The sequence below is a fragment of the Perca fluviatilis genome, chromosome 12, assembly GCF_010015445.1.
Source record: "Perca fluviatilis chromosome 12, GENO_Pfluv_1.0, whole genome shotgun sequence".
NCBI classification, from domain to species: domain Eukaryota; kingdom Metazoa; phylum Chordata; class Actinopteri; order Perciformes; family Percidae; genus Perca; species Perca fluviatilis.
This window is the reverse complement of record NC_053123.1, coordinates 19,158,404-19,266,756: the sequence shown is the minus strand read 5'-3', so window position 1 is coordinate 19,266,756 and position 108,353 is coordinate 19,158,404. Positions and strand designations below refer to the sequence as shown.

General features: G+C 39.1%; 6 protein-coding genes across 12 annotated transcripts; 3 read left to right on the top strand and 3 right to left on the bottom strand.

Annotated features, from left to right (window-relative positions):
* Positions 1–7,910: 7,910 nt before the first annotated feature.
* On the top strand, positions 7,911–34,770 carry tbl1x (transducin beta like 1 X-linked). 4 transcript variants are annotated; one of them, XM_039819104.1, is made up of 16 exons: positions 7,911–8,266; positions 16,423–16,493; positions 25,543–25,648; positions 26,235–26,380; positions 26,671–26,890; positions 28,337–28,469; positions 28,647–28,788; positions 28,891–28,954; positions 29,096–29,193; positions 29,905–29,965; positions 30,126–30,247; positions 30,336–30,410; positions 30,507–30,634; positions 32,204–32,369; positions 32,474–32,575; positions 32,743–34,770. In XM_039819104.1, the coding sequence occupies exons 3-16, from the start codon at positions 25,591–25,593 to the stop codon at positions 32,767–32,769; spliced, it is 1,542 nt and encodes a 513-aa protein (XP_039675038.1). In that variant the 5' UTR covers positions 7,911–8,266; positions 16,423–16,493; positions 25,543–25,590; the 3' UTR covers positions 32,770–34,770. The 4 variants fall into 4 exon arrangements, with proteins under 4 accessions (XP_039675038.1, XP_039675037.1, XP_039675040.1 ...); XM_039819103.1 differs by lacking the exon at positions 16,423–16,493; XM_039819106.1 differs by lacking the exons at positions 7,911–8,266; positions 16,423–16,493 and adding an exon at positions 16,523–16,926.
* A 94-nt stretch (positions 34,771–34,864) lies between these two features.
* On the bottom strand, positions 34,865–42,635 carry gpr143 (G protein-coupled receptor 143). The gene is made up of 9 exons (XM_039819107.1): positions 42,315–42,635; positions 40,354–40,463; positions 39,687–39,781; positions 39,264–39,356; positions 38,954–39,063; positions 38,751–38,859; positions 37,621–37,738; positions 37,279–37,531; positions 34,865–35,552 (listed from the first exon to the last, which is right to left on the bottom strand). Exons 1-9 carry the CDS (start codon positions 42,568–42,570, stop codon positions 35,449–35,451), a joined length of 1,248 nt encoding a protein of 415 aa, XP_039675041.1. The 5' UTR covers positions 42,571–42,635; the 3' UTR covers positions 34,865–35,448.
* A 2,176-nt stretch (positions 42,636–44,811) lies between these two features.
* On the top strand, positions 44,812–52,004 carry LOC120570636 (ankyrin repeat and SOCS box protein 9-like). Its single transcript, XM_039819108.1, has 7 exons — positions 44,812–46,075; positions 46,232–46,311; positions 46,549–46,656; positions 47,760–47,910; positions 48,161–48,295; positions 50,905–51,096; positions 51,227–52,004. Exons 1-7 carry the CDS (start codon positions 45,991–45,993, stop codon positions 51,400–51,402), a joined length of 927 nt encoding a protein of 308 aa, XP_039675042.1. The 5' UTR covers positions 44,812–45,990; the 3' UTR covers positions 51,403–52,004.
* A 2,921-nt stretch (positions 52,005–54,925) lies between these two features.
* On the bottom strand, positions 54,926–70,789 carry mospd2 (motile sperm domain containing 2). The gene is made up of 15 exons (XM_039819102.1): positions 70,525–70,789; positions 70,367–70,424; positions 69,802–69,957; positions 68,532–68,618; positions 68,184–68,338; positions 66,784–66,844; positions 66,591–66,629; positions 65,540–65,664; positions 64,839–65,012; positions 59,983–60,101; positions 57,702–57,795; positions 57,255–57,351; positions 56,544–56,664; positions 56,275–56,380; positions 54,926–55,459 (listed from the first exon to the last, which is right to left on the bottom strand). The coding sequence occupies exons 1-15, from the start codon at positions 70,555–70,557 to the stop codon at positions 55,307–55,309; spliced, it is 1,578 nt and encodes a 525-aa protein (XP_039675036.1). The 5' UTR covers positions 70,558–70,789; the 3' UTR covers positions 54,926–55,306.
* Positions 70,790–70,911: 122 nt separating this feature from the next.
* On the top strand, positions 70,912–77,574 carry fancb (FA complementation group B). The gene is made up of 8 exons (XM_039819101.1): positions 70,912–72,071; positions 72,164–72,319; positions 72,426–72,515; positions 72,890–73,018; positions 73,683–73,855; positions 74,673–75,094; positions 75,174–75,414; positions 76,075–77,574. Exons 1-8 carry the CDS (start codon positions 71,181–71,183, stop codon positions 76,487–76,489), a joined length of 2,517 nt encoding a protein of 838 aa, XP_039675035.1. The 5' UTR covers positions 70,912–71,180; the 3' UTR covers positions 76,490–77,574.
* Positions 77,575–80,748: 3,174 nt separating this feature from the next.
* Positions 80,749–92,810, bottom strand: glra2 (glycine receptor, alpha 2). Of its 4 annotated transcripts, XM_039819161.1 has the most exons (10): positions 92,107–92,809; positions 91,251–91,375; positions 88,925–88,952; positions 88,797–88,824; positions 86,980–87,203; positions 85,584–85,666; positions 85,354–85,491; positions 85,054–85,268; positions 83,056–83,205; positions 80,749–82,471 (listed from the first exon to the last, which is right to left on the bottom strand). In XM_039819161.1, the coding sequence occupies exons 1-10, from the start codon at positions 92,190–92,192 to the stop codon at positions 82,190–82,192; spliced, it is 1,359 nt and encodes a 452-aa protein (XP_039675095.1). In that variant the 5' UTR covers positions 92,193–92,809; the 3' UTR covers positions 80,749–82,189. The 4 variants fall into 4 exon arrangements, with proteins under 4 accessions (XP_039675095.1, XP_039675094.1, XP_039675093.1 ...); XM_039819160.1 differs by lacking the exon at positions 88,797–88,824 and having other exon boundaries at positions 88,925–88,992; positions 92,107–92,810; XM_039819159.1 differs by lacking the exon at positions 88,925–88,952 and having other exon boundaries at positions 88,797–88,864; positions 92,107–92,807.
* Between the last annotated feature and the right edge of the window lie 15,543 nt (positions 92,811–108,353).

Sequence of the window (108,353 nt, the reverse complement as noted above, 5' to 3'; positions counted from 1 at the left end):
CAGAGCTGAAGTTACATTTTGGCTTCAGTTTAGACAGTGATGGTTGACTGACAGCTGAGTATCCCTTGGTGGTTGTTAGCAGGCCGGATGATCATAACTGCACCTTTTTTGTGCTGTGTGCTGGTGTTTATTTTCAGATTAAATATAATGAATAGACACAGAGGAGACGAGGATGAGGGAGCTATGAAACAGCACTGATTTCAACTCTATATACAGTATAAAGACAAACACTATGTTATCCTAAATGAGGATAATCTCAATGAGTTTCAATAAGTACTGTACCATTTAGCACCACTAGATGGCAATGTGTCCACAGACAAATTCTAAGGTCCAGACAAGCGCTTTGACACCTCTCCCTCCCTCCCTCTCTTTCACTTTCTCTTTTCTCACAATATTTTCCAGGAGATGATCCAGCATTAATACCCAACAATGGGGAATTTATCAGGGGGATTTTGTGCTCTCGTCTGAGACAAACAATTATCAGAGATGATGGAAAATAGAACACATTTTGAAACTCAATGAAATCTCTTCTTCTCTATGTCTGTCACACACACACATGTATGCGTTCAAATACACTGACACATTTGAATGAATTTGCATACAGACACATGCACACAATTCTTACATAGTTGAAGTAGGATTTTTTTCATGTTTTATAACCTAATTTGCAAGGGAAATGTTAACAGGTGGTAATGCTCTCTGAATCATTTCACATATCCGACCACAAGGTGCTTGACATCTCCATATGAATGACTTTTATCAGGATGTGTGATAACACAGTTTGTTCTTTCCTCTCTGTTATACAACCACCCGATCATTCTCAGCCACATGTAAATCTCCGTGTTTCTTGTCGTCATCATTACTTATTTCCAGAGGGAACAACAAGAACCATGAACGAGAACCTTGTTCAAATGTCATCCCCTGAACCTGGAGGTCAGGAGAGTGCTTATGTAGAGCGACATGTCACAATGCAGCAGTGGATGTCTAGCTGAGTGGAGGCCCATTACACAGCATTATGTTGCTATGACAAAACAGGAGGCTAAAATCAGTGATCACACTGCACAGGAGACGTGCCCATCCCCCCGCCTCTAAGCTAACAATACAGTGTCGCTGGGACATCACAGCTCCTGTGAGATTCTCCTGGCTAGAAATCATACAGCAGGAATGTTTTATAACGCCCTCGGGTTGTAAACTGAAAACTAACCCCGCCTATATTTTCAGCAAAGCTCAACAGCCTGGTTTCTATAAATCTATTTTGAGGTAGCTCAACACATAACTTACACTAACTTATACAAATAAATCAAAGGAATAAATTGGGCTGGAATGTCAGGTAAACAAATATAATAATAATTTCTTTTAGGCATGGAAATATTTGAGTTGACCTTTCCACAGTCCATTAGGATCCACTATAAACAGCACAAAAGTGAATGTTGTTATTATCAGCACAACGGTGGGATTAAATAAATAATTAAAGTAAATATTGGGGTATTTGGGTATAAAGGATGCACAACTCTCCACCATCGTGCTATCTAATTGAAGCAGGAAATTAATACAATGTGATACCTGCTGTAGCAGGACCATTTTAAGATTGAAACTCATACAATGGTCTCCATGGAAACCCATCTGTGACTTGTGCTGTAGACCTCCATTCATCTTCATCAGCATTAACCATTTTAACACACTGTCTGGATATGTCCAAAATACATAATGTTAGGACATACAAAATTAGCCAATCAGCACTTCATATGTTATATAATTAACATGTAACATCTTGTTTATTTGAGCTTTACAAAAATTGTTAACAACAATTCACCATTTTACAGGGGATCTCATCTGAATCTGAACTTCATGCAACGCACTATTCTTTTGACATGAATATGTCTGAAAATGTCTGTCCATGGCCGATTCATTTCGAACATTTGGTTGGATTTCATCATCAAAAATTAAACAGGACAAAATACTGATAAACTTAAGAACATGTAGCTTCTGAGCAATCTGCAGCTTGAGCGGGAAGTTTTAAAACTGTATCATAAAAGGATTTAAATGTCACTGTAGGAAAAAAGCATTGCAAAGTCAATGACTGCCATTGTGCCGGAGGGGGAGGAAAGGGAAGGCGAGTCTATTGGATGCCCAGGTCACCAACCCTTGACCTCTGTCCCCAACCCTTGAATCTATGACATCTGTCTGCTTTTCCCACCTTCTCTCCCTCCCCCTGTTCTGTTAAAGGAATTTGATTATGGGGCGGGGGGGAGCAATGCAGCTTCCTAAACAGCCCGTTCTCACTCCCAACTCGTAAAATACTGACCTTTGGTCAGTGGCTCTCAGCGTCGGATACCGCCGCAAAAATCATCCGCTAGCATACCAGACATAACAGCAGCTCGACCACGGCACTGTAAGATGACGTAGTATTAAGAGTGACAACAATAGCAAGAGGTATCGAGGATCTGCTATACCCAAGAGACCGGGGTTCATGTCCCACGTGTAGAGCTGGGCGATATGGAGAAAATCAGATATCGCGATATTCTTGTCCTAATACCTCGATGTCGATATTGTGGCGATATTATAGGGTTGACAATTGGTTCTTTAACAAAATATCTTCACAATGAGGTTTAAGATAAATAATCTTCAGTAATGTAGATATAATGACTAAGTGGGTAAAGGTAAAACTAATAGAAGAGCTAGAACAGTCTGGTAACACAGAAAATGACATCACTTTACTGTAATGCAGCCTTTAAAACCAGGAAAAGACAACACTTAAGCCATTTATGATATTACGATTTCCAAAATCTAATATGATATATCTAGTCTCATATCACGATATCAATATAATATCGATATATTGCCCAGTCCTACCCGCGTGTCACTGAAACGTACATTTTGTAACCCCACCAACAATATTTTCCTAAACCTAACTGTCTTGTTCTTGTGCCGCATGTCAGCTAAACGTACGTCCCAACCCAGAGCGTCAAAAATTTATGCCAAGCGTCCCGAACAAGCACGTCTAAATATGACGCCAAAGGAGACTTTTTGCGTCAATAACAAACGCCAAAGGCACCTGCCCAAGCGTCGCTTTTAATGGGAGTGAGAATGTGTTGCGTGCTGTCCTAAAGTGACACACGTTTTTTAACCACTCAGATGCTCTTGAGATAACGATCTTGACCATAGACTGTATAATCTTGACTCAGTTAACAAGTGTGATAGGCTACATAAAAAGCATTTTTGTAGCAGCTTGCATACTGTATGGTTCATTGGCTCGCCACTTTGTCAACTGCTACTTTGCTTTGCTTATTAAACCAAAGCATTTGCACCTGAATATACAGATTTTTTTTTTTATCTTTCATTCGGCTTTGCTTTGTCTGGAAAATACTCCTGTAGGCTATGACATAACAGAAGCCTCATGCATCTCTGGCCTGTGTGGATGGTTGCAGAGGGGGAGGGTAGGAAGGCAGTGGGAGGGGTGTTACAGTGAGTACTAAGGCTCGCTTTCTCTCTCTCATGCCACACACACACACACACACACACACACACACACACACACACACACACACACACACACACACACACACACACACACACAGTGAAGCATTTACTCCAGACTGGCTCTGACAGTCCTATTCTCTGTACAGTGTAAATAAAGCAGCAGGGCTTAGGGAACTAAATCCAATATGTCAATGGATACCAGAGTACAATGAAGAATAGATACCCAACTGGATATTCCCTTGGTACAAACTGAGCTTTATACGCGCTTCCCCAGCCTAATAACTACACAACAAAAGTCGTGTGACCGTTCTCTTAATACATCCATGCGTGTGACTTGCAGCACCCTTCCCCCACCCGTACATATTACCATTGCTCCTCAGTGCTGTCTAGAAAGGTCATGTGACCCTCATCAGCTTCCCGGGTTGGGGGAGGGGAGGCAGATTGAACCTGTTCTTTGTTAGGAGGTCAGCCCCAGCTCTATGGCAGGAAGCGCGCCTACCATACAGCATGTAATAGAAGTGCAGAAAGGGTAGTGTTGGGGGATCAGACGACTGACTTGAATTTTTGAGCATTCATGCATTAGAGATCAAGCAAGCAAGACTCACATAGCGCAGTCAGTGTTTGACAAAATAATGCAGATCCAGCGGTTTTCAAATGGCAAAGAGCTGATGTAACAGAAAGAAAAATAAGTGAACCAATTTTAGATCTCGGTTTTTATTAGCGCTGGCTCAAATGTCTGCATACAGTTAATATAAGCATGACATTAGAACTGTTTGTGTGGGGAGAGGTAGTGACAGATCCAAAGGGTTACAGCTGGAGAGAGCCAACAAAAATTCAAGCAGGAATACTTGGTTATTTAAATAAATTAAAATAAATAGGAGGGGTGGTATTCCTTGAAGGAAAACCAGCTACAAAGCTGCACAGAAAACTTTCAGAATTTCATCTCTACTATTTGCAGATGATGTCCTTCAGACTATATCCTCTTGCAGTTTGCAGCAGAGTGTGAGGGGGTTGGCATGTGGATCAGCACTTCTAAAATCCCAAGGGATGGTTGTTTTCTAGAGAAAAGTGGAATGCTCAATCGGGATGAGGGGGAAGCAGCAATAGGCTATTAAGTGAAGGAATTCAGGCATCTTTACCAGCCGTGACAGCGATGATGGTTTCTTACCTTGTGTGTGTGTGTGTGTGTGTGTGTGTGTGTGTCTGTGTGTGTGTGTCATCATGGCAAAATGTCGTCCTGGTAACACCTACTGTAGCAGGAACGACCACAGAAGAGGATTTGAGTACTTTGCCAGATGGTTCTGTCTATCTGCAGCCAGATATTGTCACCGCAATAGCGTCGCCACCGTGCAAGATGCAGTCACGAAACATTACAGGTGTGTAGTTGAGATCAAAATGTAGGCTGAGTTCAATGGGTGTGGTCCAAGGCCAAGCAATTGCGCCGGTAGTAGGGGGGGTAGGGAAGGGGCCATTGCCCCATGGGGACATGATCCCATCACATGATGGTCTCTAGTAGTATGAGTGATGGTAAACTCAGAGGGATAAGCTGGCACTCTGTGTTGGTAAAGATAAGATGAGCTATAATACAAAGCTCATCTGCTCAATCTTTATTTCTCAAACTCCATATTGTTACAAGCTTTGACTAAAACGATAAGCGATTACGAAAATTGCAAAACACAAAGCACTATCTGGAAGGCTTTTTAGAGAAGCTCAAAGGTTTTTTATTGTTGTTCAAATAGTCAGAGGTGATTCAACTTGGTGGTAATTTCGTAAACAGTAGTTTGTATTGTTAAGCAAATTTCCTTTTATAAATGCACTAGCACATCAAAATAGGAATGTCACATTTAAAGATAATCTAAAGACTTCTGAACTAAATTGTTATTCAACATCCTTTATGAGCCTTATGTGGATCAGCATCTTGCAGTTCAACCAGTTCAACTGCAACTCCTACATTGTACTAGCCTGGATGCCAGCCGAACTTAGCCCCGCCCACAAAATTCTGACTAGAATCTGAGTATGACCACGTCAGGCTAACATTGTACTGCATTAAAGCAAAATTGTGACATAATCTTGAGAATGCTTTGCAGGGCTTTTCAGGATGGAAAAAAGGCACTATTTAAAAAGGGTGTAAAAATACATCATTGCATCGAACTTAGATTTCGCAATACACAAAATGTGTTGATAACTACACAATTTGAAATGATCACCATCAACCTTACCGTAAGAAATGTTGTATTGTAAAATGCAGATGTGTCATATTTGATAATGGATGAATGAATAAAGAAAATTTTGAAATTTTCTGAAAATGAAATACCTCACTTCCTGAAATCTAACAGCTTAATGTGAAGAAACAGCTTTAAAACTGTTATTTGGCAGGCAAGAGGGCTGAGCTCATATATCCATTTATCTGCTCTCATCAAATATGGATTTGCACTAGAGAACAGCTCTGACAGGATTCTCTCTGTAACATATGGTCCTAAAACATCTGCACATCAGAGACTGACTGACATCTGCATGTCCTCTGTGAACTGTGTGTTTATTTTATTGTCTCTCATTCAGCATGTAATAGCTACAGTATAGTAACATTCCTGAACTGACTTCTGTGATGATTATGGTCCAAATAAAAATCTGGACATAAAAGAAACAATGCCCTGCAAGGAAAAAGCCATGAGGTTCGATAATATATAAAAAAGGTTTAATATCAAATGCAGGAAAGATGGCTGGTTGTATTCAATATTTGCCTCATTGTCATCCAATCCAAGGAACAGACCAAAAACAACAATTATTTTGTCCTATACTAATAATACATGTGGAGCTAAATCCTAAAGTAGTTTATTCCTCTGGGCAACAGACCCACATTGTTATCCAAAAACTGAGAGAAATACATCAGTGAGCCACATGGTTGAACAGGGTGACATGTTCCTTCATTACGATCATAGGCACTGTAGTTTATTTTAAGTCAATCCCCCATACGCTATCTTGCTGCCGTAAATACTTAGTGAAGCACCAAATGTATGTGAGATGTGTTTGTTAAAAACTGCAGGGCTGTTTTAGGGAAAAATACTTAGCCTTTAAAAAAAGTTGTAGATCTTCAGTAGGAAGGAAAAGGCCTGGGGATGAGTGCCAACGACAGGAAGTAGAGTCAGACAAATATATTGGTTTTTGAAAGTGACTTTATCCTTAAATGATATAGGCCTATGGTGAACTTAAGTTTATAATGAGGGCTTTTAGAAATACTGAAGTCATTTGTCCAAGTCCCACAGACACACCACACACCATTGGACGTTTTATAACAGACTGCAAAAGAAATCGATTCAAATTGATTTTTCATATTTTATTAAGTTGTTTAACTCTTAGCCTACATTTTCTATCAATTTAATTTCTTAACATGGTCTAAATGCTGCTTCAAATCCTTCTCGAACCTGCCAGAAAAAAAGGATAGGCCTACTGTATCCAAGATTTTTGTTTCTGCTAGCTTGAACCCAACCCAACCCAAATCAAGTATTGAGTCTACGAATATCAGAATCAGCATGTAAAATACACATCACATATATATTTTATTTTATTATTAAAAAATATTAACTCCCTTGATTGATAAAAGAAAACAAATACAGCTGAGTTGACCTCAGTGTCCTAATTGGTGACTATGGTCCTATTTACTAGCTACTGTGCTGTCATTTTTCTGACAAACTGTTTTAAATTAATCTAAAACAACACCTTTAGCATACAGTAAAAGACATTGCAATTACTGTAAAGCTGGAACAGTTGCGCTTTAGAATGGAATATTTAATGCGCACATATTGCCGTGTGTACGGTAACCAAAGGAATGTGTCACACCAGTGTAGAGCTGTAATGATGTCAACTTGTTATTTACTTTCCAAATCTGAATGACTGAGCAAGGCGAAAGGAGAATTAATCAACCGCTGTGTGTGACCGGGCAGGCGAAAAATAGTGGAGTGTGGGGGATGGGGAAGTGGCTCAGACTAGGCCAGATAGGCAACAACATACTAGACTGTAGCCTGTAGACTCACTGCCTGCCCACACTAGAGCAAAACATCAAAGTAATAGTACACTTTAGCGCGGTTTTTCAAGAGTGTGCTATTTTAACGGTATACATTGGGCAACCAAATGTGTACTTTTGGTCTAAAAAAGCGCCATTTTAGGTTCACATGTAAGCTATAGGAAACATACAGTAGCTAGCTATGTGACTTTAATAGCACACAGCCGTTGAGAGTCGACAGTTTTTTTTAAATCTCATATAGTAACGTAAACTAGCTTGTTCACGTTTTTTTGATCTGAATTTGATCTGTTATTATGTGCAGTGAGATATACATGATATAAATTACTATTAAATAAATTCATTAACCGATATGTTTGGTCGTGTTTTCAATATTCAGGTTTAAGGTCAGTTACCCCCCACCACCCCTCTCTCTCTATTCTGTCTACGTCTCTCTCCCGCTGCCGATCAGCGCCTGCTGCTGCTGTCTCTTTACGTTCCTCCTGATCTCAGTAAACGGTGAAACTCCACAGAGTAACTAGCCTGCAGCCTCAGCCAGACAAACTCGGGTATATTCCAACTTAAGCGCCAGTTGTGAGTGTGTCTGAGCGATTACTGCTTTGTTAGCACACCAAATTAGTCCACAGTGAGTCATACGGCAGCGGTCGGAACTTGAAATATGACGATAAGCAAAATGGGAGGAAAGTCGTTGCTAGCTTGCTGAAGTTGGAGGTTCTCCTTGTGGAAGAGGTGGCGGCGGACACCACGAGTTCACTCTCACAATAAAAGGTAAGCCAGTTGAAGCGGCATGGTTTGGGCTGCAGTGCATTCGGGCTGATTAACGTTATGTGTTTGTGTGTAGGTTATACGCGAAAACGTTAATGCCATTCGGAAATTGGTGATTATGGCGTTGATTAGGAGCCTGCCCGGCACATAGCTTAGTCACCCTTTGACTCCACACGTGTGTTGAAATTCTTGCTTGTGTCTTTAATTTTTTTTCTCTTTCGCTTTATCCAAACAACCTACTTTTCTGAGACTGTTTTTTTTCACACTCGCGTTAAACCTTGGAAGCGGAATAAGTTTTTAGAGGTTGACCGTTGTCCCATTTTGGTGAATTATTAGGATATCTACCTCTAAGTGGCCACATTAAGTTGCACCATTGCAGATTGAGTCATTTTGTTCAAGCTCAAATATGAATACTACATATGTATATTGCCATGCAGACTTTGGAAGCGCATGAGTGGGGTGAATACATTTAACTATACTAGACACTGCCAGTTTTCAAAGGACAGTTCATGTTACTGTTCAACTACAATGTTAAGCTGTTCCCTGACTCTGTGTCAGCTGTAGCTGCTTTAAAGCACAACATAGGCGCCAATTTATCAAAAGAACCCCTGCTAATTGTGAAGCTTGAGGACATGGGGATTTCACAAGTTAACAGAACACTTAATAAAACACTCTAGTGACCTATACATTCTTCTTATTTTCCAGTAAGTAGCCCTGTCTATTCTGTAGTTCTTGGAATAATGGCATGCAGCATGTACAGACAGTTAAGATGTCTCCTCTATCCTCTGAGCATCAAAGAGTTTATCTCCATCAAAGCAAGACATGAGGAGGATTCAAATGAAAATGACTGCTAAAGCACACTGTTGTTTGAATGTGGCCTTAACCTGATTCTGCTTCAATGGCCCAAATAATTAATGCCAAAGTTATGCCCCCATTTTCTTCTTGACCTTGTGGCTGTTGTATGTTCACAATATCAGTCAATGTTGTTTGGCTACTGAAATCAGGAGGCATTTTAACAAAGAAGTTGCAAAAGAACCTCTTTGATGAGAAGGACTTGGTTTGACATTCTGGTCGCCACCTTTTGGTTTAAAAAAAAAAAAAAGCCATTCATAAATCTGGATGACACCATTCTTCACTAATGCCATCACCTCAGCGATACCACAACTGTTGTGATCATTGTGTGTGTATGTATGTATATGTGTGTGTGTGTATGTGTATATATATATATATATATATATGTGTGTATGTATGTATGTATGTATGTGTGTGTGTGTGTGTGTGTGTGTGTCGTACACCTAACAGATGACTTCAGATTTGTTCTCTTGGTAATGTTACTATAAGGCAGTTCACAAACAGCCTTACCTTTTAGCCAATATTTTTCCATCTTTTGGCGAAATCCAAATTCACTTATTCCCAGACGGTTTGCTGTCATTATTAGTTAAGCACAGTTCAGGAGTTTACTCCATTTTGCGTCAACAAAGAGATAGCATAGTTTACTGAGGCCAGAGGGCATGCTATAGATAAGAGACCCCCATGGAGTACAAGGATTGTCCTGTTGCACTTTCACACTGTATAATTAGCATTTTTGGTTAAATCTTTCGAAAAGGGTTAGGGTAAGTGGACTTTTGACTCAAGATTATACAGTATACAGTATATAGGTGACTGTCCTATCATGTGATGTTATAATTTTATAGAATCTGTACAAATGCATAAGCAAACTGCAGGTCTGAGGGGGAAAAAAAAATCAGTTGCTCAAGTTTTTGTTCTGCACGTTTGAACAGTTTTGTCTGATGTGGTGCGTAAAAGTGGCACACAGTGCATTGAACACAAATTTGATTTCATCTGATTATTAGCTTAACCTATATTCTCATTTCTTTTTCAGTCACTATTCTTTATTTATTTTTGTTAACATTTTGATATTGATTTCAACCATATCAGTTTTGGTACCAGAGTCTGGACTTGCAGTCAACTCTAATTGCAGTGGTTACAAAAACAGATTTAGTGCCAACTATTTAAAGAACAATAGGAGTTTTATTATGTCTTAATGGCATGTTTCAGACCACTTTACGTACCACGTTTCCTTGTATTGGTCCCTGAATATGTTATTGTCAGTGCCTAAAGTCATTACTACCTCTCATTGATAGCTCTGGAAGGTGGTCTAATTTTTACAGAGTGAGGAGCAAGACTTTTTCTCAATGCTTCATAGACTTTAAATCATTCCCAGTAAACATTTTGTTCTAAGGGGCATTTATTGTCTTTCTTTTATTTTGGTGTTTAGAAGACGGACACAGTTAACTTTTGTACATTGTCCTCAGAGGGCATACCTTTTATTGTATATCTGCCTCTTGTTCAGTGACAGGATTTGAGTTTAAACTTATTGTCTTTGGTTTCAGTACTGTATGTGGTCAGACAAAAGTGGATGGCGTACCATATGTGAAGAATCAAAATTCATTAATCTAATGGATTGTAGTCAGTCCTCACAGATTTTTGATAAGTCATTTAAATGTAATTACTATGAACTTGGAAAATTGAAGCCCAGAAGAGACAACTGTGAATCGAAAGTATATTGTATAACTGTTAAAAACAGAAATGATCTCTTAGTCATAAGTAGGGCAAGGAAGTCCCAGAGAAAGCCCATGTCAACCTTGTGGTGCTGCAAAGCTCTGTATCAGACTGTCCAAATAGTTCTGTAGCAGTACTTATTTATGATAGGCCATGGGGCGAGGTGAGCCATTCTCTCGTTCCAAAAGAGTTATACAGTGTGCATGGGCTACCAGCCAACTGCCAGACTAGTGGATACTCTGAAATAACGACTATACAAGTTATGGCCAGTTCAAGGCTATAGTTATTTATTTGGATTTATTTTGGATCTAGGGCGGCTCTGTTTATAGTTGTGTGTGCTTGTGTCTGTTGTTCCTTGACTCTGTCCTCGTGTGTATTCAAATTTAAAATAAGTAGGAGGAAGCAACATGCCTTTTTAAGGGTGTGTTAAATGTCCAACTGTTTGTGTCTAGTAGCTAATCAGTTTATATTCCCATTTTGTCTGAAGAATGATTCAGTTTCCTTCTTTAAATACTTGGAATTTATTGTTAATGGAACATGTTCACTTTTTAGCACAAATGCTTGATCAATAGTCACAAAACTTTTTTTCACAAGGTCAGTCTGTTACTATGTTTCCATCATTCTAGTGTGCCTCTAAAGTAGGCACGTCATTTTTCAGAAGGAAGGTGTTTGGAGCACTGTTACTGCTGGCGGATGACTGTTAAGGAAGTTGTGCAAGCACATGCATGCCAGAGTGAGAAACTTCTTTACTAAAGAGAACATAGTTTTTTTTTTGTCTTCACCGCCTCCTGATTCAGCCACGTACTTATCTTGTCGGATACATTGTGTATTGTGTAGCAGTGGAGTAAATGTGAGGAGTATGTACTGTAAAAACGGAACCGCATCTGAAAAATATTACCGTAACATGAATTTGTATAATTTTGTACTTGATGATTCAATCAGGAGAGTTTCATGCCCTTACAAGCCATCGAAGGGCTGTTGGCCACCTATCATTATCTATTGATAAAATGAATGGGACATCATTTTCCACATAGCACCTCTGTATGACAGATATTTAATTTCTTGCCATGATACTTAACTACTTCTGTAAATATTGTAAGATTTATATTGAGACAATGCTATAGTAATTGTTGGAACATTTTAGTAGAGAAAGACCAGAGATATGTCTGAGCTGTGACATTGGTTGTCCACTAGAGAGCACTAACAGGTTTATTTTTCAACTGTAAAATGTGGTTCAGTACAATATTTCGTTATGGTCACAACTCTCTTATGACCAAATTCAAGGGGCTGTCTGAAACTGTGCGCTATTGTGCATTATCCCCATATTTAAACTGCTCACCCCTCTCTATTATGGCCGGCCTTTCGCGTTGCTTTCGAGTGTGTTCGCTTGGAACGGCTATAAACAGTTTTGCCTTCTAAAGGCTGGGACACATCAGGCCGATTATCGGCCGTGGGACAGTCTGGCGAGGTCAGTGACTCAAATCTGTTCGGTGCGTCCCGTGCCGTCGTCCATCTGGGGGGCTGTCGTCGTTCATTTTGGCCAACCTGACATGTTCGGTCGGCGGCAGGAAAGTCGGGACTCACCTAGAAATGACAAGCGGAATGAGGTGACTACAGTCTCTCAAAATCTGATGAAAATCTTTTAAACTGACCTTTGTTGAGCTGAAATGAAGACAGATTCAGCAACTGCATGGCCTATTTCTCGCTTAAAATGTTTTCAGAAACACGTTTCAGTGAACTATTTTAGTACAATATGAAATATTATTCTGAACGGCCGCCATGACAGTCTGGCTCTGAATTTCCGGAGAAAACAAACCCATGTGACGCGTTCGTCCAATCAGCTGCCGGTTTTCATTTATTGGGCAACATTACAGATTAGCGCCACCTGCTGTTATAGAGATGTATTATGTCTCGTCTCCTCTCGTCTTTTTGGTCTGTTCTGTGGCAGTTTTTTGGACCTCGGGGACGCGACTGATCATATCGACGGGGTTTTTTGTCAACGGTCGCCCGTCGGCTATATGTGTCTACACCATTACATGGTCGTACGAACCAGTTCTTTTCTAGCATACCCCAACCTTGAATATCTTTGTTTGAATTAGACCGTTTTGAGCATGTTGTAAACCAGTGGGACACATGCATGTGTTCTGTTCTCAATGTACTCATAGGTTATCTGTGTGTATATAGCGGCTTTGAGCACACTGCTATGGAAAATGAAACGACCATCTGTAGGATGTCAGTGAAAGTTTCATGTTTGCTGCTGCATTATTTGTCATTTCCTACTCCTTGTAGTTTGAAACTCCACATCATACCACAGTCTGGCCCTACTACCAGTAATTTACGTGTAAGAAAAGACCTAAAGCCTAATCTTTGGGCTAATTTGTACATGCATCTAATCAAGGTACTATGAAGACAGGGCTATTGCTCTACACTTATGTATAATTACACAAATAGGCTCGTTGATTAATAATTTTCATTATATATTTACGTTATCTTTTTTTACCTTTGCCCTGTGAACTATTACACACAGTCAGTCACAATCAGTTTTTATTACAGAGCTTAATGATGCATTTTTTGTCTCCCAACAAGACTGTTTTTGGCCCGGTGTCTATATGAAATACTACATATGTACTTCTTTTTTTTTTTTAATCAGCGATTTTAATTTAATTGTTGTCTATTGTCTGTGTATTTTTATGATCCAAATACCCATACCAATTAAACATTTGTTTGTTTATTAAGATCCTCATTAGCTTTTGCATCGCAACAGCTATTCTTTCTGGGGTCCACACAGTTTACATAGTGACAATATAGACATTTACATTCAGACTACTCATTAACATAGTTTAAATAACACAAACATAAAGAAAATGGACCGACTGAATCTATCATGATCTAACAGATAAATGTCATGTTTCTCAGTTTCTAAAGTAACTGCCTCATGGCAAGTGCCAGTTACAGGAATTTAGCCCTGATTTTCTGCTCGCCGACAGCAAGCTAAATATCTGGCGCTGTCGGGAAGCTGCAGCCAATGAGAGCACAAGACACGGACTGATGGGAAACCAGGGAGGTGCATTTGCACTTGCAACTTGCATTTGCAACACGGACCAAAGTTGTTGTTGCACGTAGAAAAAAATATAAATATTAAAGGCTATAAATATTAAAGATGTGTGGAAACAGGCTATTTTGTGAACATGTGTGCCAATGACAACACCCCATAAAAACACTCAGTCTGATCTTTTTTGGCTTTGTTTTATCGCTGAAATTGAAAACATTTCTAAACAGTTATTGCGTATGTGCAGTCAGTTGCTTAGCAGGTTAAACAGTGTGTAGAACACACACACACACACACACACACACACACACACACACACACACACACACACACACACACTACCAAGAGAAATCTGTGTATTAGTGCCGTGTCGAACAGTGTAAATGCTAGGAAAAGAAAGAGTTAAGGGACAGCTTAGAATGAAGATCAGTTTTTCAGTTGTCTGCCTTGTTTGTTTGACCCTGATGGAAGGAAAGCTCAGAGAGTGGGGGGTATTTAGGGTGGCATGAGCAGCTGTTGACAGAGAAGCAAGATCTTCTGGTCACCATAGCAACACTTGTATTGCCCACACTGTAGTGCCTCTGTGTTTACAGCTCATTTGTGCAATCCTCATCTTGCTGAAAAAAAAAGAATTGCCTGGCTGAGTCCTCTGTTGACTTTTACAATCTCAAGGGCACTTCTTTCTTATATTGAATGAATGTAGTTTATTTACTCTACCGAATACAGTCTTTAGGTTTCTTTTTTTCTTAGTGAAACTGGGCTTAGATAAAAGCTTGTTAAGACATACGGTCCATTCCTATAAGATGTAATAGTTTCAGTTCCTGTCAGTGGTGGATACAACAGTTGCATCTACGATATATCAACACAGCCAGAAGACTGCCAAAGCTTCTCTCCATTTTACTGTTTGTTGTTTTTGATACAGATCATTTACTCTAGATTTCAGATGCAATACACAGGATCTTGTGGCTCATGCAACATAGAAGTACAAAACATGCACTGGCCTAGATTTGAAGCCAACTAATTCTACATACTTGTCAGTGTTGTACAATGAATTTTATTTATATAAAAGTGATCGTGTTCACTTGTTCATTCAGTGTCCTTGATGGGTTAAAATTGAGCAAAAAACTATTGTGTGCAAAATGCAAGAGCATTGTGTTGAATGAAGGTTTTTTTTTTATTGTGTAGTGACAAATGACACAAAGAATGTCGATGAAGCCAGTTTTTCTGATGTATAAAGAGCATTAGGAAAGATTAATATTTTATAATGTTGGTTGTGTCCTGCACTGAGCATCAACAGATTTTTCAGCATCCTACAATCTCCGAACAATGTATTTACTTGCCACCCGCCCCCACACAGCCATATACACATGCATGCCCTACAGCGACTGGTTCCTCGTTTGCTTACATGCACATATGAAACCAGGTTATTTTGAGAAACCACAAAATCTGTGTTTTTATGCTCTTTAATAACAGTTACTGTAAAAGCTGTCTTTGTAACTGGTCAATTATCTGATTTTTTTTTTTTTGAATTTTTATTTCCTACCCTGTGCTATATCTTTTAACCAAGGCTGGTATATTAAAGACTTAATAATATGAGATAATGTATATGTAAATTATATTCATAACATAAGACTTCATGCGTAAGACCTGGTGTCCAGACCAAAACTCACACGGAGTTAAATAATTGCAAGGATCTGCGTTGGTATGGGCATGTTGCTACAGATACACGATGAAATACTATCAATGTATTGTCCACATCAATAGGAAAAACAACAGGAGTTAGACTGCTGATATCCTTGTTTCTACAGAGAATACTAAATGACACCAATAGGCAAGTGGGAGTTGTCATTTTTATTTGATGCTAATGGCTTCAGCATGAGGGTCGATCTTAGGTCCTGACGCTCCCGAATAGAAGCCATCATGATGAATCCTTTCAGTGATCCTTGTTGTCTGTCACCATCCCCCATTCATTCCCCTGGGAAAGAAATACACTTTCATTACTGAAAGAGAAAAATACACACCTAACACTCATATTGCTGCAAATCTATCAAGGCGTATATCAATGATTTGTAAGTGAGGATCATAGCATTGGTGCATATTTGCAGTATCAGTGGCTGTAATAGGGCACTACTCACCCTGATGACCTTTTTCACTGTAAACTGCTGAGAGGTACAGTAAATAAGGCCTACTGCTTCCAAGGTGGCCAAACCTGTGCGTGTGTTAAGGCTTTGCAATGAATCGAATTTTGATCGGAATTTCGGTTTTGGCTATCACAAAAACAATGTAATTGAGAAAAACCATTATTTTGCACATTATGTTTTGCAAGTAAACTCTCATTTTGTATTGTGTTCTGAATGCTAAAAACAAAAAAAATTCAAACGGGAAACGTATTAAGGGAAATTTCAGAGTTCAAGGTGTTTTTAAGTTTAAGAAATGCATCCTCTTTGCAAAAGTCAATGACTCATTTTGTTAAATAATCGTGATTTCAATATTGACCAAAATAAATGTGATTATGATTTTTTTTTTTTCTTTTCTTTTCATAATCAAGCTGCCCCAGTGCTTGTGTGCATGGAGAGCCAACAGTCTGCAGGTTTTCATTCCAGCTGATCACATCAGTAGGTAAATTCACAAATTACTACTTTCCCTTTGCTTAAAGGAGTGCTAATCAGTGGGCCGAGTCTTTGGATTGAATGAAAACCTGCAGACTGTCTCTCATGGCGTGGGAGAAGTGTTTCCCCTGGAGACTGAAGGATCCCATCCCCCACCGTTTGCCGACCTACATTAGCTGTAGCTAAGTGACTCATTGAGAGAGGCAAAGAATAATGCACAAATGGTTGTTGTGATTACCTGTGTGGGGATCGTTATTTATCACCCAACTCCCATTCCACCATCCCCCCTCTCTGATTCCCCTCCCCCACTCTATCTATCTCACTCCCCTCCCCCCTCAAGACTGCAGCCCAACCAGAAGCTTCAAAGGCGGGTTTTACTCAGCAGAGCAGTTCAAGAGAAAATGGCTGCTGTTTCCAGGTCTTGTTTGCACATCTGTTAGGAGGTGACTGTTCAGGAGAAAATGGGGTCCCCGGTATGCTGGTTTTCAACATTATTCTATTCGAAAACCTTCATGTGTAGGAGACAGCTGGTTGTGTAGCTCTCATTGCACCAGTTTTTGAATTCAAATGTTTAGGTATGTTCAGAAAGTGATTTTATTTGGTTTCAGCTATGAATGGATGATTTTACATGATAAGCTCTATTCAGAGTGCTGCTCAAGGAATGATTTGCACTGGCGTGTTTGTTTTAACCAGGTTAGCTGGAATCTAACAAGTTGTGTTTAAATTGGCTATCAGCCATAAATTAATTTCTGTTTAAAATCTGTATAAAGAATATCAGTGTTGTGTCTTTGTTGGGATCTATTTTAACAGATCAGGTAAATCTGCAATTGGCTCTTTTATTGTATATTAGCTACGAAGAAAAGCCTTAGAATTGAGCGGGTCTCCAAGCTGGTTTACAGTGAATGATAAGTCATGGTCATTCTTCTCTCTGAAAATCCACATTCATTCTCAGATATTGCTGTCAACAAAATATGAATGGATCTTATGTTCTAACTAGTGCTGTTAGTTAAACACGTTATTAACGGCGTTAACGCAAACCCATTTTAATGGCGTCAATTTATTTTATCGCAAGTTCTTTGTGGCCTAACAAACTGTAGTTTTTTTCACATGCTGTTGCAACAACTAGTAACGTTAGAAAAACTACAACACCACACCGGATCTAGCTAGACTGGAAACAAAACAGCAGGCACGCCACACACACTTGTTGGGCTTGTGAGCCGGCCAAAGAGTAGTAGGCTAACGTTACGTTTTGAGTGGATGGCGAGCACGAGACGTCGAAATGGATGCCAATATGATTCTGAATGGAAAGTTTACTTTTAAAAAGTTGCCAAATGGTTCCACTGACAAGACCAAAGTGATGTGTGTGTTTTGTCGTTGTGAACTGAGCTATCATCGCAGCACGTCCAGTCTGAAATACCACTTGATGGCCAAGCACACAGCTGATGCAAATTCTCCTCCCCCCTCGTCAAAGCCAGGCGACAAAAGCACAAAACAAGCCGATCCACTTTTCCATGTTGATAAGAGCATTCAAATGAGAAAAAATAATCTGACAAAGAGAAATCAAGGGACGTGTAGAATAGATAAAAATGTGCGATTAATTGAGAATTAACTATGACATTAATGCAATTAATCGCGATTCAATATTTTAATCGTTTGACAGCACTAGTTCTAATTGCACACAGAAGTAACATGATTTGAAATAACAGTCTTAAAATGTCCAGGGTAGTAAGAGTGTTCAGCTTAAGTGAACATTTAAGGTTGTTCCATGCTTTTGGTGCATAGAAACTATAGCAGATTTACCAAATTCACTTAACCTGTGGGACTTGAAGGATAAAGCAATTTGTAGAGCGAGTTTGGTAAGGATCCAATTCATCATAGGTGCTTTATATAGTGGTGACAGTCTGAGAGAATTGTGCCAGAGAGGTCCAACCAACTTTGTTATACAGATTACAGTGGTTGGTGTCATAGGGGTCACCTGTAATGAATCTGAGGGCAGAGTGATAAACTGAGTCCAGGGATTTGAGAGTGGTAGCAGCATAATCCAGGACTGACAAATAGACTGCCTCGACTGTTTCCTGCAGTGCAAGTGGAAGCTGGATCTGTTTTTATAAAAGAAGCCATTTTTTGTCTCAGTTTGGTTATGATTTTTTTAATATGTTTGAATGTAAATTCATCAAGCCATATTCCAACATATTTGTACTCCTGTTACTTTTGCAATGTTATCACCATTCAAAGTGGATAGGTGTAACCTGCTAAAATCAATGCCTCTTGCTCTAGAGAAGAGCATGAACTTTGTTTTGTTTGCATTTAAAACAAGTTTAAGATAAATTAAAACTGTTGAATGTTGAAGGGCATTGAAAGAAGTTTGTAATTTCTCAACAGTCAGCTGTGGAGAGGTAGAAATGCAATACAAAATACAATTGTCAGCATAAAGATGACCATTCCAATCAGTTAAATGAGACTCAATATAAATTATAAACGGGGCAGGGCCTAGAAGTGATCCCTGTGAAACACCTTTTGTTACTAGTAAACTTTTTTTTGGGGGGGGGGAGCATTTCTGCCTTTTAATGGACAGGACAGCTAGGTGAGAAAGGGCAGAGAGAGGGGGAAGACATGCAGGAAATCGGCACATGTTGGACTCGAACCCTGGACCTCTGCGTCAAGGCATAAACCTCTTTGCATTTGTGGGCCTGCTCTACCAACTGAGCCAACAAGGCCACGCTGGTAACGATTTTGATTGAATGTTTTCTGCTTTGAGTGAACCAAATCCAATATTCCTTAATGTAATGTAAATGAGCAGAAGATAATCAACAGTGTCAAGCTTTTGACAGGTCAACAAAAATAGCAGCACAATGATTCCTCTAGTCCATAAACTATATATAATTTACTACAAATGTGACAGCAGAGATGGTGCTGTGCATCTGTTGGGAGCCATACTGCTGGCGGTTGGTCATTCACCAGTGATTCCTAGGTTTTTTCAGGGAAGTTTAGACATCGGTCAATAGTCGATAGTAGATCACTGTTGTCTCCTCCGTTATACAAAACAAATCACATGAGCAGACTACCAGATACTAGGAATTAGACCATTTGATTGTGCACACACCTGTGAAATGTATTACTTGGCTTCAACTAAAATGTTTTACAAATGAATAATAATCTCGGTTCTTATCTAATACAGATCATTTTTAATTAATGTGCATGCTCAAATGTTTTAATTAGTTGTGCTTGTACTTCTGGGATGACATTTAAAATACAAACACCAGAGCAAACAAAACACTGTAGTAGCATTGATCAATTGAATCTGTGTTGGATTATAAAGAAATACTATTGTATTGTATTTGAAAGGATTGACCAATTTTTCAGAGAACTTGCATCATGACATTTGCTTTACACTTTGAGTTATAAAAAAAATCAACAACTGTCCTCCATTACGTCTTCCCTCAAACTAGTTCCTATAAGCAAGTTCTGTTCTTCACCATATGGGCATATATTGGTCAAACCTATTAATGAGTAAACACTATCTTATTTGTTTCTCCACGTGGTAAACCACAGACTGGTTGAAGAGCTGTTTGGGTTCAGGGGCCATTTAATTGGATCCTTTTAAAATTTTCAGATTCACTACTTTATGTCAACATTATAATATATTGATATTTTTCACAAGATAATGCTCCACGTCATTAGGAAATAGTTTGAACCTATGTTAATAGTACATCTAGTCTACACTATTTCTACATTCAGCCACATTACTGCTGTGCACTAAAGTGACAGTGTGTCCAGCCAAATACACAATCCATGTAGTTACACTAGTAAATTGAAGGAAAAAGGGACTTGAAAGAAAATGTGACTTGAAGCCTATAACTATGCTTTGGATTGCAATTGTAAGACAGATTTCATTTAATTAAAATTTAAATGTAACGGTTTGTCAAATTTAAAGCTTCGGGAAACTGTAAGTCGAGAATTTATAGCTAAATGAAGTTAATGCATGTTAATAGAAATGCTTAAAAAACTGTCAATCACTCCCATTTCTGTAATTAAATGTTGTCATCCTTGTTTCTGGATTTAGTTTCTGTTGCGACTGTTTTGTCAAACCAAGAACAATTGCTCATTTCCTTGTGTTGTCAGTAATGTGTGATTGTCAATAGTTTAAATCTGCTAGTTGAGGGAATGACATTTTACAACCGTGCAATACATGTCAGAGAAGAAACTTAAATTGGCAGGATCTTTCAATTTAAAACTTCAGAGGAATAAAATGGGGGGGAAAAGGAGTAAAACAGATTTATTTGTATGCTGTGCCAATTTCCACCAGAACTGGGTAGTAAACAAACTAGGCTGGTAAACAAGATGTAGTGCAGAGAGTAGCACGGAGGCTCCATTGTTGGAGTTTTTCCCAAATTAAGTATGAATTTACAAATATTTAACTGTTTCAGCTGCAGTGCTGGGCAGACGTGTAACATTAAACAGTTTGTTCGCCGTGTTAAATTAATGCAATCCCTCTTTGCCTCAGAGACACACAGAGTGAGAATGACACCTTGTTTTGCCGTTGATGGGATTGAATCGATTTGGTGCATGCAACACATAATCTGGGCTCATTCCTCAAATGTAGGCTATTGATACTCTTTCAGCATTAAGACACTTTAGTTAGTTTAGTTTTTTTGTTGGGTTGAAGGTGTTAATGACAGTGACATATATCGGTTACCTTTACAGCTATAGCAAACTCAGCCATGTGGAATAGTTGTTGTGTGGGGCTTGGAGGTCTCCTACATTATTTCCAGGGCCTTCTTGTTTTTATTTGCATCTTACTGAAATGCCCACCATACTATATATCTGGGCGTCTGGACCTCTGTGAGAAACCTCATAATTCAAAATCAAGTTTCCTGCTGTACCTTTTTTTTTTTTTTTTTTTTTATTAAGCTGTAATATCACAATATTACAATAATCATAATCAAGGATATGTGGTTATACATTTCCTTTTTAATGTGTCTGCTGTATATATCACTTACTTCTACATCTGTGCTGGTTAAACAGCAATTTTGTAGTAGCAGCCTTATAAGCAAAGCAAGTGTTTTTTTTCCTTTTGTGATGACTTTCTTTTTTCAGTGGGATCATATCTTCAGGCTTTGACTCCACTTATCACTTCAGTGGCTAAACCTCAGAGCCGTTGCAGAGGTTAGCATTTTGTCTGGTTTCCCGGAAGGCGCATTGTTTGGTCAAAGGAGGCGTGGATGCCCAGGGAGTTGTGTAATGGATGGTGGCATCATGGGCCCATCTGATATAGAGATTATTGCTGTTGCCCTGCACCAATGGGACCTGAGTCCCTCCAGGCTGCCTGTTAATTACGTTTCCAGTTGTTTGGCATGTAGCTGTGGCGGCCTTGGTAGCAGCGGCTGCCTTGCTTTGATGTGGCTTCTCCTAGTCGTATATGTAAGCTGAAGATAAACACAGTGGCAGTGGTCAAATCGGGCCACAGTGCCTTACATAGACAGGATTAGTGTTGTTGTGCTTTCTGGCAGAATAAAGCATCAAGCATTTGCCTTTGAGTTAGTTTTCTTTGTTGATGTAAATGAGGATGTGTGAAACAGTGAAATGAAACCAGTATTTGTTTTTATAGTAACATTTCTGAGATTCTGTTCTGTTTTTATTAATTTTTTTAATTAATGTTGCAGGATTATTTTTTTTACTCAAAGTGTAACTTAAAGGTTAGCCCACCTGTGGAGTTTTTGACCTCTGGAGCACTATGGAGCTGTATTTAAGAGCAGATCCCTGTTATGTCTTATGCACGAGAACCCACATGCACACCACATGGTTTCACACTATTTCACTGACTTGCAGGTGGCTGTTGTGTGCCAACAAATGTAGGGAAGAAGAAGAATGCTAGCATAAAAAACATGGATGTAAACAATACATGATTAAAAATGTAGAATCAGCTTTGCAAATGTTTTATGATGAAGGAAATACAATTTTTTTTACCTAAAGAAAAACCCACAAGCCACCTTTTAATGGCACCACTTACATACTGTATAAAAGACACTTTGTTCTGTGGCTGCACCAGTTACAGAGGTCGTTATAATTCCAGCCCTTAGCATGGCTGCTGTGGTGCAATAAAGGCAGACTCCATCTGAAAGAATATACCAAGGTGAAAGTGAATAATTCATGTTGAGTAACATGTTCAACCCCTCTGGCTGTATGCCCACTGGTAATTGGGACAACACCATTCTCTATCTATTTTGCTCGATCTCTCTTGTTGCTATGCTACCAAAGGGGAACTTGAGTGGGCCTGGACAGTGTTTGGAATGAAAGTTGGACAGCCATGTCTTAATACCTGACACTACCCCTCCCCCCTTTATTTGTCTTTGTATTCTCAGCAAAATGTCTGTCCTTTTTAATCTCCCTTATAATACTTATACAGTTATATATGGTTATATAGTTTGTCATGACTCATTCTCAGCTTGCTGTTTGTTTCTTTTGTTAACCATGTTGCTAATCTTAACTTGCTTATAGAGCATTCTCTTTCTTTCCATATGTACATCTGTCTGTGTTTACATTGTGTGCAATGTTGTTCAAGCTCCATTTACCCTGCCCACGTAAAGTGTATGCGTAAGCCACAGGGAAATTATGAACTCTACAGTATTCTTGTTTTCATCAGTCTGAGGACAAAAAACCCCATATGGAAACATAATTGCCTCTCTGTTTGTTTGGCTCCATTCGGTTTTGAGACAATCTCAGTTGAAATGTTAACATAAGCTCTGTTAAACATCACTATTGAAAATAACTCAGAAGTGAAGGTCAGCCTGGCTGCTCTGAATAATTCTCCTCTTGCTCTCTTCTGTAATTCACAAGATGGGCAGTAGACAGGCATTTAATATCCTTACTGCTTTATCAGGGCTCTTTCCATCTAGATGGTTGGCCAGGTCACTAATGGGAAGCACTATTCAGTTATCAGTGATAGCAAAATGGATATAGACACTCCTATTAGGCCAGAGAAGAGAGGGTGGGAATACTTACATTCAGTAATAGACATGGAGTCACAGTTTAAATGACCCAGGCATTGACATTTTAAAAGGAAGGAATCATACAATTGGCAAGACAAGAGTGCGCTCGTACTCAGGGCACGTTCAGACCAGAAAAGAGCGATCTGGCGATTCAGAGTGTGGGAGTGTCACTTAAATGGCCCATTTGCACAAGTAGACTTTATATTTCACAATTAGTGGTTTCCGTCTTTTCTGACTGCACTTAAAGGCAGCATCATGTCAGGGAGAAAGGAAAGAGACGTAGGGACTGTGCTTTTTTTGTTGCAGGAAACATTGAGCTATTACACAAACTCCTTGGCAGTTAAGTGCTTGTGTTGCGTTTTTTACCCTCCATAGTGTTTTAAAACGTTCTTGCGGCAGCGATAGAGGCAGTGATGTTTCCTGTTTACAGTAGGGGACTCTCACACTACCTCAAAACAGACTGCCAAGTCTGATCATCGGATACATGATTGGCCACCGCAGCGTGACGTCGGGTTGCGTTTTTCCAAAAGTTGAATCTGTCTCAACGTTTCGCTGCAGGCTGCTGTGTTTTATCAGCCCCCACTGCCGCAGCCTGAACACACTATCCCCATTCAAAATGAATGGGAAGACCTGCGTTTTTGCTAGGGGTGGGGGAAAATGGCCTCATGAGACCGTCCTGATCTCGCGAGCTCCAGTTTTCCACTTGCAGATCAGTCTGGCATCTTGAGATAGAGAAAATTTGGAGCCGTTCGCCAAACGACCGACCAATCAGCGTTGGTTTTGAGGCGGGTTTAGGTGTGACGCAACGAGAAGCGTTTGTTAGTCTAAACAACATGGCAGCTTCCACGGATGAGATGAGCGTAGCTATCACACAAGTTTTATCCGAATTATAAAGTATTCCTTCATTGAAAGAAGAGCAAAAAACGGCACTGGAGGCTTTTCTCTGAGGAAAATATGTTTTTGCTCTTCTCCCGACTGGTTTCGGCTGATTGGTTGATTTGGCCCGTTTATCACCAACATAGGTGGTGATAGACAGATGGTTTATCCAATCAGCTAACTAGTATTTTCGCCCCTTCCCAAAAGTTCTCCAACGGAAAGTTCCCAGATGGATATGCCGCGCAAATGCGAAGAAATCATCTGGTGGAGTCAGGTGGGGGGGGGAATCGATACAGCATAGTATCGCAATATTTTCCATGGCAATAGTGTATCGATCTATTATTATATATGTGTTGGTGAGTTTGTCTGCTTGACAATCCCATTTTGCAGCAATAAAAGTGAAGTGAGATGAACAAACAGAGAAATTAATCTTTTTAGATGAAACGGATGTTGACAAAGTTTCCTTTTGGGGACATCATTTGAAACTGGGAAAAATTTGAAGTTGGAAAAAGTTAATATATTGCAATATTTTTTTTTTAAATCGCAATAATATCGTATTGTGACATAATTATCGTGATGATATCGTATCGTGAGGCCTCTGGTGATTCCCATCCCTAGTTTTTGCTGCTCCATCTGTTTTCTCCGGCTTAAGGTTAACCTTCTATGCGTCAGTGACATTTCCTTGAACCACTTCCTCAATGACTGCACACAGCTTATTTTGCAACGTGCACAGATATAACTTTAACGGATGATATTCTACAATTCCTCTTTTCACAGTGTTTACCAGTGTGAACATCAGAATTGCTATATCAGTTAGTGAACGTAGCATGTAAGCGTGGAACAGTAACATGTCTGAGGACCGTGAATGCAGGCTAACAGGTGTGTGTGTGTGTGTGTGTGTGTGTGTGTGTGTGTGTGTGTGTGTGTGTGTGTGTGTGTGTGTGTGTGTGTGTGTGTGTGTGTGTGTGTGTGTGTGTGTGTGTGTGTGTGTGTGTGTGGGTGGGATATTAAAATATATTGGCTCATGTCTAAATCACTAAACAAGGTTGGGAACAGATTTGTTTTCAAATCTATTTTTAAGTGTGATAGAGAAATCTTTTTTTAATTTGTTTTGGAATGGCTTAAGAATATGTCATATGCAAGATCACAGACCTAAATATTAATCTCCACTCCCATTTTTGATTATATTTTCAGGAGTGAGCCCAGCCTTCCAACATACCTCCTCCTTTTCATTGGGCTAAGATGAGTATTACCAGTGACGAAGTGAACTTCTTGGTCTACAGATACCTCCAAGAATCAGGTTTGTCTCAGTAATACCTGCTAAACACAGTCATACTGTTTTAATGCTGATCATAAATGGATTTACTTGGGCTTGATACACAAATTGCTGGTAGGTTATTTGTCTTCAGTATTGCAGGGTTGTGCTAACTATGCACATCTTATTTGATCAAACATGGTCACTTACATGGAGATATTTTTCCTCCGCTTATAGTGGATGGAAATAAAGAGGACATTTAGCCCCTGTAATATGAACATCTTGTGGGTGCACAGAATATTGCTTTGCTCCTTAGATGTCAACATGCTATTCACTCTTATAGGATTTGTATCAATGATTAAAATCCTAGCTACTGTGTATTGATACTGCTTCTGAAGCCACCTGGCAGAATACAAGCTACTAATAGCCCTGAGAGGTCAACATTGCCATTGGCATGCCTTATTACGCTCTCAAACGTCATACTTGTTATGCTATTGTTTTTTTGTATTAATTTACTGTTAGCTTTGTTTGGATCGGACAAGACCTTTCCTTGAACATTTGTGTTGTGTTTGTGCACATCTTGTGCTTGGCACTCTCCCGTTAATGAATGTGAATGGTGTTTTGTTTTCAGGTTTCTCCCACTCAGCATTCACCTTTGGCATCGAGAGCCACATCAGCCAGTCTAACATCAATGGAACACTAGTGCCCCCTGCAGCTCTCATCTCCATCCTGCAGAAAGGGCTTCAGTATGTGGAGGCAGAAATCAGCATCAATGAGGTGAGGGCAGGGACTTGCTGTTACTAACTCCCACACATTTTTTCTAATGCTTAATGATGCAAAGACAGACTTTGATCTCTATGACAACACACCAGGTTAACTGCAATGCTTTTAACATTTTCAGTCATCCTTATACTTTTAAGAAACACTGATGAATGTCTGTTCGAGATTACCAATTAGGAAACTCTTCACCTCTGTAATTGATTAATATCAGGGAGCCTAGACCAGTCACTAATCGAAAATCACATCGCCTCATGATGTCTTATTAACTGCTGTTATTGTCCTGACAGGATGGTACAGTCTTCGATGGTCGGCCAATCGAGTCACTGTCGCTCATTGACGCAGTGATGCCAGATGTGGTGCAGACGCGGCAGCAGGCCTTTCGCGACAAGTTGGCCCAGCAGCAGGCGGCTGGTGCCATGGCAGCTTCAACCTCTGGAAACCAGTCCAACGCACCAAAGAATGGAGAAGCCACTGTCAATGGGGAGGAAAATGGCACTCACAACATGAGTAGGTTCAGTCTTCTAAATACGCATGTCCCAATTATCTCAAAATAGGAACTTACAAAAAAATAATGATGTGATCAAATGGTTCTCAAGAAGGGTTAAAGGAAAGGGACAGACAAGTGCACAAAAATGTTTGTTCCATGTAAGTTTCTAGACTTGCATTTCGTTAGGAATCTAAGAAATGCTTTTTGTATTGAAATCTTCAGATAATGGGTCATGAATGAACCTTCAAGTTTAAAAGAAAATTGGTGGTTATATTGCAGCATTCTTATTAGTAGTGGAGCGTGGCAATATATCGATATATCGATATTGTGATATGAGACTAGATATCGTCTTAGATTTTGAATATTGTAATATGGCATAAGTGTTGTCTTTTCCTGGTTTTAAAGGCTGCATTACAGTAGAGTGATGTCATTTTCTGAACTTACCAGACTGTTGTAACTGTTCTATTATTTGCCTTTACCCACTTAGTCATTATATCCACATTACTGATGATTATTTATCAAAAATCTTATTGTGTAAATATTTTGTGAAAGCACAAATGGTCAACACTACATCGCCCAGCCCTAATTAGTAGTCAAAATATTTCTCTATATTTCTCTCTCTTCTTTACTTTTAACGGAAAACATCACGGCTATTGCAGAAATATATTGACTCTTGGCAATGCTAAGTTTTCTCAGTTTTTTCCTAGTAAGTGAGCATGCACCAACTACATTAATGTTTCAAAATGTCGTTAACATCTGCTCCATGATATTAATCTGTACGTGGAACATTTTCAAAGACATGGCAGACAGGAGTTGCTCTTCCAGCGCTGTGTTTTGGCTCTGTGATGTCATAAGAAAGCAGCCTAGTAGTTTCATTATTACACCTACTAAAATCATCAGTTTTTTTACTTCAAGGGATTTGTCCAAATTACCGCACAGTTTTACACGGAGAATCAAAGATAGCCACGATCAGGTGGAGCTCTAGAGAAGGGGAAGGGAATGTGTGTGGCAGCACATCCCCTAAGAATTTAATTCAAAGGTGTAGATGGTAACAGGAAGAGTTGGGTGTGAGTAAGGTTTCACGGTCTTTCTGTCTTTCACAGGTTAGAAATTATCTGAAAGCTTTCACATATTCTTCAAACATTTACTGTGACTGGGTTCTCATTATGCTGTGATATGTGTGTGCACTCCAAGTGGGTCAGTATTTTCAGACTGCGATAAATAAAAATAGCACTGGCATATACTAGCAGAAACACATTTTTTTGTTGTTGTTATTCATAGCTTCCTGTTATTTAAAGGTATACCTTTACCTCCTGAAACATTCATTAGCGGTACATTTATCAGCATTTTATTTTTAGTAATCATAGCTTGCTCACAAGTGTCTGTTATTGACATGCGTGTGTTGGTGCATATATAAATGTGTGTGCATGTATCTGTCCATCTGTGTGTGCGCCCACTCTTCACAGATAACCACAGTGAGCCCATGGAGATGGATGTAGATGTGGAGATACCAGCCAGTAAAGCCACAGTGCTCCGAGGCCATGAGTCTGAAGTGTTCATCTGTGCCTGGAACCCTGTCAGCGATCTGCTGGCCTCGGGGTGAGTCCCTGTCTGTGCTAAAAGTAATCTTGATGTGTGCCGGATGAGTCATACTACACTGTATGCACGCTTTGGCTTTTATTTTGTAAGACATATGGCCTCATAAGATCAATCGCTGATAGCTTGGATTCCAGCAATCCTTTGACCCCCCTCCTGCTGCGTTGGTATTCTGTTCAGCTCGGGGGATTCCACCGCCAGGATCTGGAACCTGAACGAGAATAATAACTCCAACTCCACCCAGCTGGTGCTGCGCCACTGTATCCGAGAAGGCGGCCAGGATGTCCCCAGCAACAAAGACGTCACCTCACTAGACTGGAATGTAGGTTCCTGATCATCCATCCTCGTCTTTTACTTTCACAACATGGTGAACTGACAGCTGAGGGCAGTTAAGTAACAGTTCTGTTATCTCTCCATCCAACAGAGCGATGGGACTCTTCTGGCAACGGGCTCGTATGATGGGTTTGCCAGGATATGGACAAAGGATGGTATGTCCTCCTTCATTCCAGTACGGTGCTGTTTCCTCGGTCATTAGGTTTATGCCATTGTTATTGTGAATAATGCAACCTCTGTGACAATTTTTTGAAGGATCATTTCTAAAAGAAATGGATATGGCTCTTATCCATTAGGAAATCTGGCAAGCACCTTGGGACAGCACAAAGGGCCCATATTTGCACTCAAGTGGAACAAGAAGGGGAACTCTATTCTCAGTGCTGGTGTAGATAAGGTATTTCATAATGGCCCACAAGCATTGATTTGTGTCTTTCAATAATAATATCCTCATGTGTTTTTTCTTTACCAGTCCTAGGGCTTGACATTAACTGTTTTGATCATCAGCCAAAGTGTAAATCTGTATCATATAATTTTTCTGCTATTCATAAACTACAATGCAAACTGCACTGCTATCGGTAAATCTTCTGTACAGTATAAGCACAAGAGACACAGAGAGAGAGAGAACCCTTAGATTATTTGATATATATAACATAGGTTATTAAATACACCTACAGTAATTATATCCTAGCATCATTGTAGCATGTGACCAAATCTAATTAAATACAACTTTATAAATACCTTAAGTGAAATGAAATCTGTTATTTACAATAATTGTAGATTTTGTTTGTGCTACAGTGACATGAATTGCAGATATGCCTATTTTGTGGATGATTCTTTGAAAATAAAACTGTGTATCAACAGGCACGGAGAAGTTGAACAGGCAGATAAAAGAAAGGACACCAAGGACAAGGAATATGACACTAGCTGTATCAGTGATTTATTTTTCTTCCCCTACCTAATATTTGGTGGGATTTATTTCAAGCCCAAGTAGTCCTTTTAGAGTACATTTGGAAGACCCTTTTTAATATGCCATATTCTTTCAAATGATGCTTTCAGAAATGTTGCGTTCATGCTTTGTAATAAAAAGTTCAATTTCATTTTCCAGACGACAATCATTTGGGACGCACACACAGGAGAAGCCAAGCAGCAGTTCCCCTTTCACTCAGGTAAAGCGAGTTCACTGTGTTTCCAGAACAATAAAGGCTTATCATTGTAGATAATAAAGAGGATGCAAAATGTTTCCTGCCCAGTTGTGGTTGTATTGTGGGCTCATAAATGCCCTAACCCATTATGAATTCCGGTCCTGTGCATTCAAATATTCCTCAGCCCCAGCACTGGATGTCGACTGGCAGAACAACACCACCTTTGCCTCCTGCAGCACAGACATGTGCATCCACGTATGTCGCCTTGGCAGCGACCGGCCCCTCAAGACCTTCCAGGGCCACACGGTGAACATCTTTTTCTGTGTCGCTCCGCTGACCTTACGCCATGCTTACTCCCTCCACAGTCCTGCTAACGAGTTTTGTGTGTTTGCAGAATGAAGTTAACGCCATTAAGTGGGATCCCTCAGGTATGCTGCTTGCCTCCTGCTCAGATGACATGACCTTAAAGGTAAGTCCTCAGTCTTTTAGAGCTTAAAGACAACAAGCCTAAGTGGTGATTAGCATCCAGTCACATTTTGCTGTTGCTGTTTCCCCTCACACCCAGATATGGAGTATGAAGCAGGAGTCCTGTGTCCACGACCTCCAGGCTCATAGTAAAGAGATCTACACTATCAAATGGAGCCCCACGGGTCCCGGAACCGGCAACCCCAACTCCAACATCATGCTCGCCAGGTGGGGAGTCTCTTACACATAGCTCACATTTTAGTACCATTCAGGGCAACCACCCACGTTGCTCAGTTTTGAAAGAAAAGTCAAAGTTTGTTAGCCTGGATGCCAGCCGAACTTAGCCCCGCCCACAACATTTTAGGTGGGGAAGTTCGGTCTGGACTTGATCTGTTGTGGAGCAACTATGCTCGAACCGGAGCTGTTCAGACCAATCAAATTGTCAGGGCGGGCTTTATACGATGATGGCCAGATGATCAACCGTAACGTAATCAACCACGCCACCAAAGAGCGCTTGGGTTGAATTCGTTTCAGATGTGTAGATTCCGCCATCGCGTCTGTTGTAGAAGATATCGACAGCGCGTTCATTTTAAAAGAGGAACAGAGAACCGCGATCACGTATGTATACACATTGCCACACGCGTCCGCACCACACGGAAACTGCCGCCTCTGCCGTTGCTCTGTCGAAGCCTGCCTTTGACTCGCAGCTTCTGTGACGTCTGTCTCCGTCGCTCCGATTAGTTGCAGGTCTATCCAGCTGAGTGCAGAGGCATTTTCTTTCCTGGTTCGGTTGAAACACGCCCCATAATCACAGCCCAACGGAGCAGTATCAGACTCATATTCTGACTAGAATCTGAGTATGACCACGTCAGACTAGAAGTTTGTGTGCTCAGAACAAGCTTTATATATACACGTGTGTGGGGGAAGGGGACACTTGTCATAGCCTTGCATTCAGAATAAATCATGTTCCTGGCTAAATCCCAGTGCTAGTTATTGTCAGTGGCCCAAAGCCCTACACCCTGACCCAGATGTGCATGCATGTGTACATGTCCTACTTCAAATACCAAAATAACACAGGAATTTACAGCCCTTACTGACAGCCCAGCACACCTGCCTATAATTCATATTAGAAATAAAACTGCCATTATTGCCACTGCTTGGAAGGAACTTTGTAATCTTAAGTAAATGCCACCGTTGAACAGTACGTGTGCAATACATTTTTAATTGACTTCAGTTTTTGCTCCCTCCATAACATTCTTCCGAGTTCACTTTCCTTTGTTGCCAAGGGCACCCATAGGTGATTAGCTGTGCCTATTTATACCTTGGTGAAGATGTGTTAATTGAAAACAGACTTTTGTTTTCAACAATGTCTCAGTTTTAGGGTCACAGATGCTCACAGTTAGTCACTTTTTTTTGAGAAGTCAACACTTTTTTTTTTTCTTTTCTTTTTCTTGCAAAGTGTGACTCTTTAGTGTAGTCAGTGGTTTATGATTTTCAAGTTTCCAAGAAGTGTGTTAGACATTAGCATTGTGAAATTGCTTAGGACAAGATGTTCTGACGCTAACACAAATGCTGAAAATCTGTAGCTTCTATCAATGTGTTGTTGGTCCCTTTTGTTTCCGTTTATGAGCTTTCGGGGTGCATTCACTGCATCATAAATCCGTCGAAATAATGAATGCTATTTAAAGGCGTCTTGTGGGACTAAAGAAACTTAAGTGAAAGCTGTTTTGGTCATTTTAATGACAAGCAAATAGTTTTTCCTCTCATATCTGATCTGTGTCTTTTCCACACCCACAGCGCCTCTTTCGACTCTACAGTACGCCTGTGGGATGTTGAGCGAGGGGTTTGTATTCACACGCTGACCAAGCACCAGGAACCAGTCTACAGCGTGGCGTTCAGCCCCGACGGCAAGCACCTGGCCAGCGGCTCCTTCGATAAGTGTGTCCACATATGGAACACCATGGTAAGCATCCGATTCATACGGTTCCAAACCGCAGAGGAGAAGACTCATTATTATTGCTATATCTCGATGCAGTTGGTCATTAATTTGTTTGCACTCTTGTTTAGACTGGAGCATTGGTGCACAGCTACAGGGGTACTGGTGGTATTTTCGAGGTGTGCTGGAACAGCACTGGGGACAAAGTTGGTGCGAGCGCTTCAGACGGCTCGGTAAGCCATGGCCATTGTGATGATGAAGTAGTCATTTTAAACCATTTGCGGCTTTGGTGCCTACAAATAAAATTGGCTGAAAGAACTCATTACTAGTACTTTGAGAACAATAATTTGAATGTTGCTTGAAATGTATTAGTAATGCTACCTTATTCTTTACCTTGTAGGTATGTGTTCTTGATCTCCGAAAATAGCTGACTTGAGACTTTGATGAGGAGTCCTGGAATGTGCAGCAAATTGCCTTCTTCTGACAGCAGCAAACACACACTCATTGCTCGAGAAGAGCTGTAAGGTGGAGCGAAACAAACCCCGCACAGGAGCCAACGCCAACTGACTTCAGTGCACTTTACTGTTTGTTGACGTGTTTTCTATAATACGCCTATTGGAAACATAATGGAAGCCGTTTAAGAGATCCCCAAGAATGGACTGAATCCAACTCCCTGGGTGCATCCGTGTTGTAAAAGGTTTCTAATGAGAAAGTGCCGGGACCCCCCCCCCCCCCTCCACCGCCCGGGCCACTGGTCCAGCTGTTATTGGGTTGTAAGGGTGGAAACACAAAGATGAGTTTTATATAAAGAGAAACGTGTTAACGAGACACGTGTTTGGCTGTGAAGGGCAACAAATTATGAAAGAAAGGTTGTGTTGTTTTTTTGTTTTGTTTTTTTTAAGAATTCCTCTGAGCAAATGTTACGTCATGTCCAAATGAACTAACTGGGGACGTGATAAAAGTAACATCAATACTGAAGCACTGGTATTGTCTGTTGACAGGGTGCTTAACTTCTTCCCAGTGGAGAATAGTTTGTTTCAAGAGTACTTCTTGCTTCTTTTCTTTTCTTTTTTTTTCTCCACAGATGGACTTTTGAAAGTCAAAATTGAATGTGCCGCTACAAGGCAGTTCTTAGCTCACGTTTAACATCAGGTCAACAAAAGGAAAACCTGCCAAGCAACAGTCCTAACCTCCTAAAATGACCTACCCAATTCACTCGAGGTTAGATAATGTCATTTTATGGTCAAGATGTGAAAAGTGTGGTTTACAAAGAGTTTTCCCTTTTTTTTGGATGTAAATTTCAGAATGTAAAGATATGTAAATTAGATTAATACACAGACTTATATACTGTGTATATATGTTTATATACAGTACACTTTAATGGCTAGCGCTGTCACATCTTTGCTGATAATACGTGACCAGACCTCTTTTTAAATGAAGTGCATGTGTCATCAGCTTCTTTTTATACAGTCTTTTTCAACTGGGCAAATCATATCCAATGCATCGATTCGATTCTTTTTTCAGTGAATCACAAATGGTGTTGACACGGATATGTTAAGCAGCTTTGCTTTTCCACTATTGACCCCTGAAAGCCATGGAAGAAATGAGCACCTCATTACCGGCATTAAGGGAATTATCTGGTCAACAATATGGGAGAGAACAGTCATCACAGTCTCCTGCCTGGCTTCTGCCAAAACGTTGCGTTGTATGTGGAACAGGACATCACAGAATCAATAATGTTAAGAGTATCATGCAGACCTGAGCAGGGAAAGCTTATTTAGCATTAGCATGGTTTCTCTTTGGCACTTTCCTCTGAACAATTTTTTGACCAGAAGGTGGAGGTCAAGGAAAAGTCCTGCTGTTGCTTAAAAAAAAAGAGCTATGTTGGTCTTGTTTAGTCCCACCGACAATGCCCGCGTTGTGGGCTGAGCTTCATCAGCGTGCTGTAAGAGTGGCTCCATCTGCTTACTGGGATCTCATAGAAAAGACAGTCTCTACAAACTAACTTGCCACCACTTTGATTAGCCTTGTTTTCTGGTCCCTTTTAGTCAACGTCTGCTTGAGCAATGTGAAGTGCACTTTTTGTAATGGTGGGTACAGCAAATGTTCAGATTTTGCTGAAAGTTGATGGGCCAATGTTTTTTCCTCTATTTTTAATGTCACAATTGGATGTTAATAGGTGGTTCATTGTTTTCTTACTTTTTCATTTGCTGAGAGCCATTATTGTCTGTGTCAGACTGAGAATTGGGCTGTGGGTTGGTGGCCATTCTTGGCATGCTTAGGAGCCCGGTAAGGAATATGTGCTGTGACGGCTAATATCTCTCTCGCACCACGGTCCAGGGTGCAGTCACCTGTTTTCCAAGACAAAACTTTAAAGTCATTCAGTGTCTCAAATAAATCACTCTATTTTGATATCAGAAACCATGGAGCCTGCGTCTCTTGAATTGTTTTTCTTAGCTCAGGAGTATTTTGTATTTTGTTAGTCACTCAAAAGACAATAAGAAACTGCCACCAACAAAACCTTACGAAATATTTTGGAAATTTAATATAGTATAAAATAGATGTGTGCAAAAATACAAGATGGACAACTGGAAATGCAGTAACTTAAAAAAAACCAAAAATAAACCACTAATTGGCTTATTACATTTTGTTGTGCATTTGAGAACTTAATGTCAATAGAGCACATCTAATTCAGTGAATTTTCCAGGAGAAATATTTCCTCAAGCACTTAAGGCACTTTTAAAGGTCAGCAAGTTATTAACCAAAAAATTGTCATGTTTGTTTTGTTGACTGACTGCTGTAAGAGACAGTGAAGTAGATTTGAACTCTTCAGCTGCTGTACTGTCGATGGGTTTGAATGTTACACTGTACTGTACTGTACTGCAGACAGATTTAAAAAGCTTAGGAAGGAATAAAAGGCTTAGAATCAAGAATTTGACTTATTTTGTTATACCAACTAATGAAATCTCATGACTAGTTAATATCTGGGGGAAATCTCAGCAGGATAATAGAGGCTAAGAGGAGACTATTTAAAAAAAAAAACTAGCTAAAAGAACAATGTAACACAGGAAAAGTAGAGGGAGGCGGGTTGTTGATCACCCCCCAGCTAGTGCCTCACAGAGTTCTCCAAGGATTCTCCATCAGCGTCTACTTCCTCATAGTCTCGTAGCTCGCTGGAAATGTGGATTTCAACTGTACTAGAGTCTGAACCTAGCAAGAAAAAATAGGGGTAGATTACTGGGTGGGACTGCACATGACACCTTCACAGCTTATAAAACGGCTCATCCATTGAGCTATTGATCTTGTATTGATACATACCTCCATCACAAATGTGCAAATGCATTGATTCAAAAATGTATTTTGGGAATTTCAATACACATCTTGCAAATGCAGTTTTTAATGTGGAAATGTTTAATGTATTGTATCTTAGAATTGGGGGAGGCCATTTAAATGAATGAAAAACATAAATCCTTTAAAAGATTAACTTTATTAAGACTTGTCATTTCAGAGACACTGAATGGTGACACGAAAACATTGAATAGCCTTTGTACATGATCTACATTGTGCACAAAAAAAATGGTATAAAATGCTTTACAAAATCATCCCAAAATACATTTAATAGTATCTTACAGGCTTTTTGTCACAGCAGCCATTTTTGACATGTCGTAGTAGGAAAAGTGCAGGTGTTACTGATACATGTGTCGCAGTAAGCCGTGACAGTGAGCCAGCACGCACAAAACCAGGACCCTGAAACTGAAGCAGCTAAATGGAATTTTCCCTGCTGTGATGTGAAAAAGGCCGGTCATCACTCAGTGTTACCAGAATGAGAGTATAAATATTGACATTTTTATCCAGTGAACACACATCAGTGTTCAATCTACACTCAGTTGCCAGTTTATTAGGTACACCTGGCTAACTCTAAAGTAGTCTTATACAACAGTCCTACAATAACTCCTACCTTATAGGTCATAGTGTTGGGTGTTCCCCACATTTGTATAAATGAGGGTAAACTCACCTCTCAGTATTATACAACAGCACAACAAACTTCAGCCTCCAAAATGACTATTCAGTTGATTTCTAATAGCTTCGACAAACACTGATTATAACCTTCATGGAGATGTATTACAGGGCTCCTAACTGCATTAGTTTTGGCTAGGTGTACCCAAAACATTGCAAACTGAGTCTATTTTACCTGCTTCATCTATAAATTCAACCGCTTTTCCATTGCTCTCTGCATATCATTTTATGCATATCAGTAATGACACTTAAAGCTCTGTGTGATAACTTGGCACAATTGCAGCACCCTTAACAGAAGGTCAGAATTTGCACTTATTATGACGTGGCACAGTAAAAAAAGCATGCCCTGCCACGGTGGATTAACAAACAAAATCCTGTTTTTATCAGTTCATTATTGACAAAAATGCATAACTTGCAATTTCACACTACTGTAATAATCAATACACCGTAGATCAAAATAGACAATTCTGCAGGGTGTTTCTAACACTACATGCTTCCTTATTGCATCCAGTAGGAATACAAAAAAATATTGAAAAAATGTCAAAACAAAAACACCTACAAATGGGTCAAAACAGTGTTCATTTTCAATTGTGACCCGGGAGACAAGTGTATGGTCGAATGGAAGACCACACAAGGGTTAAAAATGTATCTAAGAGAGCTTTTGTCCTAGGCAATGTCTCCAGAGCTTTGCCACTGAATTTATTGAATTTATTTATTTAGAAACAGACTGGTTCTCACACAGTTGGAGCAGATTCCTCAGTGGAGGATATCATGCCATAATGATATCATCCAAAGAAAATATATATTGCATATTAAGTCCAGCGATCAGGAGACACCATGCACCAGGATGCTGATGCTATAGAGCTTCACCAGCCCTGATATACAGGTGAGTTGTTACTGTCTGTTCCTGCCCAATTACCTTCTGATAAGACGCTGATGGCGTCGGAGTGGTGCTGTCCGTTGCTCATGTTCTTCTTGGCTTCCTGGACATGACTCTGGTAGAGCAGAGTCGCACCCACCGTGGTATTATGGCCTGCTGCGTTAGGCACTGAAGTAGAAGCTGAGTCCCAGGCCAGCTCTCTGCTCCGCTGCAGTCTGAAGTCAACGTCGAAGCCTGTCCAGCCATGAAAGGCCAGGGTGTTGAGGAAAGCTTGCATGGGGTTCAGGATACCCTGAAAGAATCAAAATGCAGAAGAATCGAAGGTGTTAAGACGTTGATAAAACTAGTGTTCTTTATTCTGTCTTAATGTTTAAGACCCACCATGATAAACCATGTGATGAGGGAAGCGTTTCTGATATTCCTGAAACCGTTGTCATTGATGTCTGTCTGCATCTCCAGGTAGAAGAGGAGGCTCTCATTGATGATGTTGGGAACCCAGCTAAAACATCAACATGTCTCATTAGCTTTTAACAAGTCCCTCTCAATAAAACTTTAATATTGGACTAATTTTAACAAAAAAAAACCCACATAATTTTCAGCAAATGAATATGCAGCTGATATCCTAACGATGGTTGATTTTCTCTATTTAAGTATTCATGGATTTGCCTTGTGAGAGTCACATTAATGCGAGAATTACACAACAACAAGACGGCTTCATTATAAATTATGTCAGTAACACTTTATAATAAGGGTACAAATCATAAGCAATGCTTAACCAATGCATGACTCATGGTTTAAAGGAGCAATGCATAGGATTTAGTGGGAGCTATTGGCAAAAATTGAATATAATATTCATAATTAAGTTCTTATTACTTTATAATCACCTGAAACTAAGACTCGCTGTGTGTTCATTAGCTTAGAATGAGCCCTTCATATCTACATAGGGAGCGAGGTCTCTTCCTTGCAGCCCGCCATGTTGCACTACCAGGTTTCTACCGTACTGTTACGCGCCGTAGTATTTTGTGTTTGGGTTTTGCTGGGTTTTGGGTTTTGGGTTTGGGTTTTCACCAGCTCCAGAGTGGGCCTTTCATGTTTTTACGTTACTTGAAGGCCACTGTAGGTTCTACTACATGCTCGGAAAGGAATGAGGGGAGGTATTCAGTTGATTGCAATTTGCAACCTTACCGCTAGATGCCACTAAATCCTACACACTGGTCCTTAAATGCATGATTTAATGCAGGAAATCCAGGATATATCACCCATTCCTGTTGTTAATTAGTGAGCTTTAGAGGTGCTGGTAGGTGGAGAGCCAGGCTAACTGTTTGCCCACGTTTCCAGGCTTTATGCTAAGCTAAGCTAACCGGCTGCTGACTGATACCACTCTTAAATCTGTACGATAAATATGAAGCTACAATCTCATCTAACTCTACGCAAGAAAGCAAATAAGGGTAGTAACCAAAAACTATTCCTTAAGGATAAGTTTATCCCGTTGATAAAGAATGGTTACATACCAAATAAAGAACACCAGCATTATTTTAAAGAAGCGTATTTTTATCTCATTGGCCAGCCGTCTCTCATTTTCGGTGTAGATTCCTTGTCGTCCTTTTAGTAAAGATGTCACTAAATCGGAAGGATGAGAGAGGTGGATATGTAAGCCCCTGTGCATGTGTATGAATTAATTTGACATACAGAGATTTGAGAGCAAAGAACTGACCTGCAGATACGGTCCGATTAAAGAAGACGGGATTGGCTACGAGGACGAGCAGCATCGGTGCGTATGTGGTGACATAGTGGGGGATGGCGTGCTGGAGTCCTTGCTCACAACTGCACACAAATGCAACAAAATAATGAAATTAGCAATGGGAATCACAGCTATATAGTGCTAAACAGAGGTGCTGTCATCATTGACAAGTTATCCACGGTCTTTTCTGATAGTCTCAAGCTCTTGCAGGAGAAAAAGACAGTGACGAACGCTGACGGAAGGTGCTTGACAGTGCATTGAAAGAAACAACAAAGCGTCTTACTCAGAGATGGATGGGTAGTAGAGCATGGCCACTCCTTCAACACACAACAGCACAGCCAGACCCCACGTAATCATGTGGTAGAGGATAATGGTGCTGATGGGGAAAGAAACAAGTCATGAGACTGAGATCACAACACATGCTGCAGCTCTGTATCTTGAGGATAGCCCATTGAAACACAAGAATCTGATTTTGAACAAAATTCAAACCACTTTCAGGGTGTTTGCAAATGGAGTCATGAGACCAAAAAAAGAAGCATTACATCTATAATACAAAGTGAAAATAAGCGAGGAAGATGTTTCACACGTTGCGCTTGTTGTAAATGACACATTCTCAGCTCAGTTTAAAGCTTTCTGCTTCATTGTGTGTCTATAGAAGGAGAGGTTGAGGTGATAATGAATTTTAAATGGAACGGGAGGTGAGTACCTGATTCCTGCAGATGTTTTTACCACCAGGAAGACGTCAACAGCATAACAAAAGGTCCACCAAAAAGAAGCGCTGAAAAACAACTGGATCCACACCTGTAACACATAAATTGAATACTTATAATACAGGTCATAATTCTGATCATTCAGACAATAAGAAGCGTGAGTAATTGTGCCTTGCTTTTGAGCTTAACCTGTTATCTGTGACGTTATTTTATGGTCAGCTTTGCACATGCTTTTTGAGCATGCGTGAAACCCTGATTTTCCAGGATCACGCATGATATTATAATAAACAGAATTAGTTTTTCCACTACCTGTCATCTGTCAAGCATAAAGCCGTACTTAAACAACATATATGGTGCATTTCCTCGCATAAAGGCTAAGTTAAACCGTTTGATTGTTGAATCAAGGGGTGGCAGTAGCTGTGGACTGGTAGCTGGAGAGGTGCCAGTTTACCTCCTGGGAAACCCCCCCCCCTGCCTGTCCAGCAGTCGTAGCCCCCTCACTCTAACATCTGACCATTTGTGCATGAATAGGACCTGAGCATGTGTGTGTAATTCAGGCCTGTGTGTAGTGTGGTCTAACAACAGAATTTCCCCACTGGGTATAAATTGAATTAAAAATGAAATGTAATAAGGTAATGCTTTGTCAAAGAGCATCATACGTACTGCACTGCCAACACAGAAGACCTCTGGCCAGGCTTCAGTGCTGTTGGCCACTGAGACGCGGTCAATGATGGTCGGCAGGCCCAGCCAGACAGATGACCTTACAATGATACCTGGAGGAGGAAAAAAAACACACGATCTCTAATTGTTCACTGTTAAGCAAATTAGACATATCCTGCTTTGACGAAGAAAATGGAACAAACAAACAAAGAGGGCAAAACAAATGAACAGGGGATGTGGAATTGGTCTGTTTTTAATTAACATTGAAAAACATCATTTCATTCTGTATTATTAACCGTGTTAAATAATTAGATTCAGTCATGGGAGCCCTTTTAATAGCAGCTTTATGTCATGGAAATATGAACCACCTCCAGGTGTGTTTTATAAGGGAGTTTCCATTTCCTACATGAGACTCGGGACAACAGGAGCTCTCCCAGAATCTTAATGTGTTGCAGACTACACCCTGTTGTGTATTTCTTTTTTAAATTGTGTCAGGGGTGTGCTTCAAGCTCTTAGCTTGCAGTTGTGGATGAATCTCGCCGGGCACTAAGTACACAGAAATACATGACTTCATCTGCCTTCTCTTTCACCAAGTGCAGAGGCAAAGTGATGAATGATCAGCTCAAGGTTCACATTGGTTCTGATGCAGTGCAACAATCTGAAAATAATCCACTGCCTTTTGTGTGTTACTAAATGTGTAACAATTGGTTTCTTTAAGAACAATGCTGCATTCAGATCAACAGAAAAAAAGGTTTGCAGTGGTTAGGAGTCATTCATTACTCACATGAGAGGAGCATGATTCATTATTTTGTTTCAATAAGCTGCTTCAGAATTTTAAAGGGACAGTTCTCCCCCAAATCAAAAATACATATATTCCCACTTACATGTAGTGCTATTTATCAATCTAGATGGTTTTGGTGTGAGTTGAGTAGAGATGCCTTCTCTCCATTGTAATGGAACTAGATGTCACTCAGCAATGTCTCTTTCCTTAAATCATGACCCATTACTCAAGATAATCCACAGACCTTGTTGTCAAAAGTTTGATGTAGGAAACATTTTCTTTCGACCAAACTACATGCGCCAACTGTATCACCGCATAGAAGGAAGCATCATCTCAATGAGAGGCTCATGCTTCTGACAGGGCGTGATGTAAACATTGATCCTCGGCTGAGCTGTAACTGTAGCTAACCGATACTGCTAGCTCGCCTGAGCTAGCGCTACAGCTCAGCCAAGGAGGACAGAAATTGCCCACAAACAGGTCTGTGGATTAACTTTTTTTAATTATTTCATGTGACAAGTAAATACATTGATTGACTGATTTCTGGAAAGAGACATTGCAGTTTTTTTTAATGTATTTTTTGGCACTTTGAGCACCACAAGGGGAGTGCCACCCAGTTCCATTATAGGCTACTGGAGAGAAGACAGACGTCTCTACGTCGATATCTCCAACACTGGGCAACTCACAACAAAACAATCTAGACTGCTAAATTGCAGTACAGGTAAGATGCAAAATATGTATTTTTGATTTAGGGGTGAACTGTTCCTTTAAAAATGTATTTTGTACAAACTTGATCAAAGTCTCTGAGCTCAGATTTGCATTGCATCAGTTCGGAAGTTTCCAGCTAAAAAAAAAAAAGAGTGAACATTTGTATTATTGACTTACAAGTATGAACTTGTTTTAATGACTCATGTTGCAAAAGCTCATATGTGGAGAGATTCAACAGATCAATTACATTTTTACATAGCTGTACAAAAGTTATGTTTAATGTGTTCTCTGTTTGCATAAGCAGGTCAGATAGGCAAATGTAGTGCAACAAAAGGGTTAAAAACAACATATTTGCGTGCATAACTAGATCCAGCAAGCAACACCGCGTTGTAAAACTAGTTTCTCTCAGCTGTGATAAAAAAAAGAAAAAGACTTGGCCTGTACCAGCAGTTCGTTTTTTTTTTGTTTTGTTTTTTACCTGTGCATCCCAGTATGTCACATATACTGATGATGAACAATATCCGTGAGGAGGACGCGGGCCTTGGCAGCGGGTACTGTCCGAGTCTTCTGTATCCCTTGCGTTTTGGCAGAATTTGTAAAACAGCAAATACGAGACTCAGAGTCGCGCTTCCAAGACCTAAAGCCCCGAACAAGACGGGCTGGAAGGTGACCACAAACTCTGTCGCTGCGTCTCGGTTCGGGCAGCAGAAAGTCTCCAGCCGGGGGGAAGCCATGACGCACTGGGGGAAGAGAGTTAGAGAGAGAAATAAAGAAATGGTGCTACGGTATCAGGAGAAAGAAGAAAAAGACAAAAAAGGAGAAGAAATGATTGGGTACATGAGCCGACTCTGAGAAATCACGGGGTTGAATCATCATGTGCTTCCATTTAATCCCTGCAATTGTAGTTTAACTGTGCCACAATACAAGTAGCCTACCGTAACCGACAAAGGACTGTTGTGTGATTTAGGTCTGAACTTCGGTGAGTTCAGCAAGCTACTGTATATTTTAATTAGTGCATTCATGTACAGTATGTTGCAGTAGGTACTTGGCCTCTTCAGTATCCCTGATGAAAAAAACACACTCAAATAAAATTATAATAGGACATTTTAATTTCATATACTTTATTCTACCCCTGAGGGAAAATCATGAAGTTATACATACTGGTCAATAGAATAACTTTAATATTTAATATACAGAATATAATCTGTATGTGGGCACTGTATACTCTATTTTTATTATAGCAAAACGAGCAGTCAGTACATAATGACACTTAATTTGTTGCTAAAGGGAAATGGCTGTGCATCAGAAAACAGAAACACAAAGCACATAAACACATAATATAAATATAATATAGGAATGAGCAAATATATCATACAATATTTGGAATTTAGATTCTGATTGGGTATTTGTGGTTGGTTAAAGGCCATCCATCTGTCCTATTTGCCTCACTGTGTGTGGTTGCAATCTGGGATACCGTAACATAAATGTATGGTGAGCCTTTTGGAGGTGATGTGGGCCAAACTGTGAAACATCAGCAGTGGGAGACCAACTTGATAACCCTGGCTGATGTCCTCTATATCTACCACTTGTGCTATTTGGGGCTCATGTTTTTGTGATAACAGAAACGGACTGTGTAGTTTTCCACATGGATTACAGCATAAAAGATCCAGTGTTACGCTTTGATAAGCAGAGTGACTGTTAGACTGACTTTAAGTTTTAATCCAGAAAGCATGCAAAGTATGTTGTATCAGTCTTATAAAATGATTGATTTGCGCATGAACACAAAATCTAATTTTGACAAAGAAAGATTGTTCATGGCTGTCCAAAGAGTAAACAATGTCCTGCTTTCTCTTTGTTTAGGCAGTTATGAAAAAGTCAGATCTTTGCAACAAAAGTAAATGCTTTGTGCATAAAGAGAAATGGGAAGCCTACAAATAAATGAGTCCCATCATCAGATTCTTGATAACCAAGGCCCTTGCATAGGTTAGCTGAGACTTGCACCAGGATCAAGAGCCTATATTTGATATAATTTCCCTTCCAATATGTATGCAGCAGGCGTTCACCGCGTCCAGATACAGGCGAGTTCATGCCAGCTGCTGGAGCTGCTTGCTTGGACAGAGATCTGAGAAAACGGATGGACATTTGAAGCAGATTTATTTGGGAAACAAAGCATCAAGGGCTTTCATTATTCAGTACTACAGAGAGGGCATTCATTGAGTTTGTACAATGGCATTCTAATCCATATGCACCTTCTCTGACAAGGCATAAAGTCAATTGTATGGCAAGCTTGTAGCCTGCTGCCAGGGATTAACAACTCCCTGAGGAATACAGTTAGTATCGACTTGCTGTTTAAACGTCTGCTCTCATTTGCTGCCCTCTGCTGGTCTGCATACAATGTGATTTGTAGCGCCCCAAAACACAACAGATATTGCTGGTGCTGTGCATTTGGTAATAGCTGTGTGTGGAAAGATATACAGTAGCTACAACCATTACACATTGTTGTTGAACTGTATATTCATAGCACACATGAAGCACTACCACTAGACTAGATCAATAAGCACAGGGGTGTGTCCCATAGCAAAGCTGGTGGAACTGGATTTATTTCATTATCAAGACACAGAAGTTATGTGCTACTCTGTAAGGGAAGTCATTCTGTAGGTCAGGTTAGCTTATCGCCAGAGCTGCTAGGGGTTCAGTGTTTTACTCAAGGACACTTAAGCAGAGCAGAGTTTTGTTAACGTGGGTGCTGAATCCTAACCTTTTGACTTTAAGGAGGGTCTGTCTGATTATCAGGCCACCCATCCACATTCTGTCAAGTCTGAAAAACCTGGTTTTTTTTGTTTGTTTGTGTTTTTACAAAGCAAGCAATACGATTCTCTTCATTAAGATCACTTTTGACTACGTGGAATTAAAACAACTTTTACTTTTGGGATATTTTAATGTCATTGCCGTCACAAAATGAAAATAAACTATGTTCATTTAGAATTAAATGACAAAGAAAGAAACAAAGTAAGAATGTACCTGTTCAAAGCAATTAAAGATCCCCTCCAGACAGGTTCTAAGACAGGTCAAAACACTTTGCTTAAAATAATAATTTGTTGAATATCTTAGATAAATACTAGATTAAAAATACTTCTACATTATTTAAAGCATTTTTATTTGTTCTCCCTCTTTGAAATGTCCAGAATCTAACATACGAATATTTAGTGTTTCAAAAGTTGAACTGCTAAGACACAAGACACAATGCCTCCTGCTTCACTGAAAAGAGGTTTCAAGTTGCAACATCACACCAAAGTCACAAAATCATCAAAATCAAACTCAGATTTTAAGGTGAGCAAAGAGAAACCTTCCCCCTTCTACTGATGAACGTGAAAACAGCCGTCTGGTGTCAAGCTCTGCACAAACATCATCCACAGGGAAGGTCAAACATCTAAGTAATGTAACAATACGCAAAACACATTTTTGACTTTAAATGTCTGGAAATAAAACCGTGACATCTCTGCAGTGGCAGCAACATCATTGCTGAGGCACATTCAAAAAACAAGTTTAAAACTGCTTTTATCTAACAATTTCAATTTAACCTTACTTCATGAAAATCAAGCCAAGGACATAAAGTTGAAGAATCACCTAAAAGGGGTTTAAAAAGTGCTGCTGTGTTATCCTAAATCAGACACAATAAGAAGAAATATAAACAGATGATATACTTTATCTTTAAATGTAGGAATTCATTATGACCGATGGTACATAATGCCTTTAGATTGGAGCAGAACTTTATCCATGCAGATTGATTAATTTCCCTTCACTTTACTCATCCTCAACCAACTCCACACTGGCCATCTCCTGCTGGAGAGGATGGGTGTGGCTGTACAGTGTCAAATTACACTCAAATTACAGACCTGCCTAACAGGGCCCACTCTCACTCCCTCTGCACCTTCATTGGTTGAGAACCAACCGCTTTATTTAACCAGCCTGTTTCCTGTAGGCAACTTCTTTGTCAAAGAGGAAATGACATTGCAGCACCAAAACACTGAAAACAGATGAGTACCAAACCTCTTTTTGACTTCGAGCAACACACAGCTCAGCCTCTGTTACAGAAAACCCATGAGGCAAAACAATCTCGCCATAAAACAGCTTTTGGAACAGAGCGGTGAAGTATGTCTGCTGGAGACAAAGAGACTCCGCGAGACACCACAGGTCAAAGTGGATCTGCTGTTTTTTTCTCGAACCCTCTGATGAGTGGTGAGTAGCTACAGGCAGCATATGCTGACACTGCAGCTGGGGCGTATTTACTGCCTTGCACAACACATTTCACCATGTCATTTTAATGCATATTTATGTTATTGGAAAGTACGACACTGAATGAATTGTGGTTGCCTTTTTAATGTCTACACCTAGATTTGGAATCTGACTGGTCCCCGATTCACGATGCTGCCTTTAATGGACAGGTCCTTGCTCTGCAGAGACTCATTGCTCAGGTAAAGTGTAATGGGACTTAGTAGGTTTACATTATGCTGTATGAAGAGATAACTATAACATGCATCCATTAAGAGAAGTTTTGCTGTCTGAAAATCATCATATTGATTCTTAATGATGTCTTAAGAGAGAGACTTTGAACTGTCATTGTGTTATGAATAGTTTATTTTGGAGGAAAACTCCTAATGTGCATCTACACTATTTCACTGAATCTATTATGTGTTGTGTATTATTCACAGGGTACATGTGTAAATCTGAACACTCTGAACCAGGTCTCTCCTCTCCATGGAGCATGTTTACAAGGCCACGTGGCTTGCGCCAAGCTTCTGGTGGAAAATGGGGCAAAAGTCAGTAAGGCATCATTGTCTGGTTATGATTTTTTTTTTTTGGGAACACAACTAAATTCAAGATGATCCCAAAGGAAGACTATGTTTTGTGTCTTTCTTTAAAAGACATTCTTAAATCTCTAGTTAGGAGGCAACCAATCAATTATTGCTGGGTTTAACTTTGTTTTGGTGCATATTAGTAAGATATTAACCCAACACACAGACAAAGAACATGCAGACACATCCATGCATGCACATTAACACATTAACAAACATAAATCTGCAGATACAAAGTCTGACTTGTCACACCACCACTGACAGTGCACTACATGTTTGATAGCAGATCCACAGTACATATTGTAAATATATAATCAATGGAGGATTTGTTTGCGACGTTAAAGCTTCAGGTAACACTTTACTTGAAGGTATTGACATAATCATGACATGACACTGTCATAACTATGACACTGTCATGAACGTGTCATAACCGTTATAAACAAGTCATAAACGTTTATGACTTCTGTCATTAAGTGTCATTCGGTTTTTGTCATGACAAGTTGACATTGTTTGGGTTGTCTTGATTATGACAACTTGACAACCAGGATGACATTACCAGAGGATGTCTTTGTCATGACAACTTGACATAATGTCATCATGTTTAATGTCAAGTTGTCTTAATAAGGACACTCCAAAGAAATTTAATGTGAAGTTGTCATGACAAATACATCTTCTGGTAATGTCATCCTGGTTAATGTCAAGTTGTCATTACAAAGACATCCCAAACAATGTCAACTTGTCATGACAAAAACCGAATGACACTTAACGACAGAAGTCATTGTTTGATTTGTTTATAACGTTTATGACACGTTCATGACAGTGTCATGTCATAGTTAAGACCGTGTCATGTCATGATTATGTCGATACCTTCAAGTAAAGTGTTACCAAGCTTCAACTCATTACTGCTTCTGTTATGTCAAATTATTATCACTTTACGGATACTTGCTAAAAAATAAAATAAAAAATCAGTTTCATTTTGCCTGATTTGTTTGGTATTCAGACTTTTAATGATTTTTGTATTGAATTTCTTGTGAATTGTGTAAAAAACATATATTTACCCATGTCAGGTAAACAGTTCGACGGTGGATGGACAAACGCCCCTGTCAGAAGCTTGCGCCCGGGGCCATGTGACCTGTGTATCGCTGCTCCTTCAACAAGGAGCGACTCCCCTGGGAACCAGCCACACCAGCTCTCCAATTCACAGGGCAGCAGCCAAAGGTTAGAGGTCACATTCCACTGCATATGCACAGACAATCTATGCTGAACCAGCTTTGTCCGTCACTACAAAATGCACAAAGAGTGCCAAAACATCAGAAAAGATCTGAGAAATGCATAATGTATCAAAGAAAATGGTGTTGTGTTAAGCGGCAAAGTAAAATGATTGCATATTTTCCCCCAGGATGCCAAGCACACAAAGCACATCCTTTCAAGTACTTTACATTGTGATGATTCTGGTAACTCTGTCTAGGTCATACAGAGTGCATCGAGTCTCTTGTCCAGCACGGTGCAGATGTGGATCAGTATATTGACCAATCAGGTTTCCCTCTTCACGTCGCCTGCTCCAATCTGCATCTGAGTTCTGTGTGTAAACTGCTTCAACTTGGTAAGAATGCCTTTAACTTTATCTTTTAACCTCTCCAATGAATGTGTTTCGGTTAAAGAGGGGACTATCAATTGTATTAATATTGGAGTTTTATAACAGTTTGTTCATAAGAAGTCTAACGTGAATACACATCTTTGGGGTCTGACTGACCTTAGTAACATTTGGTACTTTACTCTGTAGGATAACACACTAGCTTTTTTTGTCTTTGACTTTTTGCCAAACAAATGGAATATATATTTCTTATATTGCATAGCCCATACAACATATAAAACAAGACATATTTACTTATTTGGTGTAATAACAATACATTATCCTAATTTCTGTATTCTGAAACCTTCATCAAAGCTCAGTTTGTGTCAAAGGGAGGGGTTACCACTTCAATACGTACCTAGATATTGGGTTTTAATATGGTCAGAAGAAAAGAGTATTTAAATCAAAACAATTGGTTCATTTTGCAGATATTAATATTTATACACAGTGGAGTCTGCAAAACTCCCCAAAAATATATGTACATAAAGTAAAGCCAGTGACAACAAACACATGAGCTAAATAATATTGCTACCACAAACCACAACAACTTGTTTCCAGTGATGGAAGAAGTACTCCGATAATTTACTCAAGTAAAAAAAAAAATAGTAAAAGAACAACAAATATCATCAAAATGTAAAGCACCATATGTAAATGTACACAGGGTACATGTGTAAATATATAATATGCCCATATATATATATATATATATATATATATATATATATATATATATATATATATATATATATACAGTGCTCATGCGAAAGTATTCGCCCCTTGAACTTTTTGACCTTTTGCCACATTTCAGGCCTCAAACATAAAGATATAAAACTGTAATTTTTTGTGAAGAATCAACAACAAGTGGGACACAATCATGAAGTGGAACGAAATTTATTGGATATTTCAAACCTTTTAAACAAATAAAAACTGAAATATTGGGCGGCAAAATTATTCAGCCCCCTTAAGTTAATACTTTGTAGCGCCACCTTTTGCGCGATTACAGCTGTAGGTCGCTTGGGGTATGTCTCTATCAGTTTTGCACATCGGAGACTGACATTTTTGCCCATTCCTCCTTGCAAAACCGCTCGAGCTCAGTGAGGTTGGATGGAGCGTTTGTGAACAGCAGTTTTCAGTTCTTTCCACAGATTCTCGATTGGATTCAGGTCTGGACTTTGACTTGGCCATTCTAACACCTGGATATGTTTATTTGTGAACCATTCCATTGTAGATTTTGCTTTATGTTTTGGATCATTGTCTTGTTGGAAGACAAATCTCCGTCCCAGTCTCAGGTCTTTTGCAGACTCCATCAGGTTTTCTTCCAGAATGGTCCTGTATTTGGCTCCATCCATCTTCCCATCCATTTTAACCATCTTCCCTGTCCCTGCTGAAGAAAAGCAGGCCCAAACCATGATGCTGCCACCACCATGTTTGACAGTGGGGATGGTGTGTTCAGGGTGATGAGCTGTGTTGCTTTTACGCCAAACATAACGTTTTGCATTGTTGCCAAAAAGTTTGATTTTGGTTTCATCTGACCACAGCACCTTCTTCCACATGTTTGGTGTGTCTCCCAGGTGGCTTTTGGCAAACTTTAAACGACACTTTTTATGGATATCTTTAAGAAATGGCTTTCTTCTTGCCACTCTTCCATAAAGGCCAGATTTGTGCAGTATACGACTGATTGTTGTCCTATGGACAGAGTCTCCCACCTCAGCTGTAGATCTCTGCAGTTCATCCAGAGTGATCATGGGCCTCTTGGCTGCATCTCTGATCAGTCTTCTCATTGTATGAGCTGAAAGTTTAGAGGGACGGCCGGGTCTTCGTAGATTTGTAGTGGTCTGATACTCCTTCCATTTCAATATTATTGCTTGCACAGTGCTCCTTGGGATGTTTAAAGCTTGGGAAATCTTTTTGTATCCAAATCCGGCTTTAAACTTCTCCACAACAGTATCTCGGACCTGCCTGGTGTGTTCCTTGTTCTTCATGATGCTCTCTGCGCTTTACACGGACCTCTGAGACTATCACAGAGCAGGTGCATTTATACGGAGACTTGATTACACACAGCTGGATTCTATTTATCATCATTAGTCATTTAGGTCAACATTGGATCATTCAGAGATCCTCACTGAACTTCTGGAGAGAGTTTGCTGCACTGAAAGTAAAGGGGCTGAATAATTTTGCACACCCACTTTTTCAGTTTTTTATTTGTTAAAAAAGTTTGAAATAGCCAATGAATTTCGTTCCACTTCATAATTGGGACCCACTTGTTGTTGATTCTTCACAAAAAATTACAGTTTTATATCTTTATGTTTGAGGCCTGAAATGTGGCAAAAGGTCGAAACGTTCAAGGGGGCCGAATACTTTCGCAAGGCACTGTATATATATATATATTACTGATTAGAATATTCATAAATAAGTAAATGCAGTAAAGATAGGAAAAGGCCCAAAGTTTTTTTTTTTTATGTAAGCATTAAAGAAGATAAAGGGTGCTCTGCTGTAGGAGAAGAAAAGCTTCAACTGAACTGTCAGAGAGTTATGTAATATGATGACATCATACCTCATTAGTCTCTGCTCTCCGTCAGGTGCCAGTGTGAACAGCAGTGTGTCTGGTGACTCGCCGCTGCACATCGCTGCCCGTCTGTCCAGTCCTGAGATGGTGTCAGTCCTGCTTGAGCACGGGGCCGATCGCTCACTCAGGAATTCAGAGGGCAAACAGCCACTGATGCTCGCACCTCCCAACAGCCCGGTGGAGAGGCTGTTGAGACAAGCAGGAGGTATTCAATCCAACACTAACCAAGTAGCCTGACGGCCTTCACATTAGGCTGGTGCCCTGAGCGAAGCAGTAGCTAATAATCAAAACCTCTCTCTGTCATGGCTCCTGCTTCTCTCCCGACGCCTGCCCAGGAGTGTCTCCTCTAATGCAGCTGTGCCGGCTGTACGTCAGGAAAACTCTGAGCAAGCAGAGACTGGGTGAGATCCCCAACCTTCACCTTCCCAAAGAAGTGAAACAGTATCTTCTCTATCAATCAGACCCAGGGGGAGATCTGATGCACAAAATAATGTTCAATTCTGAGCCCTAAACTTCTAGGTCTGTAGGGGGTGCCGTTGCATAATCTTGCAGTCAGAAGACTACATCATAGCTCATGGTCATGGTAGTGATTAACTATATTTCTGCTTTCTGTGACAGACCTCTGTAAACAAACTTTCAGAATTCTCAAGATCAATCTGGACTTTCATGTGAAGACTTTTTATCATTAAGTATTCATAAACATAAAATAAATACACATTTAAAATGAGAATATGGGCTCATAAGGTCTAATAATTGTTGCATAACTAATGTTAAATAAGGTTTAACAAGCTGAAACAATATTCTTTAGATTACACAAGCCTCCACATTCGGCTAATATTGTAGTTTTTGTTATTTGAAACTAAAGTTTCTGTTTTTGATGCTGCTGTATTGATTTTTCCTTTAGACTTATAGTAGATTGAATTTACTCTCACGTGAAATCTTGTTCATGTCTGGTACATGCTGTCCCTATAGGGTTTAGTGGTTTTAGTCCTTGCAGGGTACATGGCAACATTTTTCCAACAGCAAACATTTAAAAAACGAAAGCTAAACACATCAATAGAGATTGGATTACACAAATATATTTTTTGTACTGCAATAAATAATAAAAACAAAGCACAATTTCTTGATTATTTCAAATCAAAGATATCAGAAATCGTAGGTGCCTCCCTCTGGATGGATGGAAAGATTTTTGTGATTTGTCTGTCATATGTAGCTGAATGGCTGCTATGTTTACCAATAATTTCAAGCATGTTCATGCTAACTAATTACTGAGTCAGCATCTAACGCACACAAACCACCAGAGGTTTGAGTTAGTAAAAAAACCCCTCTCTCTTTCATTTCTCTTTCTTATCCCTATTAAGAATTTCTGTTGTCTTTGAGTTGAGTTTTTGGTTTCGATTTCGAATGTGTTGCTTTTGATTGTTAAGCAATAATGAAACATTAAACACAGATATACAATTATTATCCAGTTGTACATACAGTGTGTAGCTTATGGCTATTTAAGGGATGCACTGTATAATTTGCCTACAGATTGTTTAAAATGAGATCTAGCTATGTACTAGCATGTGCAGTGAAGAAACAGGTTTTTCACTCACAACAAAGTATCTAATGTTATGGGTTTGCGGTTGTGAACAGGAAGTGTTAAGATATTATGCAAATCATTCTGTGAAATAAGCTGTTTCCCCAAAGTGTATTTTTAAAAGAAAGACAGTACAGCACAAGGATCAAGCAAACAATAAACACCTATACATTACGTGAACACTGAATGTATACAGAAGAGACAAAACACACCATATATAAAAAAGTGACACTGAAGTATTCATTGTATAAATTAATGTAATGACCCAGTTACACCCGTTTCCTTAAAGCCGAGCGAATCCACAGGTATACATTCCTACATGAAACATAAACATCCACAAAGCTCCATTTCTCATGGACACAAGGATGAACATTGAGGCGAGGCATTTATTAGCTTCTAATTTCCTTGTGGTGCGATGTCACGTATTATAATAACCTGAGGAGGAGAGAGGGCACTGCAACAAAGATAAAACCGTGATCGAGACAATGTATTATTCCGATTAATTCAGATGATAGAATCCAAAGAATACAAGGTTTTGTTTAGGTCACTACTTCGCTCCATTGACCAAATCTAGTATTTAAGATGTGCTGGCTGATTTCTTCATGGTAATCATGTATCAGCTGCCTGAAGCAGCAACATGTAATGCAAAGCAGATCTCTTTTCTTCTTTATTTTCTGAATAGTTTTGTCCACACAAGGCGCATAAATGTTGAGTGTGAGCAAGGCTTCATTGGTGATGTTTCCAAAGCACCTAGCAGCCTGTCAGCTGTCACAATCCTTGGGCTCACTGACCTCTGAGTTTGTCTGTGCATGCAGCCAATCAGTGGGGCTGAAAGACCCCACGACGAGGAAGAGCAGAAAACTGGTTTAGGACATATGGCAATGGCAAGAAAAATAGTGAAGATGGGAGAATAAACCTTTTTAATATAGTATGTTCTTACTGGGTACGGACCACATAATTTTTGTGTTACTACAGTTATGGGAGCTGAGTAATGCTCAGCACCATTGTATTATAGGCATTGATTTATGGTCATTTATAGAGATGACGAAAAGGGCATTGTGTGGTATTGTAGTTCAGCAACATGAACATCCTCTCCATGGTGCTAAAAGCAACAGATGCTCAACACTCACACTCTTCTTGTTAAATGCAGCACTCATTGACTTTCCATCTACCCCCTGTCCCAATTTGCTACTTTAACTTAATCCTCGCCCCCCTCAAACATCGCATGAGTGCCCGGGGCCAGCCGCACATTGAACCGGTTTCGATTTAACTGGTGTTTAATGTTAAATCAATAGCGTGGGGGAGCTTCTGACTTCTGAAGCTACTGGAAAAGACCGTATCCACTGTAAGCAATTACTGACAAATAGGCAATCAGGTGAGAAAGTCTGTCTGAAACTGCGTCACATGACTGCTCAAATAATTTTCCACTTCAGTCATTGTTGCCCTTACTGACGGTGTTGCGTTTGGCTCTGTGCAGTGCATCTGATCGACTTCCTGAGTTCAGTCAGGTACTGCTTGGCACTCAGATGCACTTAAAATCAGCCCACCTATGTGTGATACCAAAGCTTTTACTTTTATTCTCTGGAGGCAAACAACCCATTAACCCCCATGCTTTTTTTTTTAGTGCATAGGCACTTACTACCCAAATAGTGCAAAATGCATTTCTTACTGAGAGACGAAGTGAAATACATAATGCAAGTTTTACATTCAGCGCACATGCTCACTTAAAACCAATTCCTTCAACAAACAACTATTAATGGAGAGGTTTTATAAGAACCGTATGAAGGGTTGCCACTAACCTACAAGTTACAGAACAAGCGATGCAATGTAATCTTAAGGGAATAAACATTTTGCGGCTCCCTGAAACAGCCCAGTGTTTATAATCAATGTAGGATTAGTTTACCCATTACTGCATGAGTCAGTCTAATCATTCCTCGCATGCGAGCAGCCACCACCTACTGCGAACAATCTGCAAATGTTGATGCCAGACAACCCATATGAGCACATCTAATAACCCAATTGTGATCATTCCTAGTGCGACGGCGCACATCCTGATTGCTCAGAGCTGGATCTTGTTATAGATATCAGTGCTTCCCACTAAGCTACAAGTGGGTTGTGCCATGTCCTTGTACTCCAGTAATTGCTTTGGTATTTTTAGTTTGGCAGTGTAGGGGTAATTAAAAACAAATAGAGGAGATAGTGGAGACAGAGATCTCCTGTGGCTCCTTGGTCTGAGTGCAGAGAGGTTTAGTAAGGTCATACACTGCAATGTTTTCAATTAGATGCCGCTGTACTAATGAGGGTTTATTAATGAGTGTGAATACTTATGCAAAACAGGACTACTGAGTGACCGAAACATCTACATCTCTGGATAAAGGCGGGTGTGTAGATGCTCTTATTAGATGATCTGACTATACAAGGAGAAAGAAAAAAAAAAAAAGTTCTTCAACAAGAGTGAAGTTGACAAAAAGTGTTTATTTTAAATTCTGTAGATTTATATATAATATATATATAAAAAAAAAGGTACATTATGATCAAAAAAGTAACTAATTCTTCCTAAGTATTGGGTTTTGCAATAAATACAAATTTTTTCACGATTGGTCTTAAAAAATACATTAATGATTTGATGTCACATTGTTGAGCGTCTGTTGTATTAAATCTCAAGAGCCTGAAGAGAGAAAGTACAATCTCTTCATATAGTAACTCCACAACAACTCACAGGTCCCTAAAGTCAGTTCGCCTCCCCTCCATGACAGCAGCCCAGTTGACTGTGGCCCTGCTGGAAGCGTCTGTGTGTCTGCGGTCGACAGATGCAGGTGGAGGGAGCTGTGGCAGGTCAGGATGGCTGCTGGGAAGCACTCAGCAGGTGGAGACACATAAGGTTCAGCACCACGAGGACCAGCACCAACCCAATAATGACCTTCTGCACCCACAGACACGTATTCAGCTTCTGCTCCATTCGTGCATTGCAGGTCATCACTCGCATCAGCTGGTGAGATAAAAACTGGATCACTGACCTGGTTCATCAATCTTATATCCTTGTAATGAAAGCCATAAAAACAAATTAGGTAGATAAGTACAGTAAATTAAAGGAATAGTGTGAAATATGCAGATTTGGTTGCTTGCCAAGAGTTAAAAGAAGATGAGAAGGTTGATACCACTATCATGTCTGTGTGAGCTTGTGCAGAGAGGCACTTAGCTTATCTTAACTTAAAAGACTGGAAGCAAGGCAAAACAACTAGCCCGGCCTTCTCTAAACTTCAAAAATATGCCTACCTTCACCGTCAAAAATGTATGCATTTGTTTGGTTTAAATTTTACATAACAGACATGTGTGAGGCAATCAGCAGAGAGGCTACACGTTGTCCCTCGAACATACAGATTAAATAAGATAGAAAGCTTTAGGTGCTGGAAAGTAGTTTTATTTTATTTTTTATTGACTGAGCCAGGCAAGGGTTCCCCAGTTTCCAGTCTTTATGCTAAGCTAGTTTAGCTGCCTCTCTGTTCCAGCGCCATAGTTAACCCAGATACGTGGGTTCTCATCTAACGTGGGTTCTCATCTAACTCGCTTTTAAACGAACTAAACCTTTAAGTAATAAACCAGTTAACTTGTGTTATACTAGACATTTATAGTGATACAACCTAAAAGACCTATACTCAGCCTACATGTTATAAACAGTGCATTTTAAAACTGTGATGGCAGTCTACAAAATCTATAATGGTGGTCAAAAGTATCTGAATGAACAAATATATTGTGACTTAAAGATGAGTATTGTAACAAGGCTTCTATTCTACCAGAACTCACCGCTGAGTTTAATTCCTGCTGCCCGTTGGTCCCTGTCTCCACAGGGCTGTCTCTGAGAGGAGTCACTGTTTGTGGTTTAACGCTCTCCAGAACATGACAGCGCAATCTGTTGGAAAGTCACAATCTAATGAACGGACATCAACCATCAGGGTGACATGCAGCCTACCAGTCCACGGTCATGGCTGTAATGACGACTGTGTGGCAACAGACCAGTGTACAAATTCTTTCACATATTTAGACATGGCTAAACAAAGAGCACAGACGCATACCTGTGTTCCATGACCTTGGTTTTTGGTACTTCTTTCCAGAACTGTGAAAGTTCTTGTGATCCAGCATTGTCCATCTCAGCAGCCATGACCAAAAATCTGTCCTGTGGAGAGGCTTGAGAACCTGCACAGAAACATCAGGCCAACATTAAACCAAAAAAAAAAAAACATGCAAGCAAATACCATTTGGAGAAGAAAAAAAAAAGAAAAAAGAAACACAAATGGGAAGGTTAGGTTTTTTTCAGTAAATGTGAAAGAAATTGTTGTTTAAAATCCATAACAAAACCACATAGCCTAACAGAAACAAAGGGGCTATGTTAAAAAAAAGTCATTGCTAGACATTACAGTAACGGAAAAAACACAAAAGCTAGAAAAAAAGAAAAAAAAAAAAAAAACCAACAACAACAACAAAAAGTAACCCTGAAATAGCGCCGACTCTTCCGAGTTTTTTTGCAGGACATCATAACCTACAGCTGACATTTCAGTGCTTGATGGCCATGAAATGTCTTAACTCGCACAGCACTGTCAGTTGTCTGATGGTTTGTCTTGAGGAGATGATTCTTTTATCACTTTTGAAATATGCATGTACGGCAAAGAAAAGTGGCTTCCGGCACTTTGGGAAGGTAAAAGACCAGACCATTTGATTATTCTGAAGTTCAGCATTTGGACACATCTGTTGTGAGTGGGGTAGAGTGCAGAGCTAAAGTGCAGTACCTCCATGTAAAGACACCACGATATCTACTAAAGATCCTGGGTCACAGCTGCTGCTGCTGGGCTTCACTCTGTACTTCTCAGGTGCTGTGGTCCGTACCTGTGGAGACACCAGAGGCACCTTTCATAAATATTTCTATGAACTGTCAAAACACGGGAAATACACATTACAATTTCCCACAGCTCATGTTGACATCTTCAAAATGTTTCTTTTGTCTGACTAATAGTCTACAACCATTTTTTTTTAAATTTACAATATATAAAAGGCAGCAAATCCTTACATTTGAGAAGCTGAAACCAGTTAATGTTTGGCAATTTTGCTTAACAAATGACTTCAACTACTAATCACGTCATAATTTTTATTTATCGTAGCAGAGTAAAGCAGTTGTTCCGTCAACTCATACTGGCTCACAGGTTCAAGCACACGTATGTGAGCGCTTTCACTCTCACCTTAAAGGCTACTTGATTTTTGGTTACATTGCTCAGGATAATGAGGCTTTTTTTCTCTGTCTCTCCAGAACCAAAGCTGAGTTCCTCTGCAGGGCTGGATGGAAAGAAAAAACACATTGTGAGACAGGAGCTACATTAGGATGGAAAGCAGAGGCTCGGGTCCTTAAATACAGTAATTTTACGCTATAAAGTGTCTGTCTGTGCACTTCAGTACAAATACAACTGCTAGATGCAGATAGGAGTTCCCATTTGCTTCACAAATCTGTTTATGGTAATGTAATTTTTCATTTGCACCAATGTTTTGACAATATTGAAAAACCCACCTTAATGGCCTTATTTCAGTTAAAGTGCACAGTCTCATTTTGCAATTAATCATATTAGCACAGACAAACTTACAATAATAAGAGTATGTGATAAGCATGTTTTCCCGGTTAATATTTCAGCCTTGTCTCAAAGTCAAACAGTTTTTACAGAGCAGATGTGTATACTGTAGCAAAAGGCTATTTAATTTCAAATCTGTGGATGGGGCACTTTGCATTGCTCTCTGACACCCGTTGTGGTTGGCACTAAATGCTTCCTCTAAGCAAGTTCGCAACAGTCTAACTTTGCTATAAATAGTATGTGATTTGATGAATTCAGCCTCAGTGAACACTTTTTGCATTGAGGACTTTAAACTTTGTCATGAAGAAACTAGCAAATGGATTATAATATCTGCCCCACATGTATAAAGCTTCTCATTGGTGCAGCTTGGCTACGTTTCATGGACTAAAACTGCTAAGAACAAAGGTATATTTTTCCTTTTCAAGTCTTCATGTGTTCTTTTCCCCAGTAAAACAGCTGAAAAGTCTGGTGCTTGCTTGCGCTCAGATTGAGTCTTCGGGCTCTGGAAACCTTTGGCAAACACAAGATCAAAGCCCCCTACTCCCTTCTAAAGTCCCCAGCCTGGAGTTAAGGCTAACACAGCTTAGAAACATAATTGCATTTAAGGCTCATTTAAATCTGTTTATCACTATAATTCACAGCCCAGAGCTGTCAAACCCCTTACATCAAAGCCATTACTCTGTAAAAACAGAACTCAACGGTTGGACACTATTCATGAATATAAGGAGTAATATCATACGGTGTGTGAATGGACTGCTAAGTATTTATTTACCCAAGAACCAGCCACCACATGTGTGATTACTTTATTCCTTTGCAATACACTGCTTTTGAAGTCGACACCTTTGCAATTCCGTTAAAACAATATAATAGGATGTGTTTGACAACACGTGCAAGAGGTGATGAGTGCTCCTCTCGTAAAGGTTAATTGATCAATGGCCAGTTCTCTCACTGAACAATTGACTGGTAGCATACTTAATTCCTGCCCACATGTGACCAGATCAATTGGGCTATTAAAAAAAATAAATAAAAAAAAGTACAAAGATGTCAATAATGACTTTAGGATTTGAGCCAAAACATGGAGAACATTTTTGTCAATACGTTGTCAAGAACAAAGCAATTAAAATTGGTCTTTTTGCATATGGCTCCACATTTCACATATGCTCAGTTGCCAGTTCATTAGGTACGCCTAGTTAAAACTAATGCTGTATCATACAACAGCCCTGCAACAATCTTGCCTGCATGAAGGTTATAATGTTCAATTCAGTGTACATTTACTTAGATGTACATTTATTCAGAGAGGAATGAGTGTGCAGTCAGCCACAGTACAAAACCGGAACAAGCTTTGGGGTGGAGAGACCCAGAAATGTTGTTAACAGGGGATGGACTAATGATAATGTAATTGAAAACTGTAATTGTGATGTAATTGCAGTGCAGAGAAGCTGGATACTGTGCATATACAACCCCAGATGAGTACAGGTGCAGCCAGGACAACAAGACCAGATGCCTAGACACCAGATACCTAACCTGTTTGTTTCGGTTAGAAGAAACTATTGCATTCGCCCGGTTAGTGGGGTTCGTTTAGGCTGCTGTGAAACTTGTCAATCCAACTCTGGTGCTAAACAACCAGACTGAGACTGCTTGAAAAGGAGGGTCCCAGTCAGATCCCAAGTGATAGATATGAGATTTTAGCATGATTTCCAAAGCTAAACCACTTTCAAAAATCCATCTACTGATTGTGAACTGTTCACTTTATTGCATCAATATAGTTTTTGAGAGCTTGCTCATGTAGGTGTGTAGACAACCCCTTTTTTACCTGTTTACTGCAATGCAACCACAAACAGCTGTAAGTAATGTGCAGAATAATGAAAAGATGGGGAAGGCCGTGAGCAGGATGACCTACCTAACATCTAGCAGAGGGCCTTTGAAGGTGGTCAGTGGCTTCCTGGCTCCTTTGGTCCTGCTGCTTGTGTCTCCTTTTTCATTGTCCTCTGCCCTCAAACTGTCTTCCAGGAAATTTACCTGAAACAACAAAGAGCACCTAATTAGAAAAGAGACTCAGAATACTGATAATGTAATGGTGTGACCCTTATCTGGCTTCTTTCCTGAAAATGAAATGTTTGACCCTTGCCCTTGATGCGTAGAAAGCTATCAGTTAATGAAGCTCTTGACAGTCATCTGTAATGATTAATAAATGGTTCTTGCAAAATAATGGTGAAGGGTAACATTAAAATAGATTTTCTTTTACTGAGAAACCCATGATTACGCTCGACCCTTGTTCCTGGTAGTCAAACTTGTGACTTTTGAACAAACAAAAGAACCTTGCACAAAACTAGTTCAGTTCAACTAAATCAGACCAGATGTCATATCACTCACACATTGATACTTTCACTTCAGCAAAATATCCATAAACCTTGACCCAAATCACCCAGAGAGGGACCATATGACCATGAAACAGCTGACAGGACTGCAATTGTGAAACATTTCCTATGGATGAAGTAGGTGAGTTGGGGGAAATTGATGCTTTGCTGGCACCACATATTCTGTGAAACAGATGGGAGCACATCCCGGGAGAAGGGGGGGGCAAAAGTGAGTGGACTCTGCACGTGACGGGAACATTTGTGACTCAAGAGGGGAAGTGTCATTTGCTGTGATAAGCAACACAACACGTCATCTTAATTGAATGGCTGACTGTAATGCAACTGCCACAATGAAAACATCAAGAGATAATCAGCTGCTGATGAAATGTCTATTTATTCGTCATTTTAAAAGAGCAAGTCTTACATAATTAGGTAATAATTTTAGTAGAAAAAAAGTAAAACATGCTCCAATTTTTGAACAATTGAAATAGGTTGTGTCATACAGTTATAATTAGCTTTGACCATATTCATTAGGCTCATGGAAACAATATTCCATTATAGATTTACAAAGAACAAAAGTGGCAATTCATTGATAAAAAAAATAAAAAAATAAAACACTTATACCATAATCACATACAAAGAAATAAAATGGGCCATAAGACATGTAAAATTAGTGAACTTCATGATTTCTACACATTGTGTGTAAGATACAAAATGCAGAGACAAATTAAATCATTGACGATTTTACATTATACTAAAGTGAAAGATTAGTGAAATGCTCATAATGAGGAGTGTCTATTGGTTATACAGTACATATTAAAAAGCCATAAGACATGTAAAATTAGTGAACTTCATGATTTCTACACATTGTGTGTAAGATACAAAATGCAGAGACAAATTAAATCAGACGATTTTACATTATCCTAAAGTGAAAGATTAGTGAAATGCTCATAATGAGGATTGTCTATTGGTTATACAGTACATATTAAAAAGGCATAAAACACGATTGTCTACATGATTGGCACTCTCCAGAGTCACAGACTCGGTAAAAGATAATGTTAGAGGACAAGGCACACAGGGCTTTTGTTAAAAAGTTGCTTCAAAAAGGCAAGCATGGTTTAAGATCTGGTGCGGAGTGTTATTAACTTGGGCTACTGTAACATAGCAGTAATTGTGTTAGTAGTTTTAATCTGAGGTTAAAAGATACATATATTGTCATATTGTTAATGAGGAGTAGAGACTTTCAATTTTCTTGGAGCTGATTATACAGTGAAATATGAAAGGGTCTCCCTTGGTTGAGTGTTTACATGGTTTTGCGCAAAAGGTAGGCTAGCCTTCATTTAGCCTACTTTCCTTCATAACAAAGTCAGAAATGTTGTGGTTTTTAAACAATGCAATACAATTTTGGGGGTCAAATTGAAATGTGAGGTCCAGGACAGGTCAAGGGATGAACATGTCCAGGGGTTGAGATGACATCAGTCGACTGTGAGGGAGGTGCACTCACAATAATTCAGTTTTGTGAGTACACCTGCCTTTCCAGCTGGTAGAAATCTTCTGGACTCTGGGCTTCTTGTGTGGGTGTGATCCTAAACTGCCTTACCACCTCCAGCCCTTGTTTCAAAACAGAGAAAAAGGCAATTAGCTTCCTGAAGCCATCAAGTTATCAGCGCAGTGCTGCCTGGAATCCAGAAGAATTCAGGTTGCGATGGGTGGTGGTAGTTGAGAGGGGGAGTCTGTTTATTTAGACAAGATGGATAAGAGGCAGTACTGTGGAATGCGTTCAGACGGGCTTGAAGAGCTGACAGGCTGGGATGTTAACAGTGCTACGGGTTTAGTCATAACACCGCACACCAGAAATAAAGTCAACAGCGGTAACGCTAATAATTACGTTACCATTATTCTTATGTCTCATTCGAACGAGTTAATGAACCACTGAAACGATTTTGGAAACATTTTAAAAGAGGTACAAAATAATCTTTGGTGTTGGATCAATCAATATTAAAATCAATCAGGTCTCTGTTGTATTACTGGGTTGCAAAGTGGCATGTAATCAATGACAAAACAATGCCATGTGGCAGAAAAATTTTTTTTACTGAGTATAACTCCTCGAACCCACAAAAGAGTTTGTATCGAATCATGGGTTAAAAATTGTGACACGAACCAAAGGTTTGGTGCATCGTTACAGCCCTACAAATTTCTCTTAAGCTCTCATATTAACCTCTCATCACCGCTCTCCTCTCACTTCAAACACTTAACCTTACCTTTCTTTGTATGGTTTGTTTTAGATAAACTTAATTTATTTTTGGTAAACATCCAACTGTATAATAAATGTATACAAAACTATGGGTGTGTAAGGAAGTTAGTGTGCTAGTGGCCTTATGTATATTTAGTATGTAATATGTAACCTGGCAATATTAGAAGCTACAGGAATAACTATTTACATTCATTTTAAAATCGTAATACAAAGAAAAACTTGAACTATTGTTCTCTCACCTTGAACATTCTCATCGAATCCCTTTAGACCATTTGATTGCAGTCAGGCATATTCAAACACTTATAATATACTCACTGTCTGTGCAGTGTCACTACAGAGTGGTTTCTCAGGCTAGCCTAAAGAACTCCCTTACCCTTTCCCACAGAGCTGACTTAAAGGTTTTGATATCTAGTCTGACAGCTTGGAGGACTGTAGGGTTTGTTAAAATACAGTTAACTGGTTTAGTATCTTGAGACAAATGCTTTAACATGGGAGCTAGGCTCCTTTTCTCTGGGGTTATGCAGGGCACGTTAAGGTCGCTCGCACCAGAAACATGAGGGTAAGGTAATTTATATTAAACTTCAAACTTGTGCCTGTAGATTATTGTTGTGGCCAATAATTGACCGATTTGCATATCTCTGCTTTGCAAATCTAAATCTATGGTGCATGACCAATGTGGTATTTATTAACAATGGGAGCAATGTTTGTTGTGGCTTAGGAGGCTCATGGGAGTAGCTTTGGATGACGCAGCACCTCTCCAGCAGATACAGTTTGTGTCCTATATGAGGTAGTGAGCTGCTATTAATTACAGCAGTTATATCCTACTCCTCACATCAAATGTTGGTTAACCACAAATCTGCTTCTCCCCAACTATGACAGAAAAACAGCAAAATATCTGTAAGTAACAGCTGCAACACTAAATAACAAACAATAACCATGGTTAAAAACATCCACCAATATAATGTAAATGTCCAACAAGTCTTCAAAAGGCATTTCCTGATGTTGAGCATATCCTGAGAGGATCTATTTCTATGCATTGGATTGTCCAGTGAGTAGAATATGTAACATTAGCTGCAGTAAAGTGGGTGAAATGTGGTATATAAGAGTGGTTGACAGTGGCTGCAGACATATTCAAGATAAAGCCTGTGGGGCGTCTCAGTGATGGTGCTACACTGCGAGGCTTCGTGCTGCTGTATGGTGAGAACAGGAATCAAGCTACAGGGAAGAGCTTAAGTAGCTGACTTGACAACCTCAGTGGACCATATGAGGGGCGGAGAGGATGAAAGAAGCAGAGCACTGGCTGTGATGCATGGGCTTTGTTGGCAGGATTTAATTGCAGCCAGAGACATTAGGAGTCACCTTCACGGAGACAATGAGCAAGAGCTTAACGTCTTCCAAATCAGGGCATTACTTGCCACTTAATTCACAGTTGTCTCCACAGAGTGGTCTGATTACATGCTGTAATCTCAGGCTCAATTTATAGAAAATGAGTGAAAGAAACAGGAGGAATCTAATTGGACTAGTAGCAAAATGTCACACCTATAAAAGAGATTGGACACCACTGCCTAAAATGCCAGAATCAGCATTTATTATGACTCATGAGAGCAGCTTCACTGATAACAGAAACACTAGTCGTGATAACTATCAGTTTCAGCTAAATTTAAGTCATTCATTTTAACAATATTGTGTGTATATATAGATATAGAGATATATATATATATATATATCTCCACTTTCTCATTCAAATTCTGTGTCCTGCCAAAATGAAGACTTACAAAACACACAAGGAACAGTCTTTACTTATAATGTAGCCAAATGGACCTTTTTCACAGCAGACATTTTGACTTGTCATAGTGGGAAAACCACAGCTGAAATTGATAACCTTAACGATGGCTCAATTCCATCAAGTGTCCCAGTAAGCTGTTTCAGTGAGTCAGCATGCACAATACCAGGGCCTCTCCTAAGTGGAATGCAGCCATCATTAATGGTTTTGAATACACCTGTGCTTTTCCTACTATGACACGTCAACATGTCTGCTGTGAAAAATGTCTATTAAATGGTATAGAAGGGTGAAGATGTTTTTTGAAACTTCTACATTCTGAAAGGACCGAGAATAACTAGATATAAACTTGAAAGAAAATGTACCTTTTTTGGCTTTACCGCAACCTCAGAGTTGAAGCTGGACTCGAGGGCATCTTTGCCCTCCATTTCACCCTCTTTGCTCTCAGTCTCGTCCTCACTAACAATTGGTCCGTTTTCACAGATGGGTGTTTGGAAGTCGTCATCAGGAAGAGGCGGGTAGCTGTACTTGAAGGGGTCCTGGAATGTAGTCAAATAAGTTATATCACTACACGCATGGTTTTTAAAGTGTGTACATTGTCAAATGAAGTTAATGTGGTCATACTGAATGTCTTTGATAAATGAAGGGAAATTCTGTTGATAATCAAACTGAGGTTTATCATTTACTGAAGTTAGATTTCATTTTTTTGTCAACTGCACAGTTGTGACCTGACAAACCTAATAACATGTATTTCAGAGTATGGATCTATGTAGGGTCTACAACAATATAAAAAAATTACATTATCAATACGAAAACATTACAGTTATCAGTGTGGCACAAACACAACTCAAGATAAGAAATTCTAAAAATGCTTTATATTAACAATTTGTTTAATATGATTAAAGCTTTCACAACATAATTGTGCATCAAACCATCATTACAATATAGACCAGTTCTAGTAACCACTGCATCTTTTGTAACTGTGTGATGGACATTAATTAATGCACCATGTAAGGCTATTTAGAAATGTTTAATATAACACATACAGAAAGACAGGACAACATACCGTTCCACCCATGTGAGGGGGCAGGTACTCGGGGCCTATGAATCCCTGGACCTCAGATTTGGATGCAAACTTGAGCTTGCTGATTGCCTCGGGACCCAACCACGACCTCACAATCTTCCAGGCAGCTGAAATAGAGACATTATGCTCAATTTGTCAGTGTCAGAATTGAAGACTGGAGCGGAGGCTTTTATAGTGCACAATTTGTATATTTATTAACAAACCAACACCAAAACATACTCAAACCGAAATAAAATCATTTTTTCACTTTAGGGCAAAATACCCTCAAACAAATGAAAACTGCAACCTCTCTGCAAGCTGCCCATTCCTTCTCTCACGCTCCCCTTCTCCTTAAACCCAGCCTCACCCAATGGACCTTTTTCACAGCAGACATTTTTGACTTGTCATAGTAGGAAAACCACAGCTGAATCTGATAACCTTAACGATGGCTCAATTCCATCAAGTGTCCCAGTAGCCTATTTCAGTGAGTCAGCATGCACAATAGCAGGGCCTCTCCTAAGTTGAATGCAGCCATCATTAATGGTTTAGAATACACCTGTGCTTTTCCTACTATGACACGTGTGTGTGTGTGTGTGTGTGTGTGTGTGTGTGTGTGTGTGTGTGTGTGTGTGTGTGTGTGTGTGTGTGTGTGTGTGTGTGTGTGTGTGTGTATATATATATATATATATTATATATATATATATATATATATATATATATATATATATATATATATATATATATATATTATATATATATATATATATATATCTATATCTTACACACAAATAGAATATCAAAATGTCAATTGCTGAAAAAACAGTTTTACCTATTGCTCTACGTCAAATAATAAAGTAACAAATAAAATAAAAAAAATAACCTACAACATTACACTGAAATTAAGGATTAAGCAGACACAAAACAGTATTACTGGGAACAGGGGCTAGTGAAAAGGGAGAAAGGAAGCCTTTTCACAGTCAGATATCATTAGATAAATTATGATTGACGTAAGAAGTTTGTAGGGACTACTAAGAGAAGGCAGATTCATTCTCACCATTCATGATCCAAGGCATATCCACAATGATCATTTTGGCTGAAATGATAGAAAAGGAAAGGGCTTGTCCATTAGAATCATGTTTAAAAATTCCCAGGTTTGACTTGAAAGTAGCTGTAAATCTATCAATGTGAGAATCTAGTGAATGTGGATACATATTTGTTGTGCTTTTATAACAACTTTTGTTACTTACATAAAAACTTTGGATAATATACTTTGAAGCAATTAATAACGTACTTCACAAACTCCATGTCCTGAAACACAAAGTGGAAAAAAACAAAGATTTCAAAAGTTACCACATACAGGGCTTTAACTATAAAAGAGGCTTTATGAATTTTCAATAGGGAGAATGTTTGTTCACTTATAACCGCCTCTAGATCTGAAGTGACCCACTTAACAGAAAATTTAAATTACAAGCTTCTCTGATGACCTGCTCAATTCCTCCCATAGAAAGACTAGAGGATGTTTCTTTACATTTAACAATTTTAAACTTTTCCTTTGTTATGAACCATTTGTAAAAAAGATAATTATATAACTTGTTGTTATGCTGTTTTGTCACCATTTGATTGCATTACCTAGATCTAAAAACTTTTATCACTTCAAGGAGCCAATCTTCTTAAAAACAAGCATAAAAGAGAGCTCACAGTAAATGGCTGAGACTTAAATGCATTTTCTCCACTTAAATAATAAAAAGGGCTTCTGATTCAAACAAAGACATTTATCTATGCTTTAGGTAGCACTAGAAATTAAATACATTCTATAATGTAAGTCTCATCTAGAAAACGCGTATCCAGGTGTAATGTTCTGTCACACTTAAAATTAGTTTTTTGGGGAATATGATGAATGCTCATCTTACTATTTTATGTTAATCATCAGACAAACAGCCAATATGTCAATAGATACAGCCCCTATACCCTGGCTGAGCTCCATAATTGGCTGAAAGCCTCATTGCTATGCAGGAGACTCACTCCCGAGCCTTAATGAGATCATACTGGCTACCCTTGCTCTAGCTCATACTGTGGTTCAACAAGGATGCTTTCAAAAATGAAAAAAATCATCTACTCATTTCATATTTGGGTTGCATAGATATTTATGCTTTTTGCCCTGCTTGTGCAGGTTTATTTGTATTAAATTGAGCCATTTCTCCATCAGAGAGCAGAGCCAATGAAATACACTCGCTGACAGAGAGCTCCATCAAGCAGCTAACGCCTGCGACACAGCGAGTCTACGGATTAGACAGTCCACTTGAATTGACCAACAGGATTTGAAGGTTACTTTAATCTCTGAAGTGTAAGACCATTAAAGAGCATCAGTTCCTGCAAACCAGAGCTCAAAACAGCAAGAAAAAAATAGGATATTCAAAAAGCATTTCAATGACAGTCACAGAAAGGAAATGGTATTTTTCTAACATAAAAGTAAAGCTTATTTCGCAGAGTCGGAGTAAAAAAACGATACACGTTTTGTCTTGGAGACTTGGCTATTACTGTACTTCCAGAAAAGAAGAAAAATTAAAGAGCAGGACAAAGAAAACAAAAAAAAGTTACTGATAAAATTACAAAAACCTAGTTTGAAACACCATCATCATGGACTTACGATATTACTGAGGCCAGACTCTGTCATGTCAAACACAACAGTGAGTGGCATCCCAGGTTCTTTCTTCGCATACCGCTCCAGCCAGAAGGCAACATACTTCTTCTTGTCGGTGATTGTTTTTGCATCCTTGACGTGTAGCTTTACTTTGAACCAGACTAAACACAGTAAACAGATATTCAAAATTATTAATTCAAGTTTTTGCAGTTTTGCATTTGTGTAGCTTTTCAGTGATGGGTACACAGTTTTAATTGAACAGATATTGTGTCTGACAAATAAAGAAAGGCTAAGTTCTAAGTGTATAACATAAGAGTTTACTGTAAGTAGGTCTGTATAAGAACATGTACATACAGAGCTTGTTGCCCTCTTTGTCATAGCCGTGGAGGTAGAGAGCACCAGTCTCGAACATCCATTTGGGAATGGAGCTCTCAGTGAGATCTGAAACACGCAGATAGACACGTTACTGTTGTTATCAATAAGGTTTTAGCTATACAGAACATGGCACTGTAGGCAAAGGGCTATGGTTGCTTGTGAGGTTTGTACATATTTTCAGACTATTTTAATCTTTTATTTAACTACTTAAAATAGCGCAAAATATTTTAATATGTCACTTTATTTTATGATTTTCATCATGTCCGGGTATACTTAAAGCCATCTTGTTCTATTCCTGGAGATAAATAATCACAAGCACAAAATATAACTGAAATTCATGTACAGCAACTGTATATTAAACATTCATGTAGGTGAACCAGAAGTGGACAGATGTACTTTCCTTTCTAGAGGACGTTTCTCCCTTACCATTATATAATAGTTTTATAGAACCTGTCATACCTGCCATATAATCTGTTGAGCATCCCAGCTTCCCTATAACCTTAAACTGATTGAGTTGACAGAAAATAACATACTCCTCATTAACCCTTTTCAAGAGATACATAAAAGAACTAACATTTGGCCTTGGTGATATGGCTCATGAGGTCCCTGGATACTAATGACTTGAATAAATCAAATTTCCTAAAAACAACTGCTTGACAAATTAAATTTGCTGAATTAAAGACTAACAAACAACAACAACAACTGAGAAATTCCTCAGAAAACAGAAAGAATGGGGATTGTGCTCTGGGGCGGCCTATGCATGGCTATACGGGTGTTTAACACACAATGACACTGTGTCTGGATTCAACCAAGAGCAGCACATAGACAACCACTGATCTGTTTCACAAGCTTTAACATCTAAATATGCCAATGTCAAAAACTGTCATTTACTGAAAGCTGGCATTTAAGGACTGGTCATAATCTTGTTTATTCTGATCATGTAGTTCCTGAATTTAAAACCAAATTATTGACAACTTTAGCCTACTTTATGTTGGCAAAGTTAATGGACAACTGCTTCTCTTTTGACAACATTTAACATTTGAGATTTTGTTTTAAATTAAAAAAAGGATTTATTTTAGAAAAACATGCAAAATATTGTCAAAGTAAGAAATGGAAGAAACCTAAAAGTTTGGTATTGATTTTAAAACTCAGGTATCAGATTGGCACTGATAACAAAATGCATGCCCAGCCCTACTTTTAGGTGAAATTGCACATATCATATTACAAACTATTTAGCATGATTTCTTACCATTCAGACCATATTCCTTTCTCCACTGAAGACTTTCATCAATCATTTTCAAGGCATCATCTATAACATAAAGTCTCCATTGGAGGTAGCCCTCCACCATAGCAGCATCTTTTTCAAGCCTTTCCACATCTCTGGAGTCATATTTATCTATTGAATCTGTAAACATAAAACAAAGGCTCAATCACATGACAAATACCAAGACGTCAAGCACAAGGTTTCACTTTCAACCACACTGACTGACTTCAAATGCTGTTAAAACCATTCATTACAAAAATGTGCTGTGAACTCATATAAAGTTTACCTGAAGGTCATAACGTTATACCTTAGTCAAAACTACCAGCTGCATGTGGCAATAAATAGCTACCGTTGGAGCTTATCTGGGCTCTGAGCATTTAGGTCATGGTGTTATCAACATGTCAAAGTAGAGCAACAGCTAACTTGTGTACAGTTAACCTACGATATTTGAGGAGGAAGGAAGCTGACAATAACCCCATATTAATGCAAAAGCAAGTGACTGGGCAAGGAGCAAGTTAATGTCAGCTTATTCATAATAACTGTTAGTTACCTTGGAGGAACTCATTCTTGAATCTCTGTCTCGTCTCCTCAATTTTCTTCTCAATGTCCTGTTAAAACAGAGTTCGTTAATGTTAGACACGTCTTTGGTTTCAACACATTCATTTGTACAATTGCTTTAAAATGTGTACTAACGGTAGTTAACGATACCTGTTCTCCTTCTTGCTGCTCAAGTTCAGCCATATTTAACTGTCCCCGGGTTTCCCGTCTCTGTGTAGTAGTAGTTCCTTGTTGAGCTAGCTAGTCAGCTAGCTAAGGTGCTTAGTGAGTGAATCAGTGCGAAGTGTGAAACTGAGGTCCTGTCGTCGCCATTTTGGCTTCAGCCGTGGCCACACCTCTCCGCTCCGCTGTGTTGTTTGAACTGAAAGAGCAGAGGGAGTGTTGAACAAGGTCACAAGAAAAACGTTTATCTAATCATTCATACAGCTGATTCTTTTCAATATACACTTTAGCTTAACGGTAAAATCAAAGAGGTTCTATTAAGTATTACTACTAAGGCATAACCTCTTCATCTCTGTTTACAACTCTTACCCACAATGCACTTGGAGTGACAGGAAGCGTTCAATTTCAGTTGGCGCGCCGCTTCGAGCAGTCGCTAAGTTGGTTGAATACATAGATATGGGTTGAATACTGCTACATTTCTCTCTCACAAGTAAACTTAGCAACTAACGTTAGTCGTTCATATGTACACCTTGGTGAGACTTCTGTCGTGAAAGTGACAGCTCCAAATTTAGCAATAACGTTGACTCAAGCTGTTATAAGGAGGGATCGAACCTGGTAGGCACCCGAAGCTTCACTTTTGCATAATGGAGAAATTTAATCGGCTTTCGTTATGTGGAAAGATAATCATATTTAACTTTAAACGAGCTTCAGCCACAAATGACTGCGATCGAAGCGAGTTAATATTCTCCAGCCTCGCATTTGAACAGGAAGACAACACGTTCCTGAAGGCAGCTGATGGAGCAGCTATCATCAGCAGGAAAAGATCCGCGCATGTGGATATTGTGAAATGTAAATGTGCCATAAATGTTCAGAAGAGAGTCACCACAGCGTGTATTTTAGTGACAAAGAAGAGTGAGAAAGGGGAAAGCTTCCAGTATAGTCTACTCACACTGAGCAGCTCGAACCGCCTGGAGCCCTGCATTGAGTTTAAACTCCCTTATCAAATGAGGGAGACTGTGTATATTCTCCATGGCCCCACAGTATTGTGGAGCCATACTGGTAATGTATTCTATGCATCTCTGCAGGCAGGAGAGGTGAGACAGATACCCATTCAGGTGTCCCACAGTGTTATTGGAGAACTTCCCCTCCACAAAGAACATGTATTTGTCCTTGGGCTGCACAACCTTTCAGATCAGTGCACTCCGTCCACAAGCCAAACCTTGGGCTATTTTGTTGAGAGTGGACAGGTGTTTGACGGCACTATGATTTTGCCTCATCCCTACATTTGCATCACACGGTGCATCTTGGTGCTGTCAGCTGAAAAAGTGGATGACGTGCTGAAATCTGCTGTGATTGCAGCAACTTCGAATCAGCAACTCGTTTATTTTGAGAATGGCATCGTGAAAGACGTATGTCAGCTCCCCTTTGAACAACCTGAAAATATTCAGGTTGTCAACACAGGTAGAAATGGCTGCTTGTTTGTCATATCTTTTCACGAGGGCCATGTATGTGCTGTGTGGAAGGAGACATTTCAGGTAAACCTTTATTTCAATATCTGTATTTAATTTTTTTTTACTTTCAGTTTACAGGTTTTTATAAGCTGTCTTTTATAAACTCTCTTCCCCAGATAGCCTCCCACTGGTCAAGTGTCAGTTCTGTCCATGTGGATGACTTCCTGGGATGTGGAACAGACCAAATGCTGTTGTTTTTTAAGGATCAAGGCATAACAGGACAGCCTTTGGATACATTTCTCCTCACTGATCTCTGTGGTATTTCATATTCTGTAAGGCATACATTTTACTTTGCATGTGCAATACTCCATATATTTCTTTTGATAAAGTGAACATCTGAAGGTGGTCAGCATGACTCATTTTAACTACCTATTTCAGCATGGTCAGGACAGTGCAGCCCCAAAGACACCGCCTCCCTCACCAGAGAACGATCTCCTCACTCTTCGAGCTTTAGAGTCCAGACTACAGGTGAGCATTTATAAACTACTACTGTAGTGGCAGCACTAATCTTTTGGCTGGACAAAAATTAATTCACTATTAGCATAATCAGTTGTATCCTGATGTTATCACATTGTATTATTGTTTTACAAAACATAAATGAATAATTCAAAAGCAAAAATGAACAAAATTATGTTATTAATGTAGTTCTACATACTGTACATGTGCCATATAGTGATGTGTATACACTGTAGTTGTCAGTAAAACATTGTTTTAATACTGTGATGATTTAATTTAATCCATATAACCCTATTATGCTGCATAATTAATGATTGAAAAAAACTTTTTCAATGTTTGATGAATCTATAATATATACACTCAATCAAATGCAATCCCTTATTTAGAGTGGATTGACCGTGCTTCAAGAGCTTCAAAGAGAGGTGAGAGTGAAGGACAGAGTTCTACAGCAGTCGGTCCGAGCTCTTACCGATGTGGTCTCAGAAAGTGAAACTATTCTCACCCAGCATGAGCAGGTAGAGTACATGCACACAACGATACCACTGTGACTTTCTGCAAAGCACTGCCTGTTGTGTTACCGTATTACCTTAAAGGAGTTAGGAATATTACTGTTAGTCCCGCCCTCCTTCCCCTCAGTTGGTAAGGCTTTGCTTCAGCACTTGTCACTCATGTTGATAAGTTGTCATATTGAAATGACACCTCACATGAGTCTGACACAGTCAGCATTCCTAACACTGCCACAGGCATTGAGGAAGCAAATGCAAGAAATGAAAAGAAATGCCACAAATGTTTTGTAACTCTTTGTAACTCAATGTCCTTTCATGTTTTTAAATGCTGTTGTTGCTGTTGCTATAATTTCTTTGTGCTGTTGGCACACGACTTAACTTGGAAGCCCCAACCCATCTAACTGGCGGCCTTGCTGATGCAAAAAATACCCCCAACAAATGGTGTATGTGGCTCAAAACTAACTTTTGAAAAGCAAATTTCAAATGCTAGGAATAATTGTACTGTATTTTGACAGAAACTGTGATGCTCTTTGTTTTTAAATAGTATTTATTTTTTCTATTCCACTACATGTGTACCCAGTGGGCAAATTAAAATGTCTGTTAAATTGCTATTGCTGTCAATGCTGTCAAACACTTGTCACCGCTGATTATAGTCTTTGCACTTCCTGTCCAGGAAGGCCTTATTGCTCTGTGGGACTGTGATGATGAGTCAAGGGACGAGGCCTTGGATGACAAGACACAAGACATGCCAGCAGTGTCTTCAAAACCTCAAATTGACAAGCTGTGGCATCGCATCACTGAGGAGCGACTGGTTGTGGGAGTGATACTAACTACTGACAGCTCAGTGTAAATATGATTTGTTTTTTAATTGAAGTGGATTGTGAATGTTTGTCTGTGTGAAGAATGTGTGAGCCTTAAGGACCAAGGCATCAGCCTTCGTAAATTTGGCCCATTGAACGTGACATTATTTAAACACGTAGTAGTGATTCTTCTTATAATGCTCATCAATTTGATGTCTTGTTGGTCATAATGAGCTCATCTGGTTGAGCGGATCCATGTGTGTATGGTAAAGATACAGGCAATATTAATCTGGCACTTCAAGTGAGAAGTACTACCGTCCAAATGTCAGACCATATCATTGCTGCCTATTTATATTTGTCAGAACTAATACATTATGGTGCTATTTGCTGAGGTGGACGAAACATGTTGAGTAAATCACATCTATGATGTGCAATTTCTACTTGTCTTTAGTTTTTTTTGCATGATAAATCTTAGTCTCGTAATCTCTGTGAACAAATAGCTCTAACTGAGTAAGGATGTTTTTTTGCCTCTTTGATTGCCCCCAACTTTACATGGATTTCTCCAAGGCCGATGCAGTGTGGCTAGGTGTTTGTCACGGCAACGAGTATTTAATAACTAAGCTTTAAGATTCCCCAATCCACCTGTTCCTGTTTTTTATTTTTATTTGAGAACATGTGGAGCAAAACAACTTCTGGCATGATTGCCTCAAGAGCCCATATATTGCTGTTTTGATTTCACCACCTGGATATATTGGTGTTGTTAATCAGTTTACAAGCAGTCACAAACACACATTTGTTTTTTATGTGATTACCTACTGTCCATGTGATATCTGATTGTTGGTGATGTGTTATTTTTGCTCCAGACCAGTGGCCAGTGTGAGCTTATCCATCCTGACAGAGACGGGTCAGAGCTCAACGCCTGCAGTCATCCAGACCCAGAGCCAAGTGTTCTGGCTCCCTGCGCCCTGCTCCTCATCATCATCATCCTCCTCCTCTGCATACATGTTCTCAGAGCCCGCAGCCAAGAGAAGCAAGCAGCACAATGCCGGCAGACCCAATGATCTCAACACATGCAGACTGGCTGTGACTGCTGTGACCAGGCTGACGCCTCTGTTGAACTCTGGCTGTGTCAAGTGCCATGTCATGCTCCATTACGTCCAGAGACAAGATGCTTTTGCCCTTGTGAGCAACCCAACACCGGTTGTTCTGCATTGTGGTCAATTTGCTTTAGACGTCCACAGTGATTTCCAAACCCGACTGTTGAAAAACCCAGATCTCAAAACAGGTAAAATCTCGAATGCCTACGACTTAAGATCTATATTTTGACAGATGGCTGTTCACTATTGTCTCGTTTTTTTGCACAGATGAGGTTAAAGAGGACTTGCTGAGTCTGATGGCGGTGCTGGATCGCTGGGTCTTCCACATAGACTCTCCTGAGCACAGCTTAGGTGATATAGATAGCTGGATTCAGAAAAGAGTGGGTTGTAAGAGGATAGAAGTGAGCCCTCAGTATCTGCTGTTGAATTCTTCAGGACCATCTGCTCTCATGCTGCTGCACTGGCATCAGATAACCCCTTTCCAGGGTGAACTGTCTGTCCACTCCAGGTAAATCATTTTTAATTACAGATAGCAGTAACATGGCTGTATCACTGCTTCAGAGTTGTAGGTCTTCAAGTTAAAGGTGCCCCATTGAATTTTCTTGTAAACAAAGTTTTCTGTTTACATGAAGTGTTCTTACCTGTACCAAAATGCATTGTGTGTCTCCTTGAGGTCTAACAAAGATATTGAATCCATGTCCTGTTTTGAAATTTAAATTTGCTGCTTATTTGATTTGTCACTTAAAGTCGGAAAAACACAGACTTTGTCTAATAGAGAGATTTTCTTTTCATTTGTAAACTATGATATTACTGCTCTGTGTACTGGTTCAGACACTACTACCAGGGACTCTCTTGAATTATTCTATTTAATTGTAAAGAACCAAGGAAGGTAGTAGACGTGGGTACTGCTCAATTTATATTAATGGATTCAAAGTTGACAAGTCTTTGAAGTTGTATAGGAAGCATACCCGTGTGATATTCCACTGAATATCAAAGTGATTAGTATTCTCTGGCCAGCAGAGCGCTTAAAATGACAAATTCTGCAAATAAACTGAACAGGTAGATGGGTGTGAAGCAGCTGACAGAAATTATATAAAGACATAAAGAATTTATTACAACGCATATTATATAATAACATGCACATTGTGGCTCTGTTGGTCCTTTGCAGCCAGTTACAGGCGCTCCAGTTTCTGGACTCTCTCTTGGCTTACCTCCCTGCGTCCTGTTCCATCCAGCCTGTCAAAGGTACAAAAGGACAGGGTGCAACTCAAATATTTTCTTTGGCACTGGAGAAAGAGATGGTGTCACTCATAGAGTGTGTGTCATCGCTACTTTGTGAAGAAGAAGAGGAGGAGGAGGAGAGGAAGAGCCTTGGACATGAGGAGACCCCCGAGCCAGGTTCTGTGAAGGGGCTCCAGAGGTGTAGGGAGGTCTTTCAGTGGGACGTGGAGAGGAGTAGGATGAGGTTGAGCCCCCTGGTGGATGTAGGGAGGTATCGTAGGCTAACCCAAAGCATGTCCAAAGCCCAGCTCGATGGGGATTTGGCAGCTCTCTTAGGCACTCGGAGAACTTTTCTCTGCTAATATGCTGTAGATGTGGTTGTTGTAAAAAAAACAATCCCTTTGCAAAGTCTGGACACGCAGTTAGTATTAATGACGGTAAAGCCAACTCTTTTGTAGTGCATTGTGTCAAGTGTAATGACCAAAGACAGTACATCATGTATGTTCTTCACATTTCAACTGTACTGAGAGCCGCCCCCGTTGCTGGTTTGGTTATGTCTCTGCTGTAAAATGTCTGCTTTCTTAGTCTCTTGGGGTTTCTACCTATCTAGTGTCTGCTGCTGAGTCAGCCGATCACCTCCTGGTTTGCACAGCCTTAATCTGATACTGATGTTATACTGCTCTCTGCTCAGCTTATTCTTTTGTTCATGTCCCTGGACCCTCTGTATTCACAAATGCTCTTTAATGTCTGTTGTTGTTGTTGTTGCTGCTGCTGTTGCTGCTGTGTGCTATTCAGTAGGAGATAGACCACTTTCATCCTGGAGTGGGAAACTGTTTGTGTTATAAATAAAGGCAACAGATGATGGTTAGAGCAAGGGGGTTGTACATCTGCTCAGTGGCTGGGTTCGACTGAAAGCTTTTAGTGGTACTTTTCCACTTATGGTTCAGTTGTTTTCCTGTGAAACGATGTAAATAAAAAAAAAAATTGTCCTTGGATTCTGTTTCTTCTGTGCTGCTGCACAGGCTGTCAGCACTGTTAGTTAAAATGCAGTTCACCCAAGTAAACATCAAATCCTAAAAGGATCTGGATACACGAGGTCTGTGGCAGCTTGACCATAGTGTTTGCTAAAATCGCTGGTGAGGTTTTTCATATTTTTTTTTTTTCTTCTCCCAGTGGGGGCGGAAAAAAACGAGGATGTGCATTTTGTTTAGCTGAGCTAGTCTGTCTCTGTGTAGTACTCAGTCTGAGGGGAGATGAACTTCCCCTCTTTTACACCTTTTAATATGTCTTCTTCATTGCAAGTAACCTCTTCCACTGGACCCATTGCCACAGGACTCCACTGAACTTAGCTGAAACATAATTACTTCAAAGAGAGTGATATTTTTAATTGATTACTTTTGATGGTAATGCTACTGTGGGTTACATTAAATGTTCCAGTTAAAAAATATATTTTTGTCTTCTTTGATTGGAAGTAAAGCCCCTGTTTGCAGCTCATTTACCTTTTGCTGTTCTATTGAGACAACTTAACTTTAGCCACCATGCAAGTTGATCCAACACATCAACTCTTTGTTTTTTCGATCCCTCAAAGACAACAGGCAAACCTCCCCCACCTTTTTTTTATTTATTTATTTTTTGGCTGTGACACAAACACCCCTGTCACTTCGAGCACAGAATAAGAATTGTAAACACGGCTAGTAAACAAGACAAGTAAAAGGCCAGGGAGAAAAAGATCACATGTGAAAACGAAAATTCAATTGTATTGGTGTTCCCTTAAAGCCCTGACTGCCACCCAGAGTAAAATGTATGGTTTGTCATCCCATTATTGTCTGTTAACTTCTATTAACTTTGAGTGGTGGAAGAAGGCTGCAGGGTTTTTCGTCCCCTCGCTTTTTTTTTTAAAGATTATTTTTTGGGCTTTTCTGCCTTTAATTGATAGGGCAGCTAGGTGAGAAAGGAGAGAGAGAGGGAGGGAAGACATGCAGGAAATCATCTTAGGTCGGACTCAAACCCTGGACCTCTGCCTCTCAGCATATGTGGGCCTGTTCTACCCACTGAGCCAACCCGGCCACTAGTCCCCTCACTTTAATAGAGAATGAAAATGTGGTAGATACATTATGTTGCTGCTGTGTTATATCGCAGACATGGATAAACCTCAATCTACATCCCTTCTAGCTTATTTATGCAGACTAATTGGCAGATTCCTGCATCTTTTGACACCTTTGTGGATTCCAGCCATCTACTGTCACTTTAGGCAGTCCATTTCCACCAGGAAACAGAATTGACGTTAGTCATGATAAAAACAAATCCTCATGTTAAGTAAAAATTATAAGGTTAAAAAGTAAAGATTTTTGTTTTTACTACCTAAAAATGTGACTTTTAATGTCATAATTATGATTAAATTAATTTAATTAATAATTTTCGTATTACTATTATGACTTTTTAATGGGTTAGGGCTTTTTTTCCTGGAGGAAATGTGCTGCCATATTTGAAGAGTTTGAGTTATAGATTGAAACTCAGCATTTATGTCATAATTAGGCATAGGACTGTTTTTTGCAAATATGAATGATGTAAAACATTTAACAGCATCGCTTTCAGTTTTTATCTAATTCAACTGTATTAAACATGTTAATTTGTTTGAGAGTCACAGGAAGTTCCAATTTAGTGTTTTATTTTCTTAATAAAAGGGCACTGGTCTGGTGTTTGCCTGCTAGTCGACTGTTATTGATCAGGGTCAGAACAAAGTGGGAGACCATTGGTTATCTCTACAACGCAATACATAGTGCACAGCTTACGTACAGTAGTGTACATGAATCTGTATGCAGAGAGCTCACATTCTTGCTAAAAAAAATAAGAAATACTTGAGTAACCAACCTTTTACTTCATGCTTTCATATTTACATTATTTAGAAGATCAATTATTTTAGGACATCTCACAAAATATATAATTGGGGATATCTAATAACAGTATTCATAGCATCACATTTTATGAAACCCTTAGGCATAATACTAGTACACACAAGATGAATAATACTTATGTTATTATGTAAGGCTACTCATTTATATCGTATTAACTTTAAATATGCAGGTTGTTGAACTTAATTTGACAAGAAATTCTCAACACAAGGTCTACTTACTTGCTTTCAACCATATTCTATGGCCTTCCATGGCAAATAGAGTTGCTCAGTTGTCATGAAAAGATTTTGTTTTTCCATGTTAAAATGATCTCCAGATGCACTAGGCTCACCATGATTATAGACAAGGCTACCTTGAGCTATAAGAACGAAGTAGAGCTCAATACTAACAGCCTCCAGATGATCTCATACCAACCAGCAATATTTCTGTTGCTGAAGTGCCACGGATACCACTTTTAGTACAGCATTCATATGGCAGAAATCCAATCCATAACATGGGCTCTCCTCACAGACACAGTGCCTGTTTTGTTGTTTGAAGTGTGTCATGGAAGCATAATCCCCTGAATAAACCCAACATAAAATAGGAGAATTTGCTGCTGGTTTCATTATTACTTTAATACAGTGGAAATGTGTTTAATTTAGTGTTCATGTTTGGGCATAAGAGACACACACGTTTGGCAAACTCATGCTCCAGTGTTCTCAACTACATTAATTTCCCACTTTTCTCTTACACTGGCCTTCTCAATTGCTCTGCTGTTGCTATGGCAACCCTTGTTTTGTGCCTCTCTCAGACCTCACAAAGCAGCCTCCCTAAACTTTAATTATGGAAAGTTGTTTTCCCTCTTAAACACAATTATAAGCTGTAAATTATTTTCCTTTCATAAGACATCATACTGAACTTGATTGCATAAGGGCTTTGTATATTCCAACGACAATAATAACGTAAGGCTGTGTCGGTGAAATAGATGGTATGCCTATTCTTTAACAGTATTATTGATTAGTTTATAATCCCTGTGTGTTGTGCATTACATTAGTAGATGATTCATGCAGCCTTCTCAATAAACCTATACCATAGGCCATGTATTATTCATCTTTAAGATAAAAATAAGATTGATGGGTCCTGGCATTACCCAAAGTATGTTAATGAATAGCATTATTATGTAATTACAGGATATTGAGAGCTGATGTGGCCACTTCTATCTCTTTAAGGATGATATATTTGGGTTATTCATGGCAGTTTAAGAAGCATATTTTATACTATAATATATATATATATATATATATATACATATGTATGTATATTATATCTAATACAATTGTCCTCTCTTGTCTGAAAATGCCACCTCAGTATTTTCCATTCAACTGGTACGTAAGCCCCAGCTAAAGGGAATCTCAACACAACAGTGTGAAGTCCATTATCATGCATTAATGGGAACTCGCTGTCAGATCATATCTGTGTCACCCCAGGCCACCCAGCGATCCATGGCATGTGTCATCACCCTGACTCATGGGCTCGGTGAGGAGACTGTGTTTGTCGTTCTCTTTGATCTGATCTGCAACCTGGGCGCAAAATGTGTATGTGCCTTATTCAGTTATTTCTTTTCTGGAAAGGCTTCCATCTTTTCATCTCAATATAGAGTGTAATTGTGTCAACAAATGCATGAAAATAAACAAAGTCTTATACTTTATACATGACAGGAGAAATAGAAATAAAGTAAATATGGTGCAGTGAATTTTATTGATGTACAGGCCAGTAAATAACCTTTTTTTCAGGAATAGCATTCAAGAAAGGAGTTCTTCACCACTATATCAAGAGTGCAAGGACCATTAGCTCCACTGTACCATGAATGTTATGCAGATCTGTCCTTCACTGTTGAATCCATCTACAAACATACGCCACCATTCAGCAACAAACACACCAAGTGAAGGGTAACAGGCCACAGCGGAGGTTGAAGAAGTATACAGAAAGCTTTTTTAAATATATATATATATATATATATATATATAAAACCTTTCCTCCATTACAATTAATATTTTATTAGACTAACTCTACAAAAAACATAGTCTCAAACTCTAAAACCATACCTAAGATACCTGGAGTATTTACCTGGAATATAAATTAATTAATGTGGATATGGGCATATGACAACATTGAGTAATGCAGTGCGTGTTCCCAGTTTATAGGCTTACTTATACACTTGGCCATTATACTTTTATAACCCTAGCCTGTGAAACAGTTTATTTGTAAATTATTTATGAATGAAAAGGAAAATATAATGTGTGACTTTTATAACATCTGAATAAACTTACATTGATTTTAAGGGACATCAGCTGCCCATGAATGTGATTTATAATACACTTAGAGAGAAAGGAAACAACAAGAAGTACCTTTGGATGTCTGGCCACAGGTAGAAAAGATCAAACGCTGCATTCGGCTCTGATAGACCAGTGAACAAGAGGAGATGATTGAAAAAAAATAGAAGCACAGCACTTTACATCTCTCCAAATCGTTGTTATCTAAGGCCTCAGGTATTTCATAAAAATGCAGTATCCAGTTCCCGATTTCCATCTGCTTTGTTCACGCTCATGCCTAAAATGTGTGCTGCTGCCTAATCTCTAATCTCTATGCTTTCTGCCTGTATATTTTAGAAATTTCTGTCTGCTTTATTTTGTATAAACAGAGAGGAAGTGTCTTGACAATAGTACAATATAAAATAGTCCTAAACATCCTTAAGAAAAACCCTTTTTGCGATCACAAAAATTCTTTGAGGGTCTGACTAAGCTACCTTACAGTTACAAATCTATGGAATGTTTCGTTGTTCCTTGCACAGATGCCAAGGAAGATTTAATTAACAAAAACAATTTGGTCCATCTTCTCCAGCATGTTACTAAGCCTTGAGTTAAAACCATTTGTCCAGATTTGTCAGGAAGTATTATGCAGCAGTACAACGACAAAAAAATCTCACATTATCAGAACATGAGCATTACTGTATGATGCATGAACATTATACATTATCCCTGAAAGAACACCACCATCATCATCACCACCATGGTACCTCTCAATGTTTCCCATCTCATCATCTCACTGTGCTTTCCAAGCATTTCTCAATCTGAGAAAAAAATAAATGTTGTTTGTCAAGGGTTAAGTTCTTTACTTTAGGAGGACGTCCTCATACCTGATGATCTTGTAGGTGACCCAGTAGAAGACGTTGAAGATGAGGAACGCCATAGGAAAGGCGGCCCTGGAGATAGTGTCTATCCGCTTGGCTCTGTCCACAAACTTCTTCCTGATGGTGTCTATGTCCTTGGGGACTGATGGTTGAGGGTTCGGAGCTGCAGCAGCGTTCTTAACAGCTGAGCCATCCTTTGTTGGCAGACACTGACTCATATTGTAGCCAGCAAAATTAAAGCGGCTTTCACGCACATCATCATCCTGAAAAAAAAATGTGGACAGAATGAACTTACTTGGTCTTTACAATACTGCAGCTCAAATTATAGGCTTTGTTTCTCAATTGCCACAGCTCAGTGTTTGCTGTTAGCAATGTGAACTTACATGAACACTAATCGTGAGATAACACTTTTAAATTAAAAAAAGATAACCTGATGCACTTTAATGATAAACCACTTAGAATGACTGCTTAGGGGATGAATGATAATTGACTGTTTATACTACTTCAACATCCCAACAAGGCATTATTATGAATCCCCCACACGAGCCTGTGCCAAATTTTGTGCCAATTGACCCGGTAGATGTGGAGATATTTCACTGCATAAGTGAAAGATTTGACCTGTTGGTGGAGCTATACGAAAAGTTAGAGCATTACTAAAATCATTGGGATTCAGCCTCTGGGTACATGAATGCCTGTACAAAATTGAACAGCAATCATTTCAATATTTGCCAATATATTTTATTCTGGACCAAAGTTCTGCGGCCACCAGATGGACGTTAACATCGCCACATGTGGCTAAAAAGTTTGATAACCAAACAGCAACCTTGCATGGACTTTGAAAACCTACCTTGTGATTCCTCTTTTGTCTTCGCCTCAGGCGTAGGAACTCTTTCTGTTGCCTGGAGACAAAATTAACCCCAGCATATTCGAGCAATGCAGCAAATACAAAGAGCAGACACACAGCCATCCAGATATCAATGGCTTTCACGTAAGAAACCTGGGAGAGAAAACAGATTTCCTTTGTTAGATCCTCCAAGGTGACAGCACAAGCTAAAATGCAGTATGAATTTATGCTTTGACTTGAAATAAGTTTTTAGTTTTTAACCTTTCTGTATTTATTTTAAGTCATGGATCTTCTAGATATACCTGGTGATCTGCAGTTGCATTTTCTATCCTTTTTTCATCCCTTTATCTTGCTCGTTATGCCAGTTAACTGGGATTTCTAATTGACTGTAATGTTTGCTAACAAGTGTATCAGAGCTGCCAGTAAAGTCAGTGATTACATGGCCATAAACAGTGGGAAATAATTGCAGCCTTCATTACCAATAGCAAGAGAATTGTAGTATTAGTTTCTGGCACAGTTTTTGACCCGTTTCTTTTGAGAAAAGTAAAGGAGGAAGTTGAAAGCCTTTACTGATCATCAGTGTGACCGCCTAACTCCGTGACAGCTGATTAGCATGTAGAGAAAACAACTCAGCTTTTTGAGGGCAGTTAAAGGCATATTAAGTTATTGTTTTCTTGAATCGAGGCTTTCAAAAGCTTATTTTTAAACATGCATCAGCATGCACATCTTTTATGTGAGAATCCCTGACGCAGCTGAGGCCTCCGGTGCTCAGGTGCAGACTGATGCGTGGAGAGTGATTGATCATCGAGATCTGACTCTCAGTGTCTGTAGTGTCCTTCACAAAGTGTGCATGGTAATTTACCTTGATTGAAAAGAAAGCTAAAGAGGCTACCACTGCTGTTGGCAATGCATACTTTAGATGGAAAATCTTCACTGCTGGAACGAAAATGTTGGATGCTGTGATTTGCACCAACGGGGTCAAAAGAGCTTCCCAGTTATGGTTTTATCATCTCTAAAATGAGGTGTTTCTTATCCACTGAAGTTATACAGTGGCTGTCACATAACAGATGAAAGAGACACAGTTGTTTCACTTTCTAAATTCTTCAAACAGTCAGCAGTGAATCATCCTTTCTTTCATTTCACTCATCACTGGTTCTTGCATTGACTTCTTGTGTAGATTGTTAACTAACTTTTTTTTCCTGGGTTATGAATCTGTTCTCTGTCTGAAACAACTGCAAAATATTGTTGCAATGTTACAGTTACAATTAGAGAGAAGAAAATAACATATTTAAGCTCCCAAGGACTGGCTACATGCAGAATAAATAGTACAATCTAATTTAATCTATTGAATGCTCTTACTTTCAAAATACAGTTGGGTCTTTAGGTCCCTGTAGCTCCATTGCCTTTTAATTTGCCATGCTGTCATACATGGCTTAGGGAGATTATTAAAATGCTTTTTTCTTTTCTTTTTTTAAGTCTGAAATGTACACATCTTAAAATGCAAATGTATGTGTGTGTGTATATTTAGATATATTTTTTAGCAATAAAATGATTACATCTGAGGCACCACTAGAAACAATATGCTGAAGAGGTGTATAGATCATAGATTTACTTGCACTATATTTAAAAACGTATTTAACTACAATATGATTAAAGACCGCCAGTAATGATCCCAATACATTTTAATATGATAAAATAATGCCATTTGTATCAGTTTACAACTGCAGAAGTGTGTCATGTTTCAAAATGATGTTCTTAAATGTCTTGTGTTGCCTCGGTCTCAGAAAAACGTAACACACAGAACATCATCTTTTTTATCTCTGAATTGTGATTGTGACAACTGTAACAACATGAATACAGTCACGAAGTATGCATGGCTTGCATAATTCATTGTCTGAACATCTGAGTAGCCAAACTTACATTAAAAATTTAATATTAGCACAACATATTATACCAGACAATTCAAAACTTATGCTGCTGAGAAAACTAAATGAAGTTCACCTTTGGAAGAGAAGCTCTGGAGCCGGAGCTTTGGGTGGTCATGGTAAGCACAGTGGTGATGCCCAGCGCCACTCTGGCAGGAGCAGCATCCATATTGATCCAAAAAGACACCCACGAGAGGATGACAATGAGGAGGGAAGGAATGTACATCTGGATCAGGTAGTACCCCATCTGTCGCTCCAGATGAAATTTCACTTCTATACAGGTGAATTTACCTGAAACACAAATGCAATTCAGCTACCAAACTGGAAGAAATGTTAGCTTTGTGAAATATAAGCAGCATAATTTGTGTCTTCTGACCAGTGTTGTAGTGTTTTGTACAGTAGCCCAGCTCCTTCTCTTCCCTCATAATGAATTGAGGCAGTGTGAGCCCATCTGACACCTGCACTGCACTGTTCTCCAGCCACTCAAAGATCAAATCATTCATGGTGTAGCCGACTAGAGACAGAAAAGAATGGATGAATCAAAACTTAGATAATTATGCAAGTGTAGAAAGTGCAGCGATAAAAGCGAGAGAAGTTGATGCTTACAGCTTTCCAATTGCATGGTACAAGTTTGGACATCCATCGGAAAGTTCTTCAGATCCATTGGGCAGGACAGAATGAGAGTCAACCTATGATGTGAGACAAAGTCACACAGTCAGATGTAGTATATGTAATACACTGATGAATATATTTGATTTTGAAAGACATATACCTTGAACTATAGTCGACACATAAATTGAAAATAATTTGCTTGCTACAGTTGGTACCTTTCTTTGGTTACTCTGTATTGTGTGCCTCTTTCTCCTGTGCAATAGCCTCTGACATATCATGTAGGATTCCCTTCAGCAGGTTCCTATCACACTTTTCATTACTGCACTTATTGTCTCTGTGATGCACTGTGGTCGGTGGCCTGCTCACTCTGTCATTTCTCTCATGATAGGAGAGCGTGGCTAACCACCTTTCATCTCTCCCGTTGACCCACTCTGCCTCCACACCTGAGCCTCTCTAAATGGACTCAAAATTGATCTGCTTTATATTGCATCATTGCGGAGAAAATTCAATGCTACATGTGATTGAGGTTGTATTGAAATGAAATGAAACATATTTTCATATCTTGTACTGAGTTTTGCTCACATTTTGGCTGGTGGGACCTTTAAAGTGTCATCCATCCTGACTGCATGTTACAAAATTCTGCATGCAGAGAGACCAACCCAAAGGATTCCCATTCTTATCTTCACTTTGGGTACTCAACAATGCCCCTGAGATTAGCTTTTGCCATCTTGCAATCACTGTTCTTTTTATTAAAAATCTACATCGCATATGGGGATGTACTGTACTTCAGTGAATTGTGCCATTTCAAAGGAGTGATCATAATGACATACAATCCATTTAAAACTGTATGCTTTAGATTGACATTCTTTGATGTTTGATAGGAAATGTAAGAAAAGCGATAAGTGAACATGTCCTCGGGGTAATCTATGCATCAGAGCTTTTGGTCCTCTGCAGTACCATTTTTCTATCAGCACAGATTCCTACAATGCCAAAATGGCATAAACTAGGGCTGCAACAAACAATTCTATTCATAATTGGCTGGTCTACTGATTATTTTCTCAATTAATCAAGATGGTGGTGGACTGCCAGCAGTGAAAAATTCCCAGTGTGATGTCTAATTTTGTATGACTAACAGTCCAAAGAATTTCAGTTTCCTATCATAGAAGACAAAGAAAACCAGGATATATTTCAAAAGCTAAAACCAGTCAATTTTTCCTGTTTTTGCATACTTCTTTTTTCTTAACAGATAATATAGATAGATAATAAAATTTCTGTCAATCAACCAACCAATCAAATAGTCAACGGCTCAGCCCTAGTGTAAAGCTCAATCTTTCATTCTTGAGTCCTTTAAATTCTGTTGTTATTTATGAAAACATGTCCAACATTTCACCTGATACTGTAGAGGACTGTCCCATCCTTAAAGATTCGCAGCAGCTTGTTGTCTGTGGTGACATCATGGAAGTTGGCCCCTTTCTCGTTGGCAAAGAAGAGGTCAGGCTTCCATATGGAGTCCAACATGGACGGGTCCAGGTCGAGGGAGGAATCTGGGTATTTACTATACGCCAGCCGAGGGTCATTCCACTTCTGCCGCAGGAAGATGTTCACTCTGTAATCCTGCAGAGATGACAAGCGGCTTTGCATATTTTGTAGTCCAGTGATTGTGGTTGTGAGAAAGCAGTCATCAATATCGGCTTTTACAATAAAACATATATCCTCCTTTTGATGAGGTAAATAGGAAGATTAGATTGGTAACCTTCATCATCTTCATGATTATTCTTATACACAAAAATGCATCTATCATATTGATAAAATTACATTAAATGAAAAGCAAGCAGATACTCAAATGACTCAAGTACAATTCTGATTTTTACTTTTACTTTTTCCATTTTATGTTACTTAATATTTTTACTTCACAACATTTTAGAGACATATGTTAATATGTTAAGTACTTTTTACTCACCTATATTTATTTGGCAATTATAGTTACTTTGTAGATTACAATTTTACATTCAACATATGAAGCAGTGAAATGATCTCGACTTTGAGAAACTTCAACATCAAATTGCGTTTTACACATTAATGTAAAAAAATTGTAAATAGTAAAACAATAATATAAAATATACAACAATTCTCTGCAAGGGGCCCTTCTGCATAATGATTTTTGACTTTTGAAACTTTAAGTATATTTTGCTGATAATTACTTTTACTTTACTTTGTCACATTTGCTCACATTACAGCTGTTCTTATAATACAAAACATTTCCAAAAACAGTCCTGTAATATTAATAACAACACATGACAAATAATAAAATGGATGAGGAACGAAAAAAGAATTCCAATGCACAATTCAGCAAAAATCTATATCTTTCAGCAACACTATCATCTAGGTGCCTATATAATCTTAAATTCCATAAACGTGTTCACATGACCACCTTCCAAAACATTGACCTTATAACAACTTTTCTAATTAAACCATAATTAAGTAAGTGCCATTATAGAAGCAATAGTGGATTTATAAGATGTAGTGACTGATGAGGAAAACACTGACCATGTAGATAGAAGTCAACTGAATGTCACAAAGCTCAGTTGCTTAGTGTAATTGACATGTCATGTTGATGAGAGGCCCTTATGTTGTTTGACATTTCATCAGAATATTGGCTCGGTTCCAAATATTTGCATGCGTGTCTAAAGCTGTGTAATTTCCTGGCAATCTTGTGAGCCCCAGCTCCCGTGCAAATTAACATCCTTCATTCACGATCTAAGTAGTTATTATCACTCATTATGAATCCTTTGATCGTGATGAGTTTCGATGCAGCCTTGCAGGTTTTATATTTTTATCCCTTGGGCATCTGGATGCCTTCACACATTACATATTGTAGATCAGCTTGATCTACTGCCCAAACCCACCCACCCACCCACCCACAGTTATTGGCTGCACTTTACGTGACTTACTGGTTGGGATTTATTGTATCAATTATTAAACCTGTACTAACACGTGCACTGTATAAGGGGCAACATGGGAGAAGAAACCAATACTTATTTGGATAGCCAGAGAACAGATTTATCATTTATAATTTACATGTTCCCCAATGAATGAACAATACATTTGATGACAAAAAGTGAACATGTAGACATAGCAATGATAAATGTTTAAAAAAAAAAAAAACTCAGGGCCTTAGAACATATCCGAGCACAACGCTCCACTCACCATTGTAGTTTCTGCTATAGAACCAAAGCTGTTGATAAATATGTTGCAGGTAACATTAACTGGTGAACCTGCAGGTTGAGGGATAGATAACACATTGACAAGTGCAAAAATCAGCCAGAGGAACTCACCATAGTTGTCTCTGTGACAGAGCCGAAACTGTTGATAAAAATATTGCATGTAACGTTTACAGGGGGACCTGTGAAATGGAATGACAGTAACATGACAGGAAAAAGCCTTAAACCATATTATCAGGGACGACTGGGTTAGTAGCGGTGAAGATGGTCAATCAGAAAATTTGGGTCTAAAGCTGCTGTTTTCACTATGTACAGTGTGTCAACATGCATTAATACCAACAAGCACTTTTTTTTTCTTCATTTTTTCATTCATTAATTTTATTGGAGCTCCAGGAGTGGATGGTGACATGCTGCATGCTTTTTAAACCCGACGCAAAAGATCACAAGACCTATATATTTGTTTTTTTAATTCTGCTGAATGTTGTTAAAATGCAGTAGACAGAATATAATAATCGATAACGACATCAAACTGTGTCAGCTTATTATAATCTTTATAATTATTTAGTGAGCTCTTGTGTGGTGATCTTTTGTAGCTAACACAGTGTCAATTTATTTTTTCTACATCCTGTCAGCAGAGGATACATGAACACACAGACAAATGCATGCACACACACAAGCAGTCATTTAGAGCTGCAACAATTAGCCGAATAATCGATTGACACTTTGAAAATTAATCTGCAACTATTCTGATAGTGAATTTATTGTTTTATGTAACTTTGAAGACAAGAATACCAAAGCAATCACCGGTTCCAGCTTTTAAAATGTGAATATTTCCTTAATGTTCTATATAACACAAAACATCTTTGGGTTTTGGATTGTTGGTCAGAAAAAAATAATCAATTTGAATATTTCTAAATGTACTAAATAAATAAACAATGAGTCAAGAGAGTTCTATACAGGTTATTCAATATTGAAAATACGCATTGGTTGCAGCCCTAAAGAAATGTGTTAGTTCCAGTATCAAATCAGAGCATTCTCTGTCTAACACTGTGAGTAAAAAGTACCCAGCATGCTATAATGAGTAGTTTCCGTTTTGTGGCATAAACTGAAATCTCTTTGCGAGGCTTGGAAGGTTATGCCATTTAAAGTCACAGCAAATCTTTTTTCCCTATCTGATAAGTGAAGTTGTAAGCCATTCGTAGTGCCCTTCCCCTGTGCTTTGCTCATCAATATTGCATGGCATTTGGTATTAATATTTGCCTCAGTTTGTTGTCAGGTAGCTACATTTAACAGCAGAAGCAGAAAAATAAAGCAGTACTTCCTCACAACAAAATCAGCAAGGAAATCTAGGTCAGCCTTCAGAAATACAGTTCAACACTGTCTTCAAAGTATGACTAGCAGGTACGCAACCAAAATCATCTGTTTACATCGCAGTGGGTTCATACAAAAGTGTTTGTTTTCTAGCTAAGATGCTGGATTGTGTACGACAGGGAGCTTTATCTGCTCTAAAATACAGAGAGAATACAAATATAACCACATTCCAATCATGCTTAATGCCTTTTAATCCATGTGTGCTCAACCTCTCTTCATTAGCTGTAAACAGTTGCTTTCACTACATCCCTCCCCTGAAAAAGCCAGCCGGTGTTAAACAGGCTGTCCTCCCATCTTAAGTCCATTTTAGCAATCTTGTCAACATTTTCCTTTTTCTAACAGATGGAGAGGAAAGATCTGGGCCACGTGTTTCTGAATCCTGCTGATCAATCCCCCGTGCTACACTGTCTTTGCCGCATCAACAACTGGAATCACCAAACCCACCCTCAACAAATCCCAGTCCACCTGACCCAGCCTGGAGTGGGCCTGATCCCCAGCGGGCTGGCTTCTCCTCACTCAGCTTCGTTCCAGTTACAGATGCTGTGTCTGTCCCCAGTATCACAGGATCAACAACAGAGGAAGTCAATAGCCTGCAGCCTTGCCACGGGGGCACCAACCATCATTTGGCCGGTCATAATGGCATCCCTGTCTGCATCTGTGACTGTGATATTTACAAGCCTTTTTTATTTGGTTTCCAAATTATTACTTAATGGAGATATGGTTCTATCGGACATGCTTTTACCAAATGAAAATAAGCATGCAATTTTACAATAAGGGGTTAGTTGATGATTTAATTCAAGCCAAGACATAATGTCAAGTGAAGGGATTGATTGTTCTCATGGAAGGACTGGCAGCACAGTATCTTAGCATCAGATAACAGTCAATAGATCTCCAGATAAGTTATAATGCCAAAGTCTGGTGTGTTTAGGGGGGATGGATACTATATTCTGCATGCACAAATACTCCATGTGCATCACATGTTGAGAAAAGGTGGTGTTTTTGTGCTTTGTGGTAGTATAAAGTGAGGTGTGTGAAAAATTCCAAAAGACAATTATAGTGATAAACAAACCTTTAAAATTTGGTCTTATTCGTGCATCATACCCGGACGTGCGACCCATGAGTGAGTCCAGAAAGTCTGATGGAGACATGTTGGAGGATGATGATCTGGAATCATGCTCCTTAGCATCCACAACTCTGGAACACACACACACACACACACACACACACACACACACACACACACACACACACACACACACACACACACACACACACACACACAGACAAACAGTGAGAAAAATGACTTTATCAGACTGAAAAGCAGGAGTTAAACCTTATCTGTCGCCTAGCAGCTGCCTTGGAGTGATGGGCAAGCACAGGGAAACTAGAAATTGCGTTTAAGAGCACACACATATCTGGCGAATCTTGTGTGATTTCGACGTCGTGGGCAGTTTTCCTTTTCACGAGAAAGAGCTATATTTTTGTCAAATCATGCAAGATTACTGCACAGATATCACAGCGTGCTGTAATTTCATGAAACATTGTAGGAATGTTGTGATGGTGTCATAAGAGAATAAATAATAATACAATTAAGTGCGTAAATGTTACTATAGGTCTATTGTAAGTCATTGTACTATAGGCCAAAACATGTCATAGGGATATTATATATTTTACGTATATTTTAAGGACCAGGTTATGACACAAAAACAATTAAAACAGTTGAAAATACAATCTTAATCTTAATCAAAGCAGCACTCAAGCAATTATAACCACTTAGTCTGTGCAGAAAGTCGCTTGCATATTGTTTCTTTAATTACGCCTGCAATTACTTTACTGAATGATCTTATTTTCCAAACTTTAAAAGGAAGAAATAATGTTTCTTCAATCTATAAAATCATATACGTTTGATAAATTAATTGGCCTACCTGAAGTTGTTTGTCTCCATGAAATAAGTAAATAAAGCTGCCAAAACCTTAACAAAGGAGCGAATCATTCCTGGTGGTTTTCCCATGTGCTCACTTTTTTATATCTTCCATATGTTTACATTGGTCAAACACATAATCCAAATAGGGGTACCGCTTTCTTTCTGACCAAGTCGTGGGCGTGTGGGTGTTCTTGTGTCACACAGAAATACAGGAGACATTCCTCAACGCAGCCACAGATCATAGTTTAGTTTCATGAAACTCTGACTCCCAAAACCAGATTTCTCGAAGCGGAGGTGTGAAGAAACATCAGTCCTGTGGTCAGACGCCGAGAGGGTGAAACTCCAAAAACGCATCGGCCTGAAGCATTTGGCGTTGGCTCAGATCTAAGAGCTCGCTCTGTGAAGACAACCCCGCTCGCCCGTGTTGTTACTTGTGAAGTGAAAGCTTTCGCAGGTAGAGGACCGTACTCTGTTGAGGAATGGGCTTGGAACGCCTTTTCTCATTTCAGCACTTGAACAGCTCCCGGCTCCGTTACGCGCAAGCGCAAGCTTTAAAAGTGGTGGACGTGAGATGGTTTTTAATCCAGTAAACGAAGGAGGTAATCATCAAAAGCACATGAAAAAAATGTATTCCATGTCTCTTACATAACAAAGAGTGTCAGTTTTAAATGACAAATAAAAATGGAATGATTGATTGAAATGTTATAGCTTTCGTCTCGCGGGAGCGCATGCAGCTGCGCATCAGGATCAACTGGCTTTAGGACTGTTTCATGTTCCACAGTGGTGTGATTAAGTACAAGAAATTACATGGATAATGTGGGGACTCGAAATCTACATCCTCTAGTAAAAATGTGACTTGAAACACTTGTAACTTACACTCATAATCATTCAGGGACGCAAATCAGAAGAAAACATACTGTTGGTGTATAACATAAGATTGTCTGGGTTACTCTGACATCATCCTTGGTTGTTTTTTTACACAATGTGCCTTTTTTTTGTGCCCATACTTGTCTGGTACGAGCAACCTACATCCTCTCAGATATATGAAAAGTGTAAACAAAGGACGCACAAGCGAGATGCCGCTGGGAGAGTATTTGGTACCCCGGTTGCCCTGGAAACAGATTTCCGAGGCACATCATTGGAAATGCTGAAAGGTTGGCCTCCCAGAGCGACACGAAAGAGAGCTGACTGACAGACAGAGACACAGACGTAGTCGGCAGGAAATATACTATAGGCGGAGGGTGGAGAACGGAGGTTTAGTAGACCACCACCACCACCACAGAGTAGTAATTATTATTCAATATGTATATAAGCTATTGGTATTGGTACAGAGGCTGCATGGGAAACCTGGCAGTGTGAGGATGTGAGTGGGCTGTGAGGCTTCATGGACCACAGCCATGAATGACTCATTCCACATGAACACACAGACATGTGCTGTGGAAGAAACAGCTAAACTTAGTGAGAGAAAAAAAAAGGTATTTCATTCACATCAAGCCAACCACAGGCATCATATTGTGAGATGATTCTCAGCACATCACATGCATCAATGCTGTAACATGCTTGGGGCCATAATACACTTTAGTGTGACACTTGGTTACTGACCAGTTTTCAGATCATCTTGGCCTGTTTCAGCCTGAGGGGGAGTCATCGTGTTCTCCTCCCCTTTTCATGCTAAATTCCAAATTACAAGTGTCACGTTGTATCTCATGGGTGAGAAATGTATGGCTTACTCTGGTCTGGGGATTTAACATCAATGTGTCATCAGAGGTCTTGTGCATGGCCCGTTCTGCAGCATGTTTGACTCCATAAATACTGAATGCCTTGTATGAATTATTTTCCAACAGGCACATACGTACTGCAAGTCCATATTTTGGCATTTTGTTGGCAAAAGGAAACAAACACACTTGTTCTTGCAAGTGTCATGATGAGCAGCACATCATCAATGTAGATGACTTCAATGTCATTGTACCTGATCAGAGGCAAAAAATAACATTTATAAAATCAGATATCCTGTGAAGTCGCTTTAATGAATACATTTCTGGTTAAGGGCCAAAATTCGCTCTTTGTACTAAAGTCATTTATTTGCCATCTCTGAGACAGCTGCAGTTGGCTTGTCTGTGTAATGACAACCAACCAGAGCTTCAGTTGTCCATTAGTTTCCATAAGGAAAGACTTTGGGGCCATGTGGGTCACATAATTAAAGGAGAACAAGTCAAATTTGGGTGTCATTAAGGGGAGAGAGAGATGTATGGTGCCCCTCTCATCTCTGTGTGTGTGAAAGGAGAGCATAAAACAGAACAATTCTTTAGACTAGAGCTGTCTATCTGTTTCATTTATCCAGCAGTTTCCTTATATCCATTAAAATTACAGGCTCAAGACAGGAAAAGGCGCTATTTTAAAGCTGCCCACACACAACAAAGATTGGTTGCTACTGCCTGTTTTTCTGTAGGGAATTAAGGGTTTTACATCATCTGGTTTATTGTGTTGTCTAAAAGGACGTGCAGCACAATTTATAGCTTTTAAATTAAGTCTTTTGTAATCTTTCTGTTATGGTATTACAGCCCAAAATGATGCACACATCAGCTTAGCAATACTGTAATATTTCCATCTATATTTGTACACAAAAATAGTTTGTTTAAGATATATAAGGTTGAAGCAGCAAGCAGCTGGACGCTCCATGTAGTCTGGGTATGCTGTTGCCATTGATCCCCCTCAATGACTGAAGAGTTGTGAACTGGCTGGAGAGTTCACCTGGAAACAATAAGCAGGCTTCACCACCCCGATGCTCATGTGCACTGGACTGGAGACAATTGAGAGCTGCAGAGTATCTATTGCTCCATCGATTCCTTGTGTCTTTATCCCACTTAATGACTTTTTCGCTCTATAATTCAACTCATGGAGCTGATCCCGGGCCTAGCAGGGATACAGAGGAGTAACTTGTGGTGGAAGCTATTTTGATGAGACGATGCAACAAGCCGGAGGAAGAATGCAAAGGATTTAATGAGTGGATTCTTGAAGAGAAGGAAGGATTTGCGAATCCTCTAGTGCCACAACAACCAACACACTTATCATAATCTCTGTCTATAAGGCTATTTTGAGGCACAAAGGAGAATGATAAACATGTTTAGATTACACACACATCCTGGCTGCAACACAGACACATGGCAAAATGTTTAAACTACCCTACAGAGTGAACAAACAGCCTAAATGCCCCTTAAGGATATGTCTCCTTAGGTCATGCTATCCCTCAGGCCAAGTGAAGAGAGCAGTGCTGGTCTTCCATAAGACTCGACTGTCAATCACAGCTTCCCTTCATCAGTGGGAGCAACCTGACAGCCACAGAGCCTTTATCCATCACTGAGCACGGAAAACCCGCTGATCCTCAGTCTAGACCCCCATACACCCTCGACAGTCACTCTTCCTCTGCACATCCAAACAGCTGAATAAAAAGCAATGTCGCTTTTACAGGGTGTATAGATCATATCGAACACTTAAGACTGCGTTCAGTTTGTTAAACAATTACTCTTCAAGCGACAGGGGAAATCCATCATTCCTTCTCTCAGACCTTCATGTCAAGATGTCTCCCGAGCTCCAGTCTCTGTGCAGTCACCCAAACCCTAAAAAGCACACATACACTCACTTATTCTGGCTAATTTCTGCTTCATGTTGACACTGGCTCACAATTTATCTATTTGTAGCTCGCAGGCTTGTCTCACTGAGCGTTGTTGTCGTTGGAGTTGTGCAACTGTCAAAGTGATGCAAGAATAGATTGAAGATTGAATGCAATTTCAATTGCTGAACTGGTTTACATCAGTTTCTTCTTTTCAGTGGAGCTTAGATGTATGTTATGGGAGCAATAACCCATGGGGGACACTAGCAGAGCGGTAGCGCTTGTTCCCTGGCTTTTTTAGATATTTATGGGGGAACTAATCTCTTATTTGCAGAGTCTTGTGTTGAATATTAATATGTGTTGGTATTCCACCCTAATGTGTCAATTCATGTGGCAGGAAATATTGTCAAATTTAGACGGTTGCAACATCTCGCCAGGCCTGTCAGAAGAAACAGGGAACATAATAATTGTTGTCATATAGAGAAGTGTGTGCAGATATACAGTTAGTGGCACACTGTTAGAGTACAAGACATGGTATGCTTGCACAAACATGGCTTCATAAAAGTGATTAGCATGCAGCCTGTCAAATGGAAGAACACATTAGAGATGACTGACTGTCACACTCAAAATGAATCCAGTTCTATAGAGGTAAGCATGCTGTACTCCACTGTCTATGTTGTTTTCTGTCCCAGGATTGCGTTAAAATGAAATACCAACTACATGTAAAGCATAAAATGTTTATCTTGTAAGCCAAGCTGCTGTTTGTTCTCCTGAAGTAAAAAAGCAAAGGTTTGCTGGCAGACCAAATACACTTTGTTCTCTATTATCAGGCATCAGTATCTTCTTGAATGGACACTTGGCACATCTCTTCTCCTATTCTTCATGTTTGTCTTATTTTGAACTGTCAGAAAGTATTGAAGGTTTACTACGTTCACAACTGTGCCACAACTGTGTATACCTTTATTTAAAAACTGAAATTGATTTAAACACATCTAACTAGTTTATGGCATGTCTAGTGTAGGTTATTTACAGGGATAGGTGTTATAATGCTTTCATGAATGTAATAAAACCACAATGAAATTCTTGAAACATCCCATTGCATTTGCACAATTGGACAAGGCAGGTTAGGTTAGGTTATTTCGTTTTGAGCCACACTGACTTATACAGTATACCATATTCAAAAATACCACTACTGACACATTTTACAAAGAGTGCACAAGATACTAAAGACATCTTCATGTTGAGTTCATTGCATCATCTGCATATCACTTCAGTATATCTTCATCTCCTCCTTTGTGATTGTGTTAAAGTATATAATGCTTTATAAAACTATAAACATTTTATTATGAAACGACAGACCTATTTGGTAAAAAATGCTATGCTACTGCTTTCTAATATGCCACTCTTTAAAAGTTTTGGTTGTAATTGGCTTTATTATTGGTTAGTAAGTAATTAACTAAAATCCAAAAATCAATTTTAACCCAAAGCATTTTCTTATTAATGGTTTATAACTAATCTACAAAATATACGTAACTTTTTATAATTAAAACAGGGTGACTCATTTAAAAGTGGTACTAATGTGATTCATGTAAAAAGCTCAAAAACACAGAACAGATTATGTCATTTTGGATGATGCTGATATATAACTAAAAGCTACAAGTTTGGAATTATCAAGAGAGAACCCATTTTGATGCACTCACTTCGTCAGAGTGTCATATATTTTACAGTAAAATGGTGCAGACCTCATTTCAGAATAACATTTCTTTGGTTCTAGTTGGGTGGTGGACACGGTGTGGAGCTGTCAGATCATCCAGAGAAGACACCTGACAGCTTCCAGGTCTTATATGTGTTTTTGGAACCGCTCCACTTTCATTAAGTCAAAGGTTGACTGAATTCACTTTTTGACCAGTAAGTGGTCTGAACTTATAAATAATTTAATAAAAACTATCACAGCCATTTCGTTCATTCATTCACAACCATGAATCACATGAACTTGGAGGCATTTTGTTAATCACACAGTGTAGAATGACAAGACACAATATTCTTTAATTTAGCAGCTTTGTAACAAATTAAATGTATTTCACTCCATTCATTAAAAAAAGAAAAGTAAAAGATTTACATGTTCAGCAGTTAAATTAGCTACAGAATACACTAATGAATCTCATTATCAAATAGCATGCAGAAGGAAACAAAAGAGATCAAGGTCAACAGTCAGATTTCAATGAAAAAAACCTATCAGAGCTTTAACTGAAACCCAACTTTTCCCCAGTGATAGAAAAATCCTACTTTAAACTTGATGAATGCAAAGTTATTTCCTCCTAGCTGATCGCCATGGGAACAGTGCGATAACTGTCTCTTCCATCTAAGACATCTAATAATTGTCTTCTTCAAAAGACATCTTACAGCATTCACAGAGTAAGAAGAAAAAAACCAGTATGGTAATAATAGAGTATAGAGAATTAGATACAATACAACAGATTATGACTAGATCATTGTGGATAGAAGTGATTTGTTTATATGCGATCTCTTTCATCTTTTGAAAAGGCAAATTAGCTTGACATTTTCAATCATATCCTTCACCTTCAAGTGAAAGCACTGATGGAGAATAATCAGGACGCTGAAATGAAGAGGGCGCTGTCGCAGCTGTAGAGACCGACACGTAATCAGACTCACAAAAGGATCTTCTCGTGGCATAAAAGGAAATATCTCAAGGTGTTCAGGTTTGGGTAATGTGCCAACAAAAGCCTTTTATTATTTTATTATTAGAAAAAGAAAGAGAAATAATGACATTAGTTATCCTTTTTAATTCCACTATTTGGACTTCACACTGAGCATAGATTGCCACAAGGTCAACTTCAATTTCTAATTTGTCTCTATCTAAATTGTGCTCATCAGCTCAACATATTCAGCACCTCTCCAGAGGAGCAAGCAAGAATTAGGAAGAGTGGCTGGAAGAAAAAAAGCCATATATGGAGAGAAGAGGGGGAAAGAGAGATATTTTTAATTTACCATTTTCCTCCAAGCTTTAAATAATCAGCTTTAGACATTGAATTTGTTTCAACAGTGTATAAAGAGCAATGGCTTATACGTCTACATTCAAATTTCACTTGTTACAATGTCAAATGTTGTCATTGTCCGTCTCATCTTTGCCCTGCTTTCAGGCACCGTTATCACTTTGGAACCATTTTTAGAACACTGTGGGGCAGTAAACACAGTTTCCATGGAAACATCACCGAGACACACATTGATAAGCGGATTGGAGCAGCTGTATTTCTCTGATGACAAATGAAACCTCAAAAGCTGAGAGGGTTTCAGCTGGCGCACACAATTAAACACTACCAATATATTCGGGATATGGGGATCCACATAAGCAGAGGAATCTGTTTGATTTCTCATTATGAAGCAGATAACAAATTACTCTTATCTGGTTTTGCCGGTCTGCTTGTGTGTCTGAGGGTGATCGCAAATGGGCAACAATTTCCAATTAGATTTTACTTTACAAATGGATATATTGATCTGGTGCAGCTGTTCTCATCAAGCCCGAGAGAAACAATCAGGCACAGTTTAATTTAGCATCATTCAATAGGTGGTGAAGAAGAAGAAGAAGACAAAGAAACAGTTGCCTAGAAAGGTTGGACATGTTTTTAAAATAATAATCCAAGAAAATTGAGTCGAAAAGTATTGAGTTTAATTTCTAGCATAAATAATGTGTCGCTCACTTTGTTTGAAGATACTCCACAGAACAGAGCATATAATATTTTGTTCTGTAAGCACTCAAAAATGTGCTGTGCACATTGTTACTTCATTTGGATTATTTACATTTGCTGTGCAGAATAATGGATGTGCCAACAATACTTGCAAATTCATAGTTTGGGGATTTTTCAATGAGGGAGAAGCAGTAGATATATACATTATATTGTTATACCATGTAGAGTATTCTAATTATGTGTGGGCAGGGGATCTTTAATGTTGTACACTGAGAATGTTTTCCAGGGTTATGGGCTGAGACTCAGCTGTTGGGAGGACAAACAGAACTTGATCACAGTGCAACTGATGGTGTCGTGAGAGATGCTTTGCCTGAAAGCATCACATCTCCCCTCTGTGGCTTTTATGGTCCTAGGAGGGCTGCACAGAAAGTACGAGAGAACTGACATAAAAAAAGACTTGTCCCTACAAAACTCAGAGAACGTACATCTTCATCAACAGCACGTTGATTGGTGGAGTACTGGTGAACTAGATGGTGAAATACAACGGCAACTGGTGACGTATGTCACCCCAATTTTTAGTTAACACAACTTGTTTTGTCTGCTTTGATAAAACACCTCAGAAGTTTACATTTCTCATTCTGTTGCTGCACTGACTGTGGATCAATGTGGATGAGGCTCAGAGATGAACTCGTTCCCTGCTGGCAGTCTGATGAATGCATCTATTTCTAATGAAACAGGGACTCCAGAGAAAATAGGGACAACTGGACTCAGTCAGTGAGTAGAGCCCAGCCATGTTTCTCTTCCTTTGTACAGTGGGCGCGTGAATAGAAAATAAACCTATATGTATTACTACCTGAAAAGCCATGTTATGCTGCAAAAGAAACAGGGGGAGCATGAGAAGCAAACTGAGATAATTTACTGTTTTTGAAATTCCCTATCCTGAATTGCCATTTCTAAAACACAGAAATTGTTGTTTATGACTGCCTGTTATTACCAGGTCAGCAAAAAAAAAACTACCATTATGTTCACAAGCCCAATTTCCCTTGATATAGAGAAGGAACAGTAACAGTAACATTAACATAAACAGCATAGTATAGCAAAATTGCAGAGCATGTAGATCATGTTAAGGCACATGTTGGCAAATAAATGTAATGTGATCATTTAGAAAAAGAAATGTATGTTGTGAACCCCGTCACTACTACATCATTCACTTAATTTGCTCCTTCCAAGCAAAGAACAAGAACAGTGACAACAGCATGTAGGTAAAATCCATTTGGCAAATAAGTCACTCAAATCAATGCAAGGAACTCACAGTCTACTCAGAGCACTAACGGCTTCTCTGAGAAAACAATGTCCTGTTTGTTGAAGTAAGTACAAAACCGCATTGAAACATCACCACTTGGAGGTCACCAAACCTCTAAATGAATAAAATATGAGAAGACGCCTTTATCTCTAATTAGTATTGATATTCTGTTTGGGGAAAGACTCAGCAGGGAAATTATGTGCAAGGCAGGTGAGGAGTAATCAGTGTGCAAATGGACACTATGATGCATTACTTCAATCCAAAACTCGAATGATGCTGCTATTCAATTTGACATAATTGCCTTTTGGGAATGGAAATAGTTGCTAAGATAACACATGTTTACAAAACAACTAGTATTGTAATGAAAGTAGTAGTAGTGAATTTATGTAAATACAGTAAGAGCGCATCTTGTTATTCTTTTAAATGATGATGGAGGTAAATTGTCACAGTTTCAGTTTTCACAAAGGTGAAACAGAAAATAATCTATAATAGAAGATGCAAAAGTAATTACACCTCAGTTCAGCAGCAGATGGGCTTCCATCAAGTACAATAGTCAACCCTCTGTTATCTAAATCACTTTCTTCACTGCATCTTCAGTGATAATTGATGCTTATTTGTCATATAGAATTCAATTTGCTTTTATTTATTTATTTAGATTACTGTTATGAACATGAAGATTTCTGTAAAAAATCATTTTCAAACTGGATTGTTGTGTTGCACTTTTAAATTAACTTAATTTTATATATTTTACGAATATTTGTAAAATATTTTTTAGTAACACAGTTATAATGTCAGTAATTTATAGCCTACGAAAAAGATTAAAATGTCAGACACAAATTAACTAAATATCTGGAAAAAGAAAAAAGTCAAATATAACTAATTTCCAAAGAATATCAGTAAAATAGCCGACAAAAAATTGTTAATTATTTGAAAAAATTAGCAAAATATTTGTAAAATATTCAAACAATAATAGAAACATGTCAGACAAATAAATGCAGCAAGCTTTTCACAGTCCAGTAGGCTAATTGACTCCTTGGATTTATATTTTAAAAAAAAAGAAATGTAAATCTTAAGAGTTCAAAAAGGAAAGAGAGTGAAGCACACACATGCACACATAAGACTACATGCTGTCATTTCAGACTCAGGAGAGTCAACAGGAGAGCAGCTGCTTGGAGGTGATATCATTCAAATAACATAAGTCGGCTGTCAACCAATGAGTTGATAATTTCCCTCAGGTAAACTCAGGAGCACTACTTTCTTAATCTGTCAAGTAACATAACAGGAGACCTTTTGGGCTGACATGGCTTTCAACATCAGTGACAGGAAGAACAATCACATTATTGCCATTTGTTAATTAAAAATACCTACTAATCTGCTGACAAATGGACAGTATGCTGTATGTGCCATTAGTACATGCAGTCTACTTCTATCAAAGCCAACTAATGAGTGAGACTGTTCTGTGAATGGTTGGGTTGAACACAGATGAGTGATTAGCTTTTGATTCATTCACCAACAAAACATTTCAGTCAAACTTTGTTCTCTGTTGTTCCATAGGTTTCCTCTGGCGTACCGCATTGTGAGGGAAAAAATGTGAATTCTGTGTCAATGAGTGATAACAAATGTCACAATGCAATCCAAATAATACAATGGCCTTAATATGCAAAACACAACATAATTGGACAAACACATAATCAAATCGGACAACAGGGCCACATTTAGACAGATAGAGTACTTTATTAATCCCAATGGTAGATTTCAGCGTATACTCTAAAATTTAAATATATATTTGACTTTAGTGCCCGGTAATATTCTGTACAAGCATACAAGTCTGGTAGAAACTGTACTCCACATTCATTGCTATTATTTCAAAAAACAAAAGACATTTCAGGAAAAAACTATTTAATCCTGAAAACCCATTACTGGGATGCCATGTTAGAAACAAAAGGCACCGTTTTGAGAATAGGTGACACAAACTAAAATCATGTTCCAGTTCAGCAAAACAGCAACAACAACAACAAAAACAATCTTATTTGTGTTGCCTCCTTAAAACCTTTCTTCGATAAAATCCCATTTGGTATTGAAAGGCCACCACACAAAAATTCACTAGATGGCAGCAGAGTATAGATTAGTATTAAAATGGTTGCCATTAGTTCAGTTACTGCAACAATAAAGTCAAAGGGTTATTTTCCTACACAAATGTACCCGTACACCACATTCATCAGTTTGAAACAAAATGTAGCCAACAACACAACTTTGCTCTGCTAGAATGAATTATTTACTGTAATGTGGTCCCTGCCCATGGCCACTGCTGCCAGCCAGCAAATGATGGGAGTGGTGGAGGAATAGTTTACATCAGTATTAGGGCACTGTTTGCTTGAGAGAGTATCTTGTCAAGATTAACTAACTCTGATCCAGTGTCCATATTTACGTTATCCCCTTGTTTTTACATGTACAGAAATGTTTCATCTCTAAACATTCAACACACAGCTGATGGTTTTGTCGTGATGCATCCTATATACCGTGGAGAGAGTTGACCCAATTATCTCTGGAGGCAGAGTCACGAGGGTGTGCATAGTTGCTCTTATTGTTTTTCCATTCCCAGAGTCAAGTCTGTCTGTTGAGTGAGTCCTCCAAAATCTGGCCTCTCCCAACTCTTTGCACTCTTAACACCACCAGAAACCAAGGGCAGCAGATGCAACACAATTTGCAGCGCTGTTACACACTGCAGCTGGACTCTGTTTTCTCACTCATTTCACACTTCTAACGTTAACAAAAGTGGGTTTTTTACTCTCTCTTTTTACACATTGACTTGAGGAGATAACTCGCCTGAATGTAACTTTCTGCCCAGCCCCCAGCTGTGCATGGGGCTGTTTTGTGACCGCCCTCTGCCTGGGGCCTCGGGTGCTATAAATTACAATTAGCTCAGAGCTGCTTACATGTTCATCACTCCCCTCGACCTGCTGGAGTCGGTCACCACAGTCTGTTTTGACTCTGGTGATGTGTGTTTGCAGAACCTCCAGCAGAGACTGACGTACATACAAAACCCTTCCAAGACATGATATTTATGTTGTTAAACTCCATGAAGAACTTAAATTATAAGAGGCCAATTTTAAGATTCAATAAAAGTTGACAATCAGAAATCCGCAGTCAGGTTGGGGATCAATGCAGAATAGCTTTTGGATAAAAGATTCAAGCACAAACATACCTTATCCCTAAGTGGCATATGTTTTCAACTTGTAAGCAGTATTTAGTTTTATAGGCAAGTTGAATAGATTAAACTCTTTTGATAGCCTTTTGTGAGTAGTGGTAAACAACATATTTCCCCTGTAGTTTTCCCTGAGATGGCAATGAAACATTATTTTCCACTTCTTCTCAAATACTAAACCAGATGTTGGTTCCACACTAAACCTCATATGTTGTTCACTTTACCACAAGGTCAAAGTCTCAGGAACAGTTGTATTCTCTGAGTTCAAAGAGCAACTAACCCTTCAACTTATCTTAAAACATGAAAGTCAACAGTGAAAACATGATACTGAATTGATTCTTTAAAAGACACTGTCATCATCAGTTGCAGCCAGTCTTCATCAATAAGTAATACAATGACACAATCGCTCTGTGACAAAGAACGAAGACACTAAAAGTACAGATGCACAATATATATAAGATTTTTTTTCTGTGTTTGCAGAATTGTGGCTTTTCTGGGAAAACAGTCAAATGTGTCCACATGTAATTAGCCCTCACAGATTCAGCCACAAAACATTAGAGCTGGAAGAAGTTTGTCTGCACCATCTCACTCAGCCTTTTCAGTAAATGTGTGCAATAACTAGATGTTTACTGACACATTTCTTAACATCTGTTGAAAGTTATCTGGAAAAACTGAAGCAATCAATTGAATTATCTTAAGCACACATTCAATACTGGACTGCATAGCTCTCCTGGAAAAAGGATATTTTGTAATGCTTAGCATGATTTAGAAACTCTTTCTTGTTATTTCATCACCAACATGAGCAGAAAGTTTTGTTACGCCGCATTATAAAGTGACATATTAAGGAGCGCTTTGCAGGCCAGATTTGTCCAACTAAGTCATGTAACATTTGATATGATGCCAACTTCACACTACACTTTAAACCACCTCTCATTCGAGCCATTTTCTCAGTGGTTTGTAACTATGGTGGCTGTTGTGCTTGGTGAAGCGCTTCAACAGATTTTTTTTTATTTGCAATTAGATGCTGCAGGATTATGTCAATTTGCCTCCACTGCCTGCCACCATCCCTGTTTCACAGTGCTTGTTTTTAATAAGAAACATTACATGAATGAGAGCGAACCAAATTGCTTGAAGATATGCCCGGTCTTCAGCCGTGACTCCTTATAATGCCTCTTTGGTAAGAAAAACACTTAAGGGGGGGAGGGAGGGGGGGAATTACTGATACTTTGCCCATATGAGATATTTGAGGGTGTACCAATCAAACACTCAATCAATCAGTATGCTGACAGCTCCAAACTGCTTTGTCCAGGGTCTGATTCACTGCTGGACCTGCAAAGTGCCCATTTATATTCACAAAGTATTTCCACAATGCAATTTAAATATATTAATTGCTGATATACTAGTCAGAGTCAATGGATGCACTGAGCTGGGATAAAGCCTAACATCCGGCGTGTCTCTCGTGTGGCGGATGCTCCTCCCTTCTCGCTGTCTCCGCTACTGGGCTTAGCACCGCCAAGGACGGTTGTGATTGGTTTAAAGAAAAACAAACAATCCCCCCCCCCAACCCCCACCTCCCAGAATAGATAGGTGATGTAGGCAGACCATACTGCAGCGCTGACTAGCGCTGGAGGTCTGGCAAAGTGAGACTACTGACATACAAGATGGCATTGCAATTATGGCTTTAATTGTAAGAAACAGAAAACTATATGCACAGCCTCTTTGCTCTGATTGTAGTCTGAATCACATTTAACAAAATAATGAATGTCCAAAGAAACAATGTTTTCTGCAGGATACAGCATCCCCCATTGAATTAAAACATCATGCCCTGGGCGTATTGGTCTATAAGTGACACAGCCATGTGTACTGTGTAATGTCAGATAAAAGGCTTTGTCCGATGTGTTTTGTTTTGCCATGGTCCACCCTAATAACAGTTGTATGCCTGCTGTCTGCCAGCTGCTGTGCCTGCTGTAACAGCCAGCACAGTGCTGGAATGTTCCCATGCAGGTCCTCTATTCACACACACACACACACACACAACACACAAACACCACATGCACACACACACACACACACACACACACACACACACATACGCACGCGCACACAGACAGACACACACACACACACACACACACACACACACACACACACACTGGCATGCAGCTCATGTACAGACCTACAGTTTGTAGTAATGCAGATTTCTAATAACAGGCTCATGCTACATACGTATATATCAGCCAAATGTATTCTGTATGGTGGACCTACTTACTGAATGTAGTTTATGACACAAAAGGAAAATTAGTTTAAAACTGGACACTTGGACACTTGCAGTCCCGACATTAAATGACAAAAGAGTTTTGAAAATAATAATAATGTGGCCCCATCGTCAATACCGAAGAGACTTAGTATCAATAGTGGCTATTTCTTATACTCTATAGTAATAGATGTTTATACTTTACTGTAATAGATTTTATTTTTGTTTTCTTAATTTCTTATACTCTAATAGATTTTATTTTGGTTTACATGTATTTTGTGTAATATTTACAGTATTTCAATTTTCAGCCATAGTTTGAAAATAAGAATCAATGGAATCAATAAAATTTGCATCAAAGCATTTCTGATTCTGGATCCAATTATTTGCAAGAAGGCAAATTTGACAACAAATGGCACTGGCATGAAAGCTACGTACAGTAATAGGCTACAATGACAAGCAATGGTGCACTGATTCGCACTGAGTGCTGTATTTAGTATTTTGCTGTCCACTGTGTAATGGTTGATTGGAAGAGCTCATACACTTGTTTGCAAGTTGTGTTGCTTGAAGGCAAAATTTGCTTTTGTTGCATATTTTTAATGTTTTGGCACGGTTAGAGCCTTTTGCAAACAAAATGTGTCATTTTGACCATGAGGGCCACTGTTTTGTGTGTTAACTGTTTTGAAAATGTGGAGTTTGAGTTGATTGCTGCATTAAAGCAATCAAGAAAAACTGTAAATATACCTCTGTATCACGGCTGCCATGGTGACCTCTCACAAATTCAGGTCATAGTATGTTTGGAGAGTAAATGTGCAGGAATTTCAGATCTGACTGTATTTGATTATCACCCACACAAGCAGTGTTTACAGATTGAAGAAACACAAATGCTTGCTGACACTTACACTATATCACAAACCAAAAGTGACATGGAAAGCAGCCAAAAAAAGAATAAATAAATGGTGGATTAAGAAAAAAAAATATTTAGGAAAAAAGGGTGATATTATCTTTTTAACGATGACCAGTTAAATATTTGTCATTCGGAGGCTTTTGTGTTTGCCATGTTGGGCAGATGCCCTGTTTGGCCATGAAACAACCCATTGAGAGTTGCCACTTGGCCACCAGTAAAAAGATGGATTGGATTAGGGGGGTGCTCAGAACTCCTTGGATCCGGATACCAGCACACTGGATTGATGGTGATTGGCATTGTTTCTGTAAAGGTCTTATCTTTGAGAAAGACTGCAATTTAACCCAGTCCACAGACGCAATGTCAAACATGAGATACATCTTTAAAACCAGACACCTTATCCACGCATGTTTACATGGGTATACATGCAAGGGAATATGAAGAGAGAGAGAGTTTTGTTTTCCCACTAACACTGTGAAATAGATGTAAATGCATGCACACGTGGATTACTATGGGTGTGCTGATTTGTGCATGCTTGCGTGCATATATATATTTAAATGTAAATTGTGATGGTGGAAGGGGAGTTGGGATGTTTCGGGAATGGGGTAGAAGAAGTGATCTGCATTTATATTTACAGTATTATGCAACAAAGTCAAGTTTAAAAGTGAAACTTTTTTCTCCCATTTTTTGACTCTTAAGAGAACAACAGAATTATTCTAGCCAAACTTCTTGCTTCTAATTTATTGCTGTTACATTCAAGTCACAGAGCTAAGCATCTGTCACGCACGCACGCACACACACACACACAAACACACACACACACACACACACACACAAAAACCACACACACACACACACACACACACACACACACAAAATCCCCATTGATCTTTGAAAAACTCAGAAGGTCATTTAACACTTAATGCTTTATGTCGGTGCTCAATTTGTATGACGTGAAACTAAATTAAAAAGCTTTATTATCATTTATATTTGTATATATTGATGTTACACTTTACCATTTTCAATTTTCATTCAAAATAACATGTTTATATTTTTCTCATGTGGAGATAGGACATTTCTGCCTGGCTTAACAACAGTAAAATCTTTATTATACAATGGATTTTTTTCTTGATCCAGATAGAAGAGTCTTTGAGGATTGTGAAAAATATCTTCAGATCAGCAGTAAGTGTTGTTCAACACCCTTGGTTATTTATTTTTCTGAAAAACAAATGCTTAACTGTGACTGGAGTGTAATGGTAACACATGAA

Bases quoted from the DNA above. Each gene is read 5' to 3' on its own strand.
- tbl1x (XM_039819103.1), top strand. From the start codon at position 25,591: ATGAGTATTACCAGTGACGAAGTGAACTTCTTGGTCTACAGATACCTC. The intron at 28,470-28,646 runs GTGAGTCCCTGT...TATTCTGTTCAG, and splicing joins AGCGATCTGCTGGCCTCGGG to CTCGGGGGATTCCACCGCCA. The intron at 28,955-29,095 runs GTATGTCCTCCT...CTTATCCATTAG, and splicing joins CAGGATATGGACAAAGGATG to GAAATCTGGCAAGCACCTTG.
- gpr143 (XM_039819107.1), bottom strand. From the start codon at position 42,570: ATGGCTTCCCCCCGGCTGGAGACTTTCTGCTGCCCGAACCGAGACGCA. The intron at 39,782-40,353 runs GTACGTATGATG...TATGTGTTACAG, and splicing joins TCTTCTGTGTTGGCAGTGCA to GTGTGGATCCAGTTGTTTTT. The intron at 39,357-39,686 runs GTACTCACCTCC...TTTCCCCATCAG, and splicing joins AAAACATCTGCAGGAATCAG to CACCATTATCCTCTACCACA.
- LOC120570636 (XM_039819108.1), top strand. From the start codon at position 45,991: ATGTCTGCTGGAGACAAAGAGACTCCGCGAGACACCACAGGTCAAAGT. The intron at 46,076-46,231 runs GTGAGTAGCTAC...GTCTACACCTAG, and splicing joins CTCGAACCCTCTGATGAGTG to ATTTGGAATCTGACTGGTCC. The intron at 46,312-46,548 runs GTAAAGTGTAAT...TATTATTCACAG, and splicing joins TGCAGAGACTCATTGCTCAG to GGTACATGTGTAAATCTGAA.
- mospd2 (XM_039819102.1), bottom strand. From the start codon at position 70,557: ATGGCTGAACTTGAGCAGCAAGAAGGAGAACAG. The intron at 70,425-70,524 runs GTATCGTTAACT...CTGTTTTAACAG, and splicing joins AGCAGCAAGAAGGAGAACAG to GACATTGAGAAGAAAATTGA. The intron at 56,381-56,543 runs GTATGCGTCTGT...ACTTTCCAACAG, and splicing joins ACCAAGGTCATGGAACACAG to ATTGCGCTGTCATGTTCTGG.
- fancb (XM_039819101.1), top strand. From the start codon at position 71,181: ATGGAGAAATTTAATCGGCTTTCGTTATGTGGAAAGATAATCATATTT. The intron at 73,019-73,682 runs GTAGAGTACATG...CTTCCTGTCCAG, and splicing joins TTCTCACCCAGCATGAGCAG to GAAGGCCTTATTGCTCTGTG. The intron at 75,095-75,173 runs GTAAAATCTCGA...TTTTTTGCACAG, and splicing joins AAACCCAGATCTCAAAACAG to ATGAGGTTAAAGAGGACTTG.
- glra2 (XM_039819160.1), bottom strand. From the start codon at position 92,192: ATGGGAAAACCACCAGGAATGATTCGCTCCTTTGTTAAGGTTTTGGCA. The intron at 85,269-85,353 runs GTCAGAAGACAC...TTTGTGTTTCAG, and splicing joins TACAAAACACTACAACACTG to GTAAATTCACCTGTATAGAA. The intron at 82,472-83,055 runs GTAGGTTTTCAA...TTTTTTTTTCAG, and splicing joins GACAAAAGAGGAATCACAAG to GATGATGATGTGCGTGAAAG.